The 121,896-nt window shown below is 36.5% G+C and overlaps 11 protein-coding genes, 1 long non-coding RNA gene and 1 other non-coding gene across 20 annotated transcripts in view; 4 read left to right on the forward strand and 9 right to left on the reverse strand.

The window, feature by feature from the left end:
* LOC125258487 overlaps positions 1–11,797 on the forward strand; it is an 83,585-nt gene extending 71,788 nt beyond the window's left edge. For both annotated transcript variants that reach the window (XR_007182633.1, XR_007182634.1), the window contains one exon: positions 9,104–11,797. This is a non-coding gene — a long non-coding RNA (uncharacterized LOC125258487). The remainder of the gene's footprint in view (positions 1–9,103) is intronic.
* Positions 1–21,982, reverse strand: part of mtrr (5-methyltetrahydrofolate-homocysteine methyltransferase reductase) — a 29,917-nt gene extending 7,935 nt beyond the window's left edge. For 2 of the 3 annotated variants that reach the window (XM_048175436.1, XM_048175434.1), the window contains exons 1-12: positions 21,754–21,982; positions 20,776–20,929; positions 20,523–20,676; positions 20,333–20,450; positions 19,878–20,247; positions 19,447–19,560; positions 17,436–17,589; positions 17,194–17,282; positions 16,821–17,001; positions 13,545–13,587; positions 12,856–13,042; positions 12,420–12,538 (exon numbers count right to left, since the gene is read on the reverse strand). In XM_048175436.1, the coding sequence (XP_048031393.1) occupies positions 12,420–12,538; positions 12,856–13,042; positions 13,545–13,587; positions 16,821–17,001; positions 17,194–17,282; positions 17,436–17,589; positions 19,447–19,560; positions 19,878–20,247; positions 20,333–20,450; positions 20,523–20,676; positions 20,776–20,919 (1,673 nt within the window). In that variant the 5' untranslated portion in view covers positions 20,920–20,929; positions 21,754–21,982. The remainder of the gene's footprint in view (positions 1–12,419; positions 12,539–12,855; positions 13,043–13,544; positions 13,588–16,820; positions 17,002–17,193; positions 17,283–17,435; positions 17,590–19,446; positions 19,561–19,877; positions 20,248–20,332; positions 20,451–20,522; positions 20,677–20,775; positions 20,930–21,753) is intronic. The other variant, XM_048175435.1, reaches the window with a different exon arrangement.
* A 214-nt stretch (positions 21,983–22,196) lies between these two features.
* Positions 22,197–32,867, forward strand: cct5 (chaperonin containing TCP1, subunit 5 (epsilon)). Its single transcript, XM_048175440.1, has 11 exons — positions 22,197–22,439; positions 22,911–22,971; positions 23,051–23,215; positions 26,141–26,339; positions 26,435–26,627; positions 28,060–28,209; positions 28,621–28,740; positions 30,033–30,218; positions 30,337–30,474; positions 30,564–30,744; positions 32,608–32,867. Exons 1-11 carry the CDS (start codon positions 22,335–22,337, stop codon positions 32,733–32,735), a joined length of 1,626 nt encoding a protein of 541 aa, XP_048031397.1. The 5' UTR covers positions 22,197–22,334; the 3' UTR covers positions 32,736–32,867.
* A 2-nt stretch (positions 32,868–32,869) lies between these two features.
* On the reverse strand, positions 32,870–37,035 carry cmbl (carboxymethylenebutenolidase homolog (Pseudomonas)). Its single transcript, XM_048175442.1, has 6 exons — positions 36,864–37,035; positions 35,386–35,597; positions 35,197–35,304; positions 34,963–35,105; positions 34,775–34,872; positions 32,870–33,237 (listed from the first exon to the last, which is right to left on the reverse strand). Exons 2-6 carry the CDS (start codon positions 35,595–35,597, stop codon positions 33,058–33,060), a joined length of 741 nt encoding a protein of 246 aa, XP_048031399.1. The 5' UTR covers positions 36,864–37,035; the 3' UTR covers positions 32,870–33,057.
* Positions 37,036–48,288: 11,253 nt separating this feature from the next.
* LOC125258484 (carboxymethylenebutenolidase homolog) lies at positions 48,289–53,257 on the reverse strand. 2 transcript variants are annotated; one of them, XM_048175444.1, is made up of 7 exons: positions 53,067–53,257; positions 52,672–52,766; positions 50,344–50,555; positions 50,155–50,262; positions 49,921–50,063; positions 49,739–49,830; positions 48,289–49,037 (listed from the first exon to the last, which is right to left on the reverse strand). In XM_048175444.1, the coding sequence occupies exons 3-7, from the start codon at positions 50,553–50,555 to the stop codon at positions 48,858–48,860; spliced, it is 735 nt and encodes a 244-aa protein (XP_048031401.1). In that variant the 5' UTR covers positions 52,672–52,766; positions 53,067–53,257; the 3' UTR covers positions 48,289–48,857. The 2 variants fall into 2 exon arrangements, with proteins under 2 accessions (XP_048031401.1, XP_048031400.1); XM_048175443.1 differs by lacking the exon at positions 52,672–52,766 and having other exon boundaries at positions 53,067–53,254.
* Positions 53,258–55,080: 1,823 nt separating this feature from the next.
* trnat-agu lies at positions 55,081–55,154 on the reverse strand. The gene has a single exon. It is a non-coding gene; the product is annotated as a tRNA-Thr (tRNA).
* Positions 55,155–56,498: 1,344 nt separating this feature from the next.
* klhl15 (kelch-like family member 15) lies at positions 56,499–68,478 on the reverse strand. 3 transcript variants are annotated; one of them, XM_048175439.1, is made up of 6 exons: positions 68,206–68,263; positions 64,695–64,776; positions 64,278–64,374; positions 63,211–63,340; positions 62,377–63,088; positions 56,499–59,184 (listed from the first exon to the last, which is right to left on the reverse strand). In XM_048175439.1, the coding sequence occupies exons 5-6, from the start codon at positions 63,079–63,081 to the stop codon at positions 58,075–58,077; spliced, it is 1,815 nt and encodes a 604-aa protein (XP_048031396.1). In that variant the 5' UTR covers positions 63,082–63,088; positions 63,211–63,340; positions 64,278–64,374; positions 64,695–64,776; positions 68,206–68,263; the 3' UTR covers positions 56,499–58,074. The 3 variants fall into 3 exon arrangements, with proteins under 3 accessions (XP_048031396.1, XP_048031395.1, XP_048031394.1); XM_048175438.1 differs by lacking the exon at positions 63,211–63,340; XM_048175437.1 differs by lacking the exons at positions 63,211–63,340; positions 64,278–64,374 and having other exon boundaries at positions 68,206–68,478.
* Positions 68,479–70,258: 1,780 nt separating this feature from the next.
* On the forward strand, positions 70,259–83,109 carry eif2s3 (eukaryotic translation initiation factor 2, subunit 3 gamma). Its single transcript, XM_048175441.1, has 12 exons — positions 70,259–70,327; positions 71,114–71,177; positions 73,129–73,256; positions 73,510–73,631; positions 75,010–75,104; positions 75,211–75,369; positions 77,950–78,084; positions 78,170–78,264; positions 80,664–80,808; positions 80,922–81,091; positions 82,386–82,558; positions 82,770–83,109. Exons 1-12 carry the CDS (start codon positions 70,259–70,261, stop codon positions 82,831–82,833), a joined length of 1,419 nt encoding a protein of 472 aa, XP_048031398.1. The 3' UTR covers positions 82,834–83,109.
* A 716-nt stretch (positions 83,110–83,825) lies between these two features.
* On the forward strand, positions 83,826–94,780 carry zfx (zinc finger protein X-linked). Its single transcript, XM_048175433.1, is given in 9 exon segments — positions 83,826–84,351; positions 86,290–86,388; positions 86,484–86,680; positions 86,682–86,799; positions 88,683–88,835; positions 88,941–89,078; positions 89,160–89,294; positions 91,249–91,398; positions 92,206–94,780. Coding segments are annotated over 8 exon segments (2,193 nt in total). The 5' UTR covers positions 83,826–84,351; positions 86,290–86,321; the 3' UTR covers positions 93,441–94,780.
* On the reverse strand, positions 94,571–96,081 carry LOC125258486 (lipocalin-like). The gene is made up of 6 exons (XM_048175446.1): positions 95,915–96,081; positions 95,669–95,808; positions 95,497–95,576; positions 95,289–95,402; positions 95,103–95,204; positions 94,571–95,005 (listed from the first exon to the last, which is right to left on the reverse strand). The coding sequence occupies exons 1-6, from the start codon at positions 96,005–96,007 to the stop codon at positions 94,986–94,988; spliced, it is 549 nt and encodes a 182-aa protein (XP_048031403.1). The 5' UTR covers positions 96,008–96,081; the 3' UTR covers positions 94,571–94,985.
* A 1,586-nt stretch (positions 96,082–97,667) lies between these two features.
* On the reverse strand, positions 97,668–105,214 carry c8g (complement component 8, gamma polypeptide). The gene is made up of 7 exons (XM_048175445.1): positions 104,936–105,214; positions 104,586–104,722; positions 100,579–100,649; positions 98,802–98,909; positions 98,492–98,593; positions 98,387–98,416; positions 97,668–97,750 (listed from the first exon to the last, which is right to left on the reverse strand). Exons 1-7 carry the CDS (start codon positions 105,104–105,106, stop codon positions 97,740–97,742), a joined length of 630 nt encoding a protein of 209 aa, XP_048031402.1. The 5' UTR covers positions 105,107–105,214; the 3' UTR covers positions 97,668–97,739.
* An 898-nt stretch (positions 105,215–106,112) lies between these two features.
* msrb2 (methionine sulfoxide reductase B2) lies at positions 106,113–108,603 on the reverse strand. The gene is made up of 5 exons (XM_048175098.1): positions 108,374–108,603; positions 107,326–107,423; positions 107,134–107,210; positions 106,443–106,590; positions 106,113–106,302 (listed from the first exon to the last, which is right to left on the reverse strand). Exons 1-5 carry the CDS (start codon positions 108,498–108,500, stop codon positions 106,198–106,200), a joined length of 555 nt encoding a protein of 184 aa, XP_048031055.1. The 5' UTR covers positions 108,501–108,603; the 3' UTR covers positions 106,113–106,197.
* armc3 (armadillo repeat containing 3) lies at positions 106,113–121,684 on the reverse strand. 2 transcript variants are annotated; one of them, XM_048175096.1, is made up of 22 exons: positions 121,589–121,684; positions 121,434–121,481; positions 121,238–121,355; positions 120,981–121,106; positions 120,832–120,900; positions 117,298–117,473; positions 116,856–117,050; positions 116,488–116,671; positions 115,195–115,347; positions 114,960–115,068; positions 114,623–114,872; positions 114,294–114,430; positions 112,194–112,362; positions 111,991–112,091; positions 111,014–111,112; positions 109,670–109,864; positions 109,427–109,589; positions 108,374–109,203; positions 107,326–107,423; positions 107,134–107,210; positions 106,443–106,590; positions 106,113–106,304 (listed from the first exon to the last, which is right to left on the reverse strand). In XM_048175096.1, the coding sequence occupies exons 2-18, from the start codon at positions 121,479–121,481 to the stop codon at positions 109,003–109,005; spliced, it is 2,493 nt and encodes an 830-aa protein (XP_048031053.1). In that variant the 5' UTR covers positions 121,589–121,684; the 3' UTR covers positions 106,113–106,304; positions 106,443–106,590; positions 107,134–107,210; positions 107,326–107,423; positions 108,374–109,002. The 2 variants fall into 2 exon arrangements, with proteins under 2 accessions (XP_048031053.1, XP_048031054.1); XM_048175097.1 differs by having other exon boundaries at positions 121,434–121,497; positions 121,589–121,635.
* Positions 121,685–121,896: the final 212 nt, after the last annotated feature.

The following is a 121,896-nucleotide window of genomic DNA, read 5'->3' on the forward strand; positions in this document are numbered from 1 at the left end:
CAATAATAACTGACATGATTCATGATAACATAATATTTTTAGTGATATTTGTAAACTGTCTTTCTAAATTTTTCATTAGCATGTTGCTAATGTACTGTTAAATGTGGTTAAAGTTACCATCGTTTCTTACTGTATTCACGGAGACAAGAGCTGTCGCTATTTTCATTTTTAAACACTTGCAGTCTGTATAATGCATAAACACAACTTCATTCTTTATAAATCTCTCCAACAGTGTAGCATTAGCCGTTAGCCACGGAGCATAGCCTCAAACTCATTCAGAATCACTGTAAACATCAAAATAAACACTGTACTTACGCGTTTAGACATGCTGCATGACGAACACTTTGTAAAGATCCATTTTGAGGGTTATATTAGCTGTGTGAACTTTTTTTATGTTGTTTAAGGCCAGCGCGAGCTCTTGGGGCGTGGAGCACCAGATTTAAAGGGCCACACACCCTGAATCGGCTCATTTCTAATTATGCCCCAAAATAGGCCGTTAAAAAAATGAATTAAAAAAAATCTATGGGGTATTTTGAGCTGAAACTTCACAGACATATTCAGGGGACACCTTAGACTTATATTACATCTTTAAAAAAAAAAGTTCTAGGGCACCTTTAACTCATGCCAACCTTATCATGCTAATATAGATAAAACAACTTGATATAGATATAGATATAGATATAGATATAGAAAGATGGTTCACTCCTATTTAATTTTGAATGGTAGAAACTGCAACATGGTGGAATAGGTCCCGCTTTCTAAGTAAAACAGCCAATCTCTGACTGATAAAGTCATTGTGTCACTGCAGCTGCCGTTAGAAGCTCTTGTTCAAATAGAAACCTTGAGACTCTCGCTTAGGACTGCACTTGCACATTGGCTCATCTATCCTGAAACAACATTTGTGGGACAGTTCATGTCAGATTTTGTTGCTGATTTGAAATATATTATTTAAAGGTGCTCTATGTACGTTTTTGACTGTATTAAAGCATAAAAATACCATAATATGTTTGCAGATATCTATTAAACATGCTGAGTTCACATACTCATTTCTCTGAAAACCATTGTTACAGGCAGTTATTTTACTTTCAAATATGCGTTCCGTGTCGGAATTTCTGTTTTTATTTTGTTCTGTGCAAGACCGCACAGCACAATTTGCCCAATACTATTTCGCCACCCCAGGAAACCACATGCAGCGAATTGCAGCCATGGAAGCCAGTGAACAAACTGGGTCAGAGATCGCAGATTCTACCCGACCTAAAAAGCCTCAGCATCCATCTAAAAATCTCTATGAACGGGAGCATATTAAAACACGATAGCAACTCATCATAAATCAATAAATCAACTAATTATATTACAGTGTGTAAGTCTCCTCGTCGTCCAATGTCAATTGAGCCCGCTCCTGTTGCGTGTCTTCAAACTGGCAACCCGCGAGAGCGTTGAGTCTGAGGAGGAGGGGGTGGGGCAAACAATATTTTGAATTTCGACTGCAGTATCCATTTCAACCACTAGCTGACATTCTTACATAAAGCACCTTTAATTGTGAGTTCGCCAAGCAGTTATTGAGATTTCAGTATACCTCCAATAGATAGGACTTGGTTTTGGATGCCAGAAATAGCTGCCCGGAGGCATTGCAAATATGGCTGCGGAGTGAACAGACTTTCCTTGAAAGGGACTTTGCAAAGACCTAAATTTATTCAAACTCATCTTTTTTTTTAAAAAAAAGGATATTTATTATTATTAATAGACAGTATATTTTGGAAATGAAAGGGCAAGGAAATGCTGCTCTCAAAATGGTAAAATATAAGTCGATTAATCTACCTGACTGATCGCTAATTACAAATTTAATGATCTTCTGTATTTAATATATATGATCCAATTCATAGTTTTACGATGATGAAACCATAATCTTTTAACTGTCGTGTTACCACAAAAACGCAAAATCACTCTTCGTAGAGAGAGGACCTTGATATTTATCTGGATGGGTTCTTTAAGAGCAAGTCCTCCAAAAGATCTGGCTGTGTTCCCAGAATTCCCTACACTAAGGTGACATACAGGTACCAGGCACTATCTGTACACTGCACCTGCTAAAGGTTGACAGACTTCTCCAAAGAGATAAAACAGAAGGCATCGCACAAACACAATCTAAACAGTCTTCAGTCCCTGGAAAAAAACAGCACACTGTCTACTCCACTGCATCTTTACTCCAACGTGATAATAGAGGAAGAGATCTGTTAGAGACGCATTACACAGGCCAGAAGCAAACTCCACTGAGTCTACTCCTTTAGCCATCTCAGCCAACCTAAATGAAGCGTTCAGAAATAGAACACGGTCTGAAACTTTCAGAGGCATTAATAGAAGTGGAATGTAGAAACACCCGAAGGACTTTCAGGGTGAGATGCCCTCCATCATGCTGATATCACTGAAAACACTGCAGTGAGCAGAGTTGCAGACACTAAGCTCTCCCCATCTGCTGAACATACAGTTTAATTGCGATTGGAATACTAATGAACCACGGTGTGGACGAGATGACCACAGGAAAATAAAACAGAGCTTCTCTTCAAACATCTACAATCTGTTCTTTTTCATTTCTTGTCCTTCAGTGACCTATCACATGGAATGAATAACTGGCAAGCAAAGCAAAACACTAACTTTTGAGTCATGCTGTCAGACAGTTGTTATTGATGCATCTATATTTAATTTAGTGGCATGTTGAGCAATGGGCAGGCAATAGAATACTAATGGTTTGTTTACTGACTGATGTTAATGAAATAAAACATGCATCTTTATACTCCAGGTATATGGATGTTTTATAAGTATGACAACAACAAACAAAATGATGCCTATGAATTAGTTGCAAATAAATCATGTCCCTTAAAGCAAGTCAGTTATACTTGGCAGTAGGGGTGTAACGGTACACAAAAATGATGGTTCGGTACGGGTTCGGTACAGCAGGGGGAGAAAACTAAACTTTTTTTTTATTATTATTAATTTTTTTTAATAAATGCGTCTCTGTGTTTAAATAAATTCAATTACAAAGTTTAAAAAAAATCTATCTCTGCTAATGTTGTGAAGTATACAGGGAGCCTTTAAACATTACTATAAAATTAAATCAATTAACAACAGAACTTATTAAATTCAGTTTCTATTTATTTTTAGATATAATAATCAACACTCAAAAAAAAAAGTAAATTGCACATAAGGCAGATTTTGCATTAACTTCTAAATCTAATTATAAAGTTAATTTTCTACTCATTCATTTTTGAAATATAATCATTTACACAGTGGCCGTCTTAACTTGTTTTCATAACAAATTTATTTAAACATACAAACATTATTAAATAATCAAGACATTACTAACAGGTTAAAGTAAATATAATGAATAGACTAATATAGTGCATATACAAAATGCTCCTCTCTAGAGTTTATTTTTCTACCGAACATGTTGTCGTCACTAAATACCTGAGGTAAATGTAATAACGACTGTGACGACTGTATTCATTGTGTGACTGCATGGACCGTACCGTGACGGTTCGGGACAAATACATGTACTGTTAGACCCCTACTTGGCAGCCATCTTGGTAGGCAAGTACTCAAGTACTTCTACTTGAATGCAGAAAGACCAAAATATACCACACATATTTCCCACAATTCTGATTTTATGCCTTACAATTGCAACAGTTTCTTACCTCACATTTGTCTATTTCTCAAAATTGTTACTTAATACCTCATAGTTTTGACTATAAAAATCATGACTTTATACCTCACAACTGCAACCATTTCTCATAATAGAGACTTTATACTTTACAACTGCGACTATTACTGAAAATTGTGACTTTATATCTCTGTTGCGACTATACACACAATTGCAATAATTTCTCAAAATCGCGATTTTTATACCTCACAGGTATGTGAATTTGCAACTTTATTCCTTAAAATTGTGACTTTTTACCTCAGAATTGTGACTTTCTCACAATTACGATTTTATACATCACAATTGCAACTGTTTCTCAAAATCGTGACTTTATACCTCACATTTGTGACTTTCTCAAAATCATGACTTAACACATCAGTGTTGCAACTATTCCACAAAATGATGTAGCAGAAATGGGCTTCCACACAAAATCAGCAAAAAAATCTGACAAAAATGATTCACATACACATTCTGGAGCAAACAAACTACCAGAAAGCAACTGGCTCTGTTAACTAACCCTTGGAGTCCTACAGTTGCCAAGCAAGCATTAATGATTTCTCCCATTCATTTGTCTATGAGTGGTTTGTCTGGAACCCCTTATACAGCCTCTGAAATAAGCGCTCTACTTTCCAGATTTCCTAAAATACTTTCTCAGTGTTACATCCACTAATCAAGGGTAAATGAAACAGAGAATGCATGGGAAATGTTTTTTATTGAGAGCAATCACTTTATGCATTGTTTTGATTTGAAATTTAAATAATAAACATAACCAAACACCGCCTGTCACATCCATTTCCCCCACTGTCCCACTCTGCAGGAAATGATATTTCGTGAGACAGGGTTAATGTTTTGGATGCTTCTTTTGGTCACGCCCACCTGCTCAAAGCTTGGCTCAACTGAGTTTGGCATTTGAACAAACAGAGGGTCCACAGCAGAGCCATTAGCATCTGGGAGTTCAATATCCAATCTGGAAATGGGCTTCAATAAACTAGCTTTAGTGGGGCTTTATGCTGCCCCAGAGGGGCCGGTACCAATATGAAAAACCTGGATTCCATTTTGTAACACCATGCAGACCAGCTCCCATCCTGAATACAAATCAACTGTACTGCGACATCGAGGATGACATATCCGCATCCCTAAAAAAAATTACAGCCTGCAGTTGGGTAGAATAGGAGCTAACGCAAAAACTGGTCCCTTTTCATATGTACAATGAAAGTGAGTCAGTGGCCTGCTCTGAACATTCACCTTTATAAATCATACTATGTAATCCTCCTCCTCACTTTCCTCTGAGAATATCCACTGCATTGTGAAGGCAAGGGACATACGGAGACATCAGAGCTAATAGTAGTCACTCTTCTGCACACAAAGAGTGAACAAAGAAATGGATGTGCGAAAAGCATTTTATGCCCCTTTATAACATTAACCACAGTTTTAATTTTTCTACAGAACATGCGAGTGAACTCCATGATGCGATTACCAGGACACTGGTATGCTGTCATGTTTCTATGGCCCTGTTTATACCTGGTATTAAGATGCGTTTTGGTCGATCGGATTACAAGTGGACGAGGGAGACACATACCCGTATACACCTGTTTTAATCCGTCTCTTTTGTCCACTTTTAACCACTTCTGTCCTGATTTCTTGGAGGGGACAATCTATGGGTGGGTAAATGTTTTTGTTTTTTTGTTTTCAGATCTTTCGATCCAATGGACAAAATAAGCTCATGCAATTTACATATGAACGCGCACAGAGACAACAGAAAAACATACAGAGCATCAGCTTTCGTTTCTGCTCTGATAGCCGCAAGAAGAAATCAAGTGAGAGAACATTGTGCTTGTGCGTTTTCGTCTTCAAACCAAAATCGAGTCTTCAGCCGACAAAGTTTAAATCCCGTCTGTCTAGAGCATTTAAGCATTTTTAAGCATTAAGTAGGCAGAGATCGAGAGTAGGGCGGTCTTTAGTGGCTGTTTAAATGCATACAACCACATGAGCATTTACACTATGAAAGCAATCTGGTTGAATGCATTTTTGACTACCTCTGGAAGTGGTCGAAAGTGGACAAGCTCAAAATTGTTTGGACCCCATTTACACCTGCACTCAAAAAAATTAATTGTTGGACTTACTTAAAAAAGCAGTGTCAAGTGGTTCCACGCAAGTATATTGAGTAATTTTTACAAATAATAATTTAGTTGTATGAACAAAAAAAATGAATACAGCTGACAAAATTTCTTGAATACAAATCATTTGAATTTGTCACTGTTATTTTTATTACGCAAGGTGAACACATTTATTGACTTAATTTACCTGATTAAATTAACTATTTGCTCTACAAAATGCAATTAAAAAAATAACTCATTGAACAAACTCAATTTAATTGACCCTTCACAAAGACCAGCCCACCTTAGTTACTGTTGCTTTGTCCGACAAGCCATGGCGCTGTCACGCCACACAGGGTGAAAAATACATTGCGGAGCAAAGAGGGCACAGACAACACGTCGACAAACAAGACAGAGCAGGTTACTTATGATATTAAACAAAGTCCCAGCTTTCAAATTGTCATTTTTTAAGAAATTCGAACAATAACAACCGTTTTGTGGCTCTTTAATGTGTCATGCCAGATTGCTGTAGTGCCCTCAGCTCAAGCAGCTCGTGAACCGATCATCTCTTCCTACTAGTTAATGTATAGCATCAAATAAACATGAATGAACATGAGAAGGAATGCTGTTTCAAACACGGAAAGACGTCAATACACACCATTTTTCAGGTTAAGTCCACCGAGGTTAATATTCTAACTCCTGACTGCTTTGTCAGACAAAATGGCAGATTTGGCATTATGATTGGTTAGATCGCTTGTCAATCAAACTCCCGGTGAAGGGTCAGTTGAGAGCAGGAATTCCATCCTATAAACACGTATATGAGGCTCACAGCCTAAACACAGGCGCCACTCTTCTGCATAATGGTAACCACAAAATTCAAAAATTCAAAAATTAGACACTACTCTAAATGTCAAACATAATTGAACATTAAACGCTAACATAAACCAACAACATCTTTCCCTTTACTGATAAACACATGAAATATCACTTTAATCCCTAAATTTACTCTCCTAATGCAGTCCCTTGCAAAGCATGCTGGGAACTATGGATCCACTGCCCAGTTAGTTATGTCAACATTAATTTGTGCGTTTCACTTATCAATGTTAAGTTGACTGAACAAACAGCTAAGTAAAGCTGACAATACTCATTGTTAGTAGAAACAACTCAGTTAAAATAAGTTAGTGTAGTTACATGAGTTTAAGTAATGTGAACAAGGATGTATGAGTAAAACTAACAACAGTGAAAGTTCATTTTAGCATCGTCCACTGTGACCCAGTCACCAAAACGCATATTAATACCAGGTATAAACAGGGCCTATGTGGTTGCTTAAGTGTTTTGGGTGGTTGCCAGAGCATTGCTAAACAGTCACTAAGGTGTTCTGAGGCTTATTTAGTGCGTTGTTATGCGGCTGTTACAGTGTTTTGGATTGTTCCCAGAGTGTTGGTAACCAATTGCTACAGTGTTCTGAGGAAATTTAGTGTGTTGCTATGCAGCTGCTACAGTGTTGTGGATGGTTGCCACCAGGCATTCCTGAACAGTTGCTAGTGTTCAAGCTTTTAATGCTATGCAGTTGCTAATATGCTGGCTAATTATGAATATATGAAATATTTGTATATATAAACATTTTAGTATTTTGAGTGTAGGGAGATTGACTCGATTACGTTTGAAGTGTATTGCTTTTTTTGACTCTGATTGGTGTAATTTTCTGTTTAGCATCATGGTTAAAGGGATAGTTCACCCAAAAATGAAAATTTGATGTTTATCTCCTTACCCCCAGTGCATCCAAGATGTAGGTGACTTTGTTTCTTCAGTAGAACACAAATGATGATTTTTAACTCCAACCGTTGCTGTCTGTCAGTCAAATAATGGGAGTGAATGGGAACTTGATCAATAAGAGTCGAAAAAACTTGCTTAGACAAATCCAAATTAAACCCTGCGGCTTGTGACGACACATTGATGTCTTAAGACACGAAACGATCGATTTGTGCGAGAAACCGAACAGTATTTATATAATTATTTACCTCTAAAACACCACTATGTCCAAGTGCGTTCAGCACTCGGTTAGTGAGGTCTGATCGCGCTCTGACAGCGGAAGTGATGTCTAGCACTCATTGAAGTATATGCGTGAGACATCACTGCCGTTGTCAGAGCGCGATCAGACTTCACTAAGCGAATGCTGAACGCAGTTGGACATTGTGGTGTTTTAGAGGTAAAAAATTATATAAATACTGTTCGGTTTCTCGCACAAATCGATCGTTTCGTGTCTTAGGACATCAATGTGTCGTCACGAGCCGCAGGGTTTAATTTGGATTTGTCTAAGCAAGTTTTCTTGACTCTTATTGATCGAGTTCCCATTCACTCCCATTATTTGACTGACAGACGTCAACGGTTGCAGTTAAAAATCATCTTTTGTGTTCTACTGAAAAAATAAAATCACCTACATCTTGGATGTGCTGGGGGTAAGCAGATAAACATCAAATTTTCATTTTTGGGTGAACTATCCCTTTAAAGTAGTTTTTTTTTACCAGGAATTCCAGTTAAACATGTTTATTTTAAAAATAAGTTGAAATAATGTGGACTGACAGCTTCAGCAGAAGCAAATACCATGGATTAACAACCTCGTAGCTCACTGTATGTCTCTCTTTAAAAGGTTAATAAGTTATTGTTCAAAATCAAATAATCAGAAGCTCAGCTTCTCACGTCTTCTTACCAGAACACAGCTGAAGCAGCTATTCTATGGCAGCTTTTGTCATACCGCTGTGATGCAATCGGCCTTCGAATGCAACCTTCGATGGATGCAGCCTCTAAATTGGGACACATCTTGCGTTTTAAATTATGGGAGGCACTTCTGGTTTAGGGAAGCTCGACTCAAAAGGACTGAAACAAATCATTTCAAATCATAAAGTTGCACTACAAATAATCCTTATCCTTCAGTTTGACGGAATGAGCTGTAAATTTTCCTTCATGGTCTATTTTCAGACATCAGGAGAATAACATAAAGCTTGGTATTTTAATCTAAGTGATATAACAAGTATATCTATGACAAGAGCTCTTTTCGGCGACATGGCGTGCAAAAGTGGCATTGTTTGAAAATATGCTTTATTTTTCTAATTCTGCTAGCTGCCACTAGTGTCGCAGAAGCTACATACTTCACCTATAATTTTGCTTTTGTTTTGAAAGCAGTCTTATAGTTTTGTTTAATTAATTCTGTAAACGTCAAATCCTTTCTGCCTAAAGCTCAGTGGCAGCCTGCAAACAGATGAATTGGCTTTGACCTTTTGTGAGATTCTTACCCAGTCTCCCACTTTCTCCACAGCACAATACATTTCCGGCTGTCTGCCTGCTTGCCATTGATTTACAGATGAGGAAAATCGAAGCATCCCATGCTGTTTGCTCCTAAAGAGGAAACGCTGAGCTTTGTGACACAAACAATGTCCTGCTGACAGAATGGTGATCGTTATCTTTAATTGAAGGCTGGCATCAAGGGTAGCTGTATTTAGGAGAATCTCAAGTTAAGACCGCATGGAAAGAAAGTTCAACAGCACACATTCATGGTAAACCTTCATGTCCATTACTAATCAGTCTTGTTTTCTTGCACAGCTGCAAATGCTTGTCCAAGAAAATGCTTTTGTACTTGAAAATGGAAATGTGTAAATTGCTGCCATATCTTGTCTTAAAACTGAGCAGGCAACTTACGTAATAACTGTTATAGAACTAAACTTTTTTTTACTGTTAACAGACAGTCTAGTGAAACTCTGATTTTGGTTTGACACACACTGAATATGAGACCTGGACTTGAGGTAATATTCTTCCATAATAGGTAGGGATACACTGAAATTTTGCCCACTACAGGGAAACTACCTCACAAAATGATATGCATTTCAATGCATATGTTGTGATTCATGACTAAGCACACAAAAATATTAAAAGAATATATATATATATTTTTTAAAAAGCATTTAAAATATTAAAAGAATCAAATCTGTTTTTGATCCATGGCTTGGGGCCAAACCAAACATGCTCTGCTGCATGCCTCGACCTTGATGTTTTGGAAGGTGATGAGGTGTTTGAGGACAACTTTTGTCATTCATCATTAATGTCTCGTCCCGCTCTCACCGTCCCCCAGACGTGTCTGAAACATTCATCAACCACGTTCGGCTCGGACACTAGCCCCTGTGATTACCTGTGACCCTTGTGTCACTTACAAACTATTCGTGTACACACACAGCAGGCATCACATCACCGGCCGGCCCTGTACCGGGGCAGACGGCTTCATTCATATGTAGTCCTGGCGTGTCACTCTTCATGGGCCCCTGGCACAGACTATAAATCACACACGCTAAGATGACAGGCCTCCACAAGACATCTTTACAGCCAGATCCTGAATTTATGCCCTTCTTCATTGCAACACCAGGGTCTTCAGAAACACTATTAAGCATCACAGATAATGTGGCAGGGAGCAGGTCAATAGCACATTTACACTTTCTCTTCTTCCTTCAATCTTTTCAGATTCATCCTCATCACCCTGGAGGTGTTTTTATGCTACTTTTACACATGAGAATCAATAAACTTCCTTCCTCTTTTAAAGTCTGGTTTATTCTTTTGAAGATGTGTGAGAAAAAGGTTGTTTTTTTTTATACTTACTGCTCTGTGGAGCATGGAGTGCTTCCTCATATAAGGACTGATTTTTGTACTGACAGCCATGTTTGTGTCTTTACAATGTGTAAAAGGTACAATTTCATTGATTATGCTAAGACCTAATGTAATAAACTCGCTTTCACTATTTTAAAACATTATAAGATTTTAAGCATCATTACTCCAGTCCTAATGATCCTAAAGAAATCATTCTAATATGCTGATTTGGTTCTCAGGAATCATTTCTTATTATTATCAATGTTGATAATAAAAAACAATTGTGCTGCTTAATATTTTATCAATGAATAGAAAGTTCAAAAGAGCAGCATTTTTAGTCTTGTCTGCCTCAGCGGTCTAACAGTGTTCCTCAATGTCAAAATGAATGAGATGACCAATCAAATTAAAGAAGGCGGGGTTTACATTTTCTTTTGGCTTAATGCCATTGTGGAAACTCTTGATATACAATGATTGATGGACATCTTTGATTTTAATGAGGGGGAAAAAAAAACAACGTATACGAGGGCGGATTAGAACCCGGAACCTGTGACGAGGTTAACAAAAATTCTACCACCAGACCACTAGGGAATTCAAATACTAATAGAGGATCTATTTATTTATTCACTAACGTGAAAAATCTCAGGACTAACAATATATTTAATGCAAATTAAAGCAAATATTTGCAAATAACTCAAATGATTATTTCCCAACTAGAATTAGACCTAGAATTTCCTTTACAGTTCTGTTTCTTTATGCTTTATAAAAAAATATATAAAGCTCAAGACATGGTTACGGCCATGTATAAAAAAAGCAAAAAGCTTACACTATGTCCTTTTTTTTTTTTTTTTTTTTTTTTTTTTTGGTTACGGAAGGCGGTCCAGCAAAAGATAGATATTTTACTTCATAACTTGTTAAATATGTTTTTTTTTTTTTTTTACACAAATGCATCGCTTCGCTTCAGAAGGCCTTTAATAACCTTCCGGAGCAGTGTGGAATGTGCTTATGATGGATGGATGTGGATGGAAGCTCATACTCGTTGGTCTGCCATTATAAAGCTCAGATGTGTCAGGATATTTATTAATATTTCTCCGATTGAGGGTGAGTAAAGCTTGGGGTAATTTTCATTTGAAAGTGAACTAATCCTTTTAAAGCAAAGTTGTAGAGCGAACTGGCTTGACGTAATTTTGAATAAAATCAGGCCAAAACAAAATTTGTTTGGAGTTCATTTTAGGAGTTGGAAACAGCTCACAAAAGTGAACTTTCCGGAATAGCATTATTTACTATTGGTCCGTAATAAATATGAAATTGGTAGGTGTGCTCCAACTTCTTAGATGTGGAAATCTCCTGTGGTTCATTTCTTCTGTTCAGTCCGTCAAGGTCAGACATGAGTTAAAAAAGAACTTACTGGAGAGCTGCTTTACAGTAAAAATTTAAGTTGTAATTCTACTTGAAAGTGACATTGATTTTTTTTTCATGTTTAATACTGTAAAACTGCTTGCTTTATACCAAACTATTGTATAAAGTGCTATATAAATAAACTTGACAGGAGTGCCGATTACACAGATCATGCAAACATTTTCACATCGCTATGATCAAATGCTTTCCTAACTGCTTTTTTCTCACAACTGTGTTTATTTTGTTATTGAGAGGACAGCAGGCAGCGCATATTTACATATTCATCTAAACTCTGCTCCCAACAGCTTCAGGATGCTCACTAACAAATGTAACTTTTTCTGCCTATTTTAAAATATTTAATTTGCATTTAGTGTTTGTTCAATTTTTTAACAAAGTAGTAAAGATTTATAATATTGTGAAGTTATTGGCCATTACATGAACATGATTACCAGCTTACTGTTATCAGCCAGAATCCATGCAAAAATGTTGTACAGCATTTCATACTGCACAACACAGCTAATACAACTTAATATTTCATGACAACTAAAATAATATCTAAAAAAAGAAAGGCTGGGGGAAAAAAAAAAAAAAACTTCTGAACGTACCTTTGTTGGAGAAATCCAATGAAGGGGGCCACACCTGTCCCAGGACCCACCATCACTACAGGAACAGAGGGGTCGGATGGTAAGTGAAAGGTGCTGCTGGGGCGAGGTCTGACATGTACCTGGACATGACATTTAGATCCAATCATTTCCAAGCGCTGATGGGATGCCTATATTCTGTAATCCTCCACACATGACATCTATTTAACTTTAACAAACCCAGTTCTATACATTTTGTACATAGCATCTAAACCAAACGCTTTTATGTTGTTGTTGGTCTATTCTGCTGCAAGGATTAGTACACTTTCTCCAGAGCTTATTTCTGCCCAGCTTTTACCTCAATCAAACAACCCAATTCAGCCCAAATCCTCCCAGGGACTGTGAAAAGCTAATTTGAAGGTGAACGGGCTCGCTAATGTGTAATGCCTACAGTGCTAACCTTCGGCAGGGCTGATGTGCCTAGACGCTCTGAAGCCGGCACTGTCCCAAGGGGCCGCAAGATTGAGGAGACGTGATCAACTAGCCAGCCTGTGCACAACCCCGTCCTCGCTGGATGCTCGGGACATGCAGGGAACTCCACAACATTGAACACGAAATGAACTTTCCCAGGGTGCTGAAGGCTGGAGCTGAGGAACGAGACAAAAATAAGAGACTAAGTGCTAACAATCCAGAACCAACCATGAACATGAGCAAGCCGGTGGTCGTGGACCTCATTATCTCTCTCTTAATGGCTTGCCTGTATCAGGCCCTGGGGACCCCTGCTGACCAGACTTTAATATTTCATAGCCCTAATGTTTCTGTGCATTCTACCAGCATCAGCCTACTGAACATAAGACATTAGTGTAGATGCCCGACCACTTACAAGCCAAATGAGATAGACAGGAAACAAATGAAAGTGGCAGACAGTTCTGAAAGGCACATCCTTTGCTTCCAATGTTTGACTTTGATCACAACAAATAGAGTATCATCAAGCAAGAGTGACATATTGAATTCATGTCTGTCTATAATAAACCACACAACATCAAAGGAGGATAGAGACAGAAATAACGACCTAAAACCTGGATATGTCTTTGCTTTAATTTGTGTGTCCAAATATAAAGCACAGGTGTTTAAAACAAGGTCTCTTACCTGGCAGCGGAATAGGCTCTGGGCTGAAGCTTTGGTAAATGTTCTGTAATAAAGCAGAGGAGAAATCAGAGATGGAGATGGTATTGTGACCTTAAGGCTATTCAACCATGTTTTGACTTTCTCTTTTAGGGCATCCCCTCTTTGGATGTTACCCAAGCCTCTTGAGTTTATCTATAGAGGGCTAATTTCTCAGAATAGCTAAATTCACAACAGTGTTTCATTTCGTCTGCCTTTATAGGACATGCTTGATGTTAAAAGCAAGTGCACTACATATAATATAAAAGATATAGTTTTAAGAATGCTAGAGGCTACTTGCAAACAGAAATATCAGCTAGACCAATAATTCTAGGCCAACAATAAGTCAGTGATTAATAATTTTGGATTTTGAACATGTATCTTAATATTCAGCAAAAAATTCTGAAAAAAATATATTAAGCAAAACCATTTTCAACAATGATAACATTAAAAAAAAAAAAAAATCAGAATATTAGAATGATTTTTGAAGGATCATGTGACACTAAAGACTGTAATAATGATGCTGATTTTTTTTTTTTTTTTACTTAACATTCAAAAAATATATTAAAATAGAATAGAGTTCTTTTAAACTGTAATAATATTTTACAATATTACTCTACCTTTGGTAAAAGAAATGCAGTCTTGGTGAGACTTTTTACAGAAACAGACACAATTTACCATTAAACAGAATATTCAACATGTGGAAAAAGGGGCATGCATGTGAAATTACACAGGTTGAATCTGATGCAAATGCAAATAATGGATGATACAGACAGAAAAAGTACAACTGAATTACACACTCACTGAACACTCTGAAAGCATATCATAGTCAAAACTCTTATCGTATTAGAGTTTCCTAGTCGTGCCTTAAAGTCCCAAACAGAAAACAAATCTGCTCTTGGTTACTGACACATTAATAAAAAAAGGGTTTTCATATTCTTGATGCAGAGGCTGTAAGGGAATTTAATGCATTTTCTCATATTATACATAATAAATTGTTTTTCATGTGAGAAAACAGACAAGCTACTGGCACCTTTCCTTTAGGTTTGTTTTTCCATTTTCAAATTATGCAGTGATAGCAGCTGCAGGAAGAATATACTGTAATCACTTACAAAAATATTCAAAATGTATAAAAAAAAATGTAATGTTTAATAATATATAATTATACATATATAAAATAATATATATATATATATAATAAATTCAGTTCAGTTAATAAATTTGTAAATTTCCAAACAAAGTTTTAAATGTGTTCAAATGACTATTTTTGAATTTGGTTTCACACAATAATATACATTATAGCAAAAGGCTTTCAATGAAATTTAAGATTTTTTTTCTCTTTTCTTTTTTTTTTTTAACACAAAAGAAGATATTTTGAAGAATGTCAATAACTAAACAGTTGATGGACCCCATTGACTTCCATAGTTTTTTGTTTGTTTTTTTTCATACTATGGAAGTCAATGGGATCCATCAACTGTTTGGTTACCAAAATTCTTCTAAATATCTTCTTTTGTTTTCAGCAGAAGAAAGAAATTCATATGTGTTTGGAACAACTTGAGAGTGAGTAAATGATGATTTTTGGGTGAACTATCCCTTTAAAAGCAGTGGTTTCTCAGCTCAAATAGTGTTTAAAATTCCCCTTCATCAGTCAAAAACTGACATATAATTTTCTCCAATTCGCTGAAATGATGAATCAATTTGAAAATGTTCATTTCAAGCACACCATATGCGAATGCTGAAGGTCCTCAATATTATCAATTAATTACAATCAAACATTGAATACAGTGAGCAGCTGTTGCAATTACAGCCTCTCGTCAGCGCAAACAAATGCATCAAAAAGGCACATGGTGCTTTGGTGGGAAAAAAATCTGTTCTTTAATGTCGGAAAAGCCTGAAAGTCAGGAGAGAAACTGTTTGACTGATGACAATGATCTTTCTGTCAGAACACACCAGTGCAGAGTGATTTTCGAAATAAAATGAATGTGCTGTCAGACACTGCTGAACCAGCATCTCTGTCGATTTGTGCCATGGAGAATGACCAAGTTAATCCTTAATTTGCCAAAGTCACAGTAATATTCGCACAGATTAAAACTTTACATGTACACGCATCCAATGCAACAATCCACTGGCCACGTCCGCATAAATCAGCGAGGGTCACTGCATTATGATTATCCTGCAGTTCTCTATATCTAAAGCATGATATGTATTAATAATTTCAGCTATACCAGCTGCTTCTCAAAATCAAGGTGACTGCACATTTCTCACCTTGATGGAGAATTTTATTGCATTTTACAGCAGATGATTACTGTACGACAAAAAAACCTCCAAAACAACATATCCACCAAACATTGAAGGATTATACTGTATAAGGTTTATTATTACAAAATGTCATCTTTGTATAAGTCAATTACATGGCACAGTGATTTCTTAGACAGCGTGCAAAACTTACACTACCGGACAGCCAGTGTTTTTTTTTTTTTTTTCTTCTACTTCTTCTTCGTCTTTTTTTTTCTTTCTTCCAAGAAATTAATACTCTTTTTCGGAAAGGAGGCATTAAACTGACCAAAAGTAACAGGAAAGACACTAATAATGTTGCAATTTATATTTCAAATAAAATGCTATTCTTTTGAACTTTCTAAGAATCCTGAAAAAATGTATCAATTAAGCAGCACAACTGATAATAAGAAAAATTCCAAATCAGCATATTAGAATAATTTCTGAAGGATCATGTGACACTGAAGACTGGAGTAACGGCTGAAAAGACCATCACAGGAATAAATTGCATATTAAAATAGAAAAGTTATTTTAAATTGTAATAGTATTTTGCAACAGTACTATTTTTAATGTATTTTTATCAAATAAACAACCCTGGCAAGCATAAGAGACTTCAAAATCATTAAAAAATCTTGACTGACTGCCTTCATTTTTTAGTTTATATTTGCAGAATTTATCATCATTATTCTTGTGTGCCCTGATATGCTTTGGTGAGACTTTCAATACAGCTATTGCAAAGTTTAAAATGTATTTTTTCAAACGCTATACTTGCAGTTAAAGAACAGTGTTTTGCCTGTAGAAGGAGAGCAAAAAAAGCAAAGCTGAACCTCTGATCTGATGTTATTTTACTGCCACCTGGTGGTACCGGCACTGCAAACACTAGCGAACATCAGGCACATTTACCATGCAAACTGCATATGCTGATATGAAATGTAAAAAGCATCCCCATTCCAGTAAATTCAAAGCAGATCACATGTGTTTACTGACCAAACAGGAGGCTGAGCGGAGGTAGGCAGGATGGGAAGGCCTGAAGGAGATCCAGCACACATATGTTGGTGTCCCTGATGAAGCTGTTGTAGTCTGCTGAGCCTTCTTTACTACACAGCTCCAGAAGCCTTCTTTTCTCTGAACCGCTCCGAGTGAAGTCTGCCAACGCTCGCACAAACGCCTAAAAGAACAAGAGAACAGGGTCTGTCCAGGAACTTCAGACTACTGCCCCATGAAAGCTAAACAAATCATCCTCACCGGTACATCAAAAGCACTGTTGCGTATAAAGTAAGCGCTAGTGCTAAATCAAAGGTTCAGAACTTCAACAGCACAGCAACTATCATGTGCAATAAGGTTAATAACACAAAATTACTTTTTTTGGAACGCTCCTTATCTCCAAACACCAGGTAAGAATAAACTGCAAAGAGCTGTTCTGTGGGATGTGAAGTGGAACCTTTGCTGCTGTAAAAGAAAAAAAAGTTGGCTATGCATGTATTTATGCAACATTTCTGGTTGTTCAATCTTAATCTAGTTCTCTGACTTGTGGGCAGAGAAAGCACAGTTTGAGGAGAATGTTCCTGGTGTAACTGATTGTGTCAACAATGGCTGCAATACCTTTCTTACTGCTGTTTTTAAGCAAGTTGACCTGAACAGCAAAATTCTTTTGCATTTGCAGATCCAGTCTGAGCAGCAACTCTTCAACTTCACTGGCTCTGTTTGGACAGAGAATATCAAAGGAGTCTCCAGGCTGATAAGCAATGTCCTGCTCCTGGAGAGAGAACATTTATTATAATGCTTATCTTACACAGAGAACAAAACATATAAATATTTGGTTGGAGGATAATATAAATATGACTATTTGACTGATCCAAAACTACATTCTAAACTAAACTAAACTTTTGAGTATTAAATTTTGACGTTACTGCATAATTAAATAGGGGTAATATATATATATATATATATATATATATATATATATATATATATATACACACATACACTGATCAGGCATAACATTATGACCACTTTCCTAATATTGTGTTGTCCCCTTTTTGCTGCCAAAACAGCCCTGACCCGTCAAGGCATGGACTCCACTAGACCCCTGAAGGTGTGCTGTGGTATCTGGCACCAAGATGTTAGCAGCAGATCCTTTAAGTCCTGTAAGTTGCGAGGTGGAGCCTCCATGGACCGGACTTGTTTGTCAGCAGACTTGTCAGCACATCCAACAGATGCTTTTATTGGATTGAGATCTGGGGAATTTAGAGGCCAAGTCAACACCTCAAACTCATGTTGTTGTGCTTCTCAAACCATTCCTGAACCATTTTTGCTTTGTTGCAGGGCACATTATCCTGCTGAAAGAGGCCACAGCCAGTTTCCATGAAAGGGTGTACATGGTCTGCAACAATGCTTAGGTAGGTCGTACGTGTCAAAGTAACATCCACATGGATGGCAGGACCCAAGGTTTCCCAGCAGAACATTGCCCAAAGCATCACACTGCCTCCGCCAGCTTGCCTTCTTCCCATAGTGCATCCTGGTGCCATGTGTTCTTCAGGTAAGCGACGCACATACAAAAGAAAACGTGATTCATCAGACCAGGCCACCTTCTTCCATTGCTCCGTGGTCCAGTTCTGATGCTCACGTGGCCACTGTTGGCGCTTTCGGTGGTGGACAGGGGTCAGCATGGGCAGCCTGACTGGTCTGCAGCTATGTAGCTCCATACGCAACAAACTGTGATGCATTGTGTATTCTGACACCTCTCTATCAGAACCAGCATTAACTTCTTGAGCAAGAGCTGCAGTTTTGGAGATGCTCTGACCCAGTCGTCTAGCCATCACAATTTGGCCCTTGTCAAACTCTCTCAAATCCTTACGCTTACCCATTTTTCCTGCTTCTAATACATCAACTTTGAGGACAAAATGTTCCCTTGCTGCCTAATATACAGGTGATGAAGAGATAATCAGTGTTATTCACTTCACCTGTCTGTGGTCATGTTATGCCTGATCAGTGTGTATATATTGGGGCCTTTATACCGTCAGCTAGCAATAGCAAGCTTCTTAGTTCATAGCAAACAATAGCTTAAGCTTATTTGCTATTAAATATATAACTATATCCCACTACAATTTACTGTAAATTACTGTCACTAAATACAGTACATTAAACAGCAAGGAAAACTTTCACAGGGTCTTTAATGCAGCTGAATATCTTAGCTAGAAAATGTTATAACTTCTGCGTACATTGATTTTATATGCTGTATATTTACACACACACACATGCATATTTGTACATTCTTTTTCCCCATTTTTATGGTTAGATTACCTTTGGCATCACTTAACACTCAATGAAGGTAATCTATACAAAAATTAATGATTTAATAACACTGTTAAGTGTAATCTTTAGCAAATTCCTATAATGAATAATAATGGTGTGATGCCTAAATACATTTGTATCATTTAAAATGTTTATTTAGGCAATATATAGTAGCAAATAATTTTACTATTATTTATTAATTTATCTGTATTAAATGTATTATAAATTAAATACAATATTAAAATAAATATCGGCTTATTTATATCAGCCAGCATTTTAATATTGGTGCATCCCTAAACATGAATAAATATGGACTTACCGAAATATCAAGCTCCAGTAAGATGGCAGATTTCACTGCATCATCTTGAGTTAATTGAACTGCTTTTGAAATGGACACTTCACGAAAACCGTCTTCACCAGATGGGATTGCATCCTGTGAACCGAGACAGTGTTTAATAGACATCTATATACTATATACTATACTATCTATACCAGTGGTTTTCAACCTTTTTGACTCAAATGCCCACCATTGTCCAACAGAATTATTCAAATCCCACCCTCCCACCTCCCAAGTGAGTTATAATGAAATGCATAAATATTCCTAAATCCATGCTTACATAAATTATTGCAATGATTTTATGCAAATGGTTTTACAAGGAAACCTTTCTTGTGTTTCATGAAAAAAAGACCCATGGTATTTAAGATTAATCTCTATACTCTATAAATGTTGATTTTCCAGTAAGTCCATACCCCTTCAGTTGACGCCTCCTCCAAAACGACCTCTAGATATGAAGGGGGAAGTGCGGGAACTTTAAGAACAGACTCTGACAACGGTGATACAGATTGCTTCAGAGATGCAACCAATGTAGTAGAGCGAGTCTCTGCAACACTGCTGTCAGTTTTCCCATTTTGTGAGTCTACTTCACTCAGCTTTAAAAGATTAAGATCAACTTCTAGATCTGCCTTGTTATTTTTCTGGCCGGATGCATTTTTATGATTATTGTCCTGTGTACATTCACTACGGGCAGGGTCCTGTTGATCTGAAGCAGACATGCTGGAAAATGTTTTTTTCAGAGCGTCCCAGAGTCCCTCAATCCAAGGATCCACCACTACTTCAAGTCTAGAAAGAAAAGAGTCCCAGAGTTTGACAAGGCATTATATCAGAAAATCTGCTTTTTATATAGTTATTTAACATTCATGCTTACCCGGTGCCGTCATCTGCATGCCCGGTGGCATAGAAATGTTTAGCACCAAGTTGCTGCAGACGGCTGTCAATGGTCTTGCCCCCGTTGCAGAAATTTGCATAGTTTGTGTCTCCCAGACCTGCATATATAACAGCATGAAAAAGTGCTCATGGGTGTAGCTAACACTTATATAACAGAAAGATCATCTTACCTAACAGTGCATAACGCAGATGGGAGAGGTGGTCGTGCGGCAGAGATTTATTCTTGATCTTTCTCACAAACTTCTGAGCAGTGTCTGGAGGGTCACCATCACCAGTTGTGGAAACCACAAAAACAACTGGCCGAATTTCGCTGTCCAAGTTGTACTGGGGATGCATGGGAATGCACAAGTTGCATCAGTCAGTTTTGACATGTGACTGTCCAAGATTTGATATACATGAAAGTAAGGGTTCTAAGAAACATACTTTATCCTGGTTGCTCAGACAGCTGATGTCAGCTGTAAATCCATGATCAGCAGCTTGTTCGCAGATCTCTTCAGCTATTGACTGAGCCTGACCGCGCTGAGATCCATACAGTATCAAGAAGCGAGCAGCAGCTTCACACGGCATATTATCATAGCTGGACAAAGGGAGTTAAGATGTTGAAAATCATTTCTGCATGTTGTGATAACACAGGTACAAAACTGTCACTGGTACCCTTTCAAAATGTACACCTTTGTACTTTATTTACCCCTAAAGTGTGCATATAAGTAACTTAAAGGTACATGTAAGTACCTAAATGGTACATATTAGAACCTTTTGAAAGAGTTATTCTCAGTGAAAGCTTTTGTACCTTGATTTTTGAGCGAAGCAATAAAAATGTTGTATTATTTTTATTTTATAAAACATAATTTAACAAACAAAATATGACACATTATTTATACAAATCTAAATTATTATAATTAATTAATTATTATAAAATAATAAATGTATCAGTCTGGGTGCCTCAAACCTGGTTTTGAACAAGGGTGTTGTAACAATCATTTATATAAGCATAAATATTTAACTTACATTTTTCCTTCTTCTAACTGTAATGTGAATTAGTATTTTACTTGTACTAAAATGAGGTTCTGTGTTTATAACCATGTGTTTATGAAAGTGCAATCTTAAACTTATTAACAAAATCAAAATATATCACATTTAAATATGATTTATATGATGTTTACATGCTTATGGAGCAATAACAATCTTTCATAAGTGTAAACCAGAATTAAACAGCTCTGATGATCATGTGACTATTTACATAAGCCATGAAAAAATGCCAAAGAAATCAAAACAGTCATTTAAAGTTGACAGTCCTCTGTTAAATACAGCAACGACCTTTTTTAGACTAACCAAACTTCAGAACAAATGTCGGTCACAAATGTAAAATATGAGCGGTGGGATTAAATTAATAAAATGTACCTTGAATTTATTAATGACAACTCCAACCGCGTCTTCGGTCGAGAAACACAGTGAATTCCGCACTGGCATGCTTACAGAAGTACTATAAACTGGTGAAACATGTAACCGGATATTACATTACTGTGGACTCGCACATGGCCTTGCAGAAATAAACAATTTGTAAATTAAAACATACTAGTCAACGACAAACTTCAATATGTCTAGTCAATCTGTATGGAATATAAACCTGTGGCTGAAATCGCGTTATTTGTTGGAGTTATCGCGATAGTAGGATAAACCATTAATATGTTTCATTTTTAAATTTTGGTAGATATGTTTTTTTCTTTCTTTCTCTTTCCTAAATCATTTTCTGAAGTGTTTTAAAAATTTTGTTAATTAGTAACTCAATGACTATTTTAAAATGTACCCAAAAATGCCGTTGACGTTATGACGTACTGCACTTGGTTTGGTCCGTCCCGCCCCGAGATTCTTCCAGAACTAGCCGGCAGACCCACGCATCGAGGTGCACGGCTAGAGGATTAAACTATCCTTTATAAAATCATTTTAAATAGCTGTGCATTTCTCTGGGGTGGAGATTAAAAATGTCCGCATTTGGGACCCTTGCCTTCGATGAATATGGAAGGCCTTTCCTCATCATTAAGGACCAGGACAAGAAATCTCGCTTGACTGGCCTGGAAGCGCTGAAGGTACAAAAGCTAACGGGCTAGCCTGTTCTCTGAGCTTTTTGACGCTTCATTTAATCATATCTATAATCCAGACAACTACATACTGTTTCATGTTTTAAACTCTTATTTATTACAGTGTGCTTTTGTAGTGCGACATGGAGATAATGTCTTATTTTATTGCGTATTTTATTGTCTAATGTGATCAATAATGTGCCTCATGTCAACCAGCGGATGGTCCATGTGCTTCCTCTAGCGGCGTTGAGTCATGATGCGCAAGCAGGGAAACATTAAGAAATATATATTTTTTCTTCACGAGGCAACTGTAATTGTACCTTTACTTTATTTTTATGCAAATTGCTTGTCAAGAATACAAAAAGTATTGTTGTTTGTGACACACCGTACAATAACAATATGAGATCATGCAATGTTCAAGATTTCATCTATGCTGTCTATAATGTGCATATATTCTAATGTCATTCCTGTCTATTTCAGTCTCACATCATGGCAGCAAAAGCAGTTGCAGGCACCCTGAAAACATCACTGGGGCCAAATGGTGAGTACTCCGTTCTGCATGTAGCCTTGCCTAGTCCATTCCTTGCTGTTTTCATAATGCTGATTAATACTGTTTACAGGACTTGACAAGATGATGGTGGATAGGGATGGTGAGGTGACCGTGACCAATGATGGTGCAACGATCCTCAGCATGATGGATGTGGATCATCAGATTGCCAAACTCATGGTTGAACTCTCCAAGTCTCAAGATGATGAAATTGGAGATGGAACCACTGGTGTTGTTGGTGAGTTTGCTTTTCTTTGACAGCTCCCTCCTCCTCTGATTAAACAAAATAACCAGCTAACTGCACATAGGTTGCAGAGTTTGGCTTTTTAAAACAAAATAACCAGCTAACTGCACATAGGTTGCAGAGTTTGGCTTTTTAATTCTTGTCATTGATCTAACTCTGCATATTCCCCCCTGCATTAGAGCTGCACGATTATAGATAAATTAAGAATCACAATTTTGTTTTGTTTTTTAAATCACGATCACGATTCTGAACTGACAACTAAACAAAATAACATGTAATTTACTAGAGGTTATGATGAAATGTTAATTACTGCAGTCTATTTAAAGTGTTTAATGAGTCTGAATAAATTCATATTTTTAAATTGATTTGAATGAATGATTCAACGACTCGCTCATAGACTTCTTGTTTCCTTACTGGATGAATCAGCATTTTTTTAACAAATGATTCAGTGACACATACATTTACACCTACTGGTATAATGATGTAATTGATCATTTTAATCTGCAAGGATGCATTAAATTGATCAAAAGTGACAGTAAAGGCATTTGTAATGTTACAGAAGATTTCCATTTCAAATAAATGCTGTTCTTTTTAACTTAATATTCATCAAAGAAATTGTGAAAAAAATGAATTTTTCCACAAAAAAATGCAGTTTCCACAAAAATATTAAGCAGCACACTGTTTTCACAGTTGATAATGTTTATTTTTGCATCAAATCAGCATATTGGGATCATGTGAAACTGATGGAATTTTAAGCAGCCATTACTGTCTCCAGTCTTCACAGGAAAAAAAGACAACTTAAAAGATATGACAATACAAAGTAGTTAGTAAATAGTAAAGGCACAATATGTAATATTTTTGGAATAAAATATTTAAAAACCACTAGAACAATGTTATATATTATGTTGACTTGTGTACTTGCATTATCCCAAATGTTTCCAAGAATGTTTAAATCCAAAGAAATAAGAAATTTTAACCAGGACACCGACCATGTGAGCAACTGTTCGGATACATTCATATAGACAGAAAATAAATTATTGTTATACAGCTCAACACAGTTAGTCTTATTGTTTAATTTTCGTTTCTTGATTTACCATGAGTACCATGTTTTACCATACCTAATATCCATCAAGCTTACTACAGTGTGCATTGTCTCATAGTAGCCGCCAAGCGAACGCACTGTTGCATTAAAACAACTTTCAACACACAAATGTCTCTGATATGATAAACAGCACTGCATTACCCCACATATGCATGACCGGAAGAAGCAGAAGCGGTCAACTGCAGCATAATAAAAGCTCCACTGCTCTCGAACCATGTGTCATGCTGGTCTCTCATTAGCGGTCTCTCCAGCGGCCTCGTTCTACTCCAACAGCTTTCAGCCACACCCTGCTTTATACTACAGTAATGTTAATAAATCTATAATACATTAGCTCATCCATGAATATGATTTCTGCCCGAGTCCCGTCGGACTCTTTTCCATCGGCTGTAGACATTAAAGGTGCTCTAGAATTAAAAATTGAATTTACCTTGGCATAGTTAAATAACAAGAGTTCAGTACATGGAAATGATATACAGTGAGTCTCAAACACCATTGTTTCCTCCTCCTTATATAAATCTCATTTGTTTAAAAGACCTCCGAAGAACAGGCGAATCTCAACATAACACCGACTGTTATGTAACAGACGGGATCATTAATATGTACGCCCCCAATATTTGCATATGTCAGCCCATGTTCAAGCATTAGACAAGGGCAGCCAGTATTAACGTCTGGATCTGTGCACAGCTGAATCATCAGACTAGGTAAGCAAGCAAGGACAACAGCGAAAAATGGCAGATGGAGCGATAATAACTTGATCCATGATAACTTGATCCATGATAACATGATCCATGATAACATGATATTTTTAGTGATATTTGTAAATTGTCTTTCTAAATTTCGTTAGCATGTTGCTAATGTACTGTTAAATGTGGTTAAAGTTACCATCGTTCCTTACTGTATTCACGGAGACAAGACTGTCGTTATTTTCATTTTTAAACACTTGCAGTCTGTATAATTCATAAACATATTCATTCTTTATAAATCTCTCCAACAATGTGTAATGTTAGCTTTAGCCACGGAGCACAGCCTCAAACTCATTCAGAATCAAATGTAAACATCCAAATAAATACCATACTTGTGCAATTAGACATGCTGCATGACGAACACTTTGTAAAGATCTATTTTAAGGGTTATATTAGCTGTGTAAACTTTGTTTATGCTGTTAAAGGCAAGTGCGAGCTCCGTGGGTGGGGAGCGTGAGCATTTAAAGGGGCCGCAGCCTAAATCGGCTCATATTTAATGATGCCCCAAAATAGGCAATTAAAAAAATTAATAAAAAAAAATCTATGGGGTATTTTGAGCTGAAACTTCACAGACACATTCAGGCGACACCTTAGACTTATATTATATCTTTTAAAAAGACGTTCTACAGCACCTTTAAGACAACACCTCCTATGATTTTGCAAAATCAGGGCATCAGGCTACGCCTTTGTTCTGAGTAAGTGACCTCTAGCGGCCAAAAATTACATATTGTGCCTTTTAAATTGTAATTTTTCACAATTGTACTGTTTATGCTGTATTGATTAAATAATTCCAGCCTTGGTGATAATTAAAGACTTCTTTTAAAAAACATTTTAAAAAATCTTGCTGATCCCAGATTTTTGAATGTTGGTGGTGTGTTTTTTAGATAATCTAAAATTTGATATGTATATGTAGATTCAATGTATGTCTATCTGTAAGCTACAGTAGTAGACATCTTTTAATTTGTAATATGCCAAAGTTCAACTCAAAAGTGCTATATTATAGTATGTTTTGAAGCATATTTCTTGTTTACTCAGTGAAGCTTTGTGGTTTAATGTATATGTTTGCCCCTGTAGTCTTGGCAGGAGCTCTTCTGGAACAGGCTGAGCAGCTGTTAGATAAAGGCATTCACCCCATCAGGATCGCCGATGGTTATGACCAGGCCGCAAAGATTGCCATCGAGCAGCTCGACAAAATTGGTGATAGTTTCCCAGTGGATCCCAAAAACACAGAGCCTCTTATTCAGACGGCCATGACCACGCTAGGGTCCAAAGTGTGAGTGTCTCTGTTACTAGTTGTTTGAAATTAACCGTTTATTACTGAGAATATTGTAAGGGATCATCAAAATAATCATTTTTTTTGGTTCGTAGGATCAACCGGTGCCACAGACAGATGGCAGAGATTGCAGTCAATGCTATCCTGACGGTTGCAGACATGGAGAGGAAGGATGTCGACTTTGAGCTCATCAAAGTGGAAGGGAAAGTCGGTGGTAAACTAGAGGATACTCAGCTCATCAAAGGTGTCATTGTGGACAAAGAGTTCAGTCACCCTCAGATGCCCAAGGTTTGTGTTTACTGTTAAAGTGCCTCTATTATGCTTTTTTGAATATTAGCTTTCATGCAATGTAGCTGTCTGTGAAGGTAAACGATCTGCAAAGTTGTGAAGCCGAAAGTGCGTGATAAAGTTATTCTCTCAAATGAAAGAATCGACTCTGAACAGCCTAAGTGAATCATTAGTAATTCGAATCCCACTTTTGCAACGGCCACACATCAGTTGTGCTGCGTCCCAATTCGCATACTTCTACTACGCCCTAAAAGTATGTACTTTTTTTGTGAATAAAAAGTACATACTTTTTACTCATGTTTGTAGTTCTGAACTGAATCCTCGTCCAAAGCGCAATGGGTTGTAGGCAATATTAGCCTTTATAGTGTGCATGGATCCACACTTCGAGAAATAGAAGACCATCCGGGGACTTTTGGCATACTCTTTTCAACATACTATGCTTTGGGACACACTTATTTTAATCTCACATACTATTTAGGATGGATAGTATGGACATTGGGATGCAGGGAAAGTAATACGTTTGCCTAATTGCCCACCTGTGGTCTTCATTGGCTGCCTGCAAACAACGTCTACTTTGACGCGCCCTCAAGCGCTGTAGCTAGTTTGTGTTGTGTACATGTCGAGAAGGCTCTGTTTTCTGCTCTGCAAAATCAGATACTTTGTAAACACTTCCAAAGGATGAAGATGTGAAGAGTCAGTGGTTAAAATTGCTACAGCGATACAACAGAAGAATAACATTTTCATGATTGCTTCTCAAATCTTCATGAGGTCTAAATGGGATTTGCAAAATGCAGTTAAAGATAGGACGGTATGCACTATTATTGATACAGTTAAATGATACAGTTCTCACGTGCACTGCAATAAATTAGAAATATACACATCAGTTTGTTGATGGATGTACACTTGTTAATGTTGATGTGGAAGAATTACAGTTGCAACATCTCATAATATGTCATACTGATTAGTGTATCACTGAGAAACGTCCTGCTCAAGTTGTCCTTGCGATGGAGGCTTGGGATGAATAACTAGTTCTTCCAATGTTTCATCATCGAACCCGCTCTTGGATTGATATGGTAAAATCGACACCATCGTTACTGTCCGTACAGTGTGTACAATTGCTGAGGCTTAGGAAGCTGAAGTTCAACAAGCTTCCAACAGGTGCTGTAAGCGGTAGACCAGTCACAACAGATTGGGCCGTCTGGCCAATCAGAGCAGAGCAGGTTGCAGAAAGGAGGGGTTTAGAGAGACTGAAGCATCGGTCGAGTTGTTTGAGAATTTCATGCATGTAAACCTGTTAGAGGAGACCTCCAAAACAAAATTAAGAACCTTTAAAATGGCATAATAGGGGCACTTTAATATTGATTCCTGGTTCCACATGCATGGCATTGTGCATAAGGTCTTTATTAAAAAAATGTTTTATATATTCCTCCAGGTACTGAAAGACACAAAAATCGCCATCCTCACCTGCCCATTTGAGCCACCCAAGCCCAAAACCAAGCATAAGCTTGACGTGACCTCAGTGGAGGACTATAAAGCTCTGCAGAAGTATGAGAAGGACAAGTTTGAGGAAATGATTCGACAGGTCCGTACATTGCTTGTTCTGTTTGTGTGCTTTCCTAAGAGATATTGTTTTAACTCATTATTTTTGTATTTAATATGTATAAGAACATTTAATAATGTTTATATTATTTAATATGTTAGTACAGTGAAAACAGGAACATCTAAATGCAGTTTTATTTTACAGATTAAAGTGCCTTAAAGATATCTTCAGTTTCTTTAAGAAATCTTTTGATGTTTCACTCTAGTCAGTATGGAGTTATTTAGAGCTACGAAATTGAATATTCTGGAATAACAAGGGCAGTTTTCATTGAAAACTAAAATGTATTGCATCCTCAATTTGATTTTAATGATAAATGCGTATCACTGATCATATGATTGAATTTAGTTTCTGTTTTGCATTCCCCCCCATCCTGTTCCAACACTTTCTTTAAAGGTCAAGGACACCGGGGCTAATCTTGCCATTTGCCAGTGGGGATTTGACGACGAGGCCAATCATTTACTCCTGCAGAATGAGCTTCCTGCCGTCCGCTGGGTCGGTGGACCTGAGATTGAGGTTTGTAAAAACTACACTGCATTACACTACTGTTTAAAGTCTGCGTGAACTGGAAGTTTCAAACGACTTTTCTCCAGTGTTGACGCATTTCCAAGTGAAACAGAATATTAAATAGAGGGCAGAGTTTTACTTTAGCACTCCTCCTCTCCATCTCTCACTCATAGCAGAATAATGGTTTCAGAGGAGTGGTTTACGCATTTTCAACCCAAGCCGTCAAACTGATGTCATCAGGGAAGGAACGCTATTCTAGACCGGAAATAACTTTTCAGATTTTGATTAAAGATTACCGCGACACACAATTTTTTCGGTGTATTAACTTGCACGGATTAATTGCTTACCACAAGACTAGTAATATGCACTAACAAAGTAAATAGGGTCGATTTTTATTTCATGCCGACTTTAAAAGTTTGGGGTCAGTATGAGATTTTTTTTTTTTTTTTTTTGCTTTGCAAGAAGTCTTATGCTCACCAAGCATTTAATTGATCAAATACTGTGAAATATAAAATAACTATTTTAATATTTTTTTTTTAAATGTAATGTATTCCTGTGATGCAAAGCTGAATTTTCAGCATCATTACTCCAGTCTTCAGTGTCACATGATCCTTCAGAAATCATTCTAATATGATGATTTGGTTCTCAAGTAACATTTCTTATCAATGGTAAAATCAATTGTGCTGCTTAAAGTCAGCATGAAATCAAAACTGACCCTATTTACTTTGTTAGCACACATTACTAGTCTTGTGGTAAACAATTCATCCATGCAAGTTGATCCAAAAAAAAAAAAGATTTGTCTTTAATCAAAATCTGAAATTGTACTTCCCCTCTGGAATGGCCTTGCTTCTCTGATGTCAGTTTGATGGCTTGGGTAGAACCAGAACCAATGGCTCTGAGAAAAACAAGCCATGCTCTCTATTCTTCTCTTTTAATCTTCCGTTTCACTTGGAAAATACGTCATAATAGTGTCGGTCTCAACTTCTGTTTCATGCAAACTTTAATCATTTTTGTAGACACTGATTTTTTTTTTTTTGTGCTTTTTTTCTAAATTTAAAGTTCAAAACGATAGCATTTCTTTGAAGCAAATCTTTTGTAACATTATTAAAGTCTTTAGAGTCACTTTTGCTAAATAAAAGTACAGTATTAGGTATGAAAAGTATACCGTTCAGAGAAAAACTTCCAGACCCCAGACTTTAGAATGCTAGGGTATCTCACAACATTGTCTTCAGCTTTAGTGCTGATGAGTTACTAATGTCTTTTGAGAGTACAAACAAACGATTTTATGCAAACATTTCCAGCTCATCGCAATTGCTACTGGAGGACGTATTGTACCCCGATTCAGCGAGCTGACCCCAGAAAAGTTGGGCTGTGCTGGGTTGGTGAAGGAAATCTGCTTTGGGACCACTAAAGACAGAATGCTGGTTATTGAGGAGTGCAAGAACTCCAGAGCCGTGACGATCTTCATCCGAGGAGGAAACAAAATGGTAAAGAGTTTTAAGTGCTAAAATGGGATTTTGCCCCCTCAAGATACTTAATTTTTTTTTTTTTGTATCATGGTTACAATCTTGTGATCTCCATCACCTATTCATCTGAATCATTTAGATTATCGAAGAGGCTAAGAGAGCTCTTCATGACGCTCTGTGCGTCATCCGTAACCTTGTAAAGGATAACCGCATTGTGTACGGTGGTGGTGCCTCAGAGATCTCCTGCGCTCTTGCGGTCAACCTGGCAGCTGATAAGGTACTCTATTTTTGGTGTCATCTGTACTCTTCTGAGGTACAAGCGGTTTTTGTTAAGCATATTTCTAAAACACTCTGCTTCTATTCCAGTGCCCCTCTCTGGAACAGTATGCTATGAGAGCGTTCGCTGACGCTCTGGAGGTCATCCCTATGGCACTTGCCGAGAACAGTGGTTTGAACCCTATTCAGACGATGACCGAGGTCAGAGCCAGACAAGTCAAAGAAAACAACTCTGCACTTGGAATTGACTGCCTTCATTTATCAACAAATGGTATGGACTTCTTTAATATACTATTTAAAATATAATTATTGAAAATACTCAACAGAATAGGCGAATGTAATATAAAAAAAAAAAAAAGTAAATAATTATTTTTTTTAGTAGTGCAAAAGTAAAAAGTAAAATTGTTTTAAGATTTTTAAATGTTTTAGAAAGAAGAAAAAAATAAAATACAGTAGCAGACCTGCCAACATACACGCATTATGCCTAGCGGGTACGCATTTTGACCTCAAAGTACGCTGGTATGATTTGTCACTCTGAACTATGCAAAAACCTGGCTCTGTGCACGCGTAGTACTCAAATCAAGCAAAAGAAAGAATTCAACCATTCATAGAGCTGGGTTCATTTCCCCAAATAGCCAGAGGGGATGATTGACAAATGCGTAAGGCCTATCATTAAAAAGAGACTGCAGATCGACAGCTACACAAAATCCTGCTCGATTTCCCTCCTTCCACTCCTGTCGTCTGACAGTGACTGAATTCTCAAGCGAGGACAGTACAGTAGTCACACACTTTAAACTCCTTAGGATAAACGGGTATAAAATGCTAAGTAATTTTGAACAACAAATCTAAATAAAAATGAAATCGCTATATGGCTAAGTGATTATGAAAGTGCTGTGATTTGTGAATGGCTGACAAGCGTGAGTCTGGAGAAACAGGCGTTTATTCATTTATTCTCAGTGTTGAGAAATGTAGCCTACATGTTGCGTTATTGTGTTAATAATAACATACCTAATTACGTTACATAGCCTAATTATTTTGTATGAAAACTAGCATATTAGTTACTTATGCATTTAAAAGTACCGTTGTCTCACTGCTGCGCATTTGTTCTTGCTAGTGTTATTTTTCTGTCAGAAAGCATTTTGAATTATCAATCAGTGTTTTTAAGATTCGACGGACGCTGTAGTTAACACAACCCCTCGTTATAGGTCGGACTAACTTCTACATGATATTCTTAAATTATTTGTTCGTCTATTCATTGTCAACTGTTTTCTATAAATGTTTGTATTGGCTAACGTTTATTCAGCGAATGTTTGTCTTGTTTATAATGTGCAATTATCAAATGCAAAGATGGCACGTTACAAATAGAAACCATTTTTTCCTGTGGGATTTAGTATCATATTGGGATATTGGAATAATTAAGTATTTTAAATGAATCACATGTAAACTCAATGTTTTTACTGTTTTCTAAGGGTTTCTTAATTTTGGACTAGTTTTCATTACAAAACCTGTATAAACTACTGTCGGGTTAGTCGTAGTATGTAAATATAGCCTACTTGAAATTGCAAACAAAAACATTATTTTAGTTCATATTAAATAATTTAATGCAATTCAGTTGTGTTTGTCAGATTGGCAGGTCTGCAGTAGAAATAATACACTAAATTTAAAATAAGTTTTCTGTTTGAATATTTTAAAATTATTTATTTATTCCTCTGATGGAAAAATTGAGTTTTCAGCATCATTACTCCAGTCTTTAGTGTCACATTCTTTAGAAATCATTCTAATATACTGATTTGGTGCTCAGGAAACATTTCTTATTATTATCATCAATATTGAAAACAGTTATGCCACATTTTTGTGGAAATCATGATACATTTTTTCCCAGGATTCATTGATTAGAACGTTTAAAAGAGCATTATGAATTAAATCTTTACTGAATCATTCTAATGCATCTAATTCTGAAAAGTATTAATTTCATTTTTTTTTTAAACAAATTACTGACCCCAAACTTTTGAACGCTAGTGTATTTTTTTAATTTTTTTTTTTATTACAATAATAACATGTAATGGATTCAGTCTTAAACTGATACATAAAATAAATTTTGCCTTAAATTTGATTTAAATCGTGACTTTTGCAGACATGAAGCAACAGCATGTGATCGAGACCCTCATTGGAAAGAAACAGCAGATTTCTCTGGCCACTCAAGTAGTCCGGATGATTCTGAAGATTGATGACATCAGGGGTCCCGGAGAGCCGGAAGACTGAGCGACGTGTTGCTGTGTTGAAATGAACGGTCTCGAGCACTTTTAGAGGAATGTGTCGAACCTGTACTGTTATTTATCATTTGATACAGTTCAATGTAGTACCGAAGTGATCATTAAACTTTTTGTTTTCAAATCTTTGTTGTCATTATTTTATTTTAATCTTGAGGAGAAAAAAGTGCCATCATTCAAAAATACACATGCAGAAATACAAGAGCTTTTAAATGGATTTCAAATTATTGTCATCAGATTAACTGCTTCTTATCATTAAACTTTGTCATTACAGAATGTTCAACCTTCTCCTCAGTCATTTAACCTGTTGAAGTTCACATGTACTTATTCAACCAGTTGAGCAGATCTTTCCTAGCTTCCTGTATGTAAGGTTTGTCGTCTGGGTTAATGTTTTCATTCTTGCGATGGACAAACCCATGTGTCTGATTAGGGAAGATTTTCACTTGGAAGTCAGCAGTGCACTTTTCCTTCAGTCTTGTCTCCAATATGGTCACCTAGGTTAAAAGTTGGAGAACAATAAACATCAAATGATTCTGTACAAAGTTTATGGCTGATAAGGGTTTATTAATGCAGTTGGACATAATACATTTAACCCCATTTATTGTTTCTCATTCTTAAGTGCTGAAATTTAACTAATACCATATTAGACTGAATATAATCTTTTTAAAGAGAATTGTGATCTGATTATACTTAAATTGAGCCGTTTGGCCTGAAAGCAAAGCATTCGTTTGTTGCAAATCACATAAATCTCATCCATGTTACATTATCCTTATTGTGCAGCAATAAGTCAGAACTAAGATGGAATATATATTTCAAAATAAATATTTATTTATATACACATGGGAGCACATAACTTTTTTGGTCTGGTTCTCAAGGGAGCACCTGGAGATGTTGCTTGGTACTCACACTTAAGTTATCCTAAAAGCTGTCCCTCCTGCTTTCCCCCCTCTTCTTTTCTCAAACATGGTAGATGATGATGATTTTTTATTTTTATTTTACTAACATTAATGACACAGACAGACAACAGCAAGAATATTAGGCTGTTGTCACTTTAGAAGGAAAGCACGGACTGAATAAATGACACACATCCCGTTTCTTTCTCAACTGTTCAGTTGTGACAACACCAAGAGAATACTTGCCAGACAGGTATTTTGACAAAATTTTGTGTGTATGTGTCCGTTCAATCGCAAGTAAACGCGAAAGAGGAATTAATTCGCGTTTCGGGGGTGTGCGGCTGTGCGCACAGGTAAACAGCTCGCGAGTCCCGACTGTCGCCTCTTCTTCCGCTTTTAAAATCGTTTGAATGTGTTAACTGGCGAGACAAAACACGTCCAAATGATAAACTTTCACTCTATGATGGTTAAACTTAGCAGTTAATCCGCGAATCTCGTGCGTGCTGAACCGTTGGACCTTATCCGTACGGATCACGGATTAACCGCGATCTGTTGCACACCTAATAATTAAAGAACACTTATCATCATGATTGCTATTTTACCAGAGATGGAGAAAAATCCTACTCCAGTAAGTAAACGTGTCCCTGTAAACCGGTCCTCAAAAACGCTTCCCTCAATGTTTTCTGGTGCGCATCGTTTATTTTTACCGCGCATGCGCACCTGTATATACACCATTTAAAAGTTTGGTGTCTATTGTTTTTGAAAAGTCTTTTGTGCTCAACAAAGGCAGCATATTGATCAAAATAACTTTAATATATTTAAATTGTTTTCTATTTTCATAAATTTTAAAATGTAATTTATTTCTGTGATGGCAAAGCTGAATTTTCAGCATCATTACTCCAGTCTTCAGTGTCACATGATCTTTAAGAAAACATTCTAATATGCTGATTTGGTGATCAGGAAACATTTTTATTATTATTATCAATATTGAAACCATTGTGCTGCTTTACATGTTTATGGAAACCATGATTATTTTTTATTTTATTTTTTAATTTATTTTTAAAAAATCATAGCCTAGGTCTATACTGACCCCGAACTTTTGAATGTCTTAGAAATGTGTTCTTGATAAATAGCTTACCTGATCAAGTGGAATGATAGAATCTTTTTCTGCAAATATGAAGAAGGTTGGACTCTTGAGATTCCAAATTTGGAAGTCTTCCCGCTCTCTAACAATACCTGGGTTAAAGGAATTTATATATACAGTTATACAGCATATTGACATATTTTCTGTATCCTTGCCTCATGAAGATGCAACAAATACATTACCATAGACTGAGACGGCAGCTTTAATTTCTTGATACTGAAGAGCAACGTAGTGTGTGGCAACACCACCCCAACAGAAACCCACAACACCTATATGCTTTGCACCGCACTTCTCCTTAAGGTACTTCAATACAACATCCACTTCCCTGGGAAAACAACAAGATTGTTATTTCATCTTTCCTTTGAAGGCATATTCAAGTGCATCAGATAAGAAGACTTAGTTTATTGAACTAGTACTTTTTTATGTCTGTAGCCTTTCTGTCCTCAAGCCACTGCTGAAATGTTGACCAGTCGTGAGATTGGCTCCACGGCTCTTTTCCGACAAAGAAATCTGGACATATAGTACTGCAAATGCAAAATAATCAGGTAAGAACAAGGATATCTGGAGAATTTTAATATTTATAACAATATAAAACAGATATTTACATGTATCCATTTGCTGAGAGCATGTCAGCCATGTATCTGGTGTTTGGAAGCTGCCATCCAAAAATATCATGAATTACAATAATGGCCTTCTCTGATGCTTGAGGCTTCACCACATAAGCTTTAATGTGCTCGAGTTGAACTTCCTCTCCAAGACCCCCATATTCAATCTTATCCCCAATCTCACAGGGACAGGGCTTTGCTTCATTTGCCATCTGTTCATAAAAGGAAAGAAGGGTATGAACCGATTTAATCCCAAATTTCCCACCAGTGTATTTCATTTCTCAAAACAATCTTCATGCTTTTTCTAAAACGTGTTTTTAACAGTTTGTGACTGTATGTAGGTTATTCAGTTTCAAACAAAGTAACATTTTAATTCTAAAAACCAATGTTGAGGGAAAAAAATAAATGACAAATGCAGAATATTTTCACATTTACTTAATTAATGTATGTAGCCTATTCTTTGAAATCTTTATAATGTGATTCATTAAGTTACTTATTCAAAACAATAGTTATTAACATGCTTACTTTTCTGTGATCATGATTTTTATGAGATGGAGATCTTAATTATACATTAATAATCAGAGCTGGATAGATTACTCATTAATTGTAATCAGTAATATAATCTCTTAGATTACACATTTTTAGTAATGTAATCTGACTAATTTTGGATTACATTTAGATTACTTTTATGCTAACCCTTATTTGATGTCACATATTGTAGGGTAATCTTGTACTATTTTGACAGATACAAAGAAAAAATATATTCCAAAAAATAATTCTATTCACCAGTAAGAGCCTCAACAGATTATTTTTAAAGTGCAATGTATGGGCAGTTAATACTTATGATGTTTTTAAACATATTAACTTAAAATTAAGTGATTTAGAAAACAGCAACATTACAAAAATGAAAAACATGAATTCACAGCAGTATATATATAATATATATAAATAATATGTGTGTGTGTGTGTGTGTGTGTGTGTGTGTGTGTGTGTGTGTGTGTGTGTGTGTGTGTGTGTGTGTGTGTGTGTGTGTGTGTGTAAAACCCACAGAGAACATTCCCAAAACATAGCCAAACGGGAAATAGATGTAGCCTATGATAACGTTCTGGGTTAGCTCCGTAAACACGAAATCAGAACAGTCTGCACTTTCTTCTACAGTCAACTCTGTGCAAAATTAACCAGTAAATCTTTTTAGACAATTTGCCACATGTTATTTTATTAAATATGTCTAAATTGTTTGGAATTACTGGAATGCGTCACGTTTTGACCATACAGCCTATGCTTCTGACCAGAGCCGTTCTGCCAAAAGAAACGAGTGATTGAATCACGTGATTAAACTATGTGACTCCATTCAAAGTGTTCAAAGCAAATGACTCACAACAAACATTCTGTAAAGTAAGTTTGCACATGCTGCTACCGACAACAACACACGCCGCATTTTACATTGGTTTGTGTTTTGCATTTTGAAATGCACTTACCGCACCGCTGAACCTCGAATTGATTTCGCTAGGAATGAAAGGTTGAGATCTGATTCCTTATAGCAGATCAATGAACACAGACTGCAGCGTTTGTCCCTTTTAGCAAGTGGTACTCTAGCAACGCCCTTTATAAATGTGAGCTTGCGTCTTTGTTCATCATGAGTTGACAGAATGATTTCAGTTAAAGGTTAATGGATTCATAGATATGCTTTATAGAGTTATTTTATATATTTATTGAGTATCGTGCACCGAGGACATACTATAGGCTGTCATAACATTAGACATGTTCTCTGACTGCGATATGTTTATGGCATTAGTAAAAATGTTCTATCTTTATGGCATTAGTAAAAATGTTCTATCTTTATGGCATTAGTAAAAAGTCCCCCCAACCACAAGAAACAGACACCATTAAGGTTATGATATGATATGATATGATATGATATGATATGAATTGTAGACATGTATTAGGACATATTAAAAGGAGCATGTTGGCCTATTTTTTTAAATGCTGTTCAATTAACTGCTTTTTATCTTAAAAACAGTCTAGCACAAAGTATTTTACAATGTGGAAAAAACATACTGCCATTGCTTAATGTGATCTGCATTTTACAGATCCATAAATATAGAAATTAATACCTGAAATAAAGTAATGCCTTAAATGACTTCTACTGATGACTACTGCATCGTATAGTTCTGAACATGCCTGGAGATTAACATAAGATGTACTTCAGTTTAGAAAAATTAAAGAGAAGAAAAATGTTATCACAATTCCAGCGTGTCATATTATAAAAATGCAAAATAATAAGACTTATATAAAGCAAAACTGATACAAAGGGTTTTCTCAAAAGCAGGATTGTCTACTCCAAAAAAAAGCTTAAAAGGGGACCACATTTACTAATAGATTCTAGTCCGCTTTCATGCAGCTATTTTTTTCATTGCCATGTGAATTTTCTTGGCGAGTATTAAAGCTGGTTTTAAGTAGATGCAGAGTCAGTCTCTGAAAGTTCTCCTAATAAACAGAGGGAAAGAAATAATGGAATTTTGATCTTAAAGGGATAGTTCATAATTTATTTAATTTGTAATTAATTTGAGGCAGGATTTAAATTTTGACAGTTGTTATCCACCCTAGTAGAGAGAGACAAGCTTTCACAGCTTTATGAATCATCACAAATTTTGTGTTTTAGATGCTGTGACTAATATTCATGAAAAACTTTTTAAGAAAAGCAATCACCATTTCAATGGTCCTGTGGTATGACAAATTAATTTCTAAAATTGCCCTTATTGAACCAAAGGCCATGATCGGCGCAATGGTAAAAGCTATGTGTCAGCAATGTGACCTGCGGAAAAAAGAGGGAGAGGCATTCGAAGTCTGTCTCCCCAGAAAGCCGACAGCTTGCCCTTATCAACCGAGCCGTCCGAATTTCAGGCCTTCAGGAAGAGGAGGACATTCTGAATATCAACCTTCCCGTCCTGCTCCACCACAACAGCCAGGAAGCGCAGGCCCTCAGTCAAAGCCCGGTTTCGTGAAACCGAAACAGTCTTTCGTAGCCGTAGCAGCGAAACACCGGTTGGCCACCCCTCAGAGGAACAAAAAGGGCCTATCGAGCTGAGATGTCAGTTTGGCATCAGGAAGGGTTTGGAGACAGCACTCAGGGTTTCTCTGTCCCATCCTTTCAAAATGATTCCTCCCTCCTGCGGGGAAAAGGAGAAGGAATTTAATTTTAAATGTGTGTTCGTGTGGACTGTTCAAAGTCCAGTATTCGTGGGAAAATGGCCCATGTTTCCATCCCATTTTAGATTTACGGGTCCTCAACAAACACCTCAGAAAATACAAATTTAAAATGCTTTCACTCAGAACTTTGTGTCAAAGTATTTGTCAAGGGGATTGGTTCACCTCAGTGAACCTCCAGGATGCATATTTTCATTTAGATATTTTTCCTGCTCACAGGAAATATCTGAGGTTTGCTTATCAGGGCACAGCATACGAGTATATGAAAATCCTATTTGGCCTTGCTTTAGCGCCCAGAGTTTTCACAAAATGTGTGGAAGCGGCTCTGACGCCGTTAAGGAACGGAGAAGTCAGAGTTTCATCATATCTGGACGATCTACTCATCTGCGCGCCATCCCCGTGGCAAGCAGAAAGCGATACATAAACACTAGTTTAGTGCATCTGGAGAGATTAGGTTTCAAGATAAACCAGACGAAGAGTTCAATTCCTTCACAGGAAATAGTCTACTTGGGTCCCAGGTTGAATTCAGTGATGTTTCGAGCTTTCCTTTTAGAGGAACACATCAAGACATTTCACAGCTGCCTCTCCCTTTTTCAACGAGGGACTTTAGTCTCTTTCGGAATGTGTCTTTGACTACTGGGTCTGATGGCCTCAACAGTGTCAGTTGTTCCCCTGGGACTGCTGCGAATGAGGGATTTTCAGAACTGGACAGCGTCACAGGGCATTTGCCCCACGAGCCGTCATTGAGACATTTTGTGCATTTTTTCAAGAATCGTCTTGTATTGGTCAGGTCAGACAATACAATGGTGATAGCCTACATAAATGTAATGATTCTGATCGTGCTTTACTGGTCGGGAAGACTTTTGGTTGCGGAGATTGCACAATTGCTGTACAACCAGCCATGTCTGTTACCAGCGCGCAGGGATCTCCTCTCACAAGCACGGAGGGAAATATTTCACCCTTCCCCTCAGAAACTAGCTCTCTGGGCCTGGCCTGTGAAAGGCTAAATCTGAATGCAGCTGAGTTACCTCCGAAAGTGATTGAGACAATTCAAAACCTGAGGGCTGCCTCAACACATTCTTTATTTTATCTCAAATGGAGGGTGTTTGAGGGATAGTGCACAGATAAGAATATCATTCCTTTCTTGTGTTCAGTTTTGGTTGTGCTGGTTTTTCTGCAGGACCTTCTAGATAAGGGCAGAGCCTTTTCTACAGTTAAAGGTGCCCTAGAATTGAAAATTCTATACCTCGGCATAGTTAAATAATTAGAGTTCTGTACATGGAAATGACATACAGTGAGTCTCAAACACCATTGTTTCCTCCTTCTTATGTAAATTTGATTTGTGCAAAGGACCTCTGAAGAATCTCAACATAACTCCGACTGTGACGCAACAGTCAGGACCCCCAACTTTTGCATATGCTAGCCCATATTCAAGGCATTAGACAAGCCAGTATCAACGTCTGGAGCTGTGCACAGCCAAGTCATCAGATGTTATGCAGGTAAGCAAGCAAGGACAATAGCAAAAAATGGCAGATGGAGCGATAACAACTGACATGATCCATGATATCATAATATTTTTAGTGATATTTGTAAATTGTCTTTGTAAATGTTTCGTTAGCATGTTGCTAATGTACTGTTAAATGTGGTTAAAGTTACCATTGCTTTTTACTGTATTCATGGAGACCAGAGAAATGTTATTTTCATTTTTAAACACTTGCAATCTGTATTAATTCATAAACACAACTTCATTCTTTATAAATCTCTCCAACAGTGTAGCATTAGCCCCGTTAGCAACGGAGCATTGATTGTCATTCAGAATCAAATGTAAACATCCAAATAAATACTATACTCACATGATCTGATATGCTGCATGACGAACACTTTGTAAAGATCCATTTTGAGGGTTATATTAGCTGTGTGAACTTTGTTTATACATTGTATTATAGAGTTGCGAGCTTAGGGGCTGGGGGCGCGAGCATTTAAAGGGGACATGCGCAGAATTGGCACATTTTTAATGATGCCCCAAAATAGGCAGTTAAAAAATTGAATAATAAAAAATCTATGGGGTATTTTGAGCTGAAACTTCACAAACAAATCCAGGGGACACCTTAGACTTATATTACATCTTGTGAAAAAGGGTTCTAGGGCACCTTTAAGGTTTTAACTCGGGTACTATTGGCCAGCACCCTCTCGTCTATCGATTTATGAGAGCGGCACGTCGGTTACACCGAGTATCAAAGCCGCTGGTCGCGTCTGGTTCACACTCTGCATACGTATGTTGAGAGAACCCGCACACATAAGAGCAATCAGCTTTTTGTCTTGTGGGCTGACTCTTACAAAGGAAAACCTCTCCTGTCAATGCCTTTTTTACTGGGTGGTGGAGGCTATTGTATTATGTTACAATAATGCGAATTTAGAGCCCCCAATAGGACTACAAGCACACTCTACTAGAGGCATGGCTACTTCCTGGGCTCTGTTTAGAGGCATCCAGCTGGTCTTCTCCGCACACTTTTGCTCGTTTCTATAGACTGGATGTGACAGAACCCTCTCTGGCCCACTCAGTCCTGGGAGTGAGTAGTCAGGTTGTATAATGCAGTTTTATTAATTTTATTAAGTTTTATTTTATTTATGAATTCCTCATTTTATTCTGTTTTCACCTCCGTAGGGAGCTATGATTCAGATAATTAGCCACCCTTTCTTAGTCTGCTTCGTCAGCATATCAGCAATACGGTAGTTGTCTATATCCCATAGTGAGATACTGAATGAATGTTAGAAAGAGAATGTTAGGTTACTGACGTAACCCCGGTTCTCTGATAACATAAAGTGAGGTATCTCACAAACATTGCCTTCCTTGCCTGTCCTGCACGGAGAAGAGATATGTGGAGAATGACAAAATGGCAAGTAGCTGCGGTCAAACTCCCTGATCACTGCAGCGATCGGCCTGCCATGGTTGGCAGATGTGGTGTTATTGGTGCTTCCATGATCAGTCACGCCTGAGGCGGTCCCATAGTGAGATACCTCACTTCATGTTATCAGAGAACCGGGGTTACGTTTACATTTATATTTACATTTATTCATTTGGCAGACGCTTTTATCCCAAGCGATTTACAAGTGAGGAATACAACAAGCGAGTCATCATGAGGAGGCAAGTATACACAAGAAGTGCTCACAATAAAAGTTTCAGACATTGCTCAGCGAATCATAAGCTACAATAGAGAGGGATTAAAGCAAGTGAATGAAAGGACAGGTTTTTTTTTTTTTCCCTTGTTTTTCTTAGGACCTAATGTTTGTTCCTTTTAGCAACGCCCAATATAAATGTGAGCTTGCGTCTTAGTTTGTTCATCATGAGTTAGCAAAATGATTTCAGTTGAAGGTTAAGGGATTCATCGATATGCTTTATAGTGTTATATATTATATATTTTATATTTATTGCGTATCGTGCAGCGAGGACATAGACCAGTGGGGTCGCGAGATGATTTCCAGAAAAAAAAAAAAAAAAAAAAACGATTAGAAATAGCATATTTTATCAATAATTGTAACAAAATGCTAAAAATACTAGTTAATTAAACCTTGCAAATAAAAAAAGCCATCAACCTTTCGATTTTCCTTCCTTTTATTCCTTTTCATAACTCCTGAGGTGATTACGACAGATTTACGACATATTAGCAACAGCATCAGTTGCAGCCGTTGCAGCAGGTCAGTTTACAGCATCATGTTAAACATTCAGACATGTGCACGTAGGTAATTCTTTAGGCTTTAAGCTTTGGATATTATTTTTTTGTCGAAATGAATTGTTGGTTAATATCGACCAAAAATACAACGCAGGGAAGCCAGGGCCAGGGGAGGAGAGCGGAGAAGTAGGCTACCACCGTCATGCCTTTGCAGTATGATTCAGCACTTTTCTTTTTTTTTTTTTTAGTATGATGCAGCCGGATGCAGCACGCGCTATCCGCTTGTTAAGGGAGATGAAGCTTATTTTAGCCATGGCACTTCAAGGTCAGCAGGTGTCGCCATCCTCCTAAATAATTTCAAAGGTCAAATTGTGTCCCATATGGCTGACGAATTTGGTCACTGGTTGATTCTTATCATAAATATAGATGGTCTGAAATTCATCTTAATCAACATTTATGGATATAACATCAGTAGAGAAAACCGAAACCTACTAGAGCAAATTAGTTTAGAATTAGACAATCTTAAATTAACACGTTCGACTGATAACATCATTATTGGTGGTGACCTAAACCTAGTTCATGATGAATTTCTTGATAAATATCCTTGCAGATACTCTGTAAGCCATCCAAACACTATATTCACGAACTTCTGTGAAAAACAAAATTTGGTTGATGTTTGGAGACGCTTAAATCCAGAAATATCTAAATACTCCTGGTTTAGTTCAAGCCACAATTATAAATCCAGAATTGATCACTGGTTAATTACATATAATTTGCTACTTTATAATATTAGTTCTGATATTTCTGCTGCACCACTAACAGATCATAGTGTTATTCTACTACAGATCAAACCCAATGACAACAATGTCCACTCACACACATATTGGAAGTTCAATTCCAGTCTGCTCAAAAATAATGACTACTGCCAAAAAATCAAATTATTAATGAAAGAACATGCCAATTCAGAGGAGCTAACAACTGCTACCAAAAAGTGGGAATTCCTAAAATATAAAATACGCCAATTTACCATCTCATTCAGTAAAATGCTTAAAAAAGATAGTGAAAAACAAGAAGTAGACATTATTAATCAGTTAAATATGTATTGCAATAGACCAAACCCAACTGAAGACGACAGACAGAAGATATTAAGCCTCCAACCTAAACTAGATGAAATTTACAGTCCGCAAAGCCCAAGGGGCATTTATTAGATCCAGAGCTAAGTGGATAGAGGAGGGGGAAAGAAATTCATCGTATTTCTGTGGTCTTGAAAAAAGAAGACAGGAAAAAAACAGCATCAGATCCCTGATGGTTGATAATAAAGAAGTCACAGATGAAAAAGTAATCTCTTCAGAAATCTGGAAATTCTATAGCCAGCTCTATAGCTCTAAATTTTCTAGCATGGACTGTCAGGATTTTTTTCATGATATAGCAGAACATATTCCAAAAATAGAAGATGGCTTCAAACAAACATGTGATAATCAAATAACAATTACAGAACTAGACGCAGTAATTGGTCGTCTCTCTCTTAACAAAGCCCCCGGATCCGATGGTCTCACAGGTAATTTTTACAGACATTTTTGGGTAGATTTGAGAGACCTGCTGCTACAAGTCTTTATTGAAATATTTGAAACTTGTATACTTCCACCAACAATGAGACATGGAGTTATCATCTCTATCCCAAAACCTGGAAAAGATCCCAGAATTATAGATAACAGAAGACCCATTACACTCAGAAATTCAGACTACAAACTCCTAACTTACATCTTTGCTTCTCGTCTTCAAAAAGGGATTTCAGATCTTATTGCAGATACACAGTCAGGATTCTTAAAAGGAAGATCAATTCATAACAACATAAGATTGGTAATGGACATTATTGAGTATAGAAACCAAATAGAGGATGATGGTTTTCTTCTCTTTCTAGACTTCTATAAAGCATTTGACTCCGTGGAACATCCATTTATTCTCTCGGTGCTCAAACACTTTGGGTTTGGAGTTAAATTTAGAGAATGGGTTGGTGGTTTATATCGTGATATTAATAGCTGTGTCCTATTACCTAGTGGTACCACCCCAAGCTTCAAGATTAATGTGGGCATCCCTCAAGGTTGCCCTATCTCACCATACCTTTTCATCTTAGCTACAGAAATGCTAGCAATCTATATTAAAAACTGTAATGATATTAAAAAACTTAATGTACTTGGCACAGATATAATAATTAGCCAACTAGCAGATGAAACAACAATTTTCTTAAAAGATAGATACCAAATTTCAACAACTATTTCCAAAATTGAAACATTTTCGAAAGCCTCAGGTTTAACATTAAACTTAAAAAAATGTGAATTGCTTGCTGTACACGACACTCCACTGAAAAACATCTGTAATATCCCTATTAAATCAGAAATTAAATACCTGGGAATTTACCTTTCCAATGACCAAAAACAAAGCCAATTTCTGAATACAGAAAATAAAATTAAAGAATGCAAATCAAGATTAAATAGATGGCTACAGAGGGACTTATCAATACTAGGTCGAATTTACCTAACTAAGATGAAATGTTTGTCAAGGTGTATTTACCCAGCCTATTCCAATGCCATTCCAAACAAATTGATTAAATCTATCAACCAAATCAATCTAAACTTCATTTGGAGAAACAGACCACATTATATGAAAAAAAGCAATATGGTTAAAGACACAAAGGATGGTGGACTAAAAGTTATTGATTTTGACTGCCTTAATGGAACCTTAAAAATAAATTGGTTAAAATCTTGGATTACACACGGTAATTCCTTCTGGTATTGCGTTCCAAAGACCTTATTCAAGAAAATTGGAGGATTAGATTTTCTTCTTAGAGCAGATTTTAATGTTAATAAATTACCTATATCATTGTCAGAGTTTCACAAACAAATACTCTTGTATTGGAAAATGTTATACATACATAACTTTTCACCCCATACATCTGTACTCTGGAACAACAGGTATATTTTGCACCGCAACCGATCTTTGTTCTTTGAGGATTGGTATGGGAGAAACATATGGTCTATGACTGACTTAATGGATACCAACGGTCATTTTTTAAATTATGAACAATTTAGCATCAAACATAATTTCAAACCCTCAGAATCTGACTTTTTTAAATTACGTAAAGCACTACCCCAAGGTTTTGTTCTTCTAACAAGAAGCATTTTGGCATATTATACAATACAACCACAATTGGCTCCACTATCAATTCAAGGGATCCATGTTTTGGATAAAAAATGCACTAACCACTTTATTAGAAAATGTTTTATTAATTATCTTTACCCTAATAGACAAAATAAAAATAACATCCTACAAAACTTTGATAAAGATTCAGTCACTAAATTAAGAACAATGTACTTAACACTCCCTATACCCCCTAAAGTGAAAGAAACACACTTCAAAGTAATGAATAATATTTACCCCTCTAAAGATTTACTGAATCTTCGCTTTGGTATAAATGATAATGAATGTACATTCTGTGAAAAGGATGTTGAAACTACGGACCATGTATTTTTCTCATGTAATGTGATTCAGACGTTTTGGTGTGATGTATATAAATGGGTTAATCAACAGATGTCTTCATTCCCAACCTCTTTCTCTAGAGACAACATAACATTTGGTTTGATATTGCAAGACAAATGTGATGAGCTCTGTATTAATGCAATCATATGTCTAGCTAAATTCTTCATTCACAAATGTAGAACTGTGAAATCATCTCCCAAATTTATTTATATTTATTTAAACTGTATGTGAAATCTTTAAAAATCTTGAAAGGTCCTAAAGCACAAAAAATATTTGATACCCTAAAACACTTCCCAACTGAGGTTAATAGCTAAACAATGACTGAATCCTCCCCTTATGTCATGTTACAATCTCTTTTTTTTTTTTTTTTTTTTTTTTTTGAAAATCATCTTTATTTTTGTTACTAAAACTGCAAATATTTTCCTGATTGTATTAAGTGCTGCTCCCTCAGGCTATATCTTGTCTGTATTCTACTTGAAGAAACTGATCTTATGCAGCCATGTTTGTTTGTAAATCTTGAAATGTTCAATAAAAAAAAAAAATAAAAAAAAATAAAAAGCTATCCGCTTGTTAAGGTCGTGAGGTAAGGAACGCCGTTTCCGGGTCCAAACCTCGACTCGTTTCACTTGACAATGCCATCGACGGCCGTTTATGAGCGCTATTTATTCATTTTAAACATCAATCATTTTAAAAAGTTAAACATTTTAAATACTTACAGTCTACACAACAGTCTCCGTGCTTACAGTGTCACAGATATTAATATTTTAACAATTTATAAAAGATGAATCATTGTCTGGCCATCTGGAATTTTGGTATGGAGATAAAAGTTATAATTATATATTTTTTGTAGTATTACACCACATCGTGTATGTATATTAGCACCATTTGTTGTTTTCTTGTGGTATGAGATAGAGCCATAGACTGTAAAAAAATATGGACATAGTGTCCGTGACGTCACCCATAGATTTCCATACTGAACAGCAGTTTTGACGCTTAAATGAGGCTGCTGCCATCTTAGTTGCGCGTCACCGCACGTCACTCCCGGATAACTGAAAATGGGCAAAGAGGCGGGGAGGTGGTTTGAGCTGATGTGACTGGTTGTTGAAACCACGCCCGCCTAGCTCGACGTGACCATGTTAGCAAGCAAAGGAGCTATCTATCTAGATACTATCTAAGTTATTAATGAAGATAAGTTTTATCATCTGAAAGTTCTAAAGGTTTACTGTCAATCTACGGTGTTTTTTTTTAAGATATAGATGCTCCAACACCAGTAATTTGTGTTGGGTGCAAATAACAACATGGAAAATCAAAATGGGACTTCATACCTTTATAATAGAGATCGCGAGATGAATCCTATCTGTGGCACTTGGGTAAAATATAAATGTCCATTGCAAAACAAAAAACAGTACTTTTTGTCCATGAAATATTGATATATTATCCATTGTTTGCATAACATTTCTTCTGAATGATCTGCTCTCTGTCATCGTTCTTCAAGAAATAATGCAATCTGAGCAGCGTTTATGTTGTAAAACTCTATACGATCGTATCTAACAAACAAATGAGCCCGTGTCCAAAGTATATTTTTTTCAAAATAGTGCAGCAGTTTTAGTTATAATATCCAAGCAGTGCTGTCAGATTTTGATATCCTCCCGCCATTGTCATTGCAGTAAATCTCACAAACAAAACTTTTAGCCAATGCCACGATCCAACAACGTGTGTTCTGTCTCTTCCGCATGCACATCTACACAGACACACATCAGTCTCGAATATTATGCAGCAAGCCATATTTTATAATTGTATAAAATAATCGAGCACAAATACGGCTGAGGTGCCAAACTCAGCGGCTGAAATTAGCTGAGGTAAAGTAAGTGACGGCTCACAGACAGCAGCGGCATCTACCTGTCACTCAAGTGACCACGCCCTTAATTATGCAGAACTTTAAGGCTTAATATAATTTAAAAGAATGAGTTAGAAAAAAATTCACCCCCCTCACAGTTGTCATGAAGGGCAACATTAGCAGTATAGACCAAAACCACAATTTGAACCAACTTGTAAACATGTTTTTTTCTGCTATAAACTTGGCCAATTTAACATGGGACTCAATGAGATTCTACTCTCTTTTGGAGCCGTCTAAAGTCCCCGCCGGAAGTAGTCCCTTTTAGCAATTTGTTAGCAACCGCCGTTTTTAAGACACAGTAAAGGTTTAAAAAATCACAAGCCAGTTATAACTGGTGTGTTTTATGTCATAGATCAAAACGTGAAAATATTTAGAGGCTTTGTTAACCACAAACCTTATTTCAGGCGATTTAGCAAAAACCCATTCAAAAAACCCATAGACTTTACAGCGTTGGAACCGGAAGCCCTAAAATGCTAACTTGCTTCCAGGTTTTGCCTACAAAAATGCATCATCCCTGAGGTACTCTATTGTGCTTTCACATATTCCGCCTTTGCAATGCACAACTGATCTGTGGCTGTATATCACAAACAATAGATTTACTTATTTTTATTTCAAATCCAGAAGTTGTTACTGAACATGGCGTGTCAGCATTGCAATTCTCTTTGAATACACTGTATTTCATAGATGTCACGTTTAAACGCACTACATTTAAACATTTTATTAATTTCATTACTTTATATTTATATAAAGTAATAAGCCTACTTTAAATTTACATATTAATTTGCTCACGCAAGTGGCAAAACATTTAAACATAAGCTTTATGTTGAAATCACAAACATTTTAAATTCAAACTTAAAATAGACAAAAACAGGCAACTCTCGTCTTTTCTTTCCTTTTTCTTTTCTTTTTACAAGAAATCCCTCAGGTCATAAAGAACTTTGTTTTTCCACCTTTACGAATGAGACAAGTGCTATCTTTTATGTCTCCTTGTTCACATAAATGCCTGGTAAGGTGTCATTTTCCTTGCTTTACCAGAGACAAAAAAAACAAAAAAACTTTTCAATTTCAAATTAATGTCAACAGATTAACTGCTTCTTAACATTAAACTTTGTCATTACAGAATGTTCAACCTTCTCCTCAGTCATTCAACCTGTTGAAGTTCACATGTACTTATTCAACCAGTTGAGCAGATCTTTCCTAGCTTCCTGTATGTAAGGTTTGTCGTCTGGGTTAATGTCTTCATTCTTGCGATGGACAAACCCATGTGTCTGATTAGGGAAGATTTTCACTTGGAAGTCAGCAGTGCACTTTTCCTTCAGTCTTGTCTCCAATATGGTCACCTAGGTTAAAAGTTGGAGAAAAATAAACATCAATGATTACATTTACACCCATTTATTGTTTCTCATTCTTAAGTGCTGAAACTTGACTAAAACCATATTAGACTGAATATGCTAGAATCATTTTAAAGAGAATTGTGATCTGATTATAATTAAATTGAGCCGTTTGGCCTGAAAGCAAAGCATTCGTTTGGTACAAATCACATAAATCTCATCAATGTTACATTATCCTTATTGTGCAGCAATAAGTCAGAACTAAGATGGAATATATATTTCAAAATGCAAATGTATTTTTATACACCATTCAAATGTTTGGAGTCTTTATTGTTTTTGAAAAAAGTCACCAAGGCTGCATTTATTGATTAAAATAACTTTAATATATTTAATATTTATCTATTTTCATAAATTCTAAAATATAGATTATTCCTGTGATGCAAAGCTGAATTTTTAGCATCATTACTCCAGTCTTCAGTGTCACATGATCCTTCAGAAATAATTCTGATTTGCTGATCAGGAAACATCGATGTTGAAACCATTGTGCTGCTTTATATGTTTGTGGAAACCATGATGCAGTTTTTCAGGATTATTTTCTTTTTAAAAAACAAAGTTTATTTGAAATTTCTTATTAAAAAAATAATAAAAAAAATTCATACTGACCCCAATCTTTTGAATGTCTTAAAAGGCGTTCTTGATAAATAGCTTACCTGATCAAGTGGAATAACTGCATCTTTTTCTGCAAATATGAAGAGGGTTGGACTCTTGAGATCAAACCTGTCTTCCCGCTCTCTAACAATACCTGGGTTAAAGGAATTTATATATACAGTTATACAGCATATTGACAAATTTTCTGTATCCTTCCCTCATGAAGAGGCAACAAATACATTACCATAGACCGAGACGGCAGCTGTAATTTCTTGATACTGAAGAGCAACGTAGTGTGTGGCAACACCACCCCAACAGAAACCCACAACACCTATATGCTTTGCACCACACTTCTCCTTAAGGAACTTCAATACAACATCCACTTCCCTGGGAAAACAACAAGATTGTTATTTAGTCTTTCCTTTGAAGGCATGTTCAAGTGCATCAGATAAAAAGATTTAGTTTATTGAACTTGTACTTTTTTATGTCTGTAGGCTTTTTGTCCTCAAGCCACTGCTGAAAAGTTGACCAGTCGTGAGATTGGCTCCACGGCTCTTTTCCGACAAAGAAATCTGGACATATAGTACTGCAAATGCAAAATAATCAGGTACGAACAAGGATATCTGAACAATTTTAATATTTATAACAATATAAAACAGATATTTACATGTATCCATTTGCTGAGATCATGTCAGCCATGTATCTGGTGTTTGGAAGCTGCCATCCAAAAATATCTTGAATTACAATAATGGCCTTCTCTGATGCTTGAGGCTTCACCACATAAGCTTTAATGTGCTCGATTTGAACTTCCTCTCCAAGACCCCCATATTCAATCTTATCCCCAATCTCACAGGGACAGGGCTTTGCTTCATTTGCCATCTGTTCATAAAAGGAAAGAAGGGTATGAACCTATTTAATCCCAAATTTGGGATTCAGTGTACTTCATTCCTCGAAACAACTGCATGACATTTCTAAAACATGTTTTAACAGTTGGTCACAGTATGTACAAACCCTATTCCAAAAAAGTTGGGACACTGTACAAATTGTGAATAAAAACAGAATGCAATGATGTGAAAGTTTCAAATTTCAATATTTTATTCAGAATACAACATAGATGACATATCAAATGTTTTAACTGAGAAAATGTATAATTTTAAGGGAAAAATAAGGTGATTTTAAATTTCATGGCATCAACACATTTCAAAAAAGTTGGGACAAGGTCATGTTTACCACTGTGTGGCATCCCCTCTTCTTTTTATAACAGTCTGCAAACGTCTGGGGACTGAGGAGACAAGTTGCTCAAGTTTAGGAATAGGAATGTTGTCCCATTCTTGTCTAATACAGGCTTCTAGTTGCTCAACTGTCTTAGGTCTTCTTTGTCGCATCTTCCTTTTTATGATGCGCCAAATGTTTTCTATGGGTGAAAGATCTGGACTGCAGGCTGGCCATTTCAGTACCCGGATCCTTCTTCTACGCAGCCATGATGTTGTAATTGATGCAGTATGTGGTCTGGCATTGTCATATTGGAAAATGCAAGGTCTTCCCTGAAAGAGACGACGTCTGAATGGGAGCATATGTTGTTCTAGAACTTGGATATACCTTTCAGCATTGATGATGCCTTTTCAGATGTGTAAGCTGCCCATGCCACACGCACTCATGCAACCCCATACCATCAGAGATGCAGGCTTCTGAACGGAGCGCTGATAACAACTTGGGTTGTCCTTTTCCTCTTTAGTCCGGATGACATGGCGTCCCAGTTTTCCAAAAAGAACTTCAAATTTTGATTCGTCTGACCACAGAACAGTTTTCCACTTTGCCACAGTCCAATTTAAATGATCCTTGGCCCAGAGAAAACACCTGCGCTTCTGGATCATGTTTAGATATGGCTTCTTTTTTGACCTATAGAGTTTTAGCCAGCAACGGCGAATAGCACGGCGGATTGTGTTCACCAACAATGTTTTCTGGAAGTATTCCTGAGCCCATGTTGTGATTTCCATTACAGTAGCATTCCTGTATGTGATGCAGTGCCGTCTAAGGGCCCGAAGATCACGGGCATCCAGTATGGTTTTCCGGCCTTGACCCTTACGCACAGAGATTGTTCCAGATTCTCTGAATCTTTGGATGATATCATGCACTGTAGATGATGATAACTTCAAACTCTTTGCAATTTTTCTCTGAGAAACTCCTTTCTGATATTGCTCCACTATTTTTCGCCGCAGCATTGGGGAATTGGTGATCCTCTGCCCATCTTGACTTCTGAGAGACACTGCCACTCTGAGAGGCTCTTTTTATACCCAATCATGTTGCCAATTGACCTAATAAGTTGCAAATTGGTCCTCCAGCTGTTCCTTATATGTACATTTACTTTTCCGGCTTCTTATTGCTACCTGTCCCAACTTTTTTGGAATGTGTAGCTCTCGTGAAATCCAAAATGAGCCAATATTTGGCATGACATTTCAAAATGTCTCACTTTCAACATTTGATATGTTATCTATATTCTATTGTGAATAAAATATAAGTTTATGAGATTTGTAAATTATTGCATTCCTTTTTTATTCACAGTTTGTACAGTGTCCCAACTTTTTTGGAATCGGGTTTGTAGGTTAATTCAAACAAAGTAACATTTTAAATCTAAACAGAAATGTTAAGGGCGAAAAACAAGACAAATGCAGAATATCCTCATATTTACTTAGGCTAGTTTAACATAATGTAAGTATTCTTCAAGACAGTAGTTATTGACATGCTTACTTTCCTGTGATCATAATTTTGAGATGGAGCAATCTTAATAATACATTAATAATATACCTTTAGATATTATCTGTATCAAATATGGTAACTGTATTATTTCATATTTTATTTGCTTCCTTTTGTGGAACTTTGACCAAGATAATCTTACAGATAAGAACATTGGAATTGTCCAGCTAAGTTTGGTTCTCAGAACGTTCTGGTAACATACGTTTTTAGTTATAAAATATATCCTAAAAATAGCCCTTACAGAACGCTCTGTTTAGGTTGCCTGTATGATAACTTTCGGTTCTGTTTGCTGAGTAAACACCACATCAAAACGGTTCTTCCATAGTCGACAACTCTCTGCAAAACAGATCAATACATCTTTTTAGACTCTTCCAAAGTACAATTTGGCCACAAATGTTATTTTATTATATAGGTTCAAATAGATTTGAAATTACTGGAAGGAATGCGCCACATTCTGACAAAAGAAATGAGTGATTGAATCACGTGATTAAACTATGTGACTCCATTCAAAGTGTTCAAAACAAAATGACTCACGACAAACATTCGGTAAAGTAAGTTTGCACTTCGTGCTGCTACCGACAACAACACACACCGCATTTACATTGGTTTGTGCTTTGCATTTTGACATGCACTTACCGCTCAGCTGAACCTCGAACTGATTTCGCTAGGAATTAAAGGTTGAAGTCTGATTCTTATGAACAGCCTGCAGAATTCAGCGTTTGTCCCTTTTAGCAACGCCCACTATAAATTTGAGCTCGCGTTTTTGTTTGTTCATCATGAGTTAACCAAATTTTTCAGTTGAAAGGATAAAATAGATTCATAAATATGTTTTATAGTGTTATATATTTATTGCGTATCGCGCCCCGAGGCTATAGGCCTATATTTAGAGATCCGGCTGTCATCATTAGATAACATTAGACATGTTCTCTGCGACATCTTTATGTCATAGGCTAACGTTAAGTGAAAATTTCTAAATAAACACTAAAAGAAAAAACATAGACCTAGTTTGCAGTTGTCATTTTTATTATTATAGCCTATTATTATTATGTTATTTATAATAATTTATTTTTTTATTTTTTTATCTCAGAATTTGGGCCTTCACTAATCGTCCCTCCCTCCAGCTACTCAAATATCTGTGTCCCACAAGAAACAGACACCATCAAGGTAATGATATGATTATATGAATTGTAGACAATAGACCTATAACAATGTATAAAGAAGAGCATGTTGGCCTATTTATTAAATGCTGTTTTGTTAACTGTTTTATTTTTATTATTACACAAAAACAGTCTAGCACCAAGTATTTTACCATACAATGTGAAAAAAACATACTGTCATTGCTTAATGAAAACAATAAAACTTATATAAAGCAAGACTGATATAAAGGGTTTTCACAAAAGCATGATTGTATACTCCAAAAAAAAAAAAAGCTTATAAAGGGGGGCCACATTGCTAATAGATTCTAGTCCTCTTTTTTCCATTGCCATGTGTTCTAATAGTAACTTTAACCAAAGATTTGATTTTAATGATTGTTTAGTTTTCTGAGTATTAAAGTAATATAAACTGGTTTTAAGTAATGTGATTTCAGAGTCAGTCTCTGGAAGTTCTCCTAATAAACAGGTAAGGAGATAATTGAATTTTGATCTTAAAAGGATAGTTCACCCAAAAATGTAAAATTCTGTCATCATTTGCTCACCCTCGAGTTGTTCCAAACCTGTACGAGTTTACATCATCTGTTGAACACAAAAGAAGATATTCTGAAGAATGTTGGTAACCTCCAGACAGTTGACAGTCTGATTCCACAGTTTTGTTTTGTTTTTTTACGCAATGGAAGTCAATGTCTAACCTTTAACTGTCTGGTTACCAACATTCTTCAAAATACATACATACATATATGTAAATGGGATCATTAAAATTGAGTAATTAAGTTGAGATTTTAAGTTTGACAGTTGCTATCCACCCTAGAGAGAGACAAGCTTTCACAGCTAACTAATTTTGTGTTTTAGATGCGGTGACTGTTTTCCTTAAGAAGTTTTTCATGACTATTAGTTACTACTTCAATGGTCCTGTGGTATGACAAATTAATTTCTAAAGTTCAGATATTTGATGTTATCTCAGTTACATGATAATGAAACAACGCCTCTATTGATGGTTTGCCACCAGAGGGCGTACTATAACCGTTTTTGTGACGTTTACCATACATTCAGATATGTATGGTAAGCGTAAACGATTAAATAGGGGTAGATAATTTTATAATTATATTATATGTAATGTAATATAGTATTAAATCTTGAAATTAAAATCGACTAATTAAATTGTATTTAAAACAGTGGTATAATACTTTTGTAATTTGTATGTTACTATTGTTGATGTTTTATGAATTGGTTTGTGTTTAGTAATTGGTTGACCTTTTGAATTTTGCAGACAAGCCAATAAATGGCCTGTGATAAATACATTATGTTTTTGGATTGCTATGGCACATGCTTTCCAAAATGTTAGGAAAGCATGTGCCTAAACATAAGTTAAAATGACCTAACCTGAGAAACATTGAATAGAGTAAAAACACTAATAAATAATCATTAATATTAGTGTAGTGTAGCAGCAAAAACTTTAGGCTATATCCCTTACGTGTAAATGAAATGCACTCAAAAGGCACCGCTGGGATTCGAACCCAGGATCTCCTGTTTACTAGACAGGCGCTTTAACCAACTAAGCCACGGCGCCACGTGCGCGATTGGTGCAGTACAGGACTTTTTCCTAAGCGGAAACAGATTGCGGTTTCACTTCTGGGATTTATTTGATATTCGGCGATATTTTTTTGTGTAACGTAGTTAATCACCAACTAAACCGTAATCTTTATGTCTGTAATAGCCAAAAGAGCATTGACGTGTAATGTACTGACACAATCAACCCAAATTGTAAAGGTCCTTTAGATACTTGACATGATAAAATGCTTTATCTTACGGCTTTTGCAGTTTAGTTATCCTTTGGACAGCCATCATCTTCCAATTAAAGTGTTGAATACATCATAGAAAATTAAAAATCCAAATGTTTCATAAGAACAATACACCATCGAATATTTGATCAGTGAAAAAACGATCTCGCACAAAAACATTAACATCCTGGAAAAGTCCAACGAGATCCCAAAATTTAGTTCAACAGATGAAAAGGAGGCCTAATTCAATTAAGACATTTAAATGGCTTTTATAAACATGCTTCAGAAATTCTGGTGTGCATCTTGAGACAAAAAAGGCACTGACATATTTTAAGATATGTCGGTACAAGTTGCTTTCAGTTAAAACAGCTCAAACATGCATTTTAATCAAGGACTATCTTAAGCCTTGTTTGTGAAACCGGGGATATAAGAGATATGTAGTCACAATTATGAGATTAAGTTGCAATTATGAGAAATAATGTCGCAATAACCTTTTTTTATTCTGAGGCGGAAAGTATTGCAATGAAGGATATGTCAAAAAAAAAAAAAAAAACCTTGAAATGCCTTTCATTCTGACAAAATTAATTCTACGTGTGGAAAATTGATGTTTATTATTGGAAAGAAAAATATTTAACTTGAGGCTTAATTCTACATACAAAAAAAGCTTTAATATCAATTCAGTCTGGTCGCTGCAAAGCGCTATGGTCTTAATTTATTTTTAAAGATTAGATTAGAGACATCTGGCCACTTGACCAAAAATATCCTTGTCTACCAAATGCATCTATCCAAAGTGACTTACATTGCATTGAAGGTATACATTTTAATCAGTTAATGTATTCAATGGGAATCGAACCCATGACCTTGGCATTGCTAGCACCATGCTTTTACTGTTTGATCAGCAGGAATGCATTTTTCTTCAATACAGCACACAATTCTGTCGAACATGGCGACACACAGCCTAAAGAAAAGGCTGTGGGCCGCAGCGCACATCCTGCTGATGGATCCTCTTACAGGGATAAACCCACAAGATAAGATGCTGATATCTAGAGAAGACAGTGTCTCAAATACACGCTACACCCAAACACAGCAGCACAGAAAGTGCTTGTATTCAATTAGAAGACCCAGAGAGCTGAACAGTTTGAACATTTATTTCTGGAAATTAATTACAAAGTCTTCAAATACCAGTGAACCACCAGATTTTGGTAAACAAGTTAGCAATCTGATTATACTCCTCTCAAGAACAAGATACAGGGCTATGGATTATTATTATTATTATAGTGGAATAATTGTCTGTTATTCTACTGAAAAAAATAACAAGACAAGGTTATAATCTACCGCTGTGTCTGATTATTACAGTTTGACCCTTACAGACCACAGTTTGGCATCTATATGTACATGAAAATAGCATGAATTTTGGATGACAAATGTCACACGGCAGAGACAAAAAGGTCAAAGTTAGTGTTTGAGGAAGTACAAACCAACCAGGAACTCTGAGGAAACACAGCATCAGTAAATGACATATTGCCAAACACCTTCAAGATCTGGCTTAAAGGGATATTTCACCAAAAAAAATGATGATTCTGTCATCATTTACTCAAATTTATGTCAATCCAAACCTTTTTTTTTTTCTCTTCTGTGGAACACAAAAGATGTTTTTGTCCATACAATGAAAACCAATGGCGTCCCACTGAATTTCAAACAGACACAAAATATTTCAGTCATTCAGATTTGGAATGACATGAGTGTGAGTAGTTGATGAACAATCCCTTTTACTGCAACTGATTTTAATACCTAATGGACGCCTAAACTCATAGAACTGCTGTTAGTGTTTCATTAGACATTAAACACAAGATGCATATGTGCTTTAGCCCTTTGCTGGTGAAACAAAATGTGAGACACACACACACACACACACACACACACACACACACACACACATAAAGTAGTTCCTTACATTACACGGATTGGATCAAGGCAAGGCTTTGCCATTTTAATAAATAAGTTAAAAATAAGCATAAGCACAACTAATAAAGGTTGGAGAAGCGGGAACGATGCGTCCCCTAATCTCTGCTGTCCCCTTTTCTCCCTTTGCAGTCAGCAGTGGAGGACTGGTGTTATTGTAGAGCAGTAATATATGCCCTTATACGAGTGCAACGCTTGTCAACATCATCGTCAAGATTACAATCATTACAGTCATTATCGTCAAGATCCACTTCAACATCACTAGTATCAGCACAAATGCATTCTTACATTAGTAAATGTGAAAGAAAAAAAAGGGACAGGGAAGTTTTTAAATTTCTTCATGAGTTCCTCTATTTCATTTAGTCTCCTTTTCATTTTTCTAACCACTCCTAGATGCAGCAGACTACTTGTGGAATACGCATTCAAAAAACATGACTTCCTGTGAACAGAACGAAGGGATACAGAAGAACGTCACAGAGAAGACAATGTGGTGAAACATGAAGAGTATTATGTGCTCTACAGGATGATTACAGTGCAATGAGTCAGAGCAAAAAGGTCTGTTTTTTTATGAGAACGCCAATGCTTGGAACAAATAACAAACCTTCCTTTCTACAATGAAAGCCTAAAAAGGATTTTTTTTCTTCTTAAATAAGCACTGGCCTACAGTTTAAAAGCTTCAACAGTATTAGTATTACTTGTCACACCTGTAAACGTTTGTCTCCTAAACTGTCCAGAAGGTACAAAGACTCAGCTGCAGCGTCTCACGTGTTCCAGAACGTATTCTGGGAAGTGCAAACTACACACTTGCAGTCCGTCCAGTTTGCAAGGCATCCTGGGATACTCGTCCTCTTTCCATTTGTTCTCGTCAGGGTCAAATGTGAGGATAGAGTCGCTGTAATGACCGTTGTAGCAAAGTCCCCCGAGCACCATGATCTGTTTGTCCAGCACTGCCACTCCATGCCCACTGCGTCCTATAGGCATAGAGGCCAAAATAGTCCACTCGTCAGTCTCTGGGTCATATACTTCTGTCGAAGGGCAGCCCTGGGATTCGAAAGAGGCACGCAGTATCACACACACCCCGCCGAAGACGTACAGCTTCCCATTGTGGGAGATCATCTTATGGAAGCAACGAGCGTAGTTCATTTTTGACTTGTTCTCCCAGCAGTTGGTGAGGATCGGCGTGCGCCGCGTACGATGTTCGGACGTTCCTTCGCGTCCCGGGTCAAATACGCACACTTGTTTTGAGGTGGAAGAGGAGGTGATGCCGCCTGTGATGTACAGCTTCCCGTTGAGCACGGTGCCTTCGTGGCCGTACTTGTTTACAGGGTAGGGGTCTACAAACTCCCACTTGTCCTCAACAATGTCATAACGCTCCGTTGAATAAAACGTCTCGTCGCGAGTGCGGCCTGCAACTGCGTAAATGTACTTCCCGATGACGCCGACGGCAAACTCTGATCTAGGAACGGACATGTCGGCCATACGGAGCCAAGAGTTCTGTCTGGGATCGTAGCGGTAGACCTTAGAAGAAGCGTGGAACTCTCCGTCAGGACCTAACTCTTCACCACCCAACAGGAAAGCGAAGTTGTTGACGATGGCCAGGCAGTCGGGGCGAAGCGGTACCTGGGGGCCTTCTAGTTCCCACCACACTTTGGGCCGGTGCAGGAGGAGGATTTTACTATTGACCATGCTGTGGCCGATCATTCCACGGAACACAGCAGTCTGGGGTCTCACGGATCTGATGCGGTTGGACTTGGTTTCCGCCAGCGGCTGTTCGTTCACCTGATGGAAGTAGCTGAGCGCCTGGTCAACTTCTAGTCTCAGTTGGCGGGAATAACGGTAGAACTCTGATGTCTTTACCTATGCAAGGTTGAAAGAAACACATAAGGGTCAATGACAGGAAAATTCCAACATACAAGTCATAAATACACTACCGTTCAAATGTTTGGGGTCATTAAGATTTTTTTTAACGCTTTCAAAATTTTAAAGGTGCCCTAGAATTAAAAATTGAATTTATCTTGGCATAGTTGAATAACAAGAGTTCAGTACATGGAAATGACATACAGTGAGTCTCAAACTCCATTGTTTCCTCCTTCTTATATAAATCTCATTTGTTTAAAAGACCTCCGAAGAACAGGCGAATCTCAACATAACACCGACTGTTGCGTAACAGTCGGGGTGTACGCCCCCAATATTTGCATATGCCAGCCCATGTTCAAGCATTAGACAAGGGCAGGACGTCTGGATGTGCACCGCTGAATCATCAGACTAGGTAAGCAAGCAAGAACAACGGCGAAAAATGGCAGATGGAGCGATAATAACTGACATGATCCATGATATCATGATATTTTAGTGATATTTGTTAATTAGCATGTTGCTAATGTACTGTTAAATGTGGTTAAAGTTACCATCGTTTCTTACTGTATTCACGGAGACAAGAGAGCCGTCGCTATTTTCATTTTTAAACACTTGCAGTCTGTATAATGCATAAACACAACTTCATTCTTTATAAATCTCTCCAACAGTGTAGCATTAGCCGTTAGCCACAGAGCATAGCCTCAAACTCATTCAGAATCAATATAAACATCAAAATAAACACTGTACTTACGCGATTAGACATGCTGCATGACGAACACTTTGTAAAGATCCATTTTGAGGGTTATATTAGCTGTTTGAACTCTGTTTATGCTGTTAAAGGCAAGCGCGAGCTCCGCGGGCGGGGGAGAACGAGATTTAAAGGGGACGCAGCCTAAATCGGCTCATATTTAATGATGCCCCAAAATAGGCAGTTAAAAAAAAAAAAAAAAAAAAAAAATCGATGGGGTATTTTGAGCTGAAACTTCACAGACACCTTTTAAAAAGACGTTCTACGGCACCTTTAATAATTGTTCTAATTCTATGAGAATCACTAGACTGAACATGCAAAATTTCTCCGAATGCTGTAACGGTCGTGATATGACGTCACGGTCTACAGCGTCTTTTTTATAAACATGAATTCAACATATAACTTAAAGTAATATATTCAAAATGTAAAAATAAAGAACCTACTCGACTTTACTGCAAAAATATAATTCTTTTAATTCAGCCAAGAGGTCATGCCGTGAGAAATCGATTTTATACTGGTCGTATGTCTTCACGTGATGTGAATTCGCAGGTCAGAGTTCACCAAACTTGAACTTTGGAACGCAGCGAAATGCGAAATGTTTTCACACGAGCTTGCGTTTCCAGTCTGATGCATTCGCATGCATTTGAATAGAAGTCAATGGAATGAAAAGTGCATTGTGACTGCACCATAAGGAAGTCCAGATGACAACTATAATGATAACGACACAGAGGAAAGTTATCGCAGGACTACCAGAACAATTTTTTCCAGGTGATGAATGATAAAAACATTGAACATAGCTAATCAGAATCCACCGACTTTAAAGAGCTTGAGCATTTAAAGTGGCAGATGATATAACTGTAGCGCACACTTATAATAACAGAACAGATCATAAGAACATGTTGGGGTCTGGATGCTAATATATGGTGAATATCTAATATATTTAGATATAGGTAGAGCTGGACAATTAATCAAAACCGAATTTCAGAACATCTAACCGACGTAATTTTCCCATGTCAGTTATTTCAGCTTTTTAGTCCTGGTAATACTTTCCCCTTAAAAACATACTATCGCGTGTGTAGTCATGTGACTCCGCCCTATCCAGTCAGCGCCATGGAAGTAACACAGAGGCGAGCCCCGAAGCAAGATCACTTTCGCTTGCGTCTTCACTAAACTGTCAATTTTATGTGTTTTAAGGCTTGCCAGTTTGGACCCTCAAGCGATTTTAGACCATCAGATGTGTGTTATTATATTGTGCAACTGTGCTGATGCATTGTGGCAAACAAACACTCATACAAACAGTAGGTGTACATCACGTGAAGATCGCGCGCACAGAGAGGAGTGCAGAAACTCGTTGTCAATGCTGTCCTGTGATTTATCACTAAAGTAAAAAAAAAAATCATTCTTTAATCATAATCGAGGTAAAACTTCAATTAAGAGATTTTGATTTTAGGTCATATTGTCCAGCCCAAGATATGCGCCAATATATCTTTTTAGTTAGCAGCAATCTTAGGGTACGTTTACATGACAACGGTTTACTAAAAACGGAAAAGTGGCTTGCGTTTTTTTGAGTACAGACAACATTGTCAAAACGATCCCGTTCACACGGATTTGCGAAAACGACTAAAACCACTGTATTACGCTGCCAGGCCAGTAGTTAGCGATGTCTCCTACAGACTGAACACGTAATACACTTGCTCATGATGCCACTGTTCTCACAAATTTGTGTTTCTGTATTTTACATGGAGACGATAATGGCACAGTTTTCAAAAATGTGCACTTTGAATCCCATTTTTAAAATGGCCCCCAAAACACTGTTGCTGTGTAAATGAACGGCATAAAAAGTTCTCAGTTTTTAGCTGAAAATGTCATGTAAACAGGCCTAAAAAGTAAAAATTTACTTTATTTTATTATTTATATATATATATATATATATATATATATATATATATATATATATATATATATATATATATATATATATATATATATATACGCACCAAAAGTAAAATTCTGGGCCGAACAGAAAATTCTGGTTGCACTTGGCCGAAAACCGAAAAACCAACTTTAAAATAATTATTAATTTCTTATTTCAAATTAGGTTTTTTTTTTTTTTTTTTTTTTGGATAATTGTATTATTACTCCACTTCCTGTGGAGTTTTTTGTGCATCTTTGGAAGCGGTGCCGCTCGCAAAGTTACAAAAAATGCTGCGCCAAGCGCTGAACACTGAGGGACAGGGCGGCAGGGCATATTTTCGGCCTTTTTTCTCTTTTGCCCAAATGTTTTTGTTTTTGACTTTATGCCCCTCATAAAAAATAGATTAAAAATTATTTTTTATTCAGAAAATAAAACATGATCATTGTACACTACTGTATATATATATATACACACACATACACACACACATCACTGACCTCTAAACACATAATAAACAAGGAAGCATTGTTACCTTCTCAAAGATATTGGCAGGAGTCATGAGGCAAAAGCGCAGGTTCTGCACCACCGCATCCGTATGTCTCCATCGGCGCCGGTCATGTCTCAGCCAAGCCTGCACCGCCTCATACAGCTCAATTTCCGGAAATCGACTCAGCTGGTCGCTATCCAGATATGCCATCAACTTCTCCAAACTCAAATAAGAAAGGAAGTCCGGTCGCCCCATCAGGGGCACAAAGTTCTCCAGCAGAAACGCATCGAGCTGCTCCTGCACGCCTTCCACACCGACGCTGAAGTCTTCCAGCAAGCGCATGACCTCAGCACAGTTCTCCAAGCAGATCTTGGCCAGCAGGAAGGAGCAGCAGAACTCTACAGCCTCTGTGAGTTGTACGTACATGGCAGCCTGCAGGATCTCTTGCACCGTGAGCATGCTTAACTCCAATGAACCATAATACATGAAGCGAAGGACATGACCAAACCCGGCTGCCGTCAACCCCTTCATGTGAATCTTATCCTGGTCACGTTCCCGCATATCGGCTGTAAACATGACCCGGAAATAATCACTTTGCGTTGCTAACAGAGCCTTGTGCGCCTGGAAGTGGTGCTCCTCGATGAGCAGAGTGACATCGAGCAGCAGTCGCTCCTCATACAAGGCTCGGAAGCCCGACGACACGCTGCCGTCATGCACTTGGGAAAGGTACACCTCCACATCCCCCGCCATTAGGCACCTGCAGAGACACAAACACTCTTATAAATGATGCGCCAAGGCAAGACGATATGTCCCAATTTAGCTGGTCATCTCTGCAAGGTTGGGAAGACCATAACTGATGATGGAGAGACAAACATTTACCATTTTCTCTCAAGTATTTGATAGAAATTTTTCTCTCTCAGAGAGAGCTCAGTATCAATCAAGATGATGGGAAAGGCCTGTTAACAGGATAGTTCACCAAAAATGAATATTCTGTTATCATTTACTGACCCTGTGGAACACAAAAGATGATATTTTGGAAAATATGTTAGTGCTTTTTGTCCATACAATGAAAGTCAGTGGGGTCCAATGTTGTTTATTTCTTTGCATAGACAAAAACAAAAGAAATAAAGTTAAATGTTTGGAATGACAAGAGTTTTGGGGTCAGTAACATATATATAAAAAAAGAAATTAATACTTTTATTCAGCATGCATACATTAAATTGATCAAAATTGACAGTAATGAATTCATAATGTTGACAAAAGATTTCTATTTCAAGTGAATTCTGTTCTTTTGAACATTCGTCAAAGAATGCTGAAGAAAATGTGTCAATTTCCACAAAAATATTAAGCAGCACAACTGTTTTTAACATTGATAATAATAAGAAATGTTTCTTGAGCACCAAATTAGAATGATTTCCGAAGGATCATGTGACACTGAAGACTGGAGAAATGATGCTGAAAATTCATCTTTGCCACTACAGGATTTTTTAAAAAAATATATTAAAATAGAAAACAGTTATTTGAAATTGTAATAATATTTAACAATATAACTGTTTTAACTGTAATTTTAATCAAATAAATGCAGGTGAGCATAAGAGACATTATTCAAAAACATCATACCAACCCTAAACTTTTGAACAGTTGTGTAAATTTTTGGGTAAACTATCCCTTTAAGACAAGATAAAATTATGCATATCGTTAATCAAGTGTTTGTTTAACTAAACAGCGCCTCCTTCAAGTTCTTCATCACCCTAATCATCCGAACCATTTGTAGTTTAGTGAATAATAGAGGGTGCAAAAACATGCCAGACTTTAATAAAGCCTCTGGAAGGACTTCAAGAACTTTCACACCTCAGCACTTCAGTTTCTGCTGCTGAAAGCCAAACTCTCTCAAAGCTCCCCCACACACTCCCCCTCTACTGCACACACACACACAGCACACTCACCTCTGATTGGCCACGGGCATGTCACAGGGGGGTGTCCGAGCCAATCAGAGGACAGTACCTCTGTGTCCGTAGGAAATTAAATTCTGAAGATATTCACCTAAATGACAAATCGAACAAGCCCCAATCATTAAAATTATGTGCAAATTACCAACAGACTGAAATGCTAAAGATGCACCAACAACTGAACGTCCCACAGTGTGCAAACAGGAAACTTACTTGAGAAATAAATGGAGGTAGATGATGATGGAATACTATAACAAAATATCCCTGCTTGCACATTGAAAATGGACCATAATTGTGTAAATCAAATGCCTCTTATAGTTGTACCATTATTTTTTATATAAAGCTGAGATGAGAAACAATTAAACACAGTGTATAACTGGTTAGGTGGCTTGGAGAACAGTATTGTGACATTACCTTTTAGAGGCCTCCTGGCCAACAGTCGGCTTCACAGCGCTGAAGGGGCGTTCACATTTCCTCTGCTTGTACTTGCCCTGCTCTAAAAAGAAATGACATCCAGATTATGATTGAAAGTTGATATTTTTATTTATTATAAAACAGATAGCTACGGTTCTTGATTATGATTGGATGAGCTGCGTTTAAAGCCGTTGAAAATTACTCTACACCTGTGACCGCATTACATCAGTATTACTGTGCCACGGTGTCTGTGTGTTGCTTGGCAAGATGACCATTCTGCTTCTAAAGAACTACATTGCTTGGTGGAAGAATAATATTTTTTATCAATAGCATTACATTTTTGTGTCTGTGTGTTTATTTTATGAAACCTTGCCAGGTATGTGGAATAACTGTTTTATAAAAGCAATAAGCCAAGAATTTATAGCAACTCCGCTCTGTCATGCCCAACAATGTTGCCCCCTAGCTGTTCTAAATTCACTGTAAACCATGACTTCTTGGGGATTATTGCTTTAATTTACCCATTGTTAATTAGTAATTACGCATTTGAAAATGTTCTACTAAAAAGTTTAAAAGAACTTATCAAATGTTACACATTCAGAAGACACTGAGCAACATCTGATTATTATTATTCTAAGGTTGAGAAGTGCCTATATGTAATGTGAGGGACTCTCTGTATTAGTATTAGGGCTGGGCGATATATCGCATGCGATTTTCACGCGCATTTTGTCAGTAAAGCCGGTTCCCTGATTACCGCTAAATCACCATCACCTGCTTTCAAATGGAGCGGCATTTAATATACAGAGCCGTAGTTCACTGAAAAGCCACGTTCATATCGCAGATGAATCGCCTTCGATAATGAACGCGATATTGCGTAGCTTATCAGTGAACTACGGCTCTGTCTATTAAATGCCGCTCCATTTGAAAGCAGGTGATGGTGATTTTTGCGGTAATCAGGGAACCGGCTTTACTGACAAAATGCGCGTGAAAATCGCATGCGATGTATCGCCCAGCCCTACGTAAAAGTGCATTACCACGCCGACAGATGAAAGGATTCAGTGGAATCAATTCAATGGAAAAGATTCCGGAAGAGAAGACAATGCTGAATAAAGTCGTAGTTTTTGTTATTTTTGGACCAAAATGTATTTTCGATGCTTCGACAAATTCTAACTAACCCACTGATGTCACATGGACTACTTTTTGATGATGTTTTTATTATCTTTCTGGACATGGACATTATACCGTACATACATTTTCAATGGAGGGACAGAAAGCTCTGGGACTAAGCTCTGGGACTTCCGAAGATGAACGAAGGTCTTACGGGTTTGGAACAACATGAGGGTGAGTCATTAATGACATAATTTTCATTTTTGGGTGAACTAATCCTTTAAGCTTTTTCCGCAAGTTCAGTAGGGAAGGCGTAGGACGTAGCGTAAGCATTTTGAACTGCGAGAGTTTTACACCTTCTTCGTAAGTTGAACACGGAAGGAGGTCTGGCAGAAGCTAGATATTTTACTTCATGGATGTGAATGGATGCACTTTCTTCAGCTCACACTCGTTGGTCTCGCTCACTGCCATTATAAAGCTCAGATGCGTCAGGATATTTGTTAATCTTTCTCCAATTTTGTGTTCATCAGAAAGAAGAAAGTCATACACACCTAGGATGGCTTGAGGGTGAGTAAAGCTTGGGCTAATTTTCATTTGAAAGTGAACTAATCTTTTAAATTCACTACCGTTCAAAGTTTGAGCCAAATAAGATTTTATTATAATATAAATTAATACTTTAATTCAGAAAGGACACAAAAAAATCAAGTGACATTTAATGAAAAAAAATTCAATTTCAAATGAATCATTTCTAATCAAAGAATCCTGAAACATTAATCATTATCCTGTTTAAACTATGTTTTTAATACTAGTTCAATGAACCAAAATTAATTATTGCACATGCACCTCTGGAACAGTCTGTACAACTTACAAGAATTTGCAGGCGTTTAACGTCACATTTACAATAACTTAGGACACTAAAAAGACCTTTCTACTGACTCTGAAAAACACCAGGAGATAGATGCCCTGATCACCTGTGGCTGTGTAAACATGCCATAGTCCGACCAGCTGCAGGAGGCTTGAGGTCTGCAGATGTGAATAGAGCAATAAACTGCAATGTCTGTAATGTAAAACACCTAAGACAGGAAGGACAGCTGATCGTCCTTCCCAGACGTGTTTGAGAACTTGCAAGTGCCTTGGTGGAAGAATGGAGTAACATCTCACAGCCAAAGCTGGCAAATCTTTCTCAGTCCATGTAGGACTTAAAAGAGCTGATGGCCACACAAGATACTCACTGCGACTTTTGATACTGATCCCCCTACCCATCTCAGTTCTTGAATCTTTTTATGTTCAAACAAATATTTACACATAATAAGAATTTTTTTGGAAAAAAATAAAGCAGCTGAAAGTGGGAGGATGTTTCTCTTTTTTGCTGAGTAAATGTATCACAGTTTCCACAAAAATCAGCATAATTGTTAAGAAGACTGATAAGAAGAAGAAATCATTATTGAGCAGTAAACCAGCATATTAGAATGATTTCTGAAGGATCATGTGACAGTGGAGTAATGATGCTGAAAATTCACCTTTGCTATCACAGGTATAAATTACATTTTAAGATATATTAAAACAGAAAACCGTTTTTTTTTTTAATTGTTATTTTTCACAATATTACTGTATTTTTTATCAAAAACAGCCTTGGTGACCACACAACACTTCTTGAAAAATCATACCCGCCCCACACTATTGAACGGTAGTGTATCTCAAACTCCAATGAGACATCTGCATGTCATACAACAATCATTCCCTGTTCCAGTAACCACCAGGATGCCTCTGGATTTTAATTACATTTCGTTTTTTATTAATTTTCCTTGTTTTGACTGATGCTGTGGTAAACTTCTCAGTGAAGTTGTCAGAGAAAAGTTTGTCCTTCCAGTAAATAATGATGATTTACAGTCACCATATCATAATTACAAATGGGTCTATTTTACCAGTGTTCATCCTTACATTAGAATCAACATGGTTTATATCCTTTGAACTTCAATGAGCTCGTGTTCAGATCCTCAGCAAACAAGACACACAACAACACTTGACTGATTCACAGAGAAAGCAGTATAATGAATTCTGAATGACATGTTTTGATTTTACAGGTGTTTTGATCCTAAAATAAAAAAGTGTCTACAAGCGACTGGATATAAACACTGAAACCTAATGAGCTGTCCATCTAGTCACTGAGTCTTAACAAACGCTTCACACGCATATGATGCCCAAACATGCTGTCTATCTAGGGTAGTGAGCTCACTGGGTCAATATCAGAGGCACAGCCAATTACCGCTGACACGGCCCAACGAATGTCAGAACATGACATATTAAACAATTATAATGTTTTCAGCTACAGTACGTTAAAACGAGTACGTTATTAAGCAGGACAACGTTGTGTATGTGAAATGAAACAATTCCAGCAGGGTTTTACCTCGGCGATGCGACTCCACGCAACCCCGCTTCGACCAGGGAGCCCGAGGTCCTTCGGACATGGAGTGCTGGTATTAGACAAAGACCAGAGAAATTAAATATGAAATCTCATTATCGAAGGAAATATGCTGTCCATTGGCTTCTTTAGGTGACAATAGGCCAGTGTTATTTGGACTGAATCGCTAAATGTTGTTTGTCTGTAGCCTCCACAGCGATCGTAGACGCCATATTATTGTCTGCACTGACGTCATTTCCCGATCATTTGTCGGTCGGACGGAAATATTGGAGTTTGTGTGTCAATATTCTCTGCCTGCATGTACAAAATGATTTAGTTCGCTGTCTGAGAAAATTAAGCACATAAACCATGACATACATTATGATACGTTTTAAAACGTATTAAGAGGTAAGGAAGTTTGAGTGTGGGAACCTTCTGTTTTATATGATATATATATATATATATATATATATATATATATATATATATATATATATATATATATATATAAACAGAAGGTTCCCACACTCAAACTTCCTTACCTCTTAAAGGATTAGTCCACTTTCAAATAAAATTTTCCTGATAATTTACTCACCCCCATGTCATTCAAGATGTCCATGTCTTTCTTTCTTTAGTCGAAAAGAAATTAAGGTTTTTGATGAAAACATTCCAGGATTATTTTCCTTATAGTGGACTTCAATGACCTCCAAAGGGTTGAAGGTCAAAATTACAGTTTCAGTGCAGCTTCAAATGGCTTTAAACGATAGTACTAGACAAGGAATAAGGGTCTTATCTAGCGAAACGATCGGTCATTTTCGAAAAAAATACAACTGTATATGCTTTATATAAACAAATGATCCCTTCCAAGTGCTTCCGCTTTCTGTATTCTTCAAAAAACTTATGCTTTATATCCTATGCCTTCCCTATTCTACTTATGGAAAAAATGGAACTGGCGCTGCGTTCGTTCCGTAAGTAGAATAGGGAAGGCGTAGGACATAAAGCATAAGCTTTTTGAAGAATACGGAAAGCGGAAGCACTTACAAGGCGATCATTTGTTTATATAAAGCATATACAGTTGTATTTTTTTAGAAATCGTTTATTTTTTGACCAATCGTTTCGCTTGATAAGTCCCTTATTCCTCGTCTGGTATCGTTTAAAGCCCTTTGAAGCTGCACTGAAACTGTAATTTTGACCTTTAACCGTTTGAAGTCCACTATAAGGAGAATAATCCTGGAATGTTTTCATCAAAAACCTTAATTTCTTTTCGACTGAAGAAAGATCTTGGATGATATGGGGGTGAGTGAATTATCAGGAAAATTTTATTTGAAAGTGGACTAATCCTTTAATACGTTTTAAAATGTATTCATAATTTCAATATTCAAAATGTTTCTTAATTTCTTTGTATGACAGCATGGCCAAAAATATGTGCACAGAATTTGGCATGTTTCATTACATTATCACAAATAAAACAATTGACTCCAAGCACATTTACACACTATAATTCCGAAATCAAATTTTAATAATATTTGAATAAAGGGTGAAGATGTCAAGGGATGTCAGGCCGTACATCCCTTTTGGCCTCTACTGTACATGAATAGTAATATAAAACTACAAAATGTTTGACGTCATAACCCTAAGACGGACCCAGGTTTCATTCCTATCAATCCAACGCGTGTTCAAGTTTGTACCGTTTGTACATGTAAATTACAAATTAGATAAATTATGTTGTTGGATATATTGGTATTTTAGGTTTGTTTGCGTTAATTATAATCTAGGATGCCATTTCCGGTCTGTTTTCTCCTTCTTGGGATTTACTGGCCATTTCTAGAAACTGATTGCATCATCCCATGCCTACAGGACGCCGTCAGATAAAGGCGTTTATAATTATTTACCTCATTGTTTGGTGTTCTGCCGTGTGATAAGGAAAGCAGAACATTATCTATATGTATACATCTAACACTACAACATAATTAAACGAGTTATGATTTAATGGCACACATGTATTTCTAAAAACGGTCAGGCGTTTGCTTGGTCATACTCTCATTCCTTTTCTTTCAAGATGGCGGGCGACGAGTCTGGTACAACGTTGGGTCAGCCTCATCTTTCTAAACAAGACCTCAGTACATTAGTAAGTATACATATTTTGTTCGTTTATGTAATATAAAATATTCTTTGTGTACTGGCTTCATCGCTAGTTCGAGTTAAGTGCGTTTGTCTTATCTGATTAAGGCAGGCGTGCTTGTTAGCTGTGCCGGTGAAAACTCACCACATGATTCATTCTGGGATGGAGAAGGACCCCGTGTCGAAATTATATTAAAATGTCGTGAAACCACAGCCGTTTGTCGTTACCAAATGTCATTCTGTTTAATATAGTTCCAGTCATATTAAACTTTGGTCATGTGCTAATTTTATACACTTCTTCTAAGCAAATTATTCACCTCTGATATCTGATGTAATGTACTCGACTGTAGATCTTTCCTTATGGCAAGCTTTATTAACATGTATTCCTTGAAATTAACCTTGTGGTTATTTCTGATACTGTGACTTATTTATTAATTACTTTCAAATAATACAATAAAGCTCTAAAATAATTATTGCAAGCTACACTCTGAATCAGAAAGCTAGCAATAGCAATTATTTGATTCAATTTCAGCTTGCAACAGCAAATTGCAGCTTCACTTTTTATGGGTGAAAACTATTTTTTTTCTCTCTAAGAGAGGCTGTTACAAGTTTTGCAGGAAAGTATTTACTTCTGGTGGTTGTCACCTGTGAACAGATTGATTTGAATGTGTTGATGCACTTGTCACTACTGATATTTTTGATGTTGTTTTTTTGTACAAGGTTACACCTAAAACAGCTTGCCATACTATCTTTAATTAATGATTAGCATTAACGGATCCATTTTGCTTTATAGGATGTGAGCAAACTGACTCCTCTGTCCCAAGAGATCATCAGCAGACAAGCCACAATAAACATAGGTGAGATTTCTTTGAACTGTTTTCTGCATGATGCTGTTTTGCATACAATGTCACAAATGCAGTATTTATTATAAATGATTTATCCATGCACATCGTTATTTATTTAAATTCACGTGCTCTCATATTATTTAATCAAAATAACTTCCCCTCCCTCTTGCATCGACATGTATATGATGACACTTTTACTGGCATGAGGGCGGGACGACCTGTTACTCGTGTGACATCACAGCAATGGCAAACCACAACAATCCAATGATCCAATGGACAAATAAAGTCCTGAGGGCTGTTTCATAAAACAAGATTAGAAAACAAGCCAGGCTTATTTTAGTTAGTCAGACTTGTTGTCAGAAAATTCTGTTTCATAAAACAAACTTAAATTAGTTCAAACTCAGTTACTCTGGCAACTTATGCTGGGAAACTAGCCTGGTCTGGGACAGGCTAACTGTCAGGCTAAGCTGAGCTCCTCTAACACTGACCAATAGGAACGCAATGATATTACAGCTGACTCTCTCACATACAATTATTTGACTTTATTAACATTTTAACATTAAGCATTTTTTTTATTAAAAGTTAAGTATGATGAACCAAAACATTTAAAGAGAAGTAATTTCTTGACAATTAAAAGTGTTATATAGCTCACTGAATCAGACTTAATACTGACAACAATGGAAGCATTGGAGAGAACTGTCAGGAGACTTATTTCTTAGCACAAAAGAGGACCGTGGTACAAGAGGATTACCAAATCATTGTTTTGAAGTGTGAAAATATAGCAAAAGTAACACAAAAACAATGGACTTGTGACAAGGCCCCTGGAATAATCAGGCCTTCATTTTAAGCTTTCATTTAGTGATGAGGGATTTTTTTTTGCTAGACAAAGAGCAGGAGAAATACCAAGCAAGTGTTTCAGCCAGCAAAAGCTATGAAAAGAGTGACATGTATGGTTGTTGTTCTCACTGGAACTACCCACTGTAGTCAAAGCACAATAAAGTCAGCTAGCCTTTTCCAAGGCCCATATTTAATCTATACTCTGGTCTATATATATATATATATATATATATATATATATATATATATAACCTACGGGTTTTCTTTTCTTACTGGCTAAATGTTTTGTGCCCAATATTTAATTAGATTGTTTTAAAATATGTTTGGCAGCTGTAGCACCTTTATGGTTATTACAAGAGCAGAAATTAAATTAAAAAAAAAAATTAAAATAAATATGCACAGACTAAATTTTAATTGGTAAGATGAATCTAAACTCAGTAAATGGCCTACAGTATATTGATTTACCCCATTACAATAGTATTTACTATCATAAAAATACTCTTACTTGTAGGTTTAAAATTGTACATAAGGAACATTTAATGTCCAAAAGCTAATATTTTAGCGAAATGTATATTTTAGAATTATTGCGCTTCTGTCACGTTCAGTTTAGCGCACAGCAGCGCTCGTTCACTGTGAAGTTTAGCAGCAAAATGGAAATATTTGCATGACTTTCTAACATTTACAGATGGAGAATAAACTTGTGAAAAGTACATTATGCGCTGAGGAAAACACCATGTCTCAAACGCATAAAATAGCACAAAATGTATGCTGTTTCCTATGGTGGATCGATTTGATGCATGATCGACCTCTAGGGCTGCTTAAGAAAAGCGTGCACGCGAAATTATCTTGTCTAGGTAAACCTGGATCGAATTAGTGGGACTGTGTGAACTTCATTTATGCTTTATGAAACCGTTTTAGCCCCAACTCATTTGTTAGGTTAATTCAAGTCAGGTTTTGGAGTTTAATCCTCGCTTTTCTTAGCATCTTTTATGAAACAGCCCTCTGCTCTACTTAGTTTTTGTTGTTGTTTTTGCCGTTTTCACTCGGATATATGTCACAATAGGGAAGAAAAGTCAATTGCAACTTTCGTTTCATGCTGACTTTATACCTTTTTGCCTGTCTTTAGGAACTATTGGTCATGTAGCCCATGGAAAATCAACAGTGGTGAAAGCGATCTCTGGAGTTCACACTGTCAGATTCAAAAATGAGCTGGAGAGAAACATTACAATCAAGTTGGGTTATGCTAATGCAAAGGTAACAATGTTGTTTGATAAATCTCTAATTATTGCAAGCTACACTCTGAGTCAGAAGCTAGAAATAGCAATTATTTGATTCAATTTAAGCTTGCAACAACAAATTACAGCTTCCCTTTTTTCTAGGGAATTTTTTTCCCTCTAAGAGAGGCTGTTACAAGTCATTTCTTGAAGAAAAGTATTTATTTCTGAGGGTTTGATATTTTTTGTCATGTTTGTTCACTTATATCTTTTGCATTGAATCCCTTATCTAGGTGTATAAATTGAATGATCCAAGTTGTCCACGGCCAGAGTGTTACAGGTCATGTGGCAGCAGCACACCTGATGAGTTCCCCACAGACATTCCTGGCACCAAAGGCAACTTCAAATTAGTTCGGTATGTTGTCAAATTAGGGCTATTTAAAATATTTACGATATTCGATATATAGCTCTATGTTTGCATTTGCTTTTAAATAATAATAATAATTAAAAAAAAACATGATTTTCTTTACCCCCATTAATGATCAATTAGCGTTGCACACATGTAGGTCATAGATGGGTGCATAGAAAAAAGACTAGTGTAGTCAAAATACGAAAAAAACAAGGAAAATCCCGCACACTATCGACTTGCAAAACCGTAAAAAGTTCTTTATTAGGAACGTTTCGATCATATGATCTTCATCAGGCATCTTTGCCCCCATTAAAAAACAATTTAGATAGAACAGTTATTGTTACAAAGTAAATACAAAATGTTTAGTGCAAATTTAAGCAGTTAAAAGCTCCTTCGCAAGCCTGAATTCTCACACTGTTCTCTGGACCTGAGGGTTTCATGCACCCACATCCTCTTCTTCCTTGCTTCTCTCTTTCTTCTTACTAGCAGGGCTAGTGCTATCGCTCACTTCTTAGCACAGGACATATACATATTTTGCTGCTGACCAAAAGGTGGTGGAACAACAATCAAGCAGTAAGGAAGAAGAGGCTGTGGGTGCATGAAACTCTCAGGAGCTCCGTTTCTATTGGCCACGCGGGTAATCGTCACAGAGCTATTTTGAACTTTGACCACGGCGTGCGCGCAAGCTGCACTCCGCTGCCTGTGCGCTTTGGTCAACGCAGCAACAGTCAACACGCGGTGCAAGCCATTGAAATAAATGGGTTTCATAGTGCAGCGTTTTGTGAGTCCTGTGTGAAAGGGCCTTAATGGGACGTAATATTGGACGTTTGACTCGTGTCTGTGTGACCGCTGATGATGACGTAGTATGCAAACACAAGGTCTCAAGATAGCTTAAAATGCATATTTTTGTGCATTTGTATTTATACTAATTGTGTATAGACTGTTTTTCATAACAAATACCAATGGACTTTTTACCATGGAAGTGATAGTGAGGTGCCATGCATGATTGTGCCTGTAGAAATCATGATCTACAAATGTATGATCATGACCAGTGGTTAATTTTAATAGGTTTAGAGTTCTATCTCAGTCAGTCAGAATATTTACATTTTAACCAAAAAAAAATTAGGTTGAACAATTTTTACAGATTTTAATGTTTTTAATGAAAATAAATTTACATCTGCATCCCAGCTCAAGCTACTTCTACTGTCAACTCAAGCTATTGTAAAATGTGCATTTCCAAAAGGCAAAACATGTCAAATTGTTCTGTATATTATATCTTCACCATCTGTTTTAATTGTTTGGTTAGTTTTTTCAGTCTAATCAATGTGTTTGATTTGAATTCAGTCTTTATATTCAGTTTATATAATTATTTTTTTCTTTTTAGACATGTCTCATTTGTGGATTGCCCGGGTCACGACATCTTGATGGCCACCATGTTAAACGGTGCCGCCGTAATGGATGCTGCGCTACTCCTAATCGGTGAGTATTAACCTAGTGCAACCTGTAGCGTTTTTTGTCTTCCAAGTTATGACCACAACCTTTATCGTGTTGTATGAGTGGCTAAAGACCTTGTTTACTCTTTCAGCTGGCAATGAATCATGCCCTCAGCCACAGACGTCAGAGCATTTGGCAGCCATTGAGATCATGAAGCTCAAGCACATACTGATTCTGCAAAATAAAATCGACTTGGTGAAAGAGAGTCAGGCCAAAGAGCAGTATGAACAGATCCTGGCTTTTGTGCAGGGTAAGAGTTTTGGCTTAATGCTCTTCTGACATGTCATAATTTGCTGGTAGCCAAACAGGAAACCATGAAAGTATCATTGCAGTTTTGAAACTTAGAGAGGTTTAAAACTGAAGAAGTGATTGTACATGTACTCTACCATTGAAAAGTTTGGGGTCGGCAAGATTTTAAAATGTTTTTTAATGAGGTCTCTGATGCTCAATTAGACTGTTTTAATTTGATCTCAAATACAGTAAAACAGTAATATTGTAAAATGTTATTACAATTTTAAGTAGGGATGCAACAACTATTCGATAAAATCAATAATAATCGATAATGAAAATCATCGACATTATCGATTAGTTGGCTCCGCCCACTGTTCACGGAAGACTTCTGCCAGTTGCGTCAAATTACAGCACTGAATAACGCATTTCTATGGACCAAAATGCATCTAAAAATAGTGGAGGGAACAGAGTGAGCTGCTGCAGGAAAGGTATGAGATCAAAGCTGATCAAAACATGAGAATTAGCTCATAATGCATTAGCGTAATGGCTTGCCCTGTCAGGCGCTTTGACAAATGCATGTGCGTCCTCAGCGCAAAACGTTCATTCTGCGGCTATATTCTTATCTGTAAATGTTACAAATTCACGGAGGCATTTACATTTTGCGTAAAGGCTCGTCCTGACAGTCTGCGTTAAACTTTACTGAATGAGCGCCGGCGCGCACACCTGCGTCAAACAGACGGAACGCGGCAGAGAGGGAGACGATTAATATTCAGCGCAAAAATACTCATTTTGCAATACCATTTTTAGTTTCAAACAAGATTTTGATAGATTCCTAAAATATTTGTTCTCCCTTTATGTTAGGTAGTGTAATAAATGACTGTATGTTTTCATAGCATTCAGCTGGCACATTAGTTTGAAGTACATTGGGCAGGATGGCAGGATGTGCAATAGTGCGCATATATATATATATATATATATATATATATATATATATATATATATATATATATATATATATATATATATATATATATATATATATATATATATTTTTATATATATATATAAAAAATATTTTTATTTTTTATCTTCCTGACCCCAACTTTTGAAAGGTAGTGTATGTAGACTTCTATAAACAGAACACTGTCTAGTAATGATTATTTTTCAGATATAACTAAGAAAACAGAGTAGTAATATAGTTCTATCTTGTTTACTTGATTTTAATTCTAAATATATTTTCAAAGATTTGATGCCTCAAATCTGACAAAAGCAGTGATTACTTTTTCCCAAGGTTGAAACTGGAAAGGCATAGTTCATCCATGATTTACTCACCCTCATATTGTTTGAAACATGTATGACCTTATTTTGTCTGTGGAACAGAAGTTTATAAAAACATCTTTTAGGGCTATCAATAGATTAAAATGTTTAATAAATTAATCACACACCTATCTTGATATTAAGCATACACCATTTATCTTGTCATCATTTGCTTTATCCAGCAAACTAAACCATCAGATTGAAGGGTGATTCTTACAAAACTGTATTTTCTCAGTTTTTTTTTTTTTTTCCCCAATGTAAATTTGGTGTCTTTCCCAAAAAAGGACACTTGGAGACTCCAAAAGGACATCAAATAACTAAATTATATAAGGAGTCCATATAAAGACACTTATGCACACCAAAGCACCCATGAATTTATAGTGAATAGTATGTGCAACAGCAAAGAGCTTGTTTACATATGACAAGTCAAGTTGTGATACCGAACAGGACCACATGGAGATGCCCAAAAACTAAACTAAATCTCCTTGACATGACTGCATATGCCTACTACAGTATATGGATCCACACAGCAACATATACATAACAAATTCAAACATTATCCTGAATGTGTGTGGAAACAACACGAATGTACTGAAATGTCTGCATAAATACAATGTGCGATCAGTGCACCTACACGGTTTGTTTGTGCATCAATATAACGGACACACGTGTTTACTGTACGACTCCTGTACATCACCGCAATCATCTTTACCTTGATTGCAATCCTCAGCCATCAAAACTTTACTAGTGAGAAGCGGCTTTGCTTTATCCAGCCGAGAAATGTAGTTTGTGTATCATCTGGCTTACAGTGATGGGATGATTTGATGTTCAGTCCGTATTTCTCAAACAGCTTGATGCATGAGGGCTCTCACTCTCCAGAAACAATGACAGAATATGACATTAAATTATTTCAACGTGTTAAGGATTTTGAATTAATCTCATGCATTAACGTTGACAGCCCTATTTTTTTTTATGTTTTTAAATTTCAGTTATTTTTTTCCCCCTCCCATATAATGAAAGTGATTAGGTATTGAGTCTGTCAGGTTCCAAAAAATGCACCAAAACACACTTCAAACTCTTTCAAAATTATGGCATAAGTTGAGTAGATGATGAAAGAATGCTAATATTGGGTGAACAATCTATTTAACATGGACCTTTTCTATTTAACTCTATATTCATAGTTTGTGTCCTCTAAATGCCCTGGATGAATTGTACAGACTGATAGGTAAACTGTGGCTTTATAATAGGGTGGTTTTACTTTCGTTCATTTATTTTCCTACAGGAACAGTAGCAGAGGGAGCTCCAATCATCCCAATCTCAGCCCAGCTCAAGTACAACATTGAGGTTGTCTGCGAGTACATTGTAAATAAGATCCCTGTGCCTGTCCGTGACTTCACCTCTGAGCCTCGCCTTATTGGTAAGAGACCAATTTGAATGATACTAAAGAGGACTCCTTGTGCTCAGTTTCAAAGTTTAGATGAGTGATTGTGTTTTTCCCACAGTAATCAGATCATTTGATGTCAATAAGCCTGGCTGTGAAGTAGATGATCTGAAAGGTGGTGTAGCTGGAGGAAGTATCCTCAAAGGAGTCCTGAAGGTAATTTTTGACCTGTTTGATCCAATTTAAATAAAGCTATTTTTCCCCAATACACAATGCCTGAAGCCAGGGTCCCCGCTGGGCCTTGAAGTCTTAAATTCAGTTTTATCAAATTTTAGGCCATAAAAAGTCTTTAACACCTTAAATGGTGCAAGTCTTAAAATTTGGGGATGTAAAAACAAATCATGTGATTGATTATTACATTTTAGAAGAATGTGATTTAATTAAATGTGAGCGCTGCACGTTTTAAAGTAAAGACACAATGCTGTTCTGTCTTCATTTTCTTTTCATCTTATCTCCATATGATTCCCAATAGTCTAATAAAATGTTTATAAGCACAGTCAAAGTCCCTTTAAGACAAGTCATTTCACTCGGCGGCCATCTTTGAAACGCCTCTCGGGCATCCTGGGCATCATGCAATCTCTTTGAATGGGGAAACATAAAATTCTCCAAAACTGTTCGCCAACCTTACGATTAAATTTCATATTTGAAATCACCAATGAAATCTAACAACAACCGGCTCATAAATTTAGTTTCTAAACGCTCGAATCATGAAAAAAAAACTGTATTTTTCAGGCTGGATCAAGCTAATGCGCATGCGCAGACCTAAATGCGTCTGACTGTTTCTATAGAAACCGGTGATTCTTAACGGCCGCTGAAGTGACGCGATGCTTATTTAGAAGGCGGGATATATTCCGCCATATTGCGCGTTACACTTTCTCCCATTCAAAACAATACGAGTGACACGTCTTGTGTTATTCTATAGTCTTTGGCACAGTGCAGATTTGTATACAGGAGTTGCCAGGGTAACCGCTATATTTCTGCTGTTCCGTAAGTGCCACCTACTGTAGATAATGCATTTGCATTTCCATTCAGCCTGTCTTCTGTTTTTGTTCAGACCAGGTGCGAAAATGTACTCCATATACATGGTGTTATACAGCTGGTGGATTTACAAGAAGCTAATGTGCCTTCTAAAGATCTAAACTATTTTATATAGAGGGAGTGAGTTAATTATAAACTCAGCAAAAAAAGAAAAATACCTTCACTTTAAACTTTTTTTTCCAGCAAATTTCTTAACAGATGTAAATATTTGTTTGAACAAAAAAAAAAAGATTCAACAGCTGAGACACAAACTGAACAAATTTCACTGACATTTGATGGACAGAAATGGAATAATGCTTGCACTTGCAAGTTATCAACGTATATGTGTAATTTTGAATCCCTCAAAAATGGTATAAAAGTTGAAATGTGAGGTTTATATATATATATATATATATATATATATATATATATATATATATATATATATATATATATATATATATATATATATATATATATATATATATATATTTTTTTTTTATATTTATTTATATATATAAATCTTTTTGTTTTTGTCAACCTTATTTTAAATTGTAGAATTATTTAAAGTGCCCCTATTTTGCTTTTCCAAATATTAACTTTTATGCCATGTGTAATATAGCTATTTGTGAATATAAAAAGTCTGCATAGTTTTAAAAAGTGCAACAAATAGTTATTGTCTCCTAAAAGAAAGACTTTATTCTGAACTGCAGAAACGAGTCGTCAGCAATTCCAGTTTCACTTCCTAATTAGCATAATGCCAGCCTATGGCCTTCATTGTCTGCCCACAAACAATGTTTACTTTGACCCGCCCTCAAACACTGTAGTTGAAGCTGAGACTGGAAGAGTTTGGTTCATGTTGTTGACATGTCGTGAAGATGCTATTTTCTGCACTGCGAATCCGCTTTGCATGCACTTCAAAAGGATGAGGACTCGCACTGGAATTGGTATGGAAAAAACCTGACGCCATTGTTACTGTTCGTATCACTGTGTATCAAGTGCTGAGGAAGCCTTCGGAGCTGAAATTCAGATTTGGTAATAGTCCTTTGTTTCCGACACAAGCTATAAGCGATAGACCAATCACTACAGACTGGACCGACTGACCAATCAGAGCAGAGTAGGCTCGTGGGAAAGGAGGAATTTAGAGAGACTGAAACTTTGAACAAATTGTTTTCAGTCTCTTTGTGAAGTAAGGTGATGCGCAATGTATATTATGAGAAGATTTGTGTTTTTGATCTTGAATGCATGCAGATCTATTGTAGGATCTTGAATGCATGCAGATCTGTTATAAAACAAAATTAGGAACTTTTAAAATGGCATAATAGGAGCACTTTAAATCATTATACTGTTTAGTGTTACAATAGACATTGTCCTACCCTGTTATAAGGTAATCATTTTATTTGTGTATGTCTAAAAAAGCATTATATTTGATTTTTAAAAACCCTGCCGATACCCTGTGAAGCTCTTTCATTGTCTGCTTTACTGTTGCTATTCCTGTTCCTCTTTTCATGCTGTTCTCTTGTTTATTTTGGTTCAAGGTTGGACAGGAGATTGAGGTCAGACCAGGTATTGTTTCTAAGGACCATGAAGGGAAACTAATGTGCAAACCTATCTTCTCCAAAATTGTCTCACTGTTTGCCGAACACAATGATCTCCAGTATGCTGCTCCTGGTGGCCTTATTGGTATGCAGACTTCAACATTACTGAATAATGTAATGTTTGTTAAATGTTTGTTTCTTTTGTAGAACTAAAGTGCATGATTTAATATTTGCTATGCACATTCTTCTCTGTTGCAGGTGTTGGCACCAAGATCGACCCTACACTGTGCAGAGCAGATCGTATGGTGGGCCAGGTCCTCGGTGCTGTGGGGGCTCTTCCTGAGATCTTCACAGAGCTTGAGATCTCCTACTTCCTTTTAAGAAGGCTGCTTGGTGTGCGCACTGAGGGTGACAAGAAAGCAGCCAAGGTAAAGCGTTTGTAGTAAAAATGAGCAAAACTAAATATTGTTCCACAAGGTCCTAGATTTTGAATAACACAAAATATATGTATGTGTTTTAAAGCACCAAGGCTGCTTTTTTTATTAAACATACAGTAACATATGAACAATATTTTACTCTACAATTATAAAACAATGTTGTCAAATATTATTAAAATTAAAGTCTATACTATGTCACATTGTTTTAGTCACTCGGTATGTATTTTTAATGTTAAAATGGTTAAACATTTATTAATGTAATTATGAGAGTCTGCCCTGAAACTCCTCTGATTGGCTGTGATATCTGATTGATTTTGTCACATCTGGTGTGGACAAATTGCTTGTTGCTGGAATCGTATCAATAGCCGCGTTTCCACTGCCGGGCCAAAGGCGGGCGTGCTAGTGCGTGCCAGGGTTGGTCGCGTTTCCACTGTCACTTCCGGGGCTTGATCGTGCCTCTTTGGTGCTTCCTCGGTGCCAAAGGCACAGGGTTTTTCTGCCCGCTGAAAACCTTGGTCCAAAGCGGGCCAGCTGGGGCTTGAGGCGCGGTCGATGTGAAAGGCGGAGCTAATCGTAGTCAGGTGATGGTCTACACGCTGAAATGGGTTGGGTTGTGTGACGTTTGATCAAGGGAGGTGTGTTTAAGGGCGGTTTTTAGATCAGCGCTGCGGAGCTAGCGGACCGACAGTGGAAACGCAACTTGATTTTGGCCTCGGTGCCTAAGGTCTGTGGCCATAGGCCCAGCCCGGCACGCTGTTAGCCCTGGCTCGCACTGGCCCGACAGTGGAAAAGCAGGCTATTGAGTCTGGTTAGGGACACAGCTATACTTTTTTTTTTTTTTTTTTTTTTTTTTTTTTCAGGATTTTTTGATGAATAGAAAGTCATCTTTGCTGAATAAAAGTATTAAATTCTTTAAATGGTTATTCACCCAAAAAGGAAAAAAAATGTCATTATTTACTCACTCTAATGTCGTTCCAAACCTGACTTTAGTTTATCTTCAAAACACAAATGAAGATATTTTAATGAAATCTCATGCTTTCTGCCCCTCCATTGACAGCTACACAACTACCACTTTGTTGCTTCAATGGTATGTATATATATATATATATATATATATATATATATATATATATATATATATATATATATATATATATATATATATATATATATATATATATATATACTTAATTTATTTTTTATAAACATTGTGATTTTATTGTACCCTTGTCCTTTTTTGAATCCTATTACAGTTTTCGATTTTTCTTGTCGTTTTGGCTTACAGGTTCAGAAGCTGTCGAAGAATGAGGTGCTGATGGTAAACATCGGCTCGCTGTCGACAGGAGGCCGTGTTAGTGCGGTGAAAGCTGATTTGGCCAAGATTGTGCTCACTAACCCTGTGTGCACAGAGGTGGGGGAGAAGATCGCCTTGAGTCGCAGAGTGGAGAAACATTGGCGGTGAGCAAAATTTAATTCAAGACCTGTTGTTTTGTGGAATAATGTGCATCAATGAATCGTGAACAATGAGACCAGGAACTTGTTTTGAAGTAAACAAGTAGGGTCAATTTCATGTTGACTCTGACTTCCGAAGACTTTGTAGTTTATATGTTTTCCACATTTCATTAATGCAGTTATTGACAATCAGTTGATCTCTTTCTCTTACCTGTAGTTTGATCGGATGGGGGCAGATCAGGAGAGGGGTAACCATCACACCCACAGTCGACGACGATTGAGGAGTGACCCTATTCTTTCAATGGCTCGCACTGTCTCTCTGCCGGACATAATTATTAAACCATTTTCACACTCTTGTGCAAAGGTCAGCGCAAAGTGAAGGGAAAGGCTCTTTTTGAGTGGAACGCACTGGCCCTGTATTTTAAAATGTTCACCATCCTCTGTGGAAGGATTGGTGTCATTTATATGAGAATTGCAATGAAAACATTATTCCTTGGCTTGACAAAGAAATTGTCAGCATCTTTCAGTGATGACAAATAAAGACCTTTTGGATCAAACCATTTGTGTGCTCTTTTTTTTTTTTCGGAAATTGTGCTTCATTTCATCCACAACAAGGCTTTCTTATTTAAACCTCATTCTCAAGAACAATATTCAAAGCTTCATAGAAAACATAATTTAAACATTGTGGTAAACATGCACCAAACATCTTTTAGTGTGTTATTAATATTGATGGTGTGCAGTGATGTGATGTGTTGGTTTTCACGGTCTAATTTAAATATCCTGAACAAATATTGCTGTATATTAAAAGCATTATTAAGGTGATCTAGAAGCATGTGGTAAGGTTTTTGAGTCTTTTGAATGAGCAACAGTTTGGCAGCATTAAATATAATGACTTCAGTGCTGGTGTTAAGAAAAAATTAGACTGATCTGATTATCTTTATCCAGCCACATTTAACTAAATCTAATGAGTATTTTTAAAATAAATGTTCGAGGTATTCAATTAGTAATACGATTTTATTTAAGTATTTGAATGAATATTTTGTCATTATCGTTATTTCTAATATACTTTATTTTCTTTATTTTGTATATTATTTGTTATATATGTTTGCTTGGTTCTTGGTATGTAAATAGTTATTCTTTATAGAAGTATGTTGATAATGTTAGAACAAATTCATTTGATGTATGTTCTCACGTGTTCCTAAAAGAATAAAATCGTAAAACAACCGGGTCATGCAGCATACTGTATGAATGTGCTATTCGGCTAATAATTCCAACCAAAACAGTTTGCGTAATAAGCATTATGATTGTTAAAACCATTTTTATAAGCATAAATCCATAACTGGCTAATATCCCGAGCTCGCTCATTCCGCATCATACGCCACCACAAATTAAACAACGTCAAAAAAACTCAATTCACAACCGACTTCCAAAGCGCTAAACGAAAACAAAAGCATTTGTTTGGTTTTAGTCAAAATCGCCTAGTTTTAAATTCGCCGAAGCACAGAAAAAATACAGTATATGGGCCTGCCAAAAGAGTCGGACTGCGGCCACTTGTCTGAGACTCCTTCCGCATTTTCCTGCGGCTCCGAGGCAGTGACGTGCGCCTCTGAAGGCGGCGTAAGCGCCGGAGGAGCTGGAGGCTGCAGCGCCTCGGAGCGCATCAGACTCGGCCCCTCCCCTCCGCGCTCTGCGGCGGCCCGCCCTACTCACACAAGAGCCCCGTCTGCGTTCTGCCCGAGACTGGGGGTGGGAGAAGGAAACCCGTACGGCCTTGGAAACTAAACAAAAAAATACAACAGGTAGGCCGCCGTGTTTAACACAATCTGAAAGTTTATATTTTTTAAATTCGCGTCTAATGCGGTATTTCGGAGTGAGTTGTGTATTTATCTGTTTGAGGGATTAACGCCGTTGTAATGGCGCGTAGGCCTTTGTTAGCACCGAGCCGCGGCCTTCAGAGGCCTAAAGTAGGCCGCAGAGACGAGACTCTCAAGACCTGCGTGACTGATTCATAAGCAATTACACGTTAATTTCATTTGCAGATGATTACGCAAACAATAATTGTATTGTAGATCGTGTTAAGTGTCACTATGATGGCATTTAAGTATATATTTACAAGATTTGATTAATTATTTCAATGTATTCAAAATGGCGACGCAGCTGAAAGGGGCGTGTTTGGTTTCTATCAGTGGGTGGGGCACTGTTGGCTCCAAGGCTCCGGGAGGGAACGCCCCTTCTTGCTTGTAAACAGATGGGAATAGAAGGGTCAACACTAAATTACAGTATGATTATGGGATTCATGGGAGCCTATTTGGCTTACAGTTGCTGTGCTAAAAGTGTAATAAGGTCATTCCTATTGTGCAAAAAAATAAAAATAAATATGCGTTTGTTTAAAGTAATTCTACATAAAGATAGATTTTCAGAAATATGCACTGGTCAAGATCAGGCACTTAAAATTAATTAATAATTTACATAATGGCAAGCTAAAGTCCAGAGAGGGATTTTTATTTGAATTAGATTTAATGATTTGCATCTTTAAAAAAAAGTATTTATTATATTATGCAGTATATCAAGAAAGACGTGATAATTATTTTCATATTATTACCTATAACTGATAAATGGATTTTTTATTTATTATTATTATTATTATTATTATTATTATTATTATTATTTAATCCTATTGCAAGATAATTCTGATGTAATGTACAGTACAGTCCAAAAGTTTGGAACCACTAAGATTTTTAATGTTTTTAAAAGACGTTTCGTCTGCTCACCAAGGCTACATTTATTTAATTAAAAATACAGTAAAAAACAGTAATATTGTGAAATATTATTACAATTTAAAATAACTGTTTTCTATTTGAATATATTTCACAAAGTAATTTATTCCTGTGATGCAAAGCTGAATTTTCAGCATCATTACTCCAGTCTTCAGTGTCACATGATCCTTCAGAAATCATTCTAATATGCTGATTTGCTGCTCAATAAACATTTATGATTATTTTCAATGTTGAAAACAGTTGTGTACTTTTTTTTTCAGGATTCCTTGATGAATAGAAAGTTCAAAAGAACAGCATTTATCTGAAATACAAAGCTTCTGTAGCATTATACACTACCGTTCAAAAGTTTGGGGTCAGTAAGAATTTTTATTTTTATTTTTTTGAAAAGAAATTAAAGAAATGAATACTTTTATTCAGCAAGGATGCATTAAATCAATCAAAAGTGGCAGTAAAGACATTTATAATGTTACAAAAGATTAGATTTCAGATAAACACTGTTCTTTTGAACTTTCTATTCATCAAATAATCCTGAAAAAAAAATATTGTACACAAATATTTTGTATAATTGTACACATTAAATGTTTCTTGAGCAGCAGATCAGCATATTAAAATGATTTCTGAAGGATCATGTGACACTGAAGACTGGAGTAATGATGCTGAAAATTCAGCTTTGCATCACAGGAATAAATTACTTTGTGAAATATATTCAAATAGAAAACAGTTATTTTAAATTGTAATAATATTTTTTTTTTTTACTGTATTTTTAATTAAATAAATGTAGCCTTGGTGAGCAGATGACACTTCTTTTAAAAACATTAAAAATCTTTGTGGTTCCAAACTTTTGGACTGTACTGTATAATGTAATGATGATTTTGTGCTGTGAAAATCAGACTTTTTCATCTTATGTTCTTACTGTGTCCTCCTGATGGTTTTATTTTCTTTTGCGTTTTGTTTCTGTAGGTCTTATATTATGCAGATGACCAGTGGAGATAATGGATGAAGATGTGACGGCTCTCTCTCTCCATTCCCATGAGCCTAAGATCATATTCCATGGGACAGGTAAAACAAACAATGACTATGATAAAGTCTCTCAGATTGTTGTTTTATGAGCATTAAGATATTTATATACAAATGTGTGGGTTCTTCTACAAAAGAGGGTGATGGAGAAGACGAGGTGGTGGTAGAGCTGCAGGAGTCGGTTCTCGTCTCTGACGTGGAGGGTGAGAAGATTGCAGTGCATGGCCTTGCCCATGAGGAGCTGGTCATCCAGGAAGCTATCGAGGATGTGGTGGCGGAGTATGTGCCGTGCTCAGATGATGACGAAGAGCTGGGCACTATTGCGGTGGAGACCTTGTGTGATGTCACCGGATGATGTGGCTCTGGAGGATGAAGGACTGCGGGTTGATGTGGTGACTGACGCTCAGGTACAGGAGGATCCTGACACCTGTGGAGACTACCTCATGATCTCTTGTGAGTGGCTTCAGCCAGTGAGAATAGAACTTTTGTTGAAAATAATCTGTGAATATTAATTACTCATTGTTCAGAAAGTCGCTGGCCACAGTAAACCGGTTCAGTCATATTTACTGTTGTTCAGCAAATTTTCACAGGCGAAATCTAGCTATTTCAGTTAAGAGATCGGGAATTTCACATAATGGCAATTTTTTGCAATGGGTTCAAGTTGATCATGTGAATTTTCTGCGTTTACCAATAAAAAGCTGCTTGGTTTCAAAGTGACTTCCATGTGAGCTGGGCTTCAAACGTCGCTACATGGTTGACAATAGGCAATGGACCTTTTTTGTTGAAATTTTGCTAATGTTACTGCACCTTTTAGAGTGCATTACATGTTGAATTTTTTTTTTTTTTCTGATTTTAGCCGTGTTTGGACTGAAATGACCCGGAATAATTTGTCCTAGAAACGTTTTTTCCCCCAGACCTGTTGCTGTCTCCATTTCCATTGTGGTCTAAAGTACCATGAAGATTAGCCAAATTAGTCCGGTGACGTAGGACTGTGCGCAACTTTCCAGTTCCTGCTGGATTTTGTCCTCCGCATATAAGCTCGATAAAGCCTGAACCTCGTCATCAGTCCATCGGTGGTATTTCTCTATTGAACTCTATTGTTGATTCGAATAGCAAACAACTCTTACTGTACGCACCGCAACAGATTTTTAAAAATGGTGGTTGAAATAAAATGCTGCGTGGAGTCAGCCAATCAAAATTCATGCGTGAACTCAACCAATCAGCATGTTCAGTGCCCAAGTCCCACCTCGAAAGTTCCTGAAATTTGAAAAAGTACTACCTCGTGAGCAGGGACTTTCTGAGGGGGGAATTTTTACCTGGAACTTCATCTAGACCCTGGTTCCTGCGGTGGAAACACACAGAGTACCATCCCAAAGTCCCTAGGTGTGGAAACGCGGCTTATTATTATTTTTATTTGGGATTTACGATTAATTAGTATAGAAGTACCATGTCAATTTTTTATTATTATTTGGGAGGCAGAATATATTGGTGCCATATCGGTTATCGGCCATTATTTATTTATTAATTATTTATTTATTTATTTATTTATTTATTAATTATTTTAATTTAAAGATTAAGTTATTGGTTGATATTGGATGTTTAATGATCATTTGCTTTATTTTTACATTTAGATTACATTTAACTCTAATTTAACTCTTACTTAAAGGATTAGTTCACTTTAAAATGAAAACTACCCCATGATGTACTCACCCTCAAGCCATCCTAGGTGTATATGACTTTCTTCTTTCTGACGAATACAATCAGAGTTATATTAATATTCACCCTGATGCTCCAAAGTTTTATAATGGCAATGCATGGAAACCACCTGTTTGAGGCATCAAAAAAAAAAAAATTACATCCATCTATCATAAACATGTACTCCACACAGCTTCGTGGGGTTAATAAAGATCTTCTGAAGCGAAGCGATTTGTTTGTGTTAAGAAAAAATATCTATATTTAACACATTTTAAAGTAAAATATCTAGCTTCTGCCAGACCGCCTTCCGTATTTAACTTACGGAAAAAGTGTAACTGACGTTGCGTCTCCCTTTTTTTTTTTTTTTTTTTATTTTTTTTTTTTTATTTATTTATTTTATACTGAACATTGTGATGGCTAAAATGACTTGTATCATTTATAATGATTGATTTTAGTTTTTAAGGTTTTTAGTGGTAATTCATTTAGATAAAGTAGTATAGATTTTTAATATCAATTTTAACAGTTGGTCATAACATGAAAATAATTATCAGCAGCATTGGTGCATATCTTAGTAGTAATAGTAAAGTTAAAAGAATATGCATGTTGTTTGTTTGTCACCATTCGTCTTGGTTTTATTTCAGTGGATGAGGCTGGGAAGGTGGTTTCTGATGAGGATGCTAAAGTCACCATTGAAGGCACTTTAGAAGACTCAGAGGATGTGGACAAGGATGATGAGGGTCAAGAGGTCATCAAAGTATACATTATCAAGGCTCACCCAGGGGAGGAGGACTTGGGTAAATCAGTCTTCTGCATGACATTATTCTTCATTACAAACACTTCTTTTTATTGTATTATTTATATATCTATTTGGTGTTTACACATTTATGGAAAATTTACAGGAGGCACTGTTGACATAGGAGACACTGAGCTTGATGTAGATGAAACCATGGAGCTGGTGGATTCCTCTGGAATGCCTATAAGAGAGAAGATGGTGTACATGTCAATGGATGAAGCCAATCAAAACCAGGATGACATCAGTGAGTCCTGTTACTGTCAGTTTGTGATGAAGACTTTCCTCCAAGTGCCTCTTCCAATACTATGTGTTCTTCCCCCAACAGATGTGGCTAAAATCACAGATGAGGTCTACATGGAAGTGGTGGTGGGTGGTGAGGACCCTGGAAATGCTCAGCGGACACTTGACAGCACATCACTCGGCAAAGACTTCATGCCTGTGGCCTGGGCAGCTGCTTACAGTTAGTGAAACTCATACATGTTTTTTTGGTCATATTCAAAAGTTGCATTGTGCAGTGTTTTCCACAACCAATATTTATGGCTATAAATTTACTACATTAGTTCTGTACAATTAATTATAAAGAAAAATATGCTTTAATGTACCCTAACTCATTTGTATATTTCCTAATAAGGACATTTTCTTACTATGAGATGGACATATGCAGTTATTTTTGTGAATTAATTAGTGAGTTAACCGATAATCACAATTGAGCCTTTTATTATACACATACTTGCACAGGGGATATATACAGTGCCCTCCACTAATATTGACACCCTTAGTAAATATGAGCAAAGGTGGCTGTGAAAATAAATTTGCATTGTTTATCCTTTTGATCTTTCATTAAAAAAAAATCACAAAATTCTAACCTTTAAAGTAAAACAATTGAAAATGGGGGGGAAAGCTCATTATGAAATGAATGTTTTTCTCTAGTTCATAATGGCCACAATTATTGGCACCCAATTAATGCAACGTCCTTTTGCCAAGATAACAGCTTTGAGTCGTCTTCTATAATGCCTGATGATTTTCTATAACACCTGACAAGAGATCAGAGACCATTTCTACATACAGAATCTCTACAGATTCTGTATGTAGAGATTCCCAGCTCCATGTTGGTTGTGCTTCCCTTCAGATTCCCAGCTCCATGTTGGTTGTGCTTCTCTTCAGTTCACTCCACTCATTTTCTTTAGGGTTTAGGTCAGGGGACTGGACGGCCATGGCAGAAGCTTCCTCAGTGACATTTTTTGTGTTGATTTTGATGTTTGTTTTGGATCATTGTCCTGATGGGAGATCCAACCATGGCCCATTATTGGATTTCTAGCAGAAGTGGTCAGGTTTTGATTTTTATCTGTTAGTATTTGATAGTTCATGCGGAAAAATAGGCCCACAACATTAAAGATCCAGCAGTATATTTAACTGTGGGCATGGAGTACTTTTTATCCATGTGTGCACCAAACCCATCTGGTGGGTTTGCTGACAAAAAGCTCTTTTTTTTTTTTTTTTTTTTTAAGTTTCATGTGGCCATAGAAGCCGGTCCTGTTTGAAGTTCCAGTCGTATCTGACAACTGAATATGCTGGAGATTGTTTCTGGATGAGAGCAGAGGATTTTTCTTGAAACCTTTCCAAACAATTTTTGGTGATGTAGGTGCTGTTTGGTATTTATTTATTTATTTATTTTTTTAAGGCTTTCTGAGACTCAAGACTCAACTAATCTCTGCAATTCTCCAGCTGTGATCCTTGGAGAGTCTTTGGCCACTCAAACTTTCCTCCTCACCGCACATTAGGACGATTTAGACACACGTCCTCTTCCAGGCAGATTTGTAACATCTTTAGTTGATTGGAAATTCTTAATTATTGCCCTGATGGTGGAAATGGGGATTTTCAATGTGTTAGTTTTTTTCTTATAGACATTTTCTATTTTGTGAAGCTCAATAATCTTTTGCTGCACATCAGAACTATATTCTTTGGTTTTACTCATTGTGATGAATGATTATAGGAATTTGGCCTTTGTGTTTCCTCATATTTGTACTCCTGTGGAACAGGAAGTCATGGCTGGACAATTGTATGCTCCTAGTCACCCTGGTGTGCTAAAAAATATAAATATTAATGGGAATATACTTCAGAGATATTTTACTCATAAGAATTTCTAGGGGTGCCAATAATCGGAGCCAACCTGTACTGGAGAAAAACAATTTATTTCATAATGTGAGTTGCCCCCCACTTTCAATTGTTGTACTTTGATGAAAGGTTAGATTTTTGTGAATTTTTTTTTATTTTTTATGAAAGATCAAAAGGATAAACAATGCAGATTTGTTTTCACAGCCGCCTTTGCTCATATTTACTAAGGGTGCCAATATTTGTGGAGGACACTGTAAGTGTTTTTGTTCTAACCTTAGAAATGATGTAATGTGTGTCAGGTGGGGAGGAGAGTGAAAGCTGTGAGAACCGGAATGGAGCAGCTAGTGCTCTGCTGCACGTTGATGAGTCTGACATGATCGAAAGACTCAGTCGTCAACGAACCAAGAACAAGAGCAAAAGACGTTCTGAACTTCGTCACGTTCAGACAGGTACATCTCTACTGCTTCACTTTAATTTTTTTTTTTTTATTGAATTTAATTATATAATTTGGTTCATTACAATTATGTACATTTCCATTCAAAAATTTGGGGTCAGTAAGATTTCTTTTTAATTTTTTTTTTTTTTTTTATGTTTTTGAAGTCTTACCATGACGGCATTTATTAGTTCAGTAAAGGAAACATTTTTATTATCATCAATGTTAAGAATATATATATATATATATATATATATATATATATATATATATATATATATATATATATATATATAGTAATATTAAGTTATTGTTCAAAAGACCTTTAAAAGAAATGAATGCTTTTTTCTCAAAAGTTACAGTAAAGATATTTATAATGTTGCAAAAAAAATTATTTCAAATACATGCTGTTCTTTCTAACTTCTTGGTTTTGTGGCAGCACAACTGTTTTCAACATTAATAAAAATAAAGTTTGTTAATAAAAATAAATTAATAAAATAAAAATTAATAAAAATAAATGTTTCTTGTGCACCAAATCAGCATATTAGAATGATTACTGAAGGATCATGTTACACTGAAGACTGGAGTAACGATGCTGAAAATTCAGCTTTGATCACAGGAATAAATTACATTTTAAAATATATTCAAATAGAAAACATCTATTTTAAATAGTAATAATATTTCACAATATCACTGTTTTTGCTGTATATTTTATGGTAAAGGAGACTTCTTTCAAAAGCATTAAAAAAATCTTAACGACCCCAAACTTGTGAACACTAGCGTATATTATATTCATTTTTATTTTATTTTTTTCCAACTTCAGCAATCATCATTGGACCTTACGGCCAGCCTCTTACGGTGTACCCTTGTATGCTGTGTGGGAAGAAGTTCAAGTCACGTGGTTTCCTCAAGCGCCACACCAAGAATCACCATCAGGATGTCGTAAACCGAAAGAAATACCAGTGCACGGACTGTGATTTCACCACTAACAAAAAAGTCAATCTCCACAACCACATGGAGATCCACACCCTCAGCAGTAAAGCACCATTTGAGTGTGAAGTGTGCGGAAAGGAGTTCCACCAGCAGGCGACGCTGTTCTCCCACCGTCTGCAACACCACCACCGAGACTCCAAGCTTCAGATCTCACCACCCACCACCAAAATGCACAAGTGCAAGTTCTGCGAATATGAAACGGCAGAACAAGGACTTCTCAACCGACACCTGCTCGCCGTTCACAGCAAGAATTTCCCTCACATTTGCGTTGAATGTGGGAAAGGCTTCCGGCATCCTTCAGAGCTGAAGAAACACATGAGGACCCACACCGGCGAGAAGCCGTACTCTTGCCTTTACTGCGACTACAAATCAGCCGACTCGTCTAACTTAAAGACGCACGTGAAGACTAAGCATAGCAAAGAGATGCCCTACAAGTGTGACCGCTGTTTCCAGACGTTCGCCGAACACGACGAGCTGTTACAACACGGACTGACGCACGAGGAAGCTAAAACGCACCATTGCACCCACTGTGACCATAAAAGCTCCAATTCTAGTGACCTGAAGCGCCACATCATTTCAGTTCACACCAAAGACTATCCACATAAATGTGAGGTCTGTGGAAAAGGCTTCCACCGGCCGTCCGAGCTCAAGAAGCACTCGGCCGCCCATAAGGCTAAGAAGTTACACCAATGTAGGCATTGCAATTTCAAAATCGCAGATCCATTTGTTCTCAGTCGGCATATTTTGTCAGTGCACACCAAGGAGCAGCAGGCTTTTCCTGACAAAAAGGGTCTTAAGAAGACGTTTGCACTCAGTGCTCATGGGGGTAAGAAAATTTTGGGCGGCGCCGGTTTGTCCAAGGGCCATCGGGAGCGCCGGGTATACCAGTGCCAGTATTGCGACTACAGCACAGGTGATGCTTCTGGCTTCAAAAGGCATGTGATCTCCATCCACACCAAAGACTATCCTCACCGCTGTGACTTCTGCTCAAAAGGCTTCCGAAGACCTTCGGAGAAGAATCAGCACATCATGAGGCATCATAAAGACCTAATGCCTGCCATGTGACCTTTGCAACCTTGGCTGCCATAGCGACACCAATCAGAAAGCCATCAGGAAGAGGTCTGTTCTGATGTAGCTGTGGTCTTCAGGGCCAAAAGCTGACCGTTGGAAAGCCAACTAGAGGCTATTTCAGAGAATCCACCTTTTACACTGCTGTAACGTTTTGAAGACGCATTAATCCAAAGTTTAATCAACCTTTCTTGAGAGTTTAAATCAGAAAAACTAACCGTTGTTCTGACCAGCTTTAGGTTTAATGCGAAAATAGATTAACTTGCATATTAAATTATCAAGGGTGGACGTTAAGTTTTATGTTGCAGCGTCAGGTTATAAATTTGAATTATGACTCCTGTATCGCATGTTACACAAACCATGTTTGAATAGCATTGATGATTGTGGCGTGTATGTGCACATGCGTTTACAAGTACGGAAGTGCTAATGCTTTATTGACTGGTTTCTTAGCTTCAGATAAGCAGAATGTCTAATTAAAATGAATTGGAAATACTCATCTTATGCACTGGCTGCTAAAAAATGTTTTAATTTGAGAGAAAATGGCTGTTCAGCCTAGATAGGGTTTGGGGAAACTCACTTTTCATCAGTGCAAAAGGTTCTTCTAACCAAAATGCATCGCCAACATTGGCGAACTGACAAATTCAAGCTGATATTTAATAAAGAAAACGACTAGAATGTAATGTAGAACAGGTTTTCTTGCTAATAGTCACAAGGAAAAAAAAATATTACAAGTATTTCTCAACTCATAAGAGATGTTGAGATCTGATCAGTGCAGTCAATCAAATCAGGCCGAATGGCTGGTAATCTAAATTTGTTTTAATTTAGACGCTAGTATGTTTGTGTATTTCTTGAATGTTGCCGTTTGGCTTCTGGTCTGTTTGTTGTAAAACTCACCCTCAAATTATTATTATTATTATTATTATTATTATTAAGACGTTTAGGGTAAATTTTATTTTTTACACAGATACTGAAAATGTATAATTTGGAATAAAGAGATTCTAAAAGATGTTATGTTATGTGTATAAGAAATATTTGTAAATACAGAAGTAATAAACAGTATTTTGTGTCCAAAATGTTTGGGGTTTTTTTCATAGTAAAATGGAGAATTTGAATGAATCACACCAACATTTGTCATTTGTAAACCAATTTAATTCAACAGCAGTAAACAAAACCACCAAAGAAAAAAAAAAAGAGAACTGTTAATAAAAAAAAAAAAAAAATTTGTAGGTGTGGCATTAGTGATAAGACATGTCTTTTCCAACATCAACACCAAAAAGAAAACCTTGCACGTCAATACAGTTAAACTTAGTAAAATGCATCATTTGGACAAGGTAATACTTTTCCATCGTGTCCCCCTGCTTGAGACGTCCTTTGGATAAGCTCTGGAGTTGCAAATTGATTCGACATAACTGTGTTTAAGGCACAAAGTGAAAAAGACCAAAACCAAGCAGACGAAGGCCAGCAAATTCAGATCTGTTTTTCAGGTGAAATGATCAGACCAGCTGAAGTTGTCTTTGTCCTTAATGGTTGATGATGAGATGCTTAGGCATCTGAGCATTCTCCTGTAAAACAGGATATTAATATTAATTTTTAAGTGTATTATAATTTAAATTTACATGATCAGTGACCTGGTGATCGATTAATATCTTTAAAATGTACCGTTTGGTGGCAGCATGGCAATGTTTTCCTCAAGGATGCCGGTGTCCAGAGAGAACTGCCTGAACTTTTCCTTCAAATCATCAGTAATTTCTGTGGTACGACCTGTGATAGTGACACATTCAGAGTTCGTTCAGCATCTATTTGTGAAAACATGTAATCTATATTGTGTACAAAGCGAGCTCTTACTGTAAAGTTTGTTGAGAACCTCAGACACGTCTCCCTTGGTCTTTATGGTGTGAACGAGCGCGTACTCGTCAAATTTGGCGTCAACCACGCGCATGTCATTGTCATTTTGCCAACCTGATAAAATCGAACACATTTAGGCTAAGGAAACAAAGTACGATGATAAAAAGCAATTTAACCATTAGATGAAAGCAAAAGCAGGAAGACTTACGCTGGCTGTGGAAGACAAAACGTCCTGGAGTCTCAGTTTTCTTGGCAAGGTGCGTCATTCTCCAGCAGGAACCATCACTCCTAAGAAACAAATGAAGGAATAAGTTATTGTTAAAAGAACATTTATCAAAACTCTTCTCCTTGGACATACAATAAAGCTAACTTGAGCTTACTTTAGATTAGAGTAACTGAGGTCAAGGTCTCCGTCCGCGGTAGCCGTCAGCATGGCAGCTCCCATTTTCATGTCATCCTTGTGACTGACAAACCATTTTGCATTTGTAGCAAAGCCAACGAGATACCACTTTCCTCCCATCTGTAGAGAATGAATACAACTATTTTAGTCCAACAAAACCTGCTAACCTGCTTAACACCTCTGAGATAGTGTTTTACAGTAAAAACGACAGTATATTTGATTTTACCTTCTCCAGGTCGAAGTCAGTCATAGGCATGACTTCAGCAGAGGCGAACACTGCACAGAGCAGAACGCACAGCATCTTCAACACGACAGTCATGGCTGCAGAAGTCTAGGGTTCTCTCTCTGTTTGCAGTTCAGAAGGTAAAGTTGGCTGTGTGGAGGAGACGAATGGCAGCCGCTGTTTTATCCTCAGTGAGCCCCCCAAACCCTCCTTCCTTCAGTCCCTCCCACCTCCACAGACAGCAGGAATGATAATTACAGTCGTTACACAACGTGCAACACGCACGTGTGGATTTTTCCAGGTATATGTGGGTTTGAGATCATTCTTGATGCTTTTTATGACCCCCGGGCTGATGCCCAGGTTTGACCTTCAAAATACATGCAAACATTTTTTTTTTTTTTTTGAAAGAAGTCTCTCACAGGCATTTAATTGGTCAAAAATACTGTAAAACAGCACTATTATGAAATATTATTACAATTTAAAATAACTGTTTTCTATTTTAATATATTTTAAAAATGTCATTTATTCCTGTGATGCAAAGCTGGATTTCCAGCATCATTACTCCAGTCTTCAGTGTCACATGATCCTTCAGAAATCATTCTAATATGCTGATTTGGTGTTTAAGAAACATTACTTCTTATCATTAATGTTGTTCTGACTAATATTTTTGTGGAAAACAATACATTTTTAGGATTCTTTGATGGATAGAAGGTTCAGAAGAACTTGAAATAGAGATCTTGTGTAACAATTATAAATGTCTTTGATGTCATTTTTGATGATTTAATTGCAAATTTACCGAATAAAGGCCCATTTATGCCAAGGATGATAATTATAACTATAAAGTTTTAATAATCATTCTAATTCTATGAGAATAAGGAAGTTCAGATGACAGCTATTAAAGATAATGACATAGAGGAATGTTATTATCGATGTTGAAAATGTGCTGCTTAATATTTTTGTGGAAACTGATACTTACAGATTACTTTGATGAATAGAAAGTTTTAAGAAAACAGCATTTATTTGAAATAAAAATGTTTTTAACATTATAAATGTCTTTACTATCACTTTTAATCAGTTTAGCCTAATGCATCCTTGATGAAGAAACAATTTTATTTCTTTAAAATATATATACATACATACATACATATATATATATATATATATATATATACATATATATATATCTTACTGACCCCAAACTTTTGAACAATATGTAAATTGCAAATTATGTTCTGAATTAAGACTCAATAATGCAATGCAAAATATCAAAATGCATAGCAGCATTTGCTGTTGTGTAGCTTTCGATTTCCATATGTTAAGTACTATATGGCAGGTGCTGCAGAAACAAGTTGAGTTGAAAGTTCATTTCTGTGTTTAATGTTTTTCCATAAGAAAATGATTTCCTTTGGATACTTTTTGGAATGTTGGATGGATATGCAACATGTTTACCACTTTGTGTTGTGTAACTCTGAAAAGGGTGGGCAGGCAGAGTCTTGTTTTGAGAGTTACATCACAAACCACATAATCTTACCAAGATTCCTTTGTCTTGTTTTATAAGAACTTTTTTTTACATCAAGAATGGCTTGAGGAAAAACACCACTTTCGATGCATATTTCCAAGGATGTAACCTAATATTATGGATTAGGGGGATGGGCCTTTCTCAATTTGTAGGTCCCACTTATCATAGTGCTTGTTATGTTAAATGCTATTGTTCATGATCAAAGTTTAAAATGTCATTTTTAAAACACACAAAACCTTGAAATTACAAAATAACTTTATTTTTGTAATTCTCACAGTGCTCAAAATCAAAGATGCAGGCCAGTCAGTCTTAGGTCATATCTGGTGGAGAAGAAATTATAGAGTTGTTAGGCAAAACTTAGATATTATACAAAGTTATGCAGGATTTTTTTTTTGTTTTTTGTTTTTTTTTGTTACAAAACCTAATTTGAGGTTATGCAAGTTTAGCAACACATGCCTTTAAAACCAAAAACGTGATTATAACACAAGCGGGAGATGCACAATTGGTTGGATTGGCTCTTTTTGGAGGATGTAAAAATTTCTTTCAACCAATCAGTAAATGTTGCCTGACACCAAGCAACGGCGCTGAGAAGTTAAGAAATATGATTCATTTAGCGAATCGATTCTTTTGAATCAGTTCGCAGAACTTCTCGCACGGGGTTTTAAGTGCTATTGTATATAGTGAAATAAATATTCAGGTAAAGAGTTTATCACTCTGTATTCGAATACTTTGTTTATTCTGTCAATGTTCTTCATTATTGTCGATTATTTATATACGCATTGCGAATCGGTACATTTGAATCTTTAAAAAGAACCAATACAAAATAACGTTTCGTTCGCGAATATGATTTATATTAGAATATAACAATTATTGGATTACTTCACAATATAGGCTTACATGTCTTACATCATAAAATATCACTTAGCCGATGTAAAACAAACACATTTAGATCTTACCCAGGACCTTTTCTGTGGACTCGCAGAACCCTGGAAAAGAGTCTCGAGTCAAAAAGAGTTTATTAACCGATTTATTATAACAGGACTATTTGTCCATTGTCTCACCATAGTCGGGATACTGGAAAATGACGTCCAATCCCAAATTGAATGTCTTTGCACGATCCTCAAACGTATCCACGATTTTATCAGGCACTTCACTCGACCGTCCTTTCAAAAGAAACAAATGATTTATTGAAACGATGCACTTTTTCACAATAGGCTCCACAAATACTGATGGTCAAAAAATGGTCATTTGTAAAACACACGTGGGCTTTTTAGATAACCCTAATGGAAACACAATATACTGATGCCATTATGACAATAAAGGATGTGTGTGAGAAGTTTATAGGCTAAAATAGGCACTATTAAAACCTACCATATAGTTTCATGGTAATTTTCCCTGCTCTCTTAAAAACCAACATTGCATATGAGCTGTAGTCCGTCTCAAGCACCATTATGTCCATATTCTCATCAGGTCTCTTACCTGCATAAAGGAATGATGAAAAGACAGTAGCTTCAAAATGATTATGAGACTTACAAACATTTGAATGACACTGTAGGCTATTTGATTAAAAAAAAAAAATCAAACCAAGTGACATTTATTTTTTAGGGTTTAAATTATAATATATAAGATATAGGCTACTGTTTAAAATGAAGACAGGTATTTGGACAAATAATTTGTCAAACTAGTGGGACTCTGCCTGTGTGAAGCTGATAGGAAAATAATAATAATAAAAAAAGATGTTATAGCATTATTTGCAAATATTTTGTTGTTAATGCAATTATGTTAATACCTAATGAGTCATTCTACGAAACGGGTGCCATTTCCACTTTGCACTTTTCTAAATTTTCATTAAGAGCAAACTTTTTTTTAAACAAACATACAACTTGAAAGATATGTTAATCCTCCAAAAAACACATTTTCCCACCTCAGGCACAAAATCTTTATTAATATTATCCTTTTTATTTAGGCAAGACAGCCATTCTTGTACCACCCCGTCACGGACAAAATGTATGCCATTGGAGTAGTAAAAGAAGAAATAGATTTTTAAAATCTAATGTTTTCCTAATAGTAAAATGTCCCTTTTTTGGAAACCATCAATAGAAAGTCTGTAATTTATTTTTATTTTTTTTATTCTTAGATTTTTAATCTTGAAATATGAATTTGACCTTTCAATGGCCTCATTGTTTGTACTGAAATAATTAATTCACTGAAAAAATACAAATAAAGTTACATTTATCTGATTAGTCCACACAACAAGAACATAATTCAACATTAATTTATGTACTATTTCATTTTCTTTCCATAAACTTTTAACAAAATGACCCTGTGACGGGGTGGTAAATGTGACGGGGTGGTAAATGATGTGACGGGTGGTATGGACAAAGTGTATCTCTATATGATCTGCTGGTTTTAAAATTTAAAAACTGGGGGAGGGGAGACATTCAAATTGAGTAAAAAGTGTGAGAGTGATATAGTGAGTGAGTGAATGAGTGAATTAATGAACCAAACAGTGTTGCCAAGTCTGGGTTTTTCCCGCAAAATTGGGCTAGGCTACTTTTACACTGTTGCCGCGGGTTGTTTTTCATGTCCACGGGTTGAAGTGAGCCCAAAAAACATGCTATTTAGCCCTTGGAATGCACATTTTACCACGGGAACCTTGCCAAAAAGAAAAAGTTTTACCCCCAAGAATGTGATTTTTATCGAGGGACATTTTGGGATGAAATTTACCACCCCGTCACATACCACCCCGTCACAAAAACACTACTGTATTTGTCCAGAGAGAAAATACTAGTAACACTTTGTTACAGTATATACACTTGTACTTGTACTTGTACTACAGTAAACTGTGCATATGTTAACCAAATGACATTAAACAAAACCCTAACCATAACCCTAATATCACTAACCAAAATGTTATAATGAGTTAAATGCAGGTCTACTGTCATTTATGAAAGTGTCATGCTTAATCATTGCTGGTTGTCTGAGTTTTTTCCCAAACCTTTTCCTTTGACTGACTGTCAGATGTAAGCAGTCCAGGTCAAGGAAAATTTCACAACTAGGAAACCATCAGTTTAGATAGTGGTAAGAATGACAGACTTTGAACTCTGGTCTGGTGGTCAGTGGAGTTCAGTCTGCACCAGATACCTACCTTTGAGAAAGAGCTGGCCAGGGGTCTTTGTTTTCATGTAGTTCTGCTTGATCTCCCAGCACTCAAAATTGCTGACATTAGGAAAAAGCACAATGGATGAATACATTCTAATCTCATTCATTTGAATTATAATTTTAAAATAATATAATTGATGTAAAATAATTTTATATATATATAATTTTATTATATAAAATAACATGTTTTTTATGTTTAATTTGAATCATTGAATAGTTTTAGACATGTCTTAGCAATTTAAATAAAAGAGAAACAAATTATTCTGAAAAGACAAGTTGTTTCTTGACAATCCATTGCTTTTGCTGCATCAGCTATAATTATCTAATAGTGTAATGCTGGTGCCAAGCTGTCTAGGACCCGAGGGCTACTTTCTAAGAAAACAAAGGACTTTTCTTGGAAATTAACATTTGAACTCTCCCGCAAAATTAGCCTTCTCATCCAAGACACAATCACACTGATTAGATCAGTCATCACACCTCAGTACTGTCTTATCTGCATTTCTTTTATTCTATCCCCCACCCCTCTCTCTCTCTCTCTCTCTCTCTCTCTCTTCTTTCCACATGCTGAGATCACCTAATTCACCCAAAAAATCTATATGTGACCCTGGACCACAAAACCAGTCATAAGTCGCATGGGTACATTTGTAGCAATAGCCAACAATACATTGTATGGGTCAAAATTATAGATTTTTCTTTTTAAGCCAAAAATCATTAGGATATTAAGTAAAGATCATGTTCCATGAAGATATTTTGTAAATTTCCTACCGTAAATATATCAAAAATTTATTTTTGTTAGTGGATATGCATTGCTATGGACTTCGTTTGGACAACTTTATTGGCGATTTTCTCAATATTTTAATTTTTTTGCACCCTCAGGTTCCAGATTTTCAAACAGTTGTTTCTCGGTAAAATACTGAATAAATCCTAATTTCAAAAAATTGACCCTTATGACAGGTTTTGTGGTCCTGGGTCACATATGGATTAATGTGAACAATTGCTAAACATGTTTGGTATCTTTTTAAGTGTCTCAGTGTGACTACAAAGGTCTCATCCCGTTTTAGAACTTTGCTCATTGTGGAGGGTGTCCCCTTTCATAGGCTCTTTGATGCAAATTACATTCTGTCCCCAATAAGGTAAAACTACCCAGGTCTGGGACCTTAATTAATGCAAATTCCAATAGTTAATTCATGCCTTCATTTGGAGGATGTTTTGTCTTGTTTTGGGGGTGAGTATTTTTGAGCATTTAAAGAAATGTTGCAAAGGGCTCAGGGCCACATTAGCCTGTAATGCCGATAGTCTTCCATACACTCAGCTTTATGTATTTTTCAGATGTCAGATTTCTGAACATTTGATGTTTTGTATTTATTATCTTCGATGTATGTAATTTGCATGATACATTTACCTGACTAATAATAAATTGTTACATCTGATTTTATTTTGATCTACTTTTAAATTATAAACTTTAGCACTGTAGATTATGCCTACGTTGCATCCATGTTTCCGCAAATCTGCATCCATGGTTAAGCACATAGAGCTCAGGATAGATGAAGCATGGGGCAAATCAGGCGAGAGAGACTATCCCCCGGTTTCACAGACAAGGCTTAAGCTAGTCCCAGACTAAAATGCATATTGTAGCTGTTTTAACTGAAAGCAATTTGCACTGACATATCTTAAAATATGTCAGTGCCATTGTTTTGTCACAAGATGCATACCATTAATGTTTTTTCTAGGGCATGTTTATAAAAGCTACTTAAATGCTCTAATTGAACTAAGGCCTAATCCAGATGTTCGATTACGGTATATCGCTGCTCACGTATTTTGAACTTTATTTTATCCCCTAAACGAAGAACGAAAAAGAACTTCGTTTGAAGTATATCGGGGCCTTTAGTCTAAGTCCTGTCTGTGAAACCAGGCCTAACTATTTAACTTTAGTTAAGTTGTTATGCAGTTGCATTCACTGTAGGGGGCTAGACAAAAATACTATTGAAATTATAGCAAACATATTTCATGGTAGCAATAACCTCTGGTTATTGACTCAGCTTTATTCAAGTTGTTATATAGTTAGATTAAAAGGGGCTAGACAAAAAACTATTGGCTAAAAATAATATCAAACATCATTTTAGTTTGAGCTTTAACTAAGTTGTAGGGGACTAAACTATTTAAAGGTGCAGTGTGTAAATTTTAGCAGCGTCTAGCGGTGAAGTTGTGAATTGCAATATAGAGAAGCTGGCGATTTAACATGTAAGGAGACCCGCGGTGTATGTAGATAGAAATGGCTCATTCTAAGGTAATAAAAACATAACAGTTCATTATGTAGGCATAATCATATTTATACACCACTGAAAACATAGTTATGTATATTATATTGCATTTCTGTCAATAAAGTTACACATTGCACCTTTAAATAATGGCATACTGGCGAGTTTGTGACCATGAGATCCACGCTAATGAACGGTATGGTGACAAAACTGGTCTTTCCTCGAAATCGGGTCTCCATTAGGACGTCAAGTGATCCCATTGGCTCAAAATACTTTTAATAGGTAGGATACTCTCTTTAAATAGGTAGCGCCTGATTACAATTCCTACAAAATATAGATAAATGTTTGAACTAGTAGGCCTACAATCAAAAGTAAAGGGTTAAAGGATTAGTCCACTTTCAAATAAAATTTGCTCACCCCCATGTCTTTCACGATGTTCATGTCTTTCTTTCGTCAGTTGAAAAGAAATTAAGGTTTTTGATGAAAACATTCCAGGATTATTCTCCTTATAGTGGACTTCAATGGCCTCCAAACGGTTGAAGGTCAAAATTACAGTTTCAGTGCAGCTTCAAAGGGCCTTAAATGATACCAGACGAGGAATAAGGGTCTTATCTAGCAAAACGATATTCAACTTACGGAACGAACGCGGCACCAGTTTCGTTTTATTCCATAAGTAGAATAGGGAAGGCGTAGGACATAAGCTTTTTGAAGAATACGGAAAGCGGAAGCACATACACGGCGATCATTTGTGCCTATAAAGCATATACAGTTGTATTTTTTCCTATCGTTTCGCTAGATAAGACCCTTATTCCTCGTCTGGTATCGTTTAAAGCCCTTTGAAGCTGCACTGAAACTCTAATTTTGACCTTCAACCGTCTGGAGTCCATTGAAGTCCACTATAAGGAGAATAATCCTGGAATGTTTTCATCAAAAACCTTTATTTCTTTTCGACTGAAGAAAGAAAGACATGAACATCTTGGATGACATGGGGGTGAGGAAATTATCAGGAAAATTTTATTTGAAAGTGGACTAATCCTTTAAATAGAATAATCAAATGTCTAGGTAGCCTAAATTAGCATATTATATAAATGACCAATAGCCCAATCCAATGCCATTCCAACCGAAATTCGAGGTCATGATAAAATGGAGTCAGATAAGAGTTTAATTTAGGCCTAACTTAAAGCTGCAGTCCGCAACTTTTTTTGTGTTCAAAATGTACAAAGACATATAATGAGAATGTACAACATGAACCCATTTTCCAAACCGTGTTTTTGTCTTATCCTGAATCATTATGGTACACTTATAATAAGTGTTTATATTCGGACTATTTCAGACCAGACTGGTAGGACTCGCCGCAGAGTATCACAGTAACTGCGTAACTCGCCATAGACATACACAGAGAAAAGTAGCTCCGGCTAGAATGTTCCTCCGCAAGACGCGTACAGTTCTGTTTATTAACCGCTAGAGGGCCAAAAATCGCGGACAGCAGCTTTAAAATTCTTTAATAAGTAACCGAAGACACAAAAATAGCTGGAAACCTTAAGCCACACCATTGGACACACCACATTGGGTGGACCTTACAAGGGTCAATACAACAAAATCTTAATCTTGATTAAGATCTTAATCTTAATTTTACCAATATTCGGAGTAATCAATATTATAAAGCGAACTAAAATCAGCTGGCAAGACTTGAACTCAGTAAAGTGCTCCCCCTTGTGACATAAGGAGTACTTACAGTTTTCTCACAGTGCTGACAGACACCTTGTCACCAGTGACAGTCCAAGTGACAGTCGTGCTCTCCACTTTGAAGCCGCTTTCCAGAAGATTCTTACACCGTGATGCTACAGTAAGCAGGTACCACTTCCCACTCATCTAGAGAGAGTGTTGTGTGTGTGTTTTTTTTAAATAAGATAGTGTAAATATAATTCTGTGTGCATACTGCATTTATAAAGAAATATATTTGCCGTCTGGGACAAGATTAATGGCCTATAAATGTGAATAATGTTCATATGATGAGCCTTTTTAATTCAACGTGCCAAAACGAATTAACTTAATTGCTTTGACATAAAGGATGTTGAAATATACCTGATCAATGTTGATGTTTTGACCTGGAGCTAGTTTTTCAATAGCTTTTTCTGCCTCGGATTTCTTTGGCTTCGGTGGTGTTGGTTTAAACCGTGCTCTTCGTGCCTCGGCAGGCTCCCAGAAACTGAGCCACGCGAGCACAAAGAACAGATGTAGCCAAAAGCGACTCATGAAATCAGTTGTTTTTTTATCTGTCTCTTTACTAAAACGCGTTATAACAACCCTCCTCTACAGCTCTGCTAGACATTCGCTAATAAGAGTCGGTAAACTGTCCAGTGTTGCCACACACAGATTAGGATGATGACCCTCTCCTCAAGTTTATCATTAACCCCTCGACAAACCCACACAAAATGTCGATTTCTGACAATATTCACTTTAATACAACCAAACATGACATTTACAAACTATTTTTTGTCATACATTCTTAAAAGGAAAGGTTATTTATTGGCATCAATTTTCCATGAGGAACCTTTTACATCCATGGAAACTTTCTATTTAATAAAGGTTCTTTTAAATGTTCTTCAAACTAAGCAAAAATGGTTCTTTTAAGTGTTGACTGAAAGGTTCTTTTCTTCTATGGCTTCACTGTGAAACTCCCTTTTGAACCTTTATTTTTATGAGTGTAAAGTGAGTGCATTCTCAGATTTTAAAGGGATAGTTCACCCAAAAATGAAAATTGTCATCATTTACTCACCCCTAAGATGTTCCAAACCTGTATGAATTTCTTTCTTATGCTGAACATAAACGAAGATATTTTGAAGAATGTCGGTAACCAAACAGTTGATGGGTCCCATGTTTTGTTGTTGTTGTTTTCTCCATACTATGGAAGTCAGTGGAGTCAATCAATTGTTTGGTTACTGACATTCTTCAAAATATCTTCGTTTGTGTTCAGCAGAAGAAAGAAATTCATACAGGTTTGGAACAACTTGAGGGAGAGTAAATGATGACAGAATTTTCATTTTTGGGTGAACTACCACTTTAATGTACATTTATATGCAAAATTCATCATTACTGTGGATAGGAAAATAATGACACCTTTTTGAGGTGGGGGATATGGGATGTTTAATCTGCAACTTTCTCTTCACACAACCTCCAAAGGTTTTTTTTTTTTTTTTTTTTTTTTTTTCAAAATAAACCTTGTAAACTGTAACTCATAGCATACCACAATGGACATTTATTATTCAAATGCTATCTGTTTTCTTTATTTGTACTGAATAACTGTAAAATCCTGTCCAAGGATATAACTGCTGGATGTCTCTGCGCTATTTTTCTCTGGGCTTAAAGTTTAGAGCTACGCTGTTGATGCAGAATCTCTGGCCAGTCGGATCTGGACCATCATCAAAGACATGTCCAAGATGGGCATCGCACACTATAAAACAAAATTACATGTTATAGTGGTATCTGGGAACCTGAAATGAAGGGTGGAATTTGTATTCATTACACACCGTATGTTACCATTGCCAACGCAATAACTCAACTGGCTGACATTGTTGTGTCCTGCACTCACATGTTTGCAGATAACCTCTGTTCCTGTGCTACCAAGCGAGTTGTCAGGGCGACGGACAATGTTGGCATGACTCTCGTCTTTTTCCCATGTCCCGTGAGCCTCATGGAAGGACGGCCACCCAGTTCCTGCATCATATTTTGCTTCTGAGCTATTGGACCGAAAGGCAGAAATGCATTTATCTTTGCAAGTTTTAACTTATGCAAAACATATATATAGTCAAACCAAAAATTATTCAGATACTAGATATTTTTTGAATATTTTTTTACTAGTGGGCACAGGACACTATAGTCCATTTATGTAAGTGAGGATAGCAAAATAAACTGAAATGTGACATATTATACCCAAAAATTCTTCTACAAGTAAAATTGATAAAAATTTGGGACCAAAAATTATTCAGACACTTTGACCTGAACAAACTGTATTAATGAATGAAATGTTCAAGGTGTCTGAATACATTTTGGTTTGACTGTATGTATGTATGTATATATATATATATATATATATATATATATATATATATATATATATATTTCTCATATTTAAAATTTATATTTTTATATTTAATATTAATTTTTTATCATTAATGTTTTTCTTTATAATTGTAAATACTGTCATTAAAGTATCAGAGTGTCTTAAAGGAGAATTACACACTTTTAATTGTATTTTGATTTTGGTTTATAAAAATTCTTACCTAAAAAGAGGGGAGTCACAGCAAACACAGTGGTACATACCCACCTCATTGTGATTCAGGTAGATGCCACTGAACGGCTAGGAAATAAAAAAGATATATGTTTTTTTTTAATTGTGCAAGCTATGCAATGTTGTGCATATGCTTACACATACGTATTGTTGTTTATACATTATTATTGCTTTGTTAACTTACCACCTCTGTGCCCTTTTCTCTTGTAACAACGTACTGTTCTGGAGTCAGCTTCCTCTGCCAATCCGTGGACTGGTCATAACGTGTCAATGACTGCAAACCTGCACAAACAGCCAGAGTCGTAAATGCAGTACATTTTTGTCCTCATTATTTATGTACACTGGATAATATTTGAAACCCACACGAAACATTTCCCTACTGAACATGTATCAAACAAAACATCATCTTGGGAATATTGTTTAAATTGGTAACAATTTTTCAGGTTTACAGGTTTCACATTCATCATGTTGGTCTTCTGTAGTGTCCCTTTAACAAAAGTCTGGTCTTTATTGACATCATTCTCTAGGAAGTGACATCATTTCTGGTGAGAAAACAACACCAACACTATGGATTTGATCATTTCTGTTTTTTGTTTGTTTTTGTTTTTTGTGGTATTAGATGGTTTGTCTCAAATCTCAATTTAAAACAAAAATAAAGGAAATCAGATATATGATCATACCTAAGAAACATTAAAATATATACAATTATTATATCTAAAATTATATATATATATATATATATATATATATATATATATATATATATATATATAGATAGATAGATAGATAGCTAATATTATTTACTTTATTTCTAGATCAAAGATCATTATCAGTCAAACACTGCTATTTTGTATTTTAATTGCATTTGTATTTGAATTCGTGTAATTTCCGGCGTCACTGCAGGACAGGTTGATGTAGACTAGAGGTAATGAAAGTTTTCTTTAATTGTTCATTTATTTAAAAAAAAAAAAAAAAAAAATCATTCATCACATATAAACTGTTTCTTTTGCAGGCCTTTCTCAAAAGGCAACACTGCATTTGAGTAATCAGGTCACGCATGCATGTTCTGAGCGACATGACAAGAATAACTGCACTTTGCACCGACTCACTAGATAACTAAATGCAATTGCACATACATTTAAAGTAGACAAAATATAAAATAATTACAATTGAAAGAATATCTTGAGGCAATTCATTTTTGAAACACAATATATATCGAAATAAACCCCTACCCGTAGATGTAGAAATCAGCCGAATCCCTACAAATATCCTCTTTTGAGGTAAAATTGATTTGGCAGTCGCTCCGCTGGAAACGATAGAGGAGAAGCGAACTAGAAAACGTGACATTTTTCTCGACATATTATTTCATGCAGTGGCCTGACTTTCTCCACTATTAGTTAACATGGGCTACTCAATAGACTGAAAAGAAGCTGAATTGAGCTCAGTTGTCTTCATTCCCCCCTCGCAGCTCGAGCACCGGAAAACGGTCACAACTCACATAGCCTACTTTATGGGTCACGGTCGACTAGCTGAAGCTGATCAAACTTTGCACCTTTTGTCAGTGGACTAACCGCATCATGCGTATCGAAGTTTTGAAAAATGGGATTTTGGAGTTGTTTTCCGTCTTATTGGAGTGTTTTCGCTCTTATCATCAGTCTATTTCATCGTAGACTTTGACCTTACCGCCTTCCTCAACCAGTTATTATCATCAGAGATGATTTAATGTAAAGAAAATTAACCAGAATACACATCAGTTTTGATAATACTTTATTAGAATTTAATTCACTTCATTTTAACAGATTATAATAAATAAAATATGTCTTAAAAATGAGAAATGTTGCCTTATCCAATGTTATAGTTATTAAATGGTCTGATATGCCAGAGCTGCTGGTGAGTTGCTTTTCATAAGGTTTCCAGGTTGGTGCATGAGATCTATAATATAACTTTCAGGCTGAGAGTATCCATAACGTTTCTTTGGACCGGCGATGAGGATTTCGTTCCAGGCACGGTTGTATTCTCCTCTTATGAGACTGCAGCTCAGCCCAATTCGGTCTGCAAGAACCTAAAATGTATTGCAATTAATCACTTACATACAATTGGGCAGAAATATCTGCTGCAACTAATGACGTAACCACAAAGAACAATTTTGGGGACACATCCCACTAAATATTCACAAATTTGATTTTTATTATATGGTTATTAAATTATTACAGTCCTGAAGATCACTGTTTTACACACGGGGGGGTCCTGTCAATAGCACAAAGGATCTCTGGAGCATAAATTACCTTGAAAAGCAACGCTCTGTGAAAGTAGGTGCCCTTTTTTATCTTTCCAATGAGAACGATGTTGGAACAGGCTTCAAACTTCAGCTCGCTAATGTGCAGTTCCCACAGGAAGTCATGCAGCTTCTCTGGCTCAACCTGGCCGCCCATTGCCTCGCACACTAACCTGTGAGAAATGATCACTTATCACATTTCTGCCACGTGGATGTTGAATATGGGATGACAATGAAAACATAAAAAACTCACATGGCCAAAGCCGTATACATTTTGACCTCATCCTGAAGTGGCGAGATGGATTCGGCAGCCTCTTGGAGGAGGTTATGAAACGCAGCGTCATACGGCAAGCTCCATGCTTCATCTACCACCGTCTCCTGCTGTGGCTTACTCTCATCCTCGTCCTTCTTTTTCTCATCCTCTTTTTGACCCTTTCCCTTCATTTTACTTTAGAAAGAGAGATGAGAGCAAGAAACATAGTTTACAGGAAACCCATCGGTCCCACTTTACATTAGGTGGCCTTAACTACTATGTACTTACATTTAAATTAATCATTTGATACAATGCACTTATTGTGTACATACATCTCATCTTACATGTGTATCCAATTTCAATAGCAGCAAAAGTGTTTTGCAACACAGTATGAACACAATAAGTACATTGTACTTATTTTTGATGTAAGTACATAGTAGATAAGGCCACCTAATATAAAGTGGGAACAACCCATCTATAAGCAGTGTTGGGGGGTAACTCATTACAAGTAACTTGAGTTACATAATCAGATTACTTTTTCAAGTAACTAGTAAAGTAACGCATTACTTTTTCAATTTACAACAAAATATCTAAGTAACTTTTTCAAATAAGTAATGCAAGTTACTTTTTCAAATTTGTTGACTGACAGCTCTCCTGTCCCCATTTTAAAAGAAATAAAGTGCAGAGGTAGACTAAATGTTAACAGGCATTTACTCATCTCACTTGTACGAAAACATCCAGTAAATGAATAAAAAAAATGAATAAAAACAGTGAAATGCAATCTCAGAATTTTATGCAATCCTGTAATAATTAACTATATTAAATTACACAAATATACTTTACATACAATTATATGTATTTAATCTAATTTTATTAACCAGTGTCCTTGCTGCTGAACTTCAATGATCTAATTCAACCATACTAATAAGCAAAAATGACTTTAGATTAGATTTAGAAATGAGTTGAACTTCCTTCTCCTGTATCCTATTCTTCTTTGATCCAGAATAGCAGCACAGTTGAAAGTTTGTTTGAGCTGCGCCCTCTACTGTACAGGCATAAATATGCATTTATTCATTTCACTTTTGGTGTGAAAGGGCCTTAACATTTGCCAAAAATAGAACTTTTTTTGTTTTTATTAAAAACAAAACAAAACAAAACAAAAAAACAAGCAAGCCCAGCCCCGGTGAAAAAAAGTAATGCAAAAGTAATGTAACGCATTACTTTTCATAAAAAGTAATAAAGTAACACAATTAGTTACTTTTTTTAGGAATGCAATATTGTAATACATTACTTTTAAAAGTAACTTTCCCCAACACTGTCTATAAGTATACACAACTCACACACCTTGGTGTTTTGCTGCTCCTTTTGCTGCTCATAACAGATGAGGCTGTAGTTTCTGTTGGACTGTCTGACTTACGATCATCTGGTTCCTTGGTAATAGATCTGATAGAAGAGAAAGAAGCATTTTTAAACCTTAACATGCACAGGTTACACTTTATTTTACAGTGCCGTAGTTACATTGTAATTACTCAAATAAGTACTGAGTAATATTAATTAACTACATGTACTTACTATAGAGTTAGGGTTAGGGTTTGGTTTAGGGTTGTAATTATGCATAATTTACTGTTATTACTATAATATTTACATGTAGTAACGTGTAACTACATCACTAAAATAAAGTGTTACCCATCCACAAAGCAAAAACAGCAAACTACTACACATTTCCTAGAGATGTGGATCAAATGACCTTTGTGCTCACTTGTGTAAATCAACTAATTTATATGGTAGAATCGAATCCACAAACACAAAAACAAAAATTTAACGCAATCAAGTAATGTTCTGTTTAAAATTTAGAATGTAATTAACTTGAACTGAGCATAAATTTTGTTGCTTAGGTCTCAAGTGGCAGAATTCCCATTTCTCTTGTGGGAGATCTAGGCCAGATTCCAGAGCCAATGCATGCAAAAGAATTTTCCCCGGGGGGAAAATCATCTATCTGCATCTATCTGTTGTGCAACAGAGGTATTTAATATTCAAGTGTGCTGCTGTAGAACTAATGGGGTGGAAGAGGACGGGCTCTGAAAGTCTTTATTCTCCACAAAGAACTTGTTTTGTCTCTAAAGTGAGATTGCAGAAGTGAAAAGAGATCTAAATACTAGTGAAAAAAGACTAAATGTGCCCCCCAAATGACTATGAATACATTAAATCGGTGAGAAAAACTGCTATTTGTGGAGCTGTTTGATACAATGTTTGAACAAGTTTCATGTGACAGTAATTTGAAACAGTAGGTTTCCTAAGCATAACTCTTGGCCTTAACATACTGATCCGGGGGCTTCCCATTAACCGCAATAGTGGCTCGATGTTGGTTGACAACTTGTTTTGATATATCCTCTAAGGTAGGAACCTGATGACCCATTCTTATCTGCAGGAGGAAGAGAAAGCAAGATAAAATAGAAGTTATTGATTTGTGCAACCTCTACGATTGAGGATATATTTTTCTCTTGAAAAACATTCACGTGTGGACCTGTCCAGGGTCGTAGAAGCCATCAGTGGTTATATCGCTGGCTGACAGGTGTCCTGTCAGACTATACTTCAACGATAGATTGCTGTCCAGAAGCTTCTGTAGTGCCAGCTCACTAAATTTGTTGTTACGGTGTGGTGACAGGTTGATTTCCTGGAGTATCTCTAGAGCTCTGTAAGATTGATGACAACAAAATCAAATGACAGAACAATCAATGAAGTTAGCCTTAAACAGCAAAAACATCTAAAAGAATAAATTTCTCAAAACCTGTCAGGAACATGTCCTGATCATATTTCAAAAATTGAAGCCTATTTTGGCACCACTACAATATTAGTAGTAGTAGTACTGCATTGTGATATAATGTTTATGAAAATTATAACAGTTAATCTGCATACAAATATAATGTAATGCAAAAAAAAGTGTGAGGAAAACATATATCATTTAAATTGTAAATTGTAATTTTTATATGATGGTAGTATTTATTCTTCAAAATATTTACTTAAATTATATTTCAGTTGATTTAAATACAAAAATTACTGTGATTACAATATAATGAAAATAGCTACCGAGAATAATGTGAATTATGTAAAATGTCCAGATGCTTTGCAGGAATGAGAAGTTTGAAGGAAAATGTGTTTAACTGTCATAAAACATAAACATAAATGCAAAATCTGGTCCTAAAGTAAGCTTAATTTTCTTCCAGAAATCTAATATTTGGGATTTACTGCCATCTACTGCTTTTGCTTTAACAGTTCATTCTAATGTTGTAAACATCTAAATTAAAATTAAAATCCTTGCAAGTTAAAACAGATCTCGCCCCCATTTACTACCATAGTAGGGAAAGTAAATACTATGGTAGTCAATGGAGGGCGAGATCTGTTTGGTTACTGACATTCTTCCAAATATCTTCCTTTGCCATCAGCAGAACAAAGAAATTTATACAGGTTTGGAACAACAAGGGTGAGTAAATGATGACAAAATTTTCATTTTTGGGTGATCTATCCCTTTAATGTTTTTTTTTAAATATATATATATATATATATATATAAATTGAAGGCCGATTGGTATGGAAACATGCTCCATTTATGGTGTTAATGTACAGTACAGTCCAAAAGTTTAGAACCACTAAGATTTTTAATGTTTTTAAAAGAAGTTTCGTCTGCTCACCAAGGCTACATTATTTAATTAAAAATACAGTAAAAAACTGTAATATTGTGAAATATTATTACAATTTAAAATAACTGTGTACTATTTAAATATATTTGACAAAGTAATTTATTCCTGTGATGCAAAGCTGAATTTTCAGCATCGCTACTCCAGTCTTCAGTGTCACATGATCCTTCAGAAATCATTCTAATATGCTGATTTGCTGCTCAATAAACATTTATGATTATTTTCAATGTTGAAAACAGTTGTGTACTTTTTTTTTCAGGATCCCTTGATGAATAGAAAGTTCAAAAGAACAGCATTTATCTGAAATACAAAGCTTCTGTAGCATTATACACTACTGTTCAAAAGTTTGGGGTCAGTAAGAATTTTTATTTTTATTTTTTTGAAAAGAAATTAAAGAAATGAATACTTTTATTCAGCAAGGATGCATTAAATCAATCAAAAGTGGCAGTAAAGACATTTATAATGTTACAAAAGATTAGATTTCAGATAAACACTGTTCTTGTGAACTTTCTATTCATCAAATAATCCTGAAAAAAAATATTGTACACAAATGTTTTGTACAATTGTACACATTAAATGTTTCTTGAGCAGCAGATCAGCATATTAGAATGATTTCTGAAGGATCATGTGACACTGAAGACTGGAGTAATGATGCTGAAAATTCAGCTTTGCCATCACAGGAATAAAATACTTTGTGAAATATATTCAAATAGAAAACAGTTATTTTAAATTGTAATAATATTTCACAATATTACTGTTTTTTACTGTATTTTTAATTAAATAAATGTAGCCTTGGTGAGCAGACGAAACTTCTTTTAAAAACATTAAAAATCTTAGTGGTTCCAAACTTTTGGACTGTACTGTATATACTTAGAAATATCTACTTTGAACTTGAAACATTTAGTGTATTAAAGCATAAAACATGCTTACCCAGCACTGCACAATTCTAGGGCTGTTATTTCATCGTTTGCACACACACTAATTGCCCAGCAAGCATTTCTCCGAATTTCAGCATGGATCGATTTGAGCAGCTGAACTAAAGGTGACAGGCCTCCAACATTTCTCAGCTGCATGTAAAGAAAAACAGAAAAACAATCACCAGAAACAGCACATAATGCAATGTAGAACAATATCCATTTACTGTACGTCCTTTACACCCCTGACCCAGAAAAAAGTTTGTTTTTTCTACACTCAACTGATAAACTGTGGTGATTGTGTAGACCTTTGAAATTGACTTTTTTTGTGCAGTGCACCGCTACCTCTAGCCTGGCCTCTGCATCACAGGCCAGTGAAGCCACAGCCTGCATTGCACTGATGAGTGTGTTGTTGTCAGTGGAGTGTAGCAGCTCCACCAATGCTGGCATAGCTTCATGGGCCAGAATGCTTCTGCGCAGCTCCTCCTGCGATGCCATGTTTGTCAAGACCGATGCCGCATACACAGCTGCTCCCGTGCAGCTGTCTCGCAGCTGTTGCACCAAGAGCTCGTCACCCCCTGCATCATATATAGCACTGAAAATGAAAACAGGTACATTAGAGTTGTGCAATACTGTATTTATTGACTATACAATCTCGTTGCACTTCAAGATTATGACTCACTAAGCATTGAGATTGTTGCTGTTGGTCAGGCTGGACAGGGCCTCTGCGGCTGCCGTTCTCAACTCACTTCCTTCACTGTTCAGCAGCTGCACAATGGGCCCGATCGCATCTGAAACACACAGGCACATTGGCTCTTCAAAGACACAAAAGGACAAGATGATAAATTAAACAAAACTAAAGTCATATTGAATTAAAATTGGAAATAAGATTGGATACTTGTTGTATATGAGATTACCCAGGCATCTGAATGTGTCCCTGCTGGAAAGGTTTTTGCTCACTGCTGCCACAGCCTGGCATACAGCAGTACGCACACTCTCATTATCCTGCATGAGAAGATCAGTAAGGGCTTTTTCTACATTCCGTTCATGAAGAATTTTTCTGTTCTCACCTTTATGGAGAGAAAAAAAAAGACATTTTTACACAATTAAAATTAAATTATGAAAAAAATCCTCTTTTGCTTAATACTAGTTCTTACTACACTGTCAGACAAAATGAACAAAACATAAGTATATCTTAAAGCTACACCTATATGTACCCTTAAAATACTAATATGTCGTCTTAAGGTACTAATATGCATGCTTAAAGTACCAATATGTACCTGTAAATACAAATATGTCCCCTTGAAGTAGTATGTCCAATATACATTAAAGTACAAATTTGTACCCTTAAAATATTCATTTATACATGTAAGTACAAATGTACACCCTTAAAGTACTAATATGTCCTTATAGTACTAATATGCAACCTTAAAATACAAATATGTACCCTTAAAGTAATATTATGTCCTTTTATATACACCCTTAAAGTACTAATATGTCTTCTTTAATATTCATCCTAAAATGCAAATATGTACCCTTAAAGTGCTAATATGTAATTATATTAGTGTCTTAAGAAGACATAATAGCTCTTTCAAAGTACATATTTGTAATTTAAGGATACATATAAGTACCTAAAGTGGACATATTACTACTTTAAGGGTACATATTTGTATTTACAGGTACATATTAGTACTTTAAGGGTATCTTTACAATATGTAAAATATATGTCCTCTTAAGGTACTAATATGAACATATAAAAGTACTAATATGCACCTTTATGGTACAAACTGTGCCCTTAAAGTACTAATATGTACCCTTCTGGAAAGTTTGTCCAAGAATGAAAATTCTGTCATCATTTGCTCACCCTCAAGTCATTACAAACCTAAATAAATAAATGAAGAATGCTGGTAACCAAACCATTTTGGTGACCACTGGCTTCCATTGTATGGGCAAAAAAACAGACACATTTCTTAAAATATGTTTTATGTTCCACAGTTTTGGAACAACATAAGGGCTATTAAATTATGACAGAAAATTATTTACACCTTTAAAGTACTAAACATGTATTTTACATGAGGTACAAAGATGTACTTTTAAAGGGTACTGACAAGCTGTTTTACAATGTCTGGACATGTTGTCTGAGAGTATAGAGAGGACAAACTGTCATTTGCCAAAAAAGTGTAAAGATATGATGTTTTTTTTCTCCGTACTGCTCTGTGCCATCCTGGCTATGGCTTTGGCTGCATTAGCCTGCGCTTCAGGCAGTGTGGACGTGCCAACAAATTGCAGTATCTGTTCCAGGCCACCCATCGTCTGAATAAGCTGCATGGCCTCGCTGTCTTCCAGACAGTTACAGATAACCCTGAGAGCCCCCTCATGCAGTTCACTAAACTCCTGTAGGGAAGAGACACAGCTGCCATTACTGCTCAATCATGTGCTGCTTGATTTTGATTGAATCACTTGAATTGTTCTCAACTTGCGTACAAGAAGTTTGATTGCTCATAATGAAGGTGACTAAGGAGCAGTTTCGAAAAGGCTAAGTGCGCATGAATAATTCAGATGAGAATAATTAGCCTACTTTGGTCGCAAGGAGCTCCAGGATTCTGTCAAAGCCCTGTACATTCCTAAAGGCCACACGGGTCTCACTGTCAGTGGTGATGTTCTCTATGGTGCGCAGTGCAAGCTGCTGAATAACTGGGAACTCTGAGCGCAGCAGATCCAGAAGTGGGGGGAGTCCATTTAGACGCTGCACAGCCGCTCGATTCTGAATGTCCTGAGTGTGCAAAAAGCAGAAAAGTGCACAAATAATTGATTTTAACAGCATCCTTCTGGAAGTCAAAGGGTTATGCTTTTAAAGCTGATCAAATATCTATGACATCATTGAAAATACAAATTGTTTCAAATTCCATTTTCGTCTAACAACTGTGTTTTGTTAGTGCTGTAAAATACCACCCTGACAAATGTCTTTTAGTCTAATTCACAACAGACCTTCTGTCAGACTCTGACATCTGTTGTCTTACTTGTACAAGATTAAATATGCACTCCACAGAATTTTTCTTCACATCAGGATCCGGGCTAGACAAGAGATGAATAAGAGGTTCAAGTCCCTTGTGGTCAAATATCTGGATCTTGTAGGAGAAGTCCACTGACAATGACGTCAAACACAAAGTGGCAAACTCGTGGACCACAATATTCTCTGAGGAAAAGAAGGTGGTGGGTAAGGAGAAAAGAAATTAAAAAGAGAATATATATATATATATATATATATATATATATATATATATATATACACACACACACACACACACACACCTAAATACATTCATGTGAAAACGTTAGGACACCCTATTGAATTCCATGATTTTCCGTATCAGGACATAATAAAAAATCATCTGGTCCTTGGCAGGTCTTGGAAAATAAAACCTCAGATGAACAACAACAAATGACATATCACACCGTTTCATTATTTATTTAACAAAAACTAGGCCAAAATGGAAAAGCCATGTGAGACAAACTAAGGACACCCTTACTGTTAACATAGGAATTAAGAGTGCTAATCAAATGCCTTTGATGAATTGATCATCAACGAGTGTGATCACCTCTATAAAAGCAGAAGTTTTGGCATTTTGTTGGTTTGGAGCCTTCAGTTGTGTGTTAACACAATGCCAAGGAGGAAAGACATCAGCAATGATCTTAGAGAAGCAGTTGTTGCTGCCATCAATCTGACAAGGGCTATACGGCCATTTCCAAACAATGTGAAGTCCATTATTCTATTGTGAGGAAGACATTCAAAACACACACCAGTCTTCCCATGAGTGGACGTCCCAGCAAATTCACCTCAAGATTGCAGACAATCCAAGAACTACACCTCAGACTCTACAGGCCTCAGTTAACATGTTAAATGATAAAGTTCATGACAGTACACTTAGAAAAAGATGGGACAAATATGGCATGTTTAGAAGGGTTGCCAGGAGAAAGCTTCTTCTCTCTAAAAAGAACATGGCAGCATGGCTTAGGTTTGCAAAGTTGCATCTGAACAAACCACAGGACTTATCAAACAAAGTCCTTTGGATAGACAAGACCAAATTGGACATGTTTGTCCATAATGCACAGCACCAAGTTTGGTGAAAACTAAACACAGCATATCAGAATAAACACCTCATACCAAAAGTCAAGCATGCTGGTGAAGGGTTGATGATTTTGGGCTTGTTTTGTAGTCACAGGAAGTGGGCATCTCACAGACATTGAGTTGACCATGAACTCCTCTGTATACCAAAGTATTCTAAAGTCAAATGTGAGGCCATCCGTCCGACAGCTAAAGCTCGGCCAAAATTGGGTCATGCAACTGGACAATGATCCCAAAAACACCAGCAAATCTACAGCAGAATGGCTAAAAAAGAAAAGAATCAAGGTGTTGCACTCGCCTAGTGAAGTCCAGACCTCAACCCGACTGAAAATAAAAAACTAAATCTGTGGCGAGAGCTGTGCATAGACAAATGCCTACAAACCTCAATAAACTGGAGCAACTTTGTAAAGAAAAATGGACCAAAATTCCTCCAGAAAGATGCGAGAGATTGATAAAGTCAGACAGAAAATGATTACTTCAAGTTATTGCTGCTAAAAGTGGATCTATAAACAACTGAATCATAGTGTGTCCTTAGTTTTCATCTTGGCTTTATTTATGCTAAATAAATGTAAAAATGTGTTGTTGTTAATCTGAGATTTTATTTTCCAAATTTTAAGACCTGCCAAGGACCAGATGATTTTTTATTATGTCCTGATATGGAAAACTACTGAATTCAATAAGATGTCCAAACTTTTTCACATGTTTGTATATATTTACAAACTTTTATGTTAGATGTGATTAATTGTGATTAATTGATTTGACAGCATTATATATACAGTATATATATATTTGTGTGTGTATATATATATATATATATATATATATATATATATACACAGGTGCTGGTCATATAATTAGAATATCATCAAAAAGTTCATTTTTTTTATTGTAAATTATTTTTAAAAATGAAACTTTCATGTATTCTAGATTCCCTACATGTAAAGTAAAACATTTCAAAAGTTTTTTTTTTTAATTTTGATGATTAGAGCGTACAGCTCATGAAAGTCCAAAATCCAGTATCTCAAAATATTAGAATATTTCCTAAGATCAATCAAAAAATGGATTTTCAAAACAGAAAAGTTCAAGTTCTTTAAAGTATGTTCATTTGTGCACTCAATACTTGGTCGGCAGCACATATTACAGCAAATGACTTGCACCTAGCACAAATTACAGCATCAGTGAAGTGTGGCATGGAAGTGATCAGCCTGTGCCACTGCTGAGGCACTACTGAGCCTTCAGCTCATCTGTATATTGTTGGATCGACTGTTTCTCATCTTTCTTGAAAATATCCCATAGATTCAGGGGTCAGGCATGTTGGCTGGCCAATAAAACACAGTAATATCATGGTCAGCAAACCACTTGGAAGTGGTTTTTGCACTGTGGGCAGGTGCTAAAGTCCTGCTGGAAAAGGAAATCAGCATCTCCATAAAGCTTGTTAGCAGATGGAAGCATAAAGTGCTCCAAAATCTCCTGGAAGATGGCTGCATTGACTTTGCACTTGATAAAACACAATGGACCAACACCAGCAGACGTCACGGCCCCCCCAAATCATTACTAACTTCAGAAACTTCCCACTAGACTTCAAGCAGTTTGGATTCTGTGCCTCTCCAGTCTTCATTCAGACTCTGGGACCATGATTTCAACATGAAATGCAAAATTTACTTTTATCTGAAAAGAGGACTTTCGACCACTGTTCACTGTCCAGTTCTTTTTCTCCTTAGCCCAGGTAAGAAGCTTCTGACGTTGTTTCTGTTTCAGAAGTGGCTTGGTAGTCCTTTTCCTGAAGATATCTGAGTGTGGTGACTCTTGATGCACTGACTCCGGCTTCATTCTACTCATTGTGAAGCTCTCCCAAGTGTCTGAATCGGCTTTACTTGACAGTATTCTCAAGCTTGTGGTCATCCCTGTTGCTTGTGCACCTTTGCCTACCCAATTTCTTCCTTCCAGTCAACTTTGCATTTAATATGCTTTGATATTTCACTCTATAAACAGCCACCCCATTCAGTAATGACCTTCTGTCACTTACTCACTTTGTGGAGGGTGTCAATGATTGTCTCCTGGACCATTGCCAAGTCAGCAGTCTTCCCCATTAGTGTGGTTTCAAAGAACAAGAGATACCCGGAATTTATACTGTAGGGATGGTCATTTAATGAAACTCAAATGTAAATATTCTAATATTTTGAGATACTGGATTTTGGACTTTCATGAGCTGTACGCTCTAATCAACAAAATAAAAAAATAAAATAAAAAAACTTTTGAAATGTTTTACTTTACATGTAGGGAATCTAGAATATATGAAAGTTTAATTTTTAAAAATAATTTACAATAAAAAAATGAACTTTTTCACGATATTCTAATTATATGACCAGCGCCTGTATATATATAATGCACATTGAATTTGAAAATGAAAAAAAAAAAGTGCCTGTACCTTCAGGTGACAGTTTGCTGATAACTGCAGGTATCACATCCAGTGTCTTCAAACAGTTTTTAACTTCATCTGTTTAAAAATGACAACTAAAAATGAAAACTGAACATCCTTTGATTTACAAGCAGTGCCTATTTTTGTACCCTACGTACTGTTAGAAGCCATGACGCCCAGAGCCATGACAGCATTCCTGCGCACAGTCTTGTCCTCGTGAGAAATGAGACGACAAAGAGGTTCAATCGCTCCCAAGCACATCAAAGAAGTCTTATTCTCATCACCTAAAAATATCAGCACAACAGCAGAACACACACATTGATCAATAAAGGAGAGTCACACAAGGGAACAGTGAGCACTTACCTCTGCAAAATTCTCAATGACCTTAGACGGTAAGACTAGATTAGACTGTTACCTTTTTCTGCGAATTTGTGGATAGCTTCACAAGCTTTTGCCAGCACCTCTTCTTCAGGAGAGCTGAGCATGAGAACCGCTGTCGCTGCTGTTTTGCTCTCGATAGGTAGAGGGTCGAACTGAAGGAATAATACTTAGGTTGAAAATATTTCAAGAAAGCACTGGAAAATCACTCGAGTGAAGAAAAATGTTCTCACCACATCTTTCTGGAATGTCTCGGCCTCTTTTTTGACTTTTTTCCCCATCTAGATGTCAACCCGCCAACAAGATAAATAATAACAAAAACACCTAAATAAACCATTTCTACGAAACATAATTATAATAAACAAATTCTAAAAGACATAAAAAATACCTGCTACAACTGAAAGTTGTGTGCTTGGGTTTCTGTTTAGCTGCTGTTGCTAGGTGACAGATGTAATTTACCATTTCACCTGTAGGTGGGGCAAGAATCACTCTGAAACATGCTTGGTCAATTAATTATTTATTTGTTTAAAATATGTCTGTCATGAACCGTTAGGTGGCTCTGATGTCATAATTTATTATATTATATACAAAATAATTAAATTAATAATTAGATGAAAATATTTAACAAAAAAATGTTTTTTTTTTTTTATTTAAATTAAAATAACAATCTTTTCTGGTAACTATCAACAGTGATAG

This window comes from Megalobrama amblycephala, linkage group LG22 (assembly GCF_018812025.1).
Source record: "Megalobrama amblycephala isolate DHTTF-2021 linkage group LG22, ASM1881202v1, whole genome shotgun sequence".
NCBI lineage: Eukaryota > Metazoa > Chordata > Actinopteri > Cypriniformes > Xenocyprididae > Megalobrama > Megalobrama amblycephala.

What these genes read in the sequence shown, in the direction of transcription:
- c8g (XM_048175445.1), bottom strand. Translation starts at nt 105,106, where the DNA reads ATGAGTCGCTTTTGGCTACATCTGTTCTTTGTGCTCGCGTGGCTCAGT. An exon ending in GTCAGCACTGTGAGAAAACT is followed by an intron (nt 100,650 to 104,585) that starts GTAAGTACTCCT and finishes TCCTAATGTCAG; the next exon opens with CAATTTTGAGTGCTGGGAGA. An exon ending in TTTCCAGTATCCCGACTATG is followed by an intron (nt 98,417 to 98,491) that starts GTGAGACAATGG and finishes ACTCTTTTCCAG; the next exon opens with GGTTCTGCGAGTCCACAGAA.
- LOC125258486 (XM_048175446.1), bottom strand. Translation starts at nt 96,007, where the DNA reads ATGACTGTCGTGTTGAAGATGCTGTGCGTTCTGCTCTGTGCAGTGTTC. An exon ending in CTGACTTCGACCTGGAGAAG is followed by an intron (nt 95,809 to 95,914) that starts GTAAAATCAAAT and finishes CATTCTCTACAG; the next exon opens with ATGGGAGGAAAGTGGTATCT. An exon ending in TTTTGTCTTCCACAGCCAGC is followed by an intron (nt 95,403 to 95,496) that starts GTAAGTCTTCCT and finishes CGATTTTATCAG; the next exon opens with GTTGGCAAAATGACAATGAC.
- cmbl (XM_048175442.1), bottom strand. Translation starts at nt 35,597, where the DNA reads ATGGCAAATGAAGCAAAGCCCTGTCCCTGTGAGATTGGGGATAAGATT. An exon ending in AAGGCTACAGACATAAAAAA is followed by an intron (nt 35,106 to 35,196) that starts GTACTAGTTCAA and finishes TTGTTTTCCCAG; the next exon opens with GGAAGTGGATGTTGTATTGA. An exon ending in AGCTGCCGTCTCAGTCTATG is followed by an intron (nt 34,873 to 34,962) that starts GTAATGTATTTG and finishes CCTTTAACCCAG; the next exon opens with GTATTGTTAGAGAGCGGGAA.
- armc3 (XM_048175096.1), bottom strand. Translation starts at nt 121,481, where the DNA reads ATGGGGAAAAAAGTCAAAAAAGAGGCCGAGACATTCCAGAAAGATGTG. An exon ending in AGGAGCAGCAAAACACCAAG is followed by an intron (nt 109,865 to 111,013) that starts GTGTGTGAGTTG and finishes CTCTTTCTAAAG; the next exon opens with TAAAATGAAGGGAAAGGGTC. An exon ending in ATGTATACGGCTTTGGCCAT is followed by an intron (nt 109,590 to 109,669) that starts GTGAGTTTTTTA and finishes CATTTCTCACAG; the next exon opens with GTTAGTGTGCGAGGCAATGG.
- cct5 (XM_048175440.1), top strand. Translation starts at nt 22,335, where the DNA reads ATGTCCGCATTTGGGACCCTTGCCTTCGATGAATATGGAAGGCCTTTC. An exon ending in TGGAACCACTGGTGTTGTTG is followed by an intron (nt 23,216 to 26,140) that starts GTGAGTTTGCTT and finishes TTGCCCCTGTAG; the next exon opens with TCTTGGCAGGAGCTCTTCTG. An exon ending in CCTTCATTTATCAACAAATG is followed by an intron (nt 30,745 to 32,607) that starts GTATGGACTTCT and finishes TGACTTTTGCAG; the next exon opens with ACATGAAGCAACAGCATGTG.
- klhl15 (XM_048175437.1), bottom strand. Translation starts at nt 68,266, where the DNA reads ATGTCCGAAGGACCTCGGGCTCCCTGGTCGAAGCGGGGTTGCGTGGAG. An exon ending in CGTGGAGTCGCATCGCCGAG is followed by an intron (nt 64,777 to 68,205) that starts GTAAAACCCTGC and finishes ATTTCTTTTTAG; the next exon opens with AGCAGGGCAAGTACAAGCAG. An exon ending in CTGCCAATATCTTTGAGAAG is followed by an intron (nt 59,185 to 62,376) that starts GTAACAATGCTT and finishes AACCTTGCATAG; the next exon opens with GTAAAGACATCAGAGTTCTA.
- LOC125258484 (XM_048175444.1), bottom strand. Translation starts at nt 50,555, where the DNA reads ATGGCAAATGAAGCAAAGCCCTGTCCCTGTGAGATTGGGGATAAGATT. An exon ending in ATCTCAGCAAATGGATACAT is followed by an intron (nt 50,263 to 50,343) that starts GTAAATATCTGT and finishes TTGCATTTGCAG; the next exon opens with TACTATATGTCCAGATTTCT. An exon ending in AGCTGCCGTCTCGGTCTATG is followed by an intron (nt 49,831 to 49,920) that starts GTAATGTATTTG and finishes CCTTTAACCCAG; the next exon opens with GTATTGTTAGAGAGCGGGAA.
- msrb2 (XM_048175098.1), bottom strand. Translation starts at nt 108,500, where the DNA reads ATGTCGAGAAAAATGTCACGTTTTCTAGTTCGCTTCTCCTCTATCGTT. An exon ending in TGTGACTCCCCTCTTTTTAG is followed by an intron (nt 106,591 to 107,133) that starts GTAAGAATTTTT and finishes TCGGTCCAATAG; the next exon opens with CTCAGAAGCAAAATATGATG. An exon ending in CAGAGGTTATCTGCAAACAT is followed by an intron (nt 106,303 to 106,442) that starts GTGAGTGCAGGA and finishes TGTTTTATAGTG; the next exon opens with TGCGATGCCCATCTTGGACA.
- eif2s3 (XM_048175441.1), top strand. Translation starts at nt 70,259, where the DNA reads ATGGCGGGCGACGAGTCTGGTACAACGTTGGGTCAGCCTCATCTTTCT. An exon ending in TGGGTTATGCTAATGCAAAG is followed by an intron (nt 73,257 to 73,509) that starts GTAACAATGTTG and finishes TCCCTTATCTAG; the next exon opens with GTGTATAAATTGAATGATCC. An exon ending in TGCTGCGCTACTCCTAATCG is followed by an intron (nt 75,105 to 75,210) that starts GTGAGTATTAAC and finishes TTACTCTTTCAG; the next exon opens with CTGGCAATGAATCATGCCCT.